Source organism: Podarcis pityusensis, assembly GCF_964106645.2.
Source record: "Podarcis pityusensis genome assembly, chromosome: 8".
Classification (NCBI taxonomy): domain Eukaryota; kingdom Metazoa; phylum Chordata; class Lepidosauria; order Squamata; family Lacertidae; genus Podarcis; species Podarcis pityusensis.
The window spans coordinates 3993241-4136002 of NC_138033.1; the positions used below are offsets into that span (position 1 = coordinate 3993241).

General features: G+C 48.9%; 2 protein-coding genes across 8 annotated transcripts in view; one reads left to right on the forward strand and one right to left on the reverse strand.

Annotated features, from left to right (window-relative positions):
* Window positions 1–214: 214 nt before the first annotated feature.
* On the reverse strand, window positions 215–79136 carry MARK4 (microtubule affinity regulating kinase 4). Of its 6 annotated transcripts, none has more exons than XM_081018727.1 (18): window positions 78608–79135; window positions 45814–46080; window positions 42445–42498; window positions 39314–39362; window positions 39071–39136; window positions 35085–35155; window positions 33171–33227; window positions 32481–32717; window positions 29944–30063; window positions 26934–27033; window positions 23654–23763; window positions 22631–22790; window positions 20931–21148; window positions 19754–19857; window positions 9924–10193; window positions 6219–6298; window positions 4969–5013; window positions 2455–2659 (listed from the first exon to the last, which is right to left on the reverse strand). In XM_081018727.1, the coding sequence occupies exons 1-18, from the start codon at window positions 78656–78658 to the stop codon at window positions 2595–2597; spliced, it is 2124 nt and encodes a 707-aa protein (XP_080874853.1). In that variant the 5' UTR covers window positions 78659–79135; the 3' UTR covers window positions 2455–2594. The 6 variants fall into 6 exon arrangements, with proteins under 6 accessions (XP_080874850.1, XP_080874851.1, XP_080874849.1 ...); XM_081018726.1 differs by having other exon boundaries at window positions 22631–22793; window positions 78608–79132; XM_081018728.1 differs by lacking the exon at window positions 2455–2659 and adding an exon at window positions 5810–5866 and having other exon boundaries at window positions 4974–5013; window positions 22631–22793; window positions 78608–79131.
* Window positions 79137–97578: 18442 nt separating this feature from the next.
* Window positions 97579–142762, forward strand: part of EXOC3L2 (exocyst complex component 3 like 2) — a 59836-nt gene continuing 14652 nt past the window's right edge. Inside the window, exons 1-10 of one of the 2 annotated variants that reach the window (XM_081018676.1) lie at window positions 97579–97816; window positions 110416–111113; window positions 121254–121896; window positions 125402–125516; window positions 126509–126619; window positions 129354–129454; window positions 131620–131730; window positions 133696–133831; window positions 135227–135349; window positions 136316–136471. In XM_081018676.1, the coding sequence (XP_080874802.1) occupies window positions 110438–111113; window positions 121254–121896; window positions 125402–125516; window positions 126509–126619; window positions 129354–129454; window positions 131620–131730; window positions 133696–133831; window positions 135227–135349; window positions 136316–136471 (2172 nt within the window). In that variant the 5' untranslated portion in view covers window positions 97579–97816; window positions 110416–110437. Of the gene's footprint in view, window positions 97817–106490; window positions 106629–110415; window positions 111114–121253; window positions 121897–125401; window positions 125517–126508; window positions 126620–129353; window positions 129455–131619; window positions 131731–133695; window positions 133832–135226; window positions 135350–136315; window positions 136472–142762 lie in introns of those variants that run through there. The other variant, XM_081018677.1, reaches the window with a different exon arrangement.

Consider the following 142762-nt stretch of genomic DNA (forward strand, 5'->3'; position numbering starts at 1 on the left):
CCAACACACAAACACACACAGAGAGACACACCTCCTCAGGCACACAAAGGGTACGAGTTCCACGGACTCTACCTCTCCGTTGAGAAGTGGGGTTGGGCTGGATGACCTTTGGGGTTCCCTTCAGTTTCCACGAAGGGCCGCTTCGAACCCCATTCCACCCCCACGGACGAGAGAAGCGGCTCAGGAGCGGACGAGGCAGAGAAGACGACGGGCGGAGGCTTTCTACGTTTATTAAGGGTTTGGTACAGAACTGTCGCTCTGGGTCCGGAATAACTTACAATCGTCCCAAGGCTAAAGGGTGGGCTCATTTAATAATATCGCTAACCCAATGATAACGGGGGCTAACCGGACAATTATTTACAGGGGAGTCTGTACAGATGGGGAGGGGTGTGCGCCCAAAGAGGCAGGGTCCGGGAGGAAGGGGGAGAGGTCACAGCAGGGGGACCCAGTGTAAAGAAGTGGGGTGAGGCGAAAGGAGCAAGGGGGGAAAGGGGGCAGGAGGAAGGAAACCCACTCAAAATTTCTCCCCGCCAGAGCTGCCGAATTTCGCGTCGCCACTGTCGCCCATGAGCTCCGCCGGGACCCCCCTCCTCCAAGCTGCCCCACCACCAGAGACCAGGCTGCCCCTCTCCTCCGCCCCGGGATGTGGGGGGTGCTGGCCGCAAGGCCCCCTCCACACCGCTGAGCCCATTTCCCAGGCGAGGAAGAGAAGGCAGGGAGCATGGCGGCCGTGCCCGAACCAGTGTGCAATGCCAGTTTGTCCGGTGTGCGAGAAACAGACTTTTCTTTTTGGGGAGGGGGGTGGACGCTGCCCCCTCCCCTCCTGAGGGGAGCCGCAACCCCCCCCCAACGTTGCACCGGCTCTGGCGGGGGCCCCAGCTGTCAGGACGATGGATCTGAGCCCTTGAAGCGACCGCCGGGAGGGCCAGCCTCCTCTCCAGAAGGCCGTCTCAGCACCGGGGTTCTGGTTTGCAAGTGTGTGTGTGTGTGGTTGTTGTTGTTTTTAGTCTAGCGATGTGGGGCTGGTGGGGAATGGCGGTGAGGGGGCCGGCCCGCCACTCAAGGCCTTGGTGCGCTGCGGGGGAAGTTCAACAGGAGAAGCCAAAACCCAAACCCCCAACCCACCCTCCCCGAGAGGAGAAGAAGCTCAGCGGCCTTCTACCACCATGGCTGCTGCACCGGTTGAATGGCTGCCGCCGTATCCTGCAGCCAGGGGGCTGAGCACCGACCGGGACCCAAAACTGCCCTCGTAGGCCAAGCCAGCCCCTCGGCAAGACGGGGTCACACCATCCCCAGGACCTCCCAACTCTCCCCCTGTTTCTCACCACCACTGCCTGGGCAAGAGGATATCCTCTTTTGGCAACATTGCCCCCCATGTTTGGCTAAAGGCCGGGGTCTCCCCTCCCTGCTCCAGAAAGACTTTGGCAGATTTTGCTTTGTGGCCACTGGCTTCTCTGGCAATCGAACAGCCGCCCCCCCCCCCCGCAAAGAACTGGGATTCGCATCAGCCAGAGACATAATTGTGTCCCAAATACTAAAATGGAGCTGGAATTCAGACACCCATCCAAAAAAGTGGTTTGCCAGAGGGAAAGTTTGCAACTTCTGGGTGTAGCATTTGCCAATGGATGGAAGCAGGGGGCCGGGGAGGGGGGGACCAAAATTATTATTATTATTTTATTGAATTTATATACTGCCCTATACCCGGGGGGGGGCGGGTCTCAAGGGTCTCTGACAGAGACCTGCTTTGCATGGATCCCAGTTCCTACACTCTCTCCTGCAATGGGCAAACTGGGTAGGAGAGGGGTCTGCAACACCACAATTTGCCAAAGACCCCCCCCCTTTTGCTTTCAAGGCTCCCCATGCCATGCGTCTGCTAGTTAACTGAGTAAAGCCTCCCCCAAAAAACTTAGGAAGGGAGGCAGGCCGAGAGAGAGAGAGAGAGCTCCCCCTTTAAGATTCCCGCAGCAGCTGAGGACCCCCCTGGGGCGATCCGGGGACCCCCCTAGAGGCGATCCTTGGGCCAGGTATGGTGGCAAGGGTGAGGCCGGCCCCGGTGGTGGTGGTAGCATGACCCCCTTTCCTCAACGCCCCCCCTCTTTTCCCTCCCCCAACCCCACAGCCCCTAGCGCAGCGGGCAGGCCGGTGGGAGACCCCCAAGAGCAGCTCCTCGTCCTATCAGGCAGCAGGATCAGGCCCCAGATGAAAGCCCCCGGGGTGATGCAACAGAGAGGGTCACGCCCCCTCTCTGGCCCCCCAACAGCCCATGGGGTTGGCGCGGAAGGAGGAAGCCCTACCAGCCAGCGCTGTGCCCCTGCCGCTGGCCTAGAGTTGCAGCTGGTCCGAGATTTTAGCCACCAGGGTGCGGAAGGCCAGGGAGGTGCCCGCCTGGCGCCGGAAGAGGACGCCGTGGAGGCCGCCCAGGCGTTGCAGGCGACACACCTCCACCTCGAAGGAGCAGAAGTGCTCGCTGGGGCTCTTCTCGTGGGTGCAGGACAGGACGAAGGGCTCCGTCTGGCGGCAGCAGCAGCTGGCAGAGTCCGTGGCCTGGCGGAGGGCAGCCAGAATGGCCTCAGCTGAGCGGGTGCTGGTCAGCTTCACATTCCAGGTAAATCGGAGCAGCCGGGGTTCTGCTTCCTTTTGATGCCAAGGTAGATTGCAACTGCGCAGGGGAAAGAATAATAATAAATAATAACAAAATTTTATTTACCGTATTTTTCGCTCTATAAGACGCACCAGAACACAAGACGCACCTAGTTTTTGGAGGAGGAAAACAAGGAAAAAAATATTCTGAATCTCAGAAGCCAGAACAGCAAGAGGGATCGCTGCGCAGTGAAAGCAGCAATCCCTCTTGCTGTTCTGGCTTCTGGGATAGGCGCGCAGCCTGCATTCGCTCCATAGGACGCACACACATTTCCCCTTACTTTTTAGGAGGGAAAAAGTGAGTCTTATAGAGCAAAAAATACGGTATATCCCACCCTCCCCAGCCGAAGCCGGGCTCAGAGCGGCTAACAACAATAAAAGTAACACAGGATTCTAAAGTCAATTCATTCTAAAAATCAATTCAAAATCAAATTAATGGCAACCATTGGGCCAGACTTCTGTGTGGGTGACCAAAGGAGGGGGTCAGACTGTGCCTTGGCCAAAGGCCTGGTGGAACAGCTCCGTCTTGCAGGCCCTGCGGAAAGATGTCAAATCCCACAGGGCCATAGTCTCTTGGGACAGAGCGTTCCACCAGATCGGGGCCACGGCCGAAAAATCCCTGGCTCTGGTCAAGGCCAGCCTAACCTCCCTGTGGCCCAGCATCTCCAAGATGTTTTTATTTGAAGACCGTAAGGTCCTCCATGGGACATATACCAGGAGAGGCGGTCCCGTAGGTACGAGGGTCCTAGGCCATATAGGGCTTTAAAGGTTAAAACCAGCACCTTAAACCTGATCCTGTACTCCACCGGGAGCCAGTGCAGCTGGTATGGTACCGGGTGAATGTGATCTCGCAGCGAGGATCCCGTAAGGAGTCTCGCTGCGGTATTCTGCACCCGCTGGAGTTTCTGGGTCAGTCTCAAGGGCAGCCCCACGTAGAGCGAGTTACAATAATCCAGTCTGGAGGTGACCGTCGCGTGGATCACAGTGGCTAGGTCAGGGCGAGAGAGGTAAGGAGCCAACTGCTTAGCTTGGCGGAGATGAAAAAATGCCGCCTTTGTTATAGCTGCAATCTGAGCCTCCATGGAAAGGGAGGTGTCGAAGATTACACCCAAACTCTTAACGGACGGTGCTGGCACTAATTGCACCCCCGCAAGAGATGGGAGTTGCCCCCCCAATCCCATATCGTCCCGACCCAGCCACAGGACCTCTGTCTTGGAAGGATTTAACTTCAACCGGCTCCCACGTAACCATCCAGTCACAGCTTCCAAACATCTGGTCAGTGTGTCTGGGGCCGAGTCAGGATGGCCATCTATCAACAGATAGAGTTGGGTGTCATCAGCACACTGATGACAGAGGGAGAGAAGTTTAGGGCACACACACCACATGTGCCCGCTTGGCCTCTGTGTTTGGCAGGTGCTGCCTAACACGTTCTGCACTTGTAGGAAATTGACTTTTTTTTTGAGTGGGCTGGCAGCTGCGCTTTGGAGCTGGCCCGGGTTCTGTGGAACTCTCTGCTACTTGAGATTCGGAAGGCGCCTTGCGGGCCAACTTTCTTTAAAAATCAATTCTATTGAGAGTCTTTAACATAAGATACAATGAAAACCAAACTAAAGGAGATAAACAGAAGAGAATCAAGCAGAAGGAAGAGAAGAAAATAAAGGAAGAGAAAAGGAAGAGAAGGAAAAGGAGAAGAAAATAAGAAAATAGTTTCTCTGTGCCAAATTTCTAATGCCTGCTGAAATTTTTCTCTATTCTGCCAGGCCTACGCAAGGCAATGAAGAATACCCTTTACTCTGGGTAACTGATTTCAGATTCTAGCTTTTTAAATTTGGTTTTCATTGCATGGTTTTATATTCTCATTGCTGTAAGCTGCGTTGATATATATATTTTCCCCTGACACAGAGGCCTTCAAATATTCCTGCGAAAAAATGAATGACCCTGACTTCCAGTCAGAATTTGCAACAAGTGTTTTCCATAGTGTTTTTCCCTATTTTCCCTAACATAATGTCACAATGTATAGTTGCATACGTTTTGCTTAAACTGAAGCAAAAGCTCTGGAGAACTGTGATTTAAACAACTTGATACATTCCTAGTTCATCTTGCTTTCTTCTTACTCTTTCAAAAAACCCCACAACCCTCCCCTGCAGTCTTTCTCTTTAACTGACTAAACTTTATGAGATTGTCTGTTGCTGTACACCTGTGTAGAAGCTACTGCATGGAACTGTACTAAAAGCTGGTAGTCTTTTTAAATTAATAAAAATTGTGCTCTAAAAAAATAATAATAAAAAAGAATGAATGGCCCTGACGGTGAGGGAGCTGGGTACCCACCTTGTGAGCGCAGGTCCCCTGATTCTCTCAGGTTCGTCTGCGACCCTGGAAAGAGGAAGAAGAGGAGAGTGATGAAGAAGGCACGGCCGAGGGTGGGGAGGTGGACCAAAGAGTGGGCAGGCTCTTTCCCCCTTCCCAGCTGCCGGAGGAGCCTTGAACCCCGGGCCGGGAGAGAGGTGGAGGGACCAAGAGCCCCGCCCTCAAACCTTCCCTGGCTGAGCCACAGAACTGTGGAGTTGGGACCCCCAAAGGTCATCCAGTCCAACCCCCTTGCAAGGCTGGGAATCGCAGCTGAGTGAGGCTGCATCAGAGACCTTCCCCGGGGAGGGGGGCTCTTCTTCCTGCGTGTGGGCTGTACCCCTTCCAACTGCATTTTTTTGGGGGGTGAGGCGAGGTGGGATCACATGGCTGATACCGGTTGGGGCTTGGGGAGGGGAACGCACCGCAAGGAGAAAGCCAGTGCATCAGGGAGAAGGGCCTTCTCCCCAGCCCAGAACTTGTGTTGACAATGTAAAGGGGCATTCGGTCAGTCTCACAAGCCCCTCTGCGCTGCTTAGATATGGTGTGGTGCAAACTATTATTCATTTATTGTTTTATTTCTTGCGTGGCTTTTTCTCAAGGCGGCAACCCCATTGTTTCCCGCCTCCTCATTTAACCCCCACCACAACAACCCTGGGAGGCAGGCTAGCAGCGACTGGGCCCCAGGGTCATGCCCTGAGCTTCATGGCCAAGCGGGGCCGGGCAGGGGAATCAAACCCTGCTCTCTCTCTCCCCGCCGCTCTAACCACTACGCCACGCTACCTCTCGGCTAGCCCAGCTATCCTCCTGGCCTGGCTCTTACCCAGCCTTGCTTAAGAGCTCCCGGGGAGGGGGTGGAGCCATAGAGCTTAGCTCAGACCTGGAATGTAAGGGAGAGAGTGCTTTTGAGAACGTGCAGAGCGCCTTTCCGCAGCCATCCGGGATCGAGGGGGCCGAGGGGCTTCCGGGATTGGAAGCGGGGGGTGGGGGGTGGAGTGGGGGAGCCCCTTCTACCCCGCCAAGCACTCGTGTTAGAAGCTAAGCCCCGAACAACACACTTTTTGGGGGGGAATCTCTAGATTTCTAGTCAAGCGAGAAGAAAGCAAAAGCTTTTATGGGATTTGGGGGGGGGGAGCAAGTGGGGAGGAGGCAGGAGGGGAAGGGGCTGGAGGCAGGCAGGCAAGGCTTCCCCCCGGCACCCCCAGGGAAGAAGAAAAGGCAGCCGGACTTACTGATTTTAGATCCTTGAGGCATTGGAGAACCTGAGACACACCTGTTAGAATTCTGGCGCTTAGAGGGGTCAAGAGTGACCCTGAAAACAGAGAAAAGCAAAGTGAAACCAGCACAGAGGGGAAAGCGATAGCAGCAGCAGGAGGAGGAGGAGAAGGGAGCAAGAGAGGTTAGTGTCAACTTTCCCCTTTTCTTGCGAGGAATCCTATTCGGAATAAGGGAATGTCCCTTAAAAAGGGAAACGTTGACAGCTGTGGTTAGTGGGGAGAGCAATCTCTTCCTTCCAGCAGAAACGCCACCAAATGGGGTGGGGGGAGTCAGAGGGGACAGGATCGTACAGCTGGGACCCCCCAAAGGTCATCCAGCCGAACCCCGATGCGGTGCAAGAATCGGAACCGGCGTCTCGTGGGCCGAGAGAGCCGAGTCCCGGAGTTTCAATTCCCAGGGTTCCTCGTCAGATCTGATTATCAAACCACGCTGGTAGCTCTGGGAAGGGGATTTGGACACCCCCCCTAATGAAATCTCGTCACCCTTAACAAACTACTGAAGGAATGGGTTTCTGTGCAGTCAGTCTGAAACGGGACCCAAAATCCTCATTTTTCCTCCTCCAAGGGAGCATTTCTAAAATGCATTAACTTGAGCTCTTGAGCCAATGTGTAAACAGAAAGCCAGCCGCATAAACAAGGGCTCAAAGCCCTCTCCTTTATCAGTCCGTGACGGCAATGGGTGGCCTTGCCAGTTCCAAGTGGAGCAGGGATGGCACGTCTGGGTCTTATCTTACATCCTGACCACATAGCCTTCTGCTATCCGGAGAGCAGAATAAACTCTTTCTCTGAACCAAACCTCGGTGTCATTTGACTTCCTTTCTCTCTCCCGGGAGCAACGCAGACCCCACCAGTCGGTAAAGTCTAAGAAGGCTACACTACATCTCCCAGAACTCTTTGGGGGAAGCGGCGGCGGTGTAACGAGGCTTTAAAATGCCCGCCATGAACGTGGCCGCAGGAACGGGGTGTTTGTGGCAGATTCTGCCCGTTTTGCTAGCCGTTCTGCGACTCGACCGACACGACGGCTGTATGGAGGGCTTGAGGCAGCAAAAAAGAGGAATCATAATATCAAAGGGTTGCAGAGTTGGAAGGGACCCCAAGAGTCATCTAGTCTAGCCCCCTGAAATGCAGGAATCTCAGCTAACGATAAATAAGTTGGAGTTCTCGTTATTAAATATACCAAGAAAAAAGCACACCAACTCTGGCCAATGTAAGTTTTAATAGTGGGAGTGGTCCCTCCTCGCAAATCAATAATCAATAGTAACGAAAACTAATCCATTCAAAAGTCTGTATTCTGACAAGGATTACAAACTCAAATAGAGAATCTATTAGATTAGGAACTTTTAAATTCTAAATGATCATAAATTATAAAACGGTAGAAAATAACAGGATATATTTATCCGAAAGTCTTCAAACTTACACGACCCTTTAAAAATTAGGTAAGGAACCAAATGTTATATAATACTGTTTTATAATTTATGACTGTTTTATAATTTATGATAATTTAGAACGTAAATGTATTTTCATGTAATATTTGATGCTTTCAGCTGATGTAGGTGAATACATCAAAACAAGGCCCTGTCCTGGTTTCTAATCTATAACTGACTTCTGACTTCGGCTCTATGAAGACCTCCACGTCAAATCTAACTATGGACTAACATAAACTTATCTCTACCCACAAACTCTTATTTCTAATTCTGTAATGAATTATTGTTGTATACATTTCTTTATGAGTTTGATCTTGTAATCTCTGTTAGATTTTGTAATCTCTATTTGAGTTTGTAATCCTTGTCAGAATACATACTTTTGAATGGATTAGTTTTTGTTACTATTGATTATTGATTTGCTAGGAAGGACCACTCCCACTACTGAAACTTGCATCGGCCTGAGTTCTTGGTGTGCTTTTTTCTTGGAATCTCAGCTAAAGCATCCCTGACAGATGGCCTTCCAACCTCTGCTCAAAAACCTTCAAGGAAGCAAACACACACACACACCAGAACATCTGTGCTAAGAGATGTTGCGGGATTTCAGGTTTTGCAGGGTCCGCACTGATTGGAAACGACCCCTTTCCCCAAAACCTTTGCAGGGCCTTCTCGGTGGTGGCTGCTTCCAGGCAACTTTGGAACTCCCTGCCGAGAGAAGCCAGGCTGGCCCCCTCCTTGCTGTCCTTCAGGTGAAGCCTTTCTTTTCCCAACTGGCTTTTGGGGAACTGACTGCTTTTAATGAAAGGGCTGACGCCGTGCCCTTTTTACTGCTTTGATACTTGTAATTATCTGTTTGCTTTTAGATATATGCATGTATGCCGTTTTAATTCTCTGAACGTTTAATTGTTTTAAATGATTCCTCCCTGATGTTTTTTTAGCTGTTCTTATTTGTACCTGGAAGCCGCCTTGTGTCCCCATCAGGGGAAAAGGCGGGTATATAATAAAAGCCACTGCCTGGTGCTTCCAAGTTCTCCTCTTCCTCTGTTGCAGAGCTGACTCAAGACATTTTGCTGCCTGAGGCAGCTGCCTCCCTATGCCCAATGCTCGTGCCGGCCCCACTAAGGGCACTATCTAAAGGCAGGGTGGAAAGAGCTTTTAAGCTCTCCACCTTGCTCACTGGACAAGGTCTGTGTGGTGTGTGGACTCTGGGGGCACGAGGGATTCTCTCTTTCTCCCCACTGCTAGCTATGGGGCAGCTCCAAGGGTCTGGGTGTGCACAGTTTCTGCCAGAAACCTTGGAGCTGGTCCCCCGCGGAAGAGGCAATTGCACTGTGCAATACAGAGAGCGGCAGCTGCAGGAGGATCGCCCCGTCTTACGAACTCTGAGTGCGGATTCTGCCGCGGAAGCCATCTTCTGCTTAGAAATCAGGGTGCATAAAAATCAGTGTTTTTTTAAAAAAAAATAATCGGATTTTTTAAAATTTAAATTGGATTTTTAAAATAAAATGCTTTTGGAGGAAACTATATTTCTAAAGATAGTTTTCTATTTAGGTTACGTTATAGTCCAAAGGCTGTTCATCAGGAAATAAGGATTTGTTTTTAAATTTTTCACATGTGCTAAAACTCACTCTAAGTTTATATACAAAAAAAGTTTAACCACATCAGTTAACAAACATGGATTTGTTATAACATTATAACATAGGCTATAATGTTATTGTTTCAGTTAAATAAGTTGTTTAAACTGTTATTAAGGAAATGATTATTTTTCTCCTTCCAATAAAATAGAGCAGAAAAGTTGTCCAAATACACACAGTTAACTTATTAAACCTCACAATAATTTCATAATTATCTGTCTATGTATTTTTAACAGTATAACCAAATCAGTAACTTTTTATATAACTGTAAAAACTACTCTGAAAATTTATTATTCCAAAAATGAAACCTTCACCTGGTTGTAAATATTAAGTTTATACCAGCAAGAATGAGTCTTTCTGTAAAAAAGATTTAAACCAAGTCTTACTGACTAGTGAATTAAACCAAGTCTTATTGACTAGTGATTTAAATCGTGATTTAAATCAATTTGATTTAAATCAAATCCAACCTGCATTGCTGTAAATCAAACTGGGGGCGGGGCAGGAGGAAGAGGAGTCGGGGAGCAGCAACCACCCAGCCAGCATTTTTTATTTCGTTACCCTCTTCGCCCGCCCGCCTGCCCCCTTTGTCGTAGCTGCCCGCTCACCTCCGCGTGAGTTTCGACGTGAGCTTGCTGAAGAGGTTGGAGGTGGCGCGGCTGCGGCTCTGAGGCAGAGGGGTGGCTTCGTGGGAGAGCGTGGGCGAGGTGGGGGGCCCGTTTTGAACGCCGGTCCCGCGCCGGTCCCGCACCTGGCCCCCGTGGAAGGTGCTGCGGATGTTGGTGCCGCGAGACAGCCGGGTGCGGTCTGAGGAGGTGGAGGAGGTGGCGATGCTGTGGCTGGAGGGGGAGGCGGGGGGCACACGACTGGTGGCAGAGCTGTATGGGGTGGGGGGGGGGGAGAGAGAGAGAGAGAGAGAGAGAGAGAGAGAGAGAGAGAGAGAGAGATGAGGCAGAAGTCAGCATCACCCATCATTTTGGGGGTTTCCTTTGGACAGAAATGATAGAATATTTCTAAATAAAATGATTGCCTGCTGTCCGTAATTTACGGCACCGAATATTACAAACCACCCCATCACGTTCCTTCAGTCCCATCCTAACTACAAACAAACAAATTACAGAGAATCACAAAAACCTAGACAGCATCTTAAAAAGTAGAGACATCACCCTGCCAACAAAGGTGCGTATAGTAAAAGCTATGGTTTTCCCAGTAGCGATGTATGGAAGTGAGAGCTGGACCATAAAGAAGGCTGATCGCCGAAGAATGGATGCTTTTGAATTCTGGTGCTGGAGGAGAGTCCCATGGACTGCAAGAAGATCAAACCTCTCCATTCTTAAGGAAATCAGCCCTGAGTGCTCACTGGAAGGACAGATCCTGAAGCTGAGGCTGCAAGACTTTGGCCACCTCATGAGAAAAGAAGACTCCCTGGAAAAGACCCTGATGTTGGGAAAGATGGAGGGCACAAGGAGAAGGGGACGATGGAGGACGAGACAGCTGGACAGTGTTCTCGAAGCTACCAGCATGAGTTTGACCAAACTGTGGGAGGCAGTGGAAGACAGGAGGGCCTGGCGTGCTCTGGTCCAGGGGGTCACAAAGAGTCGGACACGACTAAATGACTAAACAACAACAACACACAAAAACTCTACAAAACTACTTCAAGGAAAACGTGGTAGACAATATAACAACCCCCCTCCTATGGGATGCAATGAAAGCGGTCACCAGAGGAATCATAGAATCATAGAGTTGGAATAGACCACAAGGGCCATCGAGTCCAACCCCCTGCCAAGCAGGAAACACCATCAGAGCACTCCTGACATATGGTTGTCAAGCCTCTGCTTAAAGACCTCCAAAGAAGGAGACTCCACCACACTCCTTGGCAGCAAATTCCACTGTCGAACAGCTCTTACTGTCAGGAAGTTCTTCCTAATGTTTAGGTGGAATCTTCTTTCTTGTAGTTTGGATCCATTGCTCCGTGTCCGCTTCTCTGGAGCAGCAGAAAACAACCTTTCTCCCTCCTCTATGTGACATCCTTTTATATATTTGAACATGGCTATCATATCACCCCTTAACCTCCTCTTCTCCAGGCTAAACATGCCCAGCTCCCTTAGCCGTTCCTCATAAGGCATCGTTTCCAGGCCTTTGACCATTTTGGTTGCCCTCCTCTGGACACGTTCCAGTTTGTCAGTGTCCTTCTTGAACTGTGGTGCCCAGAACTGGACACAGGACTCCAGGTGAGGTCTGACCAGAGCAGAATACAGTGGCACTATTACTTCCCTTGATCTAGATGCTATACTCCTATTGATGCAGCCCAGAATTGCATTGGCTTTTTTAGCTGCCACGTCACACTGTTGGCTCCTGTCAAGTTTGTGGTCAACCAAGACTCCTAGATCCTTTTCACATGTACTGCTCTCAAGCCAGGTGTCACCCATCTTGTATTTGTGCCTCTCATTTTTTTTGCCTAAGTGCAATACTTTACATTTCTCCCTGTTAAAATTCATCTTGTTTGTTTTGGCCCAGTTCTCTAATCTGTCAAGGTTGTTTTGAAGTGTGATCCTGTCCTCTGGGGTGTTAGCCACCCCTCCCAGTTTGGTGTCATCTGCAAATTTGATCAGGATGCCCTTGAGTCCATCATCCAAGTCGTTGATAAAGATGTTGAATAAGACCGGGCCCAAGACAGAACCCTGTGGCACCCCACTAGTCACTCTTCTCCAGGATGAAGAGGAACCATTGATGAGCACCCTTTGGGTTCGGTCAGTCAGCCAGTTACAAATCCACTGAGTGGTAGCATAGTCAAGACCGCATTTTACCAGCTTCTTTACAAGAATATCATGGGGCACCTTGTCAAATGCCTTGCTGAAATCAAGGTAGGCTATATCCACTGCGTTCCCTTCATCTACCAGGCTTGTAATTCTGTCAAAAAACGAGATCAGGTTAGTCTGACATGACTTATTTTTCAGAAATCCATGCTGACTATTGGTGATCACAGCATTCCTTTCTAGGTGCTCACAGACTGTTTGCTTAATGATCTGCTCCAGAATCTTCCCTGGTATTGATGTCAGACTGACTGGGCGGTAATTATTTGGGTCCTCTCTTTTCCCCTTTTTGAAAATAGGGACAACATTTGCCCTCCTCCAGTCTGCCGGGACTTCGCCTGTTCTCCAGGAATTCTCAAAGATGACTGCCAGTGGTTCTGAGATCACATCTGCCAGTTCTTTTAATACTCTTGGATGCAGTTCATCTGGCCCTGGAGACTTGAATACATCTAAACTAGCCAAGTATTCTTGTACTATCTCCTTAGTTATTCTGGGCTGTGTTTCCTTTGCTGAATCACTTGCTCCAAGTTCTTCAGGTCGGGCATTGTTTTCTTTATTGGAGAAGACTGAGGCAAAGAAGGCATTGAGGAGTTCAGCCCTTTCTGTGTCCCCTGTTTGCATTTCACCATCTTCTCCTCTGAGTGACCCCACTGTTTCTTTGTTCTTCCTTTTGCTATGAACATACCCATAAAAGCCTTTTTTGTTGCTTTTAACCTCTCTAGCAAGCCTGAGTTCATTCTGTGCTTTAGCTTTTCTGACTTTGTGTCTACACGTGCTGGCTATTTGTTTGAATTCCTCTTTGGTGGTTTCCCCCCTTTTCCATTTTTTGTACACATCCTTTTTTAATCTTAACTCAGTTAAAAGTTCTTTAGATAGCCACCCTGGCTTCTTTAGGCACCTTCCATGCTTCCGTCACATTGGTATTGCCTGAAGTTGTGCTTTTACTATCTCCCTCTTAACAAACTCCCAGCCATCATGAACTCCCTTTCCTTTTAGTATTACTGTCCATGGGATCTCACCCAGCACTTCCCTAAGTTTTATGAAGTCGGCTTTCTTAAAGTCAAGAAATTGAGTCCTAGTATGCTTGGCTGCTTCTTTCCGCTGTATAGTAAACTTCAGAAGAGCATGATCACTCGCGCCTAATGATCCTTCCACTTCTACCCCACTAACCAGGTCATCAACATTGGTTAGGACCAGATCTAAAATGGCTGTTCCTCTTGTTGCTTCGCCCACTTTCTGGACAATGAAGTTGTCTGCAAGGCCAGTGAGGAATCTGTTTGACCTTACGCTCTTGGCTGAGTTTGACATCCAACAAATATCTGGGTAATTGAAGTCCCCCATTACTACTATCTCCCTTCCTTTTGCATGCTTGGCCATCTGTTCCAGGAAGGCATCATCTATGTCCTCCGTTTGGCTTGGGGATCTATAGTAAACTCCCACAATGATGTCACTGTTATTCTTCTCTCCCTTAATTTTGACCCAAATGCTCTCACTTTGGCTTTGAGGTTCTAAATCTTGGATCTCTTCACAGGTTTACACATCCCTGACATATAACGCCACTCCTCCTCCTTTCTTGTCTGGTCTGTTTCTCTGAAATAGATTGTATCCCCCCATTATTACATTCCAATCGTGGGACTTATCCCACCAGGTTTCAGTGATGCCTATTATGTCATATTTAGTTTGCTGTACCAAGAGCTTGCATAAAAGAGAAAGCATTCCTTAAAAACAAACCTCCTCAAAAATTAGCAAACTAGAACAAGACACCACGGCCCTCTCATCACGCTACAAACAAACAGGATCTAAAAAACTCCTCAAACATAGAACAAAAAAGGAGAGAACTAGATTCTCTAGAAATCAACAAAACAATGATCCGTATTCTATACTCTAAACAACGTTTCTATGAATATGGAGGAGATTACTAGCAAATAGATGTAGGGGAAAAGCACTCAAAACAAGAATACACTGCATCACTAAAAAAGATGGCGACATAACATTCTCCCCCAAAGAAATAACCTCAGAATTTGCAGAGTTCTACTCCAACCTATACACCTCCCATAACTCACCAGAGAAGGAAATCAGAAAATTCCTAGCAGAACTGACCACGCCTACCTTAACTAATGAGGAACAGGAATTCATGGACAGTCCTATCACTCCAGAGGAAATAGATGTGGTCCTCAAAAACCTGTAACCACACAAAGCCCCAGGCCCAGACGGCTTCACAGCAGAATACTATAGACAGTGCCAATGTAGGAATATTATCTTGTACAGTGCTTTTTTTCTGGGGGTACACATACCCCTAAACATTTTGTGAATCTAAGTTTGGCCTCACTGAAGGTCATTATTTTAATATGAGTGAGCGCTCACTTCAATATGGAAGTGAGAGCTGGACCATAAAGAAGGCTGATCGCCGAAGAATGGATGCTTTTGAATTCTGGTGCTGGAGGAGACTCTTGAGAGTCCCATGGACAGCAAGAAGATCAAACCCCTCCATTCTGAAGGAAATCAGCCCTGAGTGCTCACTGGAAGGACAGATCCTGAAGCTGAGGCTCCAAGACTTTGGCCACCTCAGGAGAAGAGAAGACTCCCTGGAAAAGACCCTGATGCTGGGAAAGATGGAGGGCACAAGGAGAAGGGGACGAAAATATATGATACTTACCGATGGGGAGGAAGGAAGTCCAAAGCTCAATAGAGCTAATGTTATGTATGAGACGTATTAATACAATGAATGTAATGGAATGTATGTTTGATGAAAACTAATAAAAATTTAAGTTGCAAAAAAAAAGGAGAAGGGGACGACAGAGGACGAGATGGTGGGACAGTGTTCTGTTTGTTTGTTTTTTAAATGATATTTATTGAAAATTTTTTTAAATTACAGAGAAAAAACAAAGCAGAAAAGGAAAAAAAAGGAACAAAGAAAAAACAAACCACATCAAACAATACAAATTCAAAAAACAAAAATACGCCGCAGACAGACGATAATAACTCCATCATTCTCAAATCCTCAACTTTCATTACCTTCTTTCTTTGACCTCCTCCTCCTCCCTTTTTTTGTATCCTAGTTAATAATTATCGCAGCAAATCCTTTCCGTATTTCATAATATTCTGTCATTACATTACCTTAATCTATTTTCATCTTATCTTATAAAAAACCTTAAAAACTTAAAACTTAAATCTTATTTTTACCGACTTCTCACAACCATAATATTCTTACCTAATTCTTTAAACATTTTTACTAGAGCCAAGTAATTTCATTCCAGCATTTTTCTAACATTCATCAATTTTATAAAACAATCCTGGTAATAAAAAAAAGAGATAAAAATAATCGAGTCTTCCTCCAGCGTCCCTTCCTCCTGGTCCCGGGTTTTGTCAGTCCTTTTTATCCCATCAATCTAGCGCATTAACCTGGTAACCTTATATCCGAGGCCCTTAAATTTCTTCCATGTCCCTTCCGCAGCTCTTCTTCATATTCTCCTTTCACTCGTGGGAACTCCAGCTTGGTGATGTTTTTGACCCTTTTCAGCAAATCAGCCCCTTTTCCATAGTCCAGACTCAACTCCATGTGGTATTTAAAAACATGTTTCAGAATCCCTCCAAAATTGAGAGCCCCCACAGCTCCAAACATCTCATGGCCCATTGCCAGACTCGGAAAGTCCAAACATCCCTGCGTAGGGGGGTCTATCCAACCCCCCATTTCCAAACCAATCCAAACTTTATCTTTCCAAATCTGGCTTTTTCCAAGTTCATTTGTCAAGTCCAAAAGCTCATGCTCCTGCAAGGCTGCAGCTCCCTCCATCTCTGGCGCCCAAGATTCAGCAACATCCTCTTCTCTCATCTGCTCTGTCAGGACGCACTCCTGTTCTAATTCCTGGGTGGGCTCCACATAGTTTCCCACTGCCTGTTCAAAAATTCTGGCCGCATTAGTCATCAAATCCATCTTCTCATTTAACTGTTCCAGTAGGGCACTTGTTTTCCAGAGAGCACACAACAGAGCCTCTGAATACATTGTCCTACAAGGTCACAAGTCCATTCCCACGATTGTAATCTGTGACAGCTGCAAGCTCCCTGGAATTAGTTACAGTTTCACAGTCTCCCTCTAGGGGGAGAACTTCTATTTGTTCTTGCAACAAAGTATCCTTTTTGAGATATTTTGTCAATATTTGCTCCTTAAAATGCGAAAGGAAATAGTGGAATCACTATGTTTCTCTTCCTTTAACTATCTGTCAAAAACGTTTGTCTCTGGTCAATGAGCTTCAAACGTCAGTCCTGACACCCTGCTCCAGGATCAGGACGGTGGAAAGTTACTTTACTTTAAACTCACTTCTGCAGGTTTAAACAGTCCAAAAAAGATCCTCCTTCTTCTCCTGCTGTCGAAGGGGGGTTCCACAATTTTAAATGATGAAATCCAATCCTTTAGAGGCGATTTTCTGAGCTCTAGTTTACGTTGTCTTTGCTTTATTCTGTCTACAAATAAACGGAAGGCTGACTTCCTGTTTAGACCTTCCCGTTTCAGTACCAAATTGAAGTAAATTTTTAAGTCCAATTCCTTTCTGCATGCAAGTCCTTATTTAAAGTCCGATTGTTCAAATTTTAAGTACTCACGGGTGCTTATTTTAGAAGCCAAATTGTCCCAGGAAAAAGGCAGCGCTCTCCGGCAACGGCTATGCGGCTTCGCTCCACAGAAATAGCAGTTGACTCACAGCACCGCGCCACTTCCCCCTCTTCACTTCGGAGCCCGTTAGTGGGTTCCTTTGCAGGTTGGGGGGGCGCTAAGGGTGCCCGCCGAGTCCCATGGTCACAGGCTTCATCCGCCTGTGATTTTTAGCAGGGTCCCCACTTCGCCGTAGCGGAAAAGACCAGTTTCACGCAGAGCTAGTCCCTCCAGTTCAGAGGGAGTCCGCCATTGCCGATGGCGCCACCCCGGAAGTCCCCGGTGGGACAGTGTTCTGGAAGCTACCAGCATGAGTTTGACCAAGACAGGAGAGCCTGGCGTGCTCTGGTCCAGGGGGTCACAAAGAGTCGGACACGACTAAACGACTAAACAACAACAATTTCAATATGAGTAGGAAAATGAGAGCACCCCTAAACTTTTCTTTTTTAGAAAAAAAGCACTGATCTTGTATATGATCTTGGCAGCTCAAATAGTAATTGCAACTCAATGGAAAACAGCCCCAAATCTTGACACTGGGCATTTGGTACCACTCACTCTGGAATATGGCCATAATGGGGGAAACTACACATAATTTGAGATTTGAAAAAAGACTCAAACCCCCAAATGCTTCTTCTGTGATTTGGCATCCTTTACAGCGGAACCATAATTTCCAAGACAACCTTCATCTTGAGCCTGGCAAATTGGGAAAGAAGTTTGATAATCCGATAACACCAGGATTCTTTACTTTGGCAACTGTACTCATTTCCTATTTATGCTTTTCGTATTTTAATAGTCATCTGTTGTTAAAACCGTTCTCTCCATTTTATAGAACGTTACGAAATTAAATATGAAACCCTCTCCCACACACAAGAAGCTGGGAGTCCCTGAAGGCAGACAAAGAGTATCCTGACCATGTACAGAGAGCACTTCTACAGCCACCTCAAAACCACAGCTAATAGTTATGTGCTGGCAATTAGGAGTGAGTATTTCTGGGGTGAAAAGGTTGCCTTTCCAGGCTGGCTCCAATCCTGGGTTTTTAGAAGCTAGGCAGAAGGTTTTTAGAAGCTAGGAAGAAAGTGAGGAGGAATTAAAGAACCTTTTAATGAGGGTGAAAGAGGAGAGCGCAAAATATGGTCTGAAGCTCAACATCAAAAAAACAAGGATCATAGCCATTGGGCCCATCACCTCTTTGCAAATAGAAGGGGAAGAAATGGAGGAAGTGAGAGATTTTACTTTCTTGGGCTCCATGATCACTGCAGAAGGTGACAGCAGTCACGAAATTAAAAGATGCCTGCTTCTTGGGAGAAAAGCAATGACAAACCTAGACAGCTTCTTAAAAAGCAGGGACATCACCTTGCCAACAAAGGTCCGTATAGTTAAAGCTATGGTTTTCCCAGTAGTGATGTATGGAAGCGAGAGCTGGACCATCAAGAAGGCTGATCGCCGAAGAATTGATGCTTTTGAATTATGGTGCTGGAGGAGACTCTTGAGAGGCCCATGGACTGCAAGAAGATCCAACCTCTCCATTCTTAAGGAAATCAGCCCTGAGTGCTCACTGGAAGGACAGATCCTGAAGCTGAGGCTCCAAGACTTTGGCCACCTCAGGAGAAGAGAAGACTCCCTGGAAAAGACCCTGATGTTGGGAAAGATGGAGGGCACAAGGAGAAGGGGACGGCAGAGGACGAGATGATGGGACAGTGTTCCCGAAGCTACCAGCATGAGTTTGACCAAACTGCGGGAGGCAGTGGAAGACAGGAGTGTCTGGCGTGCTCTGGTCCAGGGGGTCGCGAAGAGTCGGACACGACTAAACGACTAAACAACAACAACAGGAATGGAAAGCGATAAAATGACCCCCTCCAGCCTGCCCTCCCCAAAGAGACATAGAAATGTCTTTCTGTTCTTCCACAAGATCTGTTTTCAGAGTTTCTCTAGTCCATAATCTGGGCTGAGGAGGAGGCGGTCCAGATGGACCCTCCTAGAAGTTGTAAGAGACAGGCTTCTCTTCCACCATCACCCCCACCCTGGTCTCCAGAGACTGTTCTGGATTCTCCCACAGCCAGTCACACGGGTGACCGACCAGGGCCTGGCAACTCCCTGGGGCCAGGGCAGCATTGAGCCAGAACGAGACCAGTGGAAACTGGGCAGGCGTCCAGCGGCAAGCTGAAGTCTGTGGGAAGGGACAGGGATGGAGAGGTGAGAGGGGGGAGGCCGGAACTCAGCTCCCGGGCCAGAAGAAACCGGGAAGAGCAGGGAAACCAAGAGAGGCTAATCTTCCTAATAATAATAATAATAAATTTTATTTATACCCTGACCTCTCCAGCCAGAGCCGGGCTCAGGGCAGCTAACACCAATAAAATTTCAGTAAAAACATAATAAGAAACAAAGAAAAAGAAAAAAACAATTTAAAATACAGGTTGAAATGCAATTTAAAATGCAGCCTCATTTTAAAAGTCAAAGCCATAAGGGAAGGGAAGCATAAGAGTCAGACTGAGTCCAAACCAAATGCCAGGCGGAACAGCTCTGTCTTGCAGGCCCTGCGGAAAGATCTCAAGATGTTTGAAAGCAATGGAATTACAGAACGGACAGCATCTAGTCTAGGCCCCTGCAATGCAGAAATCACAGCTAAGCAGTGTTAGAAATTCAGATAAGGAAGCCAGATAGCTCCCGAAACCAGGGTTACAGCTGCCAAAATGGAATGCCTAGTTGCCATTTTTGAGCCAGTTGGCTCCCAGAATGCACCTCCAGATGGGGGAGATGTTAGCGGTCATCCTGGCACCGGGCATTTTCACCCGGTCGCAAACGGCCGACAGCCTGGTGCAAAATGCGCCTGGCAAATTTCGAACGCCATAGCTGAGGCGTACATTTGTAGGAGCCACCTTGCTTTGCCTTTGCAGGTTGTTTTGAAATTTCCCCCCAATATCGTGTTTTGATTGCTGCAGCCTGTCCTAGGACCTTAGAGGAATAACCGCAGCAATACCTGTTCTCCTTCCCATTCTGGAGCAGGGAGTGTCGTTCTCCGCCAGGCCGATCCGTGCAGACGTAGGTATTCCTCCGGGTCATCATACTCGAGGGAATGTTATTCTGCAACGAGAGAGGAAGAGTCCCGGCTGAAGAGGCGGAGGCGGGAGAGAAACAGCGGCAAAAAACCCCCCAAGACGGAACTTTTGAGAAGCCGGACTCGTTTCGGCAAAACGGCTTTTCGCCAGCTCAGCTCAGGGCTCTCCAAACCGGGAAGCAGGCAGCCGAACGCCCAGGCGTCTCAGAATGGGGATTTGGGGTGGAAGTCAAGGCTGTGTGTCCAAGAGGGATTTTGCTGTTGCTGAGACAGATTCCGGCTTCGGACACGTCTGAATGTGCATGTGCGGCTATGCACATGCGTGCTTGCTGCCCGTGTGGGGTTGCCACACATTACAAGACACAGATTTTTCTTCCCAGGGTAGATAACAAGACCTGCCGGACATGGCTACTGCAAGGTACTGTGAATCTGGTCCCAGGTTAAAGGTAAAGGTAAAGGGACCTCTGACCATTAGGTCCAGTCGTGGCCGACTCTGGGGTTGCGGCGCTCATCTCGCTTATTGGCCAAGGGAGCCAGCGTACAACTTCAGGTTCATGTGGCCAGCATGACTAAGCCGCTTCTGGTGAACCAGAGCAGCGCACAGAAATGCCGTTTACCTTCCTGCCGGAGTGGTACCTATTGATCTACTTGCACTGGTGTGCTTTCGAGCTGCTAGGTTGGCAGGAGCTGGGACTGAGCAATGGGAGCTCACCCCGTCGCGGGGATTCGAACCGCCAACCTTCCGTTCGGCAAGTCCTAGGCTCTGTGGTTTAACCCACAGCGCCACCCGCGTCCCAGGGTAGTTTGAGGCTTTTGCCTCTCGCCCGAACCCAGCCATGCCTCCCCCCACCTCGAGCCGCTGCCTGGGAATAACTCCCAGACCAGCCCCCAGAAGGACACACAGCTTCCGCAAGGGCTTCTGGGACACAAAAACAAATGTGCGTTTAGGGGAGGAAAGTTTCGTTTCCTCTGCCACGCAGCTCGGAAGCGGATGGGGTTCCAGTCACGCCAGAGCTGCAGGCCCCTACCCCTTCCTCCCCACAGGTGGGGGTCACTGGGATGGGGCGCCCGCAGGACCCCGGAGCCCGCTGCTGCTCACCGTGTTCACGGCACTGTCCTTGCGGCGGTCGGGGATCTCAGATTTGTTGGGGTTATTGGCACTGCTCACCATGGGGCTGGAGGGCGGGATGCCTCTGCCGCTACTGCTGACGACGCTGCAGCTGGCCTTGCGAGACGGCATGCGGTCCTCTTTCAGCTCCCCGTCCCCCGTGCTGGTGGGGCTGCGCTTGGGGTGCATGGGCACTGGGGATGGGCCGCCTGGAGAGGGCAGGAGAGAGAGGCCATCAGAGACAGAGAGGAGAGAATCCGCGGCTGGTCCAAAGGAGCGCTCCTTGGCCGAACAGGAATTCGAACGCAGGTCTCTGTGAAACTTCTAGTTCACGGAAAATGAAAGCAAGGTGAGAGCCACTGTGGTTGGACTAGGTCCACAGGGGTCAGCAAACTTTTTCAGCAGGGGGCCGGTCCACTGTCCCTCAGACCTCGTGGGGGGCCGGACTATATTTTGAAAAAAAATATGAATGAATAGGGGCAGTCTATCTAGAATTCTAGGTTCTCAGGGGTATTTGGCCACTGTGAGATGAGGACGCTGGACTAGGGGGGCCCTTGGCTTGATCCACCAGCCTGGCCTTTCTTAGGTTCCTTTTTCTCACTTGCCGGATCATTGCCTTGTCAGCATTTTCCAATGTCTCCGAAAAATTTTACACATCACTTGGGAAGACAGGCGAACTAAAACCAGTGTACTCAAAGAAGCAAAGATCACCAGTGTCAAAGCTATGATTCTTCAACATCAACTTTGTTGGACTGGTCATGTTGTGTGGATGCCTGATGTTCATCTTCCAAAGCAACTACTCTATTCCGGACTTAAAAATGGGAAGTGTAATGCTGGTGGTCAACAAAATAGGTTTAAAGACCGGCTCAAGGCAAATCTTTAAAAACGTAGTATAAGCACCAACAATTGGGAAACACTGGCCTGCGAGTGCTCCAGTTGGAGAACAGCCTTGACCAAAGGTGTCATGGACTTTGAAGACACTCGAACTCAGGACGCAAAGGAGAAACGTGCTATGAGGAAGGCACACTTGGCAAACCCTCACCAGGATCAACTCCCACCCAGAACCCAATGTCCACACTGTGGAAGGACGTGTGGATCCAAAATTGGCCTCCACAGTCACTTGCGGACTCATTGTTAAAACCGTGTTTATGGAAGACAATCTTACTCAGCTATGAAGGATCGCCAAAGAAGAAGAAGAAGAAGAAGAAGAAGAAGAAGAAGAGGAGGAGGAGGAGGAGGAGGAGGAGGAAGAAGAAGAAGAAGAAAAAGAGGAAGAAGAGGAGGAGGAGGAAGAAGAAGAAGAAGAAGAAGAAGAAGAAGAAGAAGAAGAGGAGGAGGAGGAGGAGGAAGAAGAAGAAGAAGAAGAGGAAGAAGAAAAAGTGGAGGAAGAAGAGGAGGAGGAGAAAGAAGAGGAAGAGGAAGAGGAAGAGGAAGAGGAAGAAGAAGAAGAAGAAGAAGAAGAAGAAGAAGAAGAAGAAAAGGAAGGAGAAGAAGAAGAAGGTTCCCTTTTCCTTTCAGGCAACCAAGGTGTCACGAAATGCCCATGGACTGGAACAATCTCCTATGGATTCACACGGGAAATGGAGCAAGGAGCCGTTTCAGCCCTGCACTGATCAGCTTGGGTGGTGGTACGAGACTGGGACGGAGCGGTTGGGGGGGCGCAGGGAGAGCAGGGAGACCACGCCACTCACAGAAATCGCTGTGCCGCCGCTGCCGGTGGTAAGTGGAGGAGCTCCGCTGGCTCTTGGAGTGAGACGAAGAGGACTTGCTGGTGCCATTGGAAACCTCGCTGGGCGCCCGCACCCGGGCCAGCGAGAGGCTGCTGCCGGTGCGAGACTCGACCCCTTCCACCTGCTGGGAGACAGGGAGGCGACACGGTAGACGCTTATAAGATTACGCACAGCACAACGAGACAACGACCTATCCCAAAAATGGAAAAGGGAAGAAGTCGCAGCAAAAACCATTAACGGAGAAATCTGAGGGCTCCCTTGGACAAAAAACAAGGACACCAGCCAGGAAAACCAGTAGGCTTGGTCTTTATTGAAGACTGTCGCGACAGGACTCCCACCTGCCACCAGGTGGAACAAGATGGAAGCTCCGAACAAAAGAGCCTCCAAACTTTTATTAGCTGCTAATCCCCATGTTACACCCCCCCAAACTACATCATGGTTACATCATGAAAGGAGAGGTCTGGTGGCCGTAATCTGAGCATCCTGGACCCTGCCCCATGGTTCTCCTTGCTCCCCACCTAACACCCATCAGGTGTAACAAAAGAGATATGTACATTTCCCTGTTTCCCAGCCAAGTTATCACACCCTTTTGCCTTCATCTGGGCTTGTTATTTCTAGTATGGCTACCTGTCTGGCACTCAGGTATCAGGATGCCAGGAATTATCACTCAGGCAGAGGGGCTGCTGAGTAGCTGAGCTCACATGTCTAGATGAATTTCTGAAGTTTCCCCAGTGAGCGAGTACATAGATGCATTTATCAGTGAATTCTTACATTTGGTATCGTGCAGCAAAGGCCCTTGGAATAGATAGGAAGAAACTGTGATGAAGTGTTTTGTGGGGACAAATCACAGAAGTCACAAAAGCGATTGTGCTGGTTTTGGTAGTGGGCTGCATGTGCATGATATCTGCTGAAGGGGCAACCCCCCCCAACCTAGACATAAATTCCTGCAACACTCCCCACCCCGCCCGTAATCCCAGGCCTCACCTCGTTCTTCCTGCCCAGCAGGAGGTACGTGGCCGTGACCTCGTTGTACTTCTGGCTGGTCAGGGCTTCCTTGATCTCTTCACGGGTGTAGCCCATGCCCACCATCACTTCTGGGCAGGGAGAGGAAAGAGACGGCGAAGAAGGTTAGGCTCTAAGTCACCAACTTATGTGACACAAGAGAAGGTGGCTCAGATGGAGGAAGTTAGAAGGTGTTTCTGCTGCTCCAGAGGGCAGGGTCCAAACCAACGGATTCAAATGGCAACGAAGGAGTGTCTGACTAAACATTAGGAAGGATTTTTCTTAGGGTTAAAGGTAAAAGGAACCCTGACCATTAGGTCCAGTCGTGGCCAACTCTGGGGTGGCGGCGCTCATCTCGCTTTATTGGCCGAGGGAGCCAGCGTACAGCTTCCGGGTCATGTGGCCAGCAGGACTAAGCCGCTTCTGGCGAACCAGAGCAGCGCACGGAAACGCCATTTACCTTCCTGCCGGAGTGGTACCTATTTATCTACTTGCACTTTGACGTGCTTTCAAACTGCTAGGTGGGCAGGAGCTGGGACCGAACAATTGGAGCTCACCCTGTTGTGGGGATTCGAACCGCCGACCTTCTGATCGGCAAGTCCTAGGCTCTGTGGTTTAACCCACAGCGCCACCCGCGTCCCGACTTTCTTAGGGTTAGTTAGAGCCATTTGGCTGTGGAATGGGCTCTTCTCAGAAGCTGGCACACCCTCCTTCCTTGGAGGCTTTTAGGCAGAGGTTGGATGGCCCTCTGTTATGCATGCTTTGGTTAAGATTTCTCCATCGCAGGGGGTTGGGCTGGATGACCTTTGGATACCCCCTTCCAACTCTACAATCCTATGTTTCGATGACTCTCTGAGTTCTGGGAGGAAGTGTTCGTTGAAATAAAAAGCTATTATTATTAAATTTATTTTAATAATAAAAAACTTTATTAATAATATATTATTATTTAATAATAATAAATTTATTTATACCCCGCCCTCCCCGGCCAGAGTTGGGCTCAAGGCAGCTAACACCAGTAAAATTACAATAATAATAATAATAATAATAAAAAAACACCAATTTAAAATACAAGTTAAAATATAATTTAAAATGCAGCCTCATTTTAATAGTAGCCCATAGATCAAAACCATAAGGGGAGGGAAACATAAGGGTCAGGTTGAGTCCAAACCAAAGGCCAGGCAGAACAGCTTTGTCTTGCAGGCCCTGCAGAAAGATGTCAAGTCCCGCAGGGCCGTAGTCTCTTGTGACGGAGCGTTCCACCAAGTCGGGGCCAGTGCTGAAAAGTCCCTGGCCCTAGTTGAGACCAATCTAACCACCTTGTGACTTGGGACCTCCAGGGTGTTGTCATTTGTGGACCTTAAGGTCCTCCGCGGGGCATACCAGGAGAGGCGGTCCTGTAGGTACATGGGTCCTAGGCTGCATAGGGCTTTAAAGGTCAAAACCAGCACCTTAAACCTGACCCTGTATTTCACTGGGAGCCAGTGCAGCTGGTAAAGCGCTGGATGAATGCGATCCCATGGCAAGGACCCCGTAAGGAGTCTCGCCACCGCATTCTGCACCCTCTGGAGTTTCTGAGTCAGCTTCAAGGGCAGCCCCGTGTAGAGTGAATTACAATAATCAAGCCTGGAGGTGACCGTCACATGGATCACTGTGGCCAGATCAGGGTGAGAAAGGTAAGGGACCAACTGCTTAATTACTGGACAAAATGTCTCCCAATGCCCGGAGCTAGCTCTCCTCAATCTTTTCGCGGGAGATAATATTAAATTTGCAGCTTTAAGTCCCTAGTAAGTTCTCTTCTCCCAGCGGCCAGGCTGAGGATAACCAGGCCTTTGAAGAACTTGAAGGGTAGTTGTCCGGCAAAATGGTAGGGCGAAGGGCACTTGTGTAATAAATAAACAAGGAAACAAAATCGGCACAAGGCTTGAAGCACAAGAACTCCTCAGGGACTGAAAGGCACAACTTTATTTTGTTTCTGGCTTTTAAAAAAAACCAAAGCAGAGGACACCCCTCACATTGCAAAACTCTTTGGTTACCTTGGACTGTTTATCACCTTCTATACAAAGAGTAGCCTGGGATAGGAACTGGTGTATAGAGCCCGTAACAATTTGGGACCAGTTTACTTGCAAAATCACCTCACCCAATATCATCATCATCATCAGTTACTTATACCCCGCCCACCTGGCTGGGTTTCCCCAGCCATGCCAGACGGCTCCCAACAGAACGTTAAAAACACGATAAAACATCAAACATTAAAAACTTCCCTGTACAGGGCTGCCTTCGGATGTCTTTTAAAAGTCAGATAGTTGTTTATTTCCTTGACATCTGAAAGGAGCACGTTCCACAGGGTGGGTGTCACCACCGAGATGGCCCTCTGCCTGGTTCCCTGTAACCTCACTTCTTGCAATGAGGGAACCGCCAGAAGGCCCTCAGAGCTGGACCTCAGTGTCCGGGCAGAACGATGGGTGTGGAGACGCTCCTTCAGGTATACTGGGCCTTTGAGGCTGTTTAGGGCTTTAAAGACCAGCATCAACACTTTGAATTGTGCTCGGAAACGTACTGGGAGCCAATGTAGGTGTTTCAGGACCAGTGTTATATGGTCTCGGCGGCCACTCACAGTCACCAATCTAGCTGCCGCATTCTGGAATAGTTGTAGTTTCCGAGTCACCTTCAAAGGGAGCCCCACGTAGAGCGCATTGCAGTAGTCCAAGCGGGAGATAACTAGAGCATGCACCACTCTGGAGAGACAGTCTGCGGGCAGGGAGGGTCTCATCCTGCATACCAGATGGAGCTGCCCTGGACCCAGAATGGACCTGCTCCTCCATGGACAGCTATGAGTCCAAAATTACTCCCAGGTTGCGCACCTGGTCCTTCAGGGGCACAGTTGCCCCATTCAGGACCAGGGAGTCCTCCATACACACCCACCCCCTGTCCCCCAACTGCTTCAAAGTGTGGAACCTGTTATGTGCTGAAGTTCTCACCCTGGGCCAGCAGGGGGATACTGTAGGTAGTTTTCACTCAGGTCCACATATGCAAATAAGGGATCGAAAGTGACGTTCAGTGATTGGATAGTTACAGAAAATGGTTACTGTTGTGTTCTAGTGGAGCTCTATATAAGCAGGCTGGCTGAACCCTTCAGTTCAGTTCTGTTCTGGGCTGTGAATAAACAAGAGCTGTTTGAAGAATCGCTGTGTCGTCTGATATGTTCACCCACAACTTAACAGAACTGTTTCATACCCAGCGAAAACACACCACACGCCCTTACCGATGCGCTTGGCGTCCGCAAAGTCCTCTTCCGGCTCTTTATAGGGCTTTAGTTCGTCCCCCTCGTAGCCAATATTGATCCACTTGTCCTTCATGATTTGCTGCGGAGAAGAAGGGCATTCGTGAAATGTAGGGGCGAGAAGAGGAGGCCTAGACACAGACACACTCTCTGTCCATGCCTGGAAACTCCTTCCTCTCTCACACCAGTGGCTCCCTAACTTTTTGGGGGTTTCCACAGACTCACTCCCAGTGGGCACTACCCTAACCTATATATAAAAAAGCATTTTTCAGAATAGCCGTTTGCATGGCACACCAAGGAAGGCAACAGCACCATAAAATCCAGACCAGCCACAATTAATTGCACACTTATTCAAAGCCCAATGAAAACTATTCAGTTGAAGTAATTCATTCAGTTGGACTTGATCCAGTGCTAGCAGGTTTACGAAATCGTTTGCACCTCAAAATTGTTTGCACCCAACATGCATCTTAGCATTCTGCTAGGTCACCCCATGTATCGCTTGTGCTTTGGGAACCACGGTTCAAATTCCTGCAAGCTCAGCCGTGAGGGAGAAGCACTCTGCGCCTGCTCAAGGGCACCCTTGGTCGTCACAAAATAGCTCCAGGCAAACTCCCTTTAAATAAAATAAAACGAACAACAACAGGGCCGCAGCTCAGAGCATCTGCTTTGCAAGCAGAAGGTCTTAGGTTCAAATCCAGGTAAGGCTGGGAGAGGCTCTCTGCTTAAAATCCTCGAGAGCAGCTGCCAGCCAGTGAAGACCGTATTGCACTAGATGGATCAACGCCTGACGCTGCGCAAGGCAGCTTCCTTTAAAAAACAACAACACCTGGATCCAGGAAAGCAGAGGCTCTGAGATCATCTTTGGCCAGAAGGGACCCCCTCGGCAAAGAAGACCCCCCCCCAACACACACTCAAAGCATCCTCACCCCACCCCATCTCCCCCCCAGAAGCCTGCAAACTACGCTGGGGGAAAAGGCAGGCAGGCAGGCAGGCAGGGAGCTGAGGTTGCTCTCTGCCTCCCTGACACACTGTATAATTATCCCTGAGTCGATTAGGCTAATTACAGCCATCCGTGGGGGGAGGGGGGAGGGAGAGGCGGTGGGCAGGGCCAGATCCCACGGAGACATTAGCTAATTAAAGGTCTCCTCTCACAGCAGCAGCAGCAACAGCTTCCTGTAAGGAGAAACGGGTTGGAGGGCAGAAGATGGAGCTGGAGAATGGGTCTGTGGGATTGTGGCTCGGAGGAGGCGGGGGCACCAGCTGCGATCCCTCGTTCTCCCCCAGGGAACGAGCAACGTCTCAAGCAATGGCTTAGAGAACAGGGAAGAAAAAGCAAGCAGCGGTTCCAGGGTCAATGCTTCCGAATGCCAGCTGCGGGAAAAATGGCAGGAGGCGAGAGTTGCTCTTGCACCCGGATCCTGACTGCGGGTTTCTCCTAATGGACATCCGGTTGGCCAATGTGGGAATAGGATGCTGGACTAAGAGGAGGCCCCCTTTGGCCTGGCTTTTCTTATGTTTTTATGGCCCAGAGGCCATCTATCTATTTTTTATTTCATATAATTTTTATCCAATTTTCTGTTTTACCATTTAAAACACTCATTTTTACCTCCTTAAAACATCAACAACTTCCTTTCTTCTCTTCCCATCGTTCATTTTACACATCCTGAATCCCTGCGTGTTTTGCAGAAACTATCCCATTCGGTATTCCATTATTACGTCCATCGCAACTGTTGAATCGATCTCAATGCTGCCAGAGTTTTCAGCTGTACACAGTTATTCCCCATATATTCAATAAATGTTTTCCAGTCTTCCCTAGATCCCTAGGTTCTTCGGGGGCACTTGACCACTGTGAGAACAGGATGCTGCTGGACTGGATGGGACCCATTGGGCCTGATCCAGCTGGGACTTATGGAATCAGAGAATCGTAGGATTGGAAGGGACCCCCCAGTGGCCATCTAGTCCAACCCCAATAATAATAATAATAATAATAATAATAATAATAATAATAATATATAATTTATTATTTATACCCCGCTCATCTGGCTGACTTTCCACAGCCACTCTGGGCGGCTCCCAATCAAATGTTAAAAACAGTACAGCATTAAATATTAAAAGCTTCCCTGAACAGGGCTGCCTTCAGATGTCTTTTGAAGATAGGATAGCTGCTTATTTCCTTCACATCTGAAGGGAGGGCGTTCCACAGGGTGGGCGCCACTACCGAGAAGGCCCTCTGCCTGGTTCCCTGTCACCTCACTTCTCGCAATGAGGGAACCGCCAGAAGACCCTCAGAGCTGGACCTCAGTGTCCGGGCAGAACGATAGGGGTGGAGACGCTCCTTCAGGTATACAGGACCGAGGCCGTTTAGGGCTTTCAAGGTCAGCACCAACATTTTGAATTGTGCTTGGAAATGTACTGGGAGCCAATGCAGATCTCTCAGGACCGGTGTTATGTGGTCCCGGTGGCCGCTCCCAGTCACCAGTCTAGCTGCCGCATTCTGGATTAATTGTAGTTTCCGGGTTACCTTCAAAGGTAGCCCCACATAGAGCGCGTTGCAGTAGTCCAAGCAGGAGATAACCAGAGCATGCACCACTCTGGCGAGACAGTCTGTGGGCAGGGAGGGTCTCATCCTGCGTACCAGGTGGAGCTGGCAGACAGCCGCCCTGGACACAGAATTGACCTGCGCCTCCCTGGACAGCTGTGAGTCCAGAATGACTCCCAGGCTGCGGACCTAGTCCTTCAGGGGCACAGTTACCCCATTCAGGACCAGGGAGTCCTCCACACCCTCCCGCCTCCTGTCCCCCAAAAACAGTACTTGTCAGGATTCAACCTCAATCTTCAGTGCAGGAATCCCTCTCTTTCTCTCTCTCCCACACACAGTAAAGCCTTGGTTCTTGGGACGCGGCTCAGTCGCCGCCCCCCGGCCATCTTCACCAGACCCACTCACCAAGCCCCTCTTCCCTCCCCCCCGCCCAGCCATCTTAGGTGCCCCTACCTCCAGGGTGCAGCGCTTAGAGGGGTTCAGGACCAAGAAGCGCCGCAGGATGTTCTCGCAGTCCGTGGACATGTAGAAGGGCACGCGGTATTTGCCACGAAGGACTCGTTCCCGCAGCTCCTGAATTGAGCAGGTGGAAGCGTCAGTCATAGCCAAACCGGGTTCCCCCAACCTGCCTCAAACTCACCCTCTTTCCCCCCAACTTTTGGGTCAGCCTGGCCCTATAAAGGTAAAGGTAAAGGGACCCCTGACCATTAGGTCCAGTCGTGGCCAACTCTGGGGTTGTGGCGCTCATCTCGCTTTACTGGCAGAGGGAGCCGGCGTACAGCTTCCGGGTCATGTGGCCAGCAGGACTAAACTGCTTCTGGCGAACCAAAGCAGCGCACAGAAACACCGTTTACCTTCCCGCCAGAGCGGTACCTATTGATCTACTTGCACTTTGATGTGCTTTCGAACTGCTAGGTTGGCAGGAGCAGGGACCGAGCAACGGGAGCTCACTCCGTCGTGGGGATTCGAACCGCCGACCTTCTGATTGGCAAGTCCTAGTCTCTGTGGTTTAACCCACAGCGCCACCTGCGTCCCCGCCTGGCCCTATGCCGGCAGACAAACGGGAGGTTTGGGGTGCGGAAGGGCACCCGCGAGTAGTTAATGGTGCTTCCAGTCTCTGTGGGCACCACCGCCACTGGTTTTCCCCCCATAAGCCACAATCTGGGGTCAGCGGCAGTCAAGGAATGCTAACACAAGCGAGGTCTTGCCAGCCTGTAACACCTCAGCGCTCAGGGATCTGCCCTGTGGAACTCCCTGCCTATTGACATCAGCCAAGTGCCTTCGCTATCCTTGATTCCTGGTCTGGGAAAAAGGTGGGATTTGAATATAGTAATGATGATATAATTTGGTGCCATTTTTGTTTAGACAGTTCTGCCCCGGATGTTTAGAACGCTGGTGTGAGTTTTCGAAAGTTTTAAATTACTGTTCATCTTCCTTGGTGATACCTTTATTTCCAAAATCTCTTTTGCAAGCTGCTCTGAGGGTTGTTGTAACCAAGTGGTGTGCAAATTTTACGAAACAAAAATAAAATAAAGAGCTGCTGGGCAGAGGAAGCGGCATTATCTGGGTGGGACGTGCGTAATATGCGGTTTTCACACTTTGTCACATAGAGTCATTCTTTTCTCTGGTTCCTCATCTTTTTGTTTCAGGTCTTTCTTTATCAGTTTATTTCATAAAAGTTACGTACTGCGTGATAGTTAAAAAAGAAATGAACTTCGAAGGGGTTCACACAACGGATAAAACAATGAAATGGCCAGTGACGATGTGATAATAAATGTATTCTTATTTATAATAATCTATTACATTAATATGTTGTTGTTGTTACTATTATTATTATGTCTGGGTAGACTTTGCCTAAATAAATATGCTTTTAGCAGGAAGGAGTACAGTGAAGGCGACCCGCCTGATGTCAACAGGCAAAGAGTTCTGAAGTCTGTCCCTGCGAAAGATTGATTTGGGAACCATTTCCATTACATAGAACACAAAAGACAGGACGTTGTACAATTCAGGGGAGAAGTGTGGTTTGGGGAGGCATCTTAAGCTTTTGGGGAGAGAAACCCCTTACGCTATTCCAACAAAGCTGTCTGAAAGTAGAGGCATGGAATAGTTATTTGTCTGAACTTATTCAGTCAGACATTGTCAAAATAACGTCACAGGAAACAATGCGGAAGGTCAAGTCCACCACGATAAGGAACAGATGGAACCCCTATCTTCACTGGATAAAAACTACTGGAACAAAAGACGTTCGGTGGAAACAAAAGACCCTATGCCCGTGGCTGAGGATAATTGTTTGAACCCTTCCAATGGATATGGATATGGGGGTGGGGGTGGGAAGGGAGGGAGGGAAAGGAAAAAATTGTACAGGAAATTTAAAAATTGGAAGGAGATAATATGCAGGTGAAACTCGGAAAATTAGAATATCGTGGAAAAGTTCATTTATTTCAGCAGTAATTGATGCAAAAGGGGCCCAAACCAAGTACTGAGTACATATGCATGCTTCTACGTCTCAGAGGTCCAATATTGCTCTATTTGCAATCCTTGTTTTGCTGATTTCATTTAATATTCTAATTTTCTGAGATTGTTAATTTGGGGTTTTCACCAGCTGTACACCATGATCATCACAATTGTAACAAATAAAGGCTTGACGTATCTCGCTTTGCATGTCATGAGTCTATCTCATATATTAGTTTCACCTTTTAAGTTGAATTACTGAAATAAATGAACTTTTCCACGATATTCTAATTTTCCGAGTTTCACCTGTAATGTATGTAAAAATCCCAAACTCGAATAAAACGGTTCTTAACCTGAAAAAAAAACCACCTGTCTGCAAAAAGAGAAAAGTTCAAGGGGCCCAAATGGACCCCCTCCTTGCCCCCACCCTATCTCTGCTTCTGGCTTGGGAGACCCCGCAGTCCCCTGGGCCTGGCTCCGGCCCCATAACCCCCCACTTCCCCCTTCAAGGCTTCCTGGCGACCCCCACTCTGCCCCACCTTGAGGTTCTGTCCGTCGAAAGGCAGGGAGCCGCTGACCAGCGTATAGAGGATGACCCCCAGGCTCCAGATGTCCACCTCGGGGCCGTCGTACTTCTTGCCCTGGAAGAGTTCCGGGGCGGCGTAGGGGGGGCTCCCGCAAAACGTGTCCAGTTTGGAGCCCAGCGTGAACTCGTTGCTGAAGCCAAAGTCGGCGATCTTTATGTTGGCGTCAGCGTCCAGCAAAAGGTTCTCGGCCTGTTTTTGGTGGCAGAGGGGAGAGTCACAGAACGGACGATGAAGTCACAGAACGACAGAGCTGGAAAGTTGGAAGGGACCCCCAAAGGTCAACTAGCCCAACCCCCGGCAAGGCGAGGGGCACAGAAAATTCTAGGAATCTGAATCAGCTTTGGGGTACCTGGATTTGGGTTCTTAAGAGCCGGCACGAAGCAGATAAACTGCTGAAGGCCCCTCTCTGTTTGCCCTGCCCATCCGACAGGGTAATAATTATGCCCATTTTACAGATGGAGGAATGGAGGCAGAGTGATTTGCTGCAGACCATGCTGTGAAGTCCAGGGCAGAGGCTTGCACCCCGAATTTCGCCAGCCCAGCTGTTCTACTGAGTGACGTGGTGCTCATGGCATCGTAGTTACTGGGACGGGGTGGAGGGGAGGGGGAGGAAATGGAGGGGAGCAGCCCAGAGCCCCTCACCTTCAGGTCCCTGTGGACAATGTTCTTCTGGTGACAGTAGTGCACGGCCGAGACAATCTAGGAGCGAGAAGAAGAAATATAATAATAATTTATTATTTGTACCCCGCCCATCTGGCTGGGTTTCCCCAGCCACTCTGGGCGGCTTCCAACAAAGATTAAAAATACATTAAAATGTCACACATTAAAAGCTTCCTTGAACAGGGCTGCCTTCAGATGTCTTCTGAATGTCAGGTAGTTGTTTATCTCTTTGACATCTGGTGGGAGGGCGTTCCACAGGGCGGGCGCCACCACCGAGAAGGTCCTCTGCCTGGTTCCCTGTAACTTGGCTTCTCGCAATGAGGGAACTGCCAGAAGGCCCTCAGCACTGGACCTCAGCGTCCAGGTAGAACGATAGGGGTGGAGACGCTCCTTCAGGTATACTGGGCCTTTGAGGCCGTTTAGGGCTTTAAAGGTCAGCCCCAACACTTTGAATTGTGCTTGGAAACGTACTGGGAGCCAATGTAGGTCTTTCAAGACTGGTGTTATGTGGTCTCGGCGGCCGCCCCCAGTCCCCAGTCTAGCTGCCGCATTCTGGATTAGTTGTAGTTTCCGAGTCACCTTCAAAGGTAGCCCCACGTAGAGCGCATTGCAGTAGTCCAAGCGGGAGATAATGTGGTGGGTGAAAATGTCTGGGGGTGTGGGAAAGATCCCTGCAAGGCTCTCCCACTTCCTGCAGAGATGAGACTCCCTCTGTCTCCCCCCCATCCAGAGTCGTGAGTGCCCCTCTTTTAAAGCCAAACAGGCCAGGCTGCCAGGATCAATCCTTACCCCGCCCCCTCGGCTGGAAAGAGAAAGGAAATCAATCCTTGGCCACGTGTGAAAGCCATAGGGGATGGATCTGGACCAGGGAGTGTCTGATATCCTCTCTGCCCCAGAACATCAGCCAAAAAGAAATTGTTATTTAGGGGAATTGAATTTAATTCTAAATTATATTCCGGAATACATGGGAGATTGCAAGGGGTCAAAAAAAAAATGGATGTACCGTGCTATATTAGAAGCAAAAAAACTTGTTTTGGTGAATTGGAAGAGCCGCAATTATCCATTGATAAGCTGCATACGAATGAATTAACACAAATTAAGAACAGATAAATATGAAGAAATCTGGAAGGAATATTTAAGCGATAAGGTGGATAGTGGTGGGAGGAGAGAGTGGTGGGAAAATATTGTTAAAAAGGTGTAGTCACAAATACCCTGAGAGGCAATTCAAAACAAAAATTTATGGAAAAGTGGGATAGATATAAAACATATGTTCAAAAATACAGTAAAGGTTCGCTATCTATGCTAGCGTTTCATTGATGTTGGAGCCAGACTGAGTTGAGAAATAAGACTAAGAGCACATATTGATATAGGAAGGTATTAGATAATATGTAAAGAAATATACAATAATAAGAGAACATTCATTTGTAAAAAAGGGAATATACAATGGGAAAGAGAGGAAGTCTAGTGTGTTGGTATGTATATGATTTTTTGGGGGAAATTGTTGTTTCTTTGTTCTTTCCTTCTTTTTTTGTTGTTTCATTTTCTTTTCAGGGATATAAAATTTGTATATAATTTTTGTATACATGTTGGAAATTATATTACAGTAAGTCCTGTAATGTAATATGACAATGTTTACCGATGTAATATAAGAATGTTAATAAATAAATAAAATGCAAAGAAAAAATGGTGTAGTCATAGGTAAAATCTGAATTGTCAAGTTATTGGTGTTATTATGGTTTCTGTTGTTTGTGGTTGTTGTTTGTATTGAAAAAATGATTAAATAATTTTTTTTAAAAAAAAAACATCAGCCAAGCCACATTCCCGCCAATCACCCCTCGCCCCTTTCCTGGCACTCAAAGAGCAACCGGGCCCCTGGCTGGGGTCTCCTCTCCTCACCTGTCTGAACTTGGCCCGAGCCTCCTTCTCCTTCATTCGCCCGTGGGAAACCAGGTAGTCAAAGACTTCTCCTACAGGCGGAGAGAAAAGGACGTTAGGCTAACACCAGAAGAGCCTGAAGGATCAGGCCAGTGGCATCCTGGCTAGTCGCCATGAGAAGCCCTCTCCTCCTCCATGAATTTGTCTATTCCTCTTTTAAAGCTTGTTTAGCCTGGAGAAGAGGAGGTTAAGGGGTGATATGACAGCCATGTTCAAATATATAAAAGGATGTCACATAGAGGAGGGAGAAAGGTTGTTTTCTGCTGCTCCAGAGAAGCGGACACGGAGCAATGGATCCAAACTACAAGAAAGAAGATTCCACCTAAACATTAGGAAGAACTTCCTGACAGTAAGAGCTGTTCGACAGTGGAATTTGCTGCCAAGGAGTGTGGTGGAGTCTCCTTCTTTGGAGGTCTTTAAGCAGAGGCTTGACAACCATATGTCAGGAGTGCTCTGATGGTGTTTCCTGCTTGGCAGGGGGTTGGACTCGATGGCCCTTGTGGTCTCTTCCAACTCTAGGATTCTATGATTCTATGATTCTAAAGCCACCCAAGTGGGTGTCCACCGCTGGCTCCTGTGGCAGGGAGTTCCAAAGGTTAGCTATGTGCTGCATGGGGGAAAAATCATTTTATTTGTCCCGCATCTTCCAACATTCAGCCTAATTAAATGTGGGTATTATGAGAAAAGAAGAAAAACTTCTCCTCTCCACTTTTCCCCTCCCCACTTTTCATAAACTTCCATCAGTGAATTGAATTTTATTATTACGGTCACAGACCAGTTCCAGCTCACTTACAATATCAGGAAAATCACAAAACACAACAGGGATACATTGAATTGCAATTTGGTATAACAGAGACAATACAGATATAGCGGCAGTTAAAAATATACCGTATTTTTTGCTCTATAAGACTCACTTTTTCCCTCCTAAAAAGTAAGGGGAAATGTGTGTGCGTCTTATGGAGCGAATGCAGGCTGCGCAGCTATCCCAGAAGCCAGAACAGCAGGAGGGATTGCTGCTTTCACTGCGCAGCCATCCCTCTTGCTGTTCTGGCTTCTGAGATTCGGAATATTTTTTTACTTGTTTTCCTCCTCCAAAAACTAGGTGCGTCTTGTGGTCTGGTGCGTCTTATAGAGCAAAAAATACGGTATATTAAATCTTGATCACTAAAATATAACCTAAAATTGTCATTTAAAACTTCCATCATTTCGCCTCTTACTCACTGCATCCCCTCCATCATTTGCGTGGCCTTTGCTGAACCTTTCCCAGTTCTACAGGGACCAGAACTGCACACCTTGCTCCATAGTTCTGCACAACAGCAATATGATATCGGCAGTCCTATTTTCCATTCCTCTCCTAATAATCCCTAGCTGCGCACAAGGCGTCTTGCAAGCCGTAGGAAAAATGAAATATAGAACAAAGACCCCCACGTCCTCCAACAATCCGATCCAATGCAAAACAATGTCTAAAAATATGACTTAAAGTAAACAACTTACACTGAGTAACGTGATATTCGATAATCCATTAGAATATTATGGCACGGAATGAAATTAATTCTCAAAATATCAGCAAATGCGGACTGGACAGAAGTTGACTCAACAGCTACTATAAATCATTGCCAAATAATCATAAATAAAAATAATCATTGGTCAGCGTAAATGGATTCTCCATGACCTCATTTCTGCAAAAAGATTGATATCGATACATTGGAAGGACAAAAATATGGTTTTTTAATGTATTCTCTTCCCTGCCCTCTTTTTCTGTTTTCTTATTTATTTTAATTTACTATAATAATCTCAGTAAAATTATAAATATATAAAAAAAATCAAAGTAACAGCAAAATATAAAATACCGCAGTGCATTAAAAAATAAATAAATGCAAAAATATCAAATTGAGCAACAAGGTCATAAAATGGATGCAACGCCTGCAGAGCTGTGGAAGTGGGCGGGCAGTGCACTGGGCAAGGGCTGGCATGGAGTTAAACTGTGCCTGATCATCATCTTCCAAAGCAACTTCTCTATTCCAAACTTAAAAATGGAAAGCGTAATGCTGGTGGTCAACAAAAGAGGTTTAAAGACTGTCTCAAGGCAAATCTAAAAAAAATGTAGTAAAAACACTGACAACTGGGGAACACTGGCCTGTGAGCGCTCCAGTTGGAGAACAGCCTTTCCCAAAGGTGTCCTGGGCTTTGAAGACACTCGAACGCAGGACGCAAGGGAGAAACGTGCTAAGAGGAAGGCACGCTTGGTAAATCCACATCGTGATCAACTCCCGCCCAGGAACCAATGCCCCCACTGTGGAAGGACATGAGGATCCAGAATTGGCCTCCACAGTCACTTAAAATCCATGTTTATGGAAGACAATCTTACTCGGCTACGAGGGATCGCCAAAGAAAGAAAGAAAGAAACTGTGCCCCTGTAGGGGAGCAAATATCGAGAGTGTGGGGGTCAGGTGGGATTGCTATGAGGAATTATGAAATATGGAGCAAGCCATTGTGTCTGCTATGAAAGCACTGCGTTGACTGGGTTTGATTCATTGACAATAGTTTCTGATCGAATCCCACAGGCCTCTCCACCTCTGACATTTGCTTTCTCTACATGACAGGCACGTATAAGCATTCTGATATACAGGACAGTTGCTTCATCAGGCATCCTCAGTACATAAAGATAGTAGGTTACTTTGATATAGTTTAATCTTTAGATAGATCTTTAATGGGACGCGGGTGGCGCTTTGGGTTAAACCACAGAGCCTAGGACTTGCTGATCAGAAGGTCGGCTGTTCGAATCCCTGTGACGGGGTGAGCTCCCGTTGCTCGGTCCCTGCTTCTGCCACCCTAGCAGTTCGAAAGCACGTCAAAGTGCAAGTAGATTAATAGGTACCGCTCCGGCGGGAAGCTAAACGGCTTTTCCGTGTGCTGCTGTGGTTCGCCAGAAGTGGCTTAGTCATGCTGGCCACATGACCCAGAAGCTGTACGCCGGCTCCCTCGGCCAATAAAGCGAGATGAGCGCCGCAACCCCAGAGTGGGTCACGACTGGACCTAATAATCAGGGGTCCCTTTACCTTTACCTTTAAGGGCCAGGAAGAGAGTTCACATAGAGATGGTAAATACTGCCATCCTGTCTCTCCTGTTTATTCCTGGGTTTTGCTGGATGCATTCCTCCTTTTATTCCTATTTTATTTACTCTGGACTACTATGCATGCTTCAGTAGGAAATAGTTTCTTTGTAGTTTTAACTTTAACTTTGTCCCACGTGGGGTTTTTGAAATGCTCAGAGGAAATCTGATTGGTTCTTACGAACACTGTGTAAAAAGTTTTTTTGTGAATAAAACGACCTGGGCCGAAGGGTGGACAGGAATTATTATTGGCACCTCCATCTTAAAAAGCAGAGACATCACCTTGCCAACAAAGGTCCATATAGTTAAAGCTCTGGTTTTCCCAGTAGTGATGTATGGAAGTGAGAGCTGGACCATAAAGAAGGCTGATCGCCAAAGAATGGATGCTTTTGAATTATGGTGCTGGAGGAGACTCTTGAGAGTCCCATGGACTGCAAGAAGATCAAACCTCTCCATTCTTAAGGAAATCAGCCCTGAGTGCTCACTGGAAGGACAGATCCTGAAGCTGAGGCTCCAATACTTTGGCCACCTCGTGAGAAGAGAAGACTCCCTGGAAAAGACCCTGATGTTGGGAAAGATGGAGGGCCCAAGGAGAAGGGGACGACAGAGGGCGAGGTGGTTGGACAGTGTTCTCGAAGCTACAAACATGAGTTTGACCAAACTGCGGGAGGCAGTGGAAGACAGGAGTGCCTGGCGTGCTCTGGTCCAGGGGGTCATGAAGAGTCGGACACGACTAAACGACTAAACAACAACAACTGGTAAAGCCTTGTGTGTATTCTATTAATCAGAGTCCAATCCTTCCTTGTTTTGGGAACGCTACATGCCCCAGACTCACCTGCGCTGGCATACTCCATCACTAGGTAGAGTGTCTTCTCCGTCTCTATCACCTCAAAGAGTTTCACTGCAACAGCGAGAGAGAGAGATTTCAGCCCCCGGATTCCACGGAGCAAGATCTGCCTGGATTTCTTGAACATGACCCTCTCCCTCCCTCCTGGTTCTGCCTTCAAGCTCCTTAAGAGAAAGGCAGCTGCCACTGTGAACGGAGGTGGACCTCTTTCCAGGCTCCTGCCTCTCTTACCGATGTTGGGGTGATTCAGACCCTTCATGATCCTCACTTCTCGGAAGAGCTGCAAAAAATGGGAGGAGGAAGGTGGGTTAAGCCAAGTCATTCTCCCCAAGGGCTGGTCACAGCATGTTTTCACACACAAACATACATTTTGGACGTGCTCCCATTGCAGGAACATATTTTGGAAAACGATTTTTTCATAACGGTAGTGGGGTTCCTCCCCGAGCAAACTCTGTTCCCAAAATTGCTTTGGAGGCAGTTATTTCCTCCCCACAGATACTTTGCTCTTAGGTATTCCAAAGGCGTGGATGCATAGCTGTCAACCTTCCTTTTTTTGCAGGAAATCCCCTTATTCCAACACCGTTTCCCGCTGCTATCCCGGATTGTTAGATATCCTGTAGACTGTCCCTGGGACAGGTGAGATTGCTGATCCCTTATTTTCAAGGCTGCTGATCTCTTATTTTCAAATCTGAAAGTTGACAGTTATGCGCAGGTGGCGCTGTGGGTTAAACCACAGAGCCTAGGACTTGCTGATCAGAAGGTTGGCGGTTCGAATCCCCACGATGGGGTGAGCTCCCGTTGCTTGGTCCCTGCTCCTGCCAACCTAGCAGTTCGAAAGCAAGTCAAGTGCAAGTAGATAAATAGGTACCATTCTGGTGGGAAGGTAAACGGCCTTTCTGTGCGCTGCTCTGGTTCACCAGAATCGGCTTAGTCATGCTGGCCACATGACCCGGAAGCTGTACACCGGCTCCCTCGGCCAGTAAAGCGAGATGAGCGCCGCAACCCCAGAGTCGGCCACGACTGGATTTTATGGTCAGGGGTCCCTTTACCTTTACCTTTATACCAAAGGCGGCTGGCAGGAGGGGTTAATTTCTAAAGAGGAGAGGTGCCAAGGCGAGAGACCTTTAACGTGGAAGCCTCTCCTCATAATCCTGGCAAACCCTGACAATTTGGCAGTGACAGCAGCGACAACAAACATTCTGCGCATGCTCAGAGGCCCTCTTGCCTTTAGTATCGTATTAAGTGTTTGAGCCACTCTAGAGCAGCAGAAAACAAGCTTTCTCTCAGTGAGCTTCAGGGTGGCCGTGTTGAGGGAATCCGAACCCTGATCTCTCCCAGGTTGTGTACCCTAATCAATGCCCCACACTGTCTCTTCAGCACAGCTCAGTCCTATGATTCTATTAATTAAATGTCAGGATTAGGAATGTGATCTGTTTATGAAACCCATCAATGGGGGCAGTCAGTGGGAGTTGGGGAGCGAGCACCCATTTCATGGGGGGTTTTCCCCTTAAAAGGAGCTGTGAGATGGATGGCAGACGAATTTCAGGGGGGGGGGAGGAATGGAAGAAAGAGGCTTTCAAGGAAGTACAGGGCCTCCCCCCCCCCCAGCCAAAAGGATGCTGAGAGTGTCAGTCTGGCTGCAACTGGGAAGACTGGATTGAACAGGGAGCTGCAACTGGGAGGACTCCCATTGAACAGGGAGCTTCCTCCAGCCCCTTGCCAGGGGAAATGACTAATTTGAAAGGGGGGGGGCGAGGAAAGGCCTTCAATATCCATCTCTCCCCCCCCCCCAATCTTCCCCAAGCTCATTTGGCCTGGAAAATCCAGCCGCTAATTAGCAGCTCCACCCCCCACAACCTCCCCCACAGCGAGATGCTGGCAGGAGGTGGCGTTACCACAGCGACCAACTTGGACTCCAGGCGCTAATTAGGGAAGGGGGGGCAGAAAGGGGGGGGAATGAAGAGCGATGGGTGTCTTTGGCAATGAGCACACCAGTGGAGGGAAAGGTGGGGTGGGGGTCAGTGGCGTGAGGGAGATAGAGATCCCAGAGAGAGAGAGGGAGAGAGAGAACGGGGTCCCCGTGAACCCAGTGCTTTTTTTCCTGGGGGGGGGGTACACAGGGGGACGCATACCCCTAAACATTTTGTGAATCTTCATACTTTTGTCCATTTACTGTATTTATTTTTCCCAATTTGATCTATAAAATGGTGATTGCCTTAAGTCAAAATGAGAGTACCCCAAAACATATTTATTTATTTGGGGGGGGAAGCACTTGTATGAACGAGATAATAATAATAATAATAATAATAATAATAATAATAATAATAAAATTATTTATACCCCATCCATCTGGCTGGGCTTCCCCAGCCACTCTGGGCGGCTTCCGAGAAAATATTAAAATACCGTAATACATCAAACATTAAAAGCTTCCCTGAACAGGGCTGCCTTCAGATGTCTTCTAAAAGTCTGGTAGTTGTTGTTCTCCTTGACATCTGGTGGGAGGGGGTTGGACTAGATGTCCCTTGGAGGTCCCTCTCAATTATGCAGTTCCGCGATTCTATGCCACCACGAGGTGGAAAGGAATGGATCTGGGCTCCTCTTCTGCCATGTGGCAGCTAGACTGGTGACTGGGAGCGGCCACCGAGACCACATAACACCAGTCTTGAAAGGACGTTTCCAAGCACAATTCAAAGTGTTGGTGTTGACCTTTAAAGCCCTAAACGGCCTCAGTCCAGTATACCTGAAGGAGCGTCTCCACCCCCATCACTCAGCCCGGACACTGAGGTTTAGCTCCAAGGGCCTTCTGGCGGTTCCCTCATTGCGAGAAGCAAAGCTCCAGGGAACCAGGCAGAGGGCCTTCTTGGTGGTGGCACCCACCCTGTGGAACGCCCTCCCACCAGATGTCAAAGAGATAAACAACTACCTGACGTTTAGAAGACATCTGAAGGCAGCCCTGTTTAGGGAAGTTTTTAATGTGTGACATTTTGATTCATTTTTAATCTTTGTTGGAAGCCGCCCAGAGTGGCTGGGGAAACCCAGCCAGATGGGCGGAGTACAAATAATAAATGATGATGATGATGATGATGATGATGATTATTATTTACACCTCCAGAGTCCGCCCCCCCCCCCAGCTGCCTTCTGCCTCTTAGCGCCCTCCTGGGGAATCCCCTCTGGGTAATGGTGTTCCCCACAGCCGACCCCTGCAGTCCCTGATACCCCCCCCGGGCCAAAACCCCCTTTGGGGCATTCGTGCACTGCAAAGGGGTTGGACTAGATGACTCTAGGGGTCCCTTCCAAATCTAGAGTTCTTACGATTCTGATCAAAGAGCTGGTGGGTTTGAAACAGCAACAAACATACACACCTTCTGGAGGCTCGTTGGATTCAGCTGCGTCTTGTCGATTATTTTTATAGCCACCTGGAAGAAATGAAATGCCAGAAAATCAGACTGGTGAAAAAGTGGGGGTGGCCGGGAGCGGGGGCGGGGAGAGAGAGAAAGGCCCTGCAATTTTGGGAATTATAGGGACAGAACAACCTGAATTGTATAGAAATTGACTTATGAATGCTACTTGCCCCAAAATGAAAAGAAGCAGAAGTCCCAGCAAAGGAAGAACGGATTAAAAAACAACATAGAATATGCAGAAATGGCAAAAGTTACTGGGAAGAATAAGAAATCAAGATAGCAAACTTTTTTATAAAATAATGGAAAGGGTTTTATTGGATATTTACAGATAAATTGCAAACAGATAAAAACACTGGCAGGATTATTGTAATAACCTGCAGTTTCATAAGCGTGTATATTTAAAGCAGATAATTAATTAATTAATTGAATTAATTAATTTTATAATGAATGATTTTAGAGTGTTGTTTATGCTGTACTTTTGTACTGTTTTATTGTTGTTAGCCGCCCTGAGCCCGGCTTCGGCTGGGGAGGGCGGGATATAAATAAAATTTATTATTATTATTATAATTAAATGAGCAAATCAAATCAATTTGGATACGCAGAAGGTATTAAAAAAATACATTTAACGAACCGCAGAAAGAGGGGGAAGGAAGTCAAATTCTGAAATGTTCAGTTGATTGTAAAACTAATGATATGTATAAACTTGAAACGTATAAATAAAAACTTTTTAAAAGGCCATGCAATAGCTGGTTCCTGCCAGCAATAATTCGCTAAACCCTCCTTCCCAAATCCAGCCCCACCCTGTGATTTCCACCTGCTCCTTCCTTTCTGCCTTTCCTCATTCTCCCTCCCCACCCCCATCTAGACTGTCCCCAGCACCAGAAGTAGCCAGTGGCTAAGGGTGGAGCCCTATACACCTGCCCCCTTGCCACCTATAAGTTGCACCTGCTCAGGACAGACGCACCTGAGGCTTGCTCCACCCCTTCCCCATGGCTGCAAAAACGTCGTCGAGGAGGGTGCCAGGACAGTGTCCGATTGGTCCTGGGGTACAACCCCTCAGATCACCTCTCCCCAAGTGGCTCTGGGGTGCCTTGATAGCAGAGGACACAGAACGCCATTCGCACATGCACTAAAAATGTTAACTGCTCTAACTCTCCCCGGCAGAAGGGTAAGCTGGGCAGGTGCTTGAATCTGTGCCTTGCAGACTTCGCATTCAGGCTGTGAGAACAGGACTGGCTCTTCGGATGCTGTTATGGAGCCTCCAGAATCAGGCGCAGTCTACCTAGATTCCCAGGTCCTTTGGGGCATTTGGCCACCGCGAGATGCTTTGGCCTGGTCTGCTAAGCTCTTCTTGTGCGGGACAATAAACTGAAGCCGATTTCTGGCCTTAAGTGAAATCTTGAGGCTCTCCTCAGGATTGGCACCCCAGTTGTGGAACACACACACACAGTTAGGCTGGCACCCACCCGGTGCAGCAGCAGGGAACAGGTGAAGACTGGCTTTCAGAAAGGCTGGGACAATATTGGTCTGTGTGAGAAATTGACAGACCCTGAAAGTACAGTCATACCTCATGTTACATCTGCTTCATGTTACGTGGTACTTCAGGTTACATACGCTTCAGGTTACATACGCTTCAGGTTACATACTCCGCTAACCCAGAAATAGTGCTTCAGGTTAAGAACTTTGCTTCAGGTTGAGAACAGAAATCGTGCTCCGGCGGCGCGGCGGCAGCAGGAAGCCCCATTAGCTAAAGTGGTGTTTCAGGTTAAGAACAGTTTCAGGTTAAGTACGGACCTCCGGAACGAATTAAGTACTTAACCCGAGGTACCACTGTACGTTTTTTCAAGTTACGTCCCGCAGCAACCCGGAAGTACCGGAAAGGGTTAATTCCAGGTTTCGCCGCTCGTGCAGGCATGTGCAGAAGCGCAAAATGACGTCACGTGCATGCGCTGAAGTGGCAAATCACAACCCGCACATGCACAGAGGCGCCGCTGCAGGTTGCGCTCTTTTCATGTTGCGAAAGGGCCTCCGGAACGGATCCTTTTCACAACCAGAGGTACCACTGCATTTGGTATTTCCGATAACTTGTTCTGTGCATTGATTTGTGGTAATCAGGGCCCTTGCGACGGAAGGCAGGGCGTGAGTTCTGGACAAACAAGGAAGCAACCCAGCTTCCCAGAGGCCTGGCATCCTGTTTGCGCAGATAGACTGCCCGTGAAGCTGGAGGTTCCATGAGAAGATACAAAGATCCTGCTGCTGGATCAGGCCAGATTCCTGTTCTCACAGTGGCCAACCAGGGAAGCTGCCGAGCAGGATCCGAGCACAAGAGCAACTCTCCCCTCCTGCGGTTTCCAGCAACTGGGATTCAGAAGCATCGCCACTGCCTCCTCCAAAATTTGGCGGCGCGAGAACTGCGGCAACGGGTGGACTTTCAGAATCAGTCCAGAAACCGAGATTCAACAAGCGCCTTGCTATCTTAGGTGTCTGCTCAAGACATTTTGTACAAGAAGGCTTCCTTTGGAGTGTGACCGGAGTCATTTTATGGAATATTAACTGCCACAATTGAAGAAAGGGTTTTATTGCTCTTAGTTCACCGAGTTAGTAACCTTCCGCAGTTTATCTTGGCTTGTTCTGCACTGCTTCAGTAGGCTATGAGCTGGTTTATAAATCGGCAACCGGAGTCCTGTGCTTTGGGGTCCCCTGAGGGGGGACACAATGACCCAGCCTTGCGGCAGCCCACCAGACAAGATTTCCTGCTGCAATGAGTGTTTTTAGGCTCCTGCCAAAGGCAACCTTCCCCCTCCTTTTTCCTCCAGAGACCCCTTCTGCCTCACCCACATAACAACAGCATATTACTGCTTGTGGTCACCTTTGGTTACGTATCCTTTGGAATACGTCCGCGGCAAACCAGGAAGTGTTTTTCCAGGTTTCACCGCATGCACAGAAGCGCTAAATTGCGCCGCGTGCATGCGCAGAGCAAGGGCCTCCAGTTGCAAATTCCTTAGGATCCGTCTGGAGCTCCGGAACGGATCCCGTCAGCAACCCGAGGTACCACTGTATGTTGTACTTAAACCCAGAAAATATGTTTATGTGTGTGTATATGTGCAATTCAATTTATTCTGTGCCGGTTAAGTAGCTGATTTTTGAATTTGCTGACGTGCTCTGTGTTCACCTGCTTGCATTTCGATGTTTCGAATGCTTGCTGTAAGCTGGTGGGAAGCGGCCTGCGAGTGAGCCTAACTCATCCATCCATCCATCCATCCATCAATCAATCAATCAATCAACCCTTCTCGCCCATCCTTGCACCCACCCCTTCCAGCCCCCGCTTACCTCCCTTCCTGTCAGGATGTGCCTGGCCAGCTTGACCTTGGCAAAGTTTCCCTTCCCGATGGTCTTGAGGAGCCGGTAGTTGCCAATGTGGGGCTGCTCGTCGGCGCAGGAGGCGATGGAGTTGCGGCAGCGGGCGCCCAGAGAGCGGCTGGACCATGACGAACCTTTTTCCGAGCGGCTGCTGGCCAGGGTGGAGGGCTGCGGGGACAGCGGAGGCGTCGCCGGGGCGGGGGGCGGGTCGAGGGTGACCACCGGGCAGCGCTGGTGCTGGGGAGAAATGGAAGACGGCGACGTTACATACGAAGGGGCAAAGGATATATCATTTCCCAGAATGCTTTTGTTATCTTGCACATCCATCACCACATGTGATACAATATATGGATGCTTGGGTCGCGAACGTGATCCCTACAGGATGCACATTCGCAACCCACAGCTGCGCACACGCGGATTGCGATTTGGTGCTTCTGCGCATGTGCAACCGCGAAACCCGGAAGTAACCTGTTCCGGTACTTCCGGGTTTCAGCAGTCCGTAACCTGAAAAAACGCAACCTGAAGTGTCTGTAACTCGAGATATGACTGTATAAGGTAAAGGTAAAGGACCCCTGACAGTTAAGTCCAGTCGCAGACGACTCGGGTTGCGCGCTCATCTCGCTTTACTGGCAGAGGGAGCTGACATTTGACTGCAGACAGCTTCCAGGTCGTGTGGCCAGCATGACTAAGCCGCTTCTGGCGAAACCAGAGCAGCGCAGGGAAACGCCGTTTACCTTCCCGCCGGAGTGGTACCTATTGATCTACTTGCACTTTGACGTGCTTTCGAACTGCTAGGTGGGCAGGAGCAGGGACCAAGCAATGGGAGCTCACCCCGTCGCGGGGATTCAAACCACCAACCTTCTGATCGGCAAGTCCTAGGCTCTATGGTTTAACCCACAGCACCACCCACGTCCCTATTGATACAATATATAATGAGTGATATATAATGAGTTGAAAAAAAATATTTAAAATAACATTTGTGGGGGGAAACCAGAAGCTTTTTTTACAAGGAATTCTAGATGCAGAGATACCAAAGGAGCAGAAATGATTATTCGTGTATGCGATGACAGCAGATACTGGCCCAGAGATGGAAAGAAGATAAAGTCCCGACCGGAGACGAATGGTTGATGAAGATGATGGACTATGCTGAAATGGCCTGGGAAAATCAGAAACCAGACAGAAACTTTAAGAAGGAATGGGGGGGAAATTACAATTTACTTAAGAGAACACTGTAAAACAACTAAAGACTTTGGCAGGATTAGAGTAATGCTTGTAATGTATTAAAAACTAAGGTAATAATGGGTTATTTTAAGAAAAATAGAGAAAATATATGATGCAGTAGAAAATGTTTGATAATGGAAACCATGGGGGGTGGAGTCTAAGGATTCAGGGAATGCTAAATGTTGATGATTATGATCAATGTTTGAATTTAAATGTATAATGTAATATTGAATAAAAGAGATTAAACCCCCCCCCCCCACAAATGGGCAAAGGATTCAGAGCAGGGCCAGTCTGGCAGTTGGCCCTCTTCACGCTTCTCGCTGTAAATTTATAGGTAGGGGGGTCATTCATTCTGCCCACGAGCTCCAACCCCCCATTTTTTGCCAAATCTTCCTCCCCTCTGCCAACCAGTGCCACTGTAGTTGTCCAGGAGTTGGTGGGGTATAGTGTTAGGGTCGTAGGAACATTCTGACAGCTGCTTTGTACTAACTCACCGAACTCAGTAATGTCTGCTCTGACTGACAGCTGCAGCTCTCTCCCCAAGCCCTGCCTGGAGATGTCATGGAGTTTTGAACTCAGGACCATCTGTATCATAGCAGCAGTGCAGCAGATGGTCTATTGACTGCAGCAGCAAGGAGGGGCACACAGACCCCGCCAGAAGATCAGAGAAAGAAACCAAGTCCTGTGCAACTCTCTGCCACTAGAGATTTGGCAGGCGGCTTCTGTGCCAACTTTTAGATTCCTACAGAGCCCATTTCCGTTCTGCCAGGCCTAGGCAGGCGATTAAGAATACATCTTCCCCACACCGGTTATTTGACACCTGTTTTAAACTCTTAACTTCTTTACAGATTTTATTAGATGGTTTTTGTGTTTGGCTGCTGCTAACTGCTTTGCTAACTTCCATACATCCCAGTAGTGATGTGTGGAAGTGAGAGCTGGACCACAAAGAAGGCTGATTGCCGAAGAATGGATGCTTTTGAATTCTGGTGCTGGAGGAGACTCTTGAGAGTCCCATGGACTGCAAGAAGATCAAACCTATCCATTCTGAAGGAAATCAGCCCTGAGTGCTCACTGGAGGGACAGATCCTGAAGCTGAGGCTCCAAGACTTTGGCCACCTCATGAGAAGAGAAGACTCCCTGGAAAAGACCCTGATGTTGGGAAAGATGGAGGGCACAAGGAGAAGGGGACGACAGAGGACGAGATGGTGGGACAGTGTTCTCGAAGCTACCAACATGAGTTTGACCAAACTGCGGGAGGCAGTGGAAGACAGGAGGGCCTGGCGTGCTCTGGTCCAGGGGGTCACGAAGAGGCAGACACGACTAAACGACTAAACAAAACAAACAACTGCTTTAATACTTTCATATTCTTTGGCACAGCGGTGCACCAATATCTTTTATAAATAAATATCACGTTGGTCCTTGCGTGTGACCGTAAAATTACCCAGGCCCAGAGATGTGTCCTGTCAATCTACTAGCAGGTGACGCCCTCAAAACTACCTGTCCAAGGCCTTGGGTCCCATGATGAGAGAAAGATAGATATCCATTGAAGCCCATAGCTGTCAACTTACAGATTTGAAAATAAGGGACCAGCAGCCTCGAAAATAAGGGATCAGCAGCCAAAATAAGGGATTTTAGTCAACCAGCAGCCAAAGGAAGCCTCAAGCGGTGGTTCCCACAGCGCAGCAACCCGGCAAAGGGGATGCAGCAAGGAAAACCACCGTCACCTCTCTGCTGGGAAGCGCTGAGCAAAGGCGAGTCCCCAGGCAACGCGGCCGATTTGATTGGCACAAGGCATGCAAGCTCCACCCCCCAGTCGTTCTTAGACTCCTTATTGGGTGAGCAACGCAGCCAAGCAACACAGTTGGAGCCTCCCTCCTCCCTGGCCGGCAGGGAGGGAGGGAGAGAGAGGAGCTGCTTCCTTGGAAACCCGGGAAATTTAAGGGACATCATCAATAAGGGACAGCAGCGGGACACGGTGCTGGGATAAGGGAGTTTCCCGCCAAATAAGGGATAGTTGACAGCTAAGTTGAAGCCCCCCCCCAACTCCAATTGATAATAAACTGCAAGGCAAGGTTAAAAGGTGTTGTTTGTGCCTGCTTGCGATCTCAGCACCGTTGGCGAGACTGCAATTGCACCCGGCCCGGGTTCACGGAGGCATCCCGGCCTGGCAAGCCCACGTCCCAGAAAACTCCCCTGGGAGGCCGTTCGCCTTAACAAGCTTAGACAGCAAAAGATCTTTAAGTCCGAGGAGATTACGGAGATCAAGAGGCAGCACGATGCTTCCGAGGCCCAACCTTAACCGCCTGGCACAGGCCGGGAGAGGAGGCTGCCGGGTGCCCCATCCCAGCTCCTGCCAAGGGGTGCCCCATCCCAGAGACCTTCCCCTTGGCAAGCCGGAGGAATCCCAGCACATAACATCATTTTAGGAATCAAGAAAACCTGGATTTGAATCTGCGAATCAGACACACACACTCTAAAAACGGGACCTCCGGTTCGAAACTAGCTTCAAACAGACAACGCATTTTCAAAAATCAAATTCCAATGGGCACCCACAACTAGGAGATCGTTTTAACTGTGGTTCTGAAATCCTACTCGAATTCAACAGAGCTTCTCCCATGGGTAAAGGTAAAGGTACCCCTGACCGTTAGGTCCAGTCGCGGACAACTCTGGGTTGCGATTCAGTGCTTCCACGCATGTGCAAAGCACAATTTAGCGCTTCTGCGCATGCGCGACCACCAAAACCCGGAAGTAACCCGTTCCGGGTACTTTTGGGTTTCAGCGGTCCGTAACCTGAAAAAATGCAACCTGAAGCATCTATTACTCGAGGTATGACTATATAAGGTAAAGGTAAAGGTACCCCTGACCGTTAGGTCCAGTCACAGACAACTCTAGGGTTGCGTGCTCATCTCGCTCTATAGGCCGAGAGAGCCGGCATTTGTCCGCAGACAGCTTCCGGGTCATGTGGCCAGCATGACTAAGCCGCTTCTGGCAAACCAGAGCAGCGCACGGAAATGCCGTTTACCTTCCCACCAGAGCAGTCCCTATTTATCTACATACACTTTGATGTGCTTTCAAACCGCTAGGTTGGCAGGAGAAGGGACCGAGCAACGGGAGCTCACCCCGTCATGGGGATTTGAACCGCCGACCTTCTGATCGGCAGGTCCTAGGCTCTGTGGTTTAACCCACAACGCCACCCACGTCCCCTTTCTCCCACGAGTAAAGGTAAAGGGACCCCTGACCTTTAGGTCCAGTTGCGACTGACTCTGGGGTTGCAGCGCTCATCTCGCTTTATTGGCTGAGGGAGCCGGCGTACAGCTTCCGGGTCATGTGGCCAGCATGACTAAGCCGCTTCTGGCGAACCAGAGGAGTGCACGGAAACGCCGTTTACCTTCCCGCCGGAGTGGTACCTATTTATCTACTTGCACTTTGACGTGCTTTCGAACTGCTAGGTTGGCAGGAGCAGGGATCGAGCAACGGGAGCTCACCCCGTCACGGGGATTCGAATCACCGACCTTCTGATCGGCAAGTCCTAGGCTCTGTGGTTTAACCCACAGCGCCACCCGCGTCCCCTTTTTCCCACGGGTACTTTGGGTTAAACCTCAGATGGGAAAAATAAGCTTAGGAGCATCAAAAGAGGCTGCTGGATCAGACCAATGGCCCATCTAGTCCAGCATCCTGTTCTCACAAGTGGCCGATCAGATGCCTCAAAGGGAACCCCGAAGGCAGGACCTGAACACAAGACCAACACTCCCCTCCTTCGGTTTCCAGCAACAGATATTAATATTAATAATAATAAATTTTATTTATACCCTGCCCTCCCCGGCCAGAGCCGGGCTCAGGGTGGCTAACACCAATAAAATCACAGTAAAAAACATAGTGTGTGGGGGGCCAATTTAAAATACAGGTTAAAATGCCATTTAAATGCAGCCTCATTTTAAAAGTAGCCCATAGATCAAGACCATAAGGGGAGGGAAACATAAGGGTCAGACTGAGTCCAAGCCAAAGGCCAGGCAGAACAGCTCTGTCTTGCAGGCCCTACGGAAAGATGTCAAGTCCCGCAGGGCCCTGGTCTCTTGTGACAGAGCGTTCCACCAAGTCGGGGCCAGTACTGAAAAGGCCCTGGCCCTAGCTGAGGCCAGCCTAACCACCTTGCGACTTGGGACCTCCAAAATGTTGTCATTTGTGGACCTTAAGGTCCTCCGCGGGGCATACCAGGAGAGGCGGTCCCGTAGGTATTAAGAAGCATTGCTGCCTCTGACCACAGCACAGCCATTGTGGCTAGTAGCCATTGACAGCTTTTTCCTCCATGAGTTTGTCTTGTCCTCTTTTAAAGCCATCCAGCTGGTGACCATCACTGCCTACAGTGGCAGGGAGTTCCGCAGTTTAACTACACATTGTGTGAAGAAGGGTTTTCTTTTATCTGTTCCGAATCTCCCGGCATGCAGCTCCATTCATTCATGGGCAGCTAGAATCATAGAGCCACAAAACTGTAGTTGGAAGGGACACCCAAAGGTCATCCAGTCCAACCCCCGGCAATGCAGGGATCTCAGCTAAAGCATCCATGACAGATGGCCACCCAACGATTGCTTAAAAACCTCCAGGGAAGGAGTGTCCACCACCTTCCACCGAACGGTCAAACAGCTCCTACTGTCAGAAAGCTCTTCCTGATGTTTCGTCAGAATCTCCCTTTTTGTTACTTGAAGCCACGGGTTCAAGTCTTACCCTCCAGAGCAGCAGAAAACAAGCTTGTTCCCTCTTCCATGTGACTCCAATTCCCATAAGCCCCAGGCAGCACATGCTCAATGGTCAGGGGTGAAGAGAGATGCAGTTCAGCAACAAGTGGAGCGCACTGCCTTGGCCACACTAGCCGCAGCACATGGCGACAGGGCTTGCTTTTTAAGCCACGGCAAAAGCCATCGATCATAGAGACCAGGGGTCAGCAAACTTTTTCAGCAGGGGGCCGGTCCACTGTCCCTCAGACCTTGTGGGGGGCCGGACTATATTTTGAAGGGGGAAAAAGAATGAATTCCTATGCCCCACAAATAACCCAGAGATTTTAAATAAAATCTCTAAATGCTTTAAAATGCTCTAAAATGAGCATTTTAAATAAAAGCACACATTCTCCTCATGTAAAAACACCAGGCAGGCCCCACAAATAACCCAGAAATGCATTTTAAATAAAATCACAGGTCCTACTCATGTAAAAACATGCTGATTCCCGGACCGTCCGCGGGCCGGATTGAGAAGGCGATTGGGCCGCATCCGGCCCCCGGACCTTAGTTTGCCTACCCATGATAGAGACCATGGCAACCTCGGAGTGCCAGACTGCTGAGTTGCTTGAATGAAGTTTTGCTCTTTCTGGAGTGGCAGCTGAGAAAGGCGCGCACACACACACCCATCATCATTTATTTATTTATTTATTTACGGCTATTAGCCCATAAAGTATGTACAAACATAAAAGCACAGAGGCATAAAGACCGATATATTCGGCACCAGAAGGTGAACACCATGATGCAGGGGTGGGTCATTGAGCAGAGCCAGATAACAGCTTGGGGCCCGGAGAGCTCCAAGGGACGGATCCCAGAAAAAGGAAAACTGAAGACGAGATCCAACATGCACTCTCTTCAAAACTGTCCGATTAGTTTTTGATGTTGTTGTTTTTGGTGGTTTTTGTGTGTGAGATAACCGCATTCAGGAATCTCGCCACCTGCAGAGTTACAGAAGGATCTGTATCCTGCAAAAGTAGTGCGGCATGTGACTCAGCAGGCCTGCCAACCAAGCGCAGTAAAGCAGGACCCAGGAATTTAGTCCTGGCTATGCTATGTAGGGGACAGTTGAACATTATATGTGGGAGAGAATCAACAGTTTTCCCGTCACACACGCATAGCGGAGACACCAAACCCTTGGAAAATCTGTGGCTCAGCAGGTTCGATGGAAGGACATTGAACCTTGCACGAATAAATGCAAGACGGTGTGGTACAGATGAAAGAGATGACATGTATGATGGAAGGCCAAGTGGTGGGGTTATTCCGTGATACCTGGGGGAGCAGACACCCCCACCCCCGGCGAGGTTGTGTTGATTTTCAATGTCTGCTAATCTTTGCTCAATAAGTCTTTTGGCTGAGCGTAAGTTCATCTTTAAGGAGTCCGCTGGGGAAATTCCGATGCTCAGAAGTTTGGCGTGGATTTTTCCTACCCACGGATTGACAAAGTCGTCCCGCCAGAGGCACACACCCTGATCCCCGGTGGGTTTGCCAACCGACCGCTTCGCTCCTTTTGACTCAGCCTTGTCTGCGGAAAGGGGGGGGGGGAATCTCCACCAACCAGTTATGAATCCAGGCCTGCGGAAGGGAAGCCTGGCTCTTCCAAAAATTGGCGAGCAAAGAGAGTGGGTTGGTATGAAAGCCAACCTGAAAGGCAGGGCGCAGCCACAAAGCTCACAGGAAAGAGAAAAGGCGGGTCTCCTTTTGTCCCATCCGAGGGAAGCTTGTCGAAAGGTTGAAAAGTGCTTATTAGGAGCTGGATCCTGGCCAGGTTCAGAGATGCACCACTTGCCACCCTGATGGAGCAGGGAGCAGGGACCCAGCACTCAGGTTTTCCCCAGGAGATGCAAGTGAAGAGCTTGCAGGATCAGGCCAATGGCCCAGCGACCAGCCAGGTGCCTGGGAGAAACCAGAAAGCAGGACTCAAACACAGGACCACTCTACTCTGCTCCCTCTTGTGGATTCGGAAACTGCGATTCGGAAGCACGGCTGCCTCCAACTGCAGATTGGCATCATGGCAGGTAGCCATCGGTAGCACTCCCCACTAATCCTCTTTTAAAGCTATCTGGGTTGGCGGCCTTCCCTGCCTCCTCCTGTGGCAGTGAGTTCCACAGTTCAAATCTGCACTGCTTTCTTTTTTTCCTGCCCAAGGAAGCTGCCATCGATCACGTCCCTCTGCTATTATTTGTTTATTAATTGTATTTATATCCCCGTTGTCTTTGCCCATGGAGTTTCCTTGGCAGGGATACTGGAGTGGCTTGCCGGTTCCTGCTCCAGGTGGATCACGTTGGGTCAAAACTCTCCACTGTGACCTGTCCATCTTGGGTGGCCCTGCACGGCATAGCTCATAGCTCCTCTGAGTTACGCAAGCCCCTTCGCCACGGCAAGGCAGGGATCCGTGAAGGATCGCCAGCTGATTGCCGAAGAATGGATGCTTTTGAATTCTGGTGCTGGAGGAGACTCTTGAGAGTCCCATGGACTGCAAGAAGATCAAACCTCTCCATTCTGAAGGAAATCAGCCCTGCGTGCTCACTGGAAGGACAGATCCTGAAGCTGAGGCTCCAAGACTTTGGCCACCTCATGAGAAGAGAAGACTCCCTGGAAAAGACCCTGATTTTGGGAAAGATGGAGGGCACAAGGAGAAGGGGACGACAGAGGACGAGATGGTGGGACAGTGTTCTCGAAGCTACCAGCATGAGTTTGACCAAACTGCGGGAGGCAGTGGAAGACAGGAGTGCCTGGCGTGCTCTGGTCCAGTGGGGCACGAAGAGGCGGACACGACTAAACAACAACAGTCTCCCAGGTCCTACTCCAACACTCTCACCACTGCACCACACTGCCTATCGAACCCAGTGATGCTTACCCAGACTGGCAGCTGCTCCCCAGGGTTTCAGGCAGAAGAGGACTTTTTTTTGAAGCCCCACCCAGAGGTTGAACCTGCAGCCTTCAGCATACAAAGCCACAAGTCACACGAACATCCCCAAAGGCCTTGAAGCCCCCACCTCACAGCTGCCTCTTGATTATAGCTTGGTCGGCAGAGCATGAAGTTCTTAATCTCTGGGTTGTGAGTTCGAGCCCCATGTTGGGCAAAAAAAAAAAAAATTCTGCCTTGTAGCGGGTTGGACTAGATGACCCTCCTGGTCCCCTCCAGCCCTGCAATTCTATGAGTCCATTATGCCCATTGGCAGCAGGGGAGTCTTTCCCATCCTGGTTCCATTCAGCTGTTGTTGGACTACAATTCCCATCATGCCTCTGGGCATGCCAATTAGGGCTGATGGGAGTTGTAGTTCCAAACATCTGGTGAGGGTGAGGGTTAGGCTAGAACATGGATAAGCAAACTAAGGCCCGGGGGCTGGATCCGACCCAATCGCCTTCTAAATCCGGCCCGCGGACGTTCTGGGAATCGGTGTGTTTTTACAGGAGTAGAATGTGTCCTTTTATTTAAAATGCATCTCTGGGTTATTTGTGGGGCATAGGCATTTGTTCATGTTTATTTTTTATTTTTTCAAAATATAGTCCGGCCCCCCATAAGGTCTGAGGGACAGTGGACCGGCCCCCTGCTGAAAAAGTTTGCTGACCCCTGGACTAGAACCAAGGCATAGATTCACATCTACGTTCCATCCCACTTTCGAACTTGTTTGAACAAGCAAAAGGAGGCTTCGGTAGTTGCCTGGCAGATAAACCGAGTGCTCGTCTTTGCCCCTATAATAACCCAGGACAGTCAGAGAATCACAGAGGCACCCCAAGAGTCATCTAAACCACCACCACCCCTGCAACGCAGTCCTCTCCTGCTTGGTTTGCCGCAAGACCACATAGTTGCGAAGTTGATTTTATTTTATTTTATTTAGTGGGTCCTGCTCAGCTGGCTTTAAAAGCAGCCTTAGATGTTGACAGTTCAGCAAGTGAAACTTTTCGAGGCACAGAGAAAAGCGGCCAGGAAAAGCTTTGCCTGCTAAGCTATCTGCATCTCAGGCAGCTGGCAACAGCACAGGAGCAAAGCGAGCAAAAATGTTGGCAACCCTACATGTATTTGGGGGGGGGGGCACAGGAAAGAGAAACCCTGGTAGAGCCTGTCTCCTCATTGTAGCTGCCTGTCAACACTTGTGAGAAGGAGGGAGACCAGAATAGACGAGGCCTGAAGTCCTCGGAGGAATAGTTGAAAAGGTTGGGCTAAGTTTGGGCTAGGAAACAGATGATTAAGATTGGGGGGGGGGGATATTTAACACATTTATCCCCTGCCTCTCCTCCAAGAGCTCAAAGGGGCTGACGAAGACGAAACCATCAATTAACAGTTAAAAACATCCCTTGAAACAACAGCAGGAAGTAAAAGCAGCCAAACGCAAGCCCACTTGATGTGGGAGGTATACTGGTTCTGGATACAGAGGTTCTATTCTTAGCCATCATGACTAATAGGCATCGACAGACATTGTCCTTTATGACTTTGTCTACATTTTTTCAAGAGAGAGAGCCACCAAAGGAAGCAGCCGCCATGACGTCCTGTAGGAGATGACTTGGTTTCGCGGCACCCGAATTTCCTTTCCTCGGTCTCGAATCTGCTGCCACGACAAAAGGAGACCCTCCCCGTTCGCCCCAGCACAGGGCAAGAGCAGGCTTGCCCCTCTGGGTTGCCCTCCGGGGGCAGAAGGAGAACCAAGAGAGGGTGAACGTGGCAGGGAACCCGATTTCAGCTCAACGTTAGTATTTTGGCTAAACGTTAAACAGTGGAACTCCCTGCCACAGGATTCAGTGATGGCCATCAACCTAGACAGCTTTAAAAGAGGAAAGGGAAAATTCATGGAGAAGGAGGGAGCAGAAATGCTTCTGAATCCCAGTTGCTGGAAATCACAGGAAAGGAGGGAGCTCTTGGGGGACAGGAGGCGGGCTGGTGTGGAGGACTCCCTGGTCCTGAATGGGGTAACTGTGCCCCTGATGGACCAGGTGCACAGCCTGGGAGTCATTTTGGACTCACAGCTGTCCATGGAGGCGCAGGTCCATTCTGTGTCCAGGGCAGCTGTCTGCCAGCTCCATCTGGTACGCAGGATGAGACCCTCCCTGCCGGCGGACTGTCTGGCCAGAGTGGTGCATGCTCTGGTTATCTCCCGCTTGGACTACAGGAATGTGCTCTACGTGGCATTAATCTACCCTGAGATTAAGAGCCTGGCGCTCTATGGACTGAACTATGTGTCTACCATCCCAGGCCAGGTGGGGCCACCTGAAGAGGCTGCTGGATCAGGCCAGAGGACCATCTAGTCCAGCATCGTGTTCCCTCAGGGGCCAGCCAGATGCCCTAGTAGGAAACCTGCAAGCAGGATCCAATAATAATAATAATTTATTATTTGTACCCCGCCCATCTGGCTGGGCTTCCCCAGCCACTCTGGGCGGCTTCCAACAAAGATTAAAATGTTGCACATTAAAAACTTCCCTGAACAGGGCTGCCTTCAGATGTCTTCTAAACGTCAAGTAGTTATCTCTTTGACATCTGATGGGAGGGCATTCCACAGGGCGGGTGCCACTACCGAGAAGGCCCTCTGCCTGGTTCCCTGTAACTTGGCTTCTTGCAATGAGGGAACCGCCAGAAGGCCCTCAGAGCGGGACCTCAGTGTCCAGGCAGAACGATGGGGGTGGAGACCGTTCTTCAAATATACTGGGTCTTTGAGGCCATTTAGGGCTTTAAAGGTCAGCACCAACACTTTGAATTGTGCTCGGAAACATACTGGGAACCAATGTAAGTCTTTCAAGACCGGTGTTATGTGGTCTCGGCGGCCGCCCCCAGTCACCAGTTTAGCTGCCACATTCTGGATTAGTTGTAGTTTCCGGGTCACCTTCAAAGGTAGCCCCACGTAGAGCGCATTGCAGTAGTCCAAGCTGAACTATGGGAAATGTGGAGCAAGAAGTGTCAGCCCAGGGTGTTTTGCTCCCTGAGAAGGGCAAGATGGTGCCCACCCGTTCTCAATTCCACATGCGGAAGCCAACTGGACCAGCAGTTGCATCTTCTTTCAGCCCTGGTGGTGGGGTAGCCTTACTCTGACCCCTAACCATGCACAATTGACAGGGAAGTTTAGGAGGAACGGCTGGGAGGGGGGGTTGTCAACAGGTCCACCCCCCTCCAGCAGTTGCTGTCTGAGGGGGTCGGTCCTAGGAGTCTGACCAGTACTTGCCAGCAGTCGCTCTTCATTCTATGCCTCTGGGCAGATAAATGACCCCCCAAATGCCATTAACCCATAGCTGTCAAGTGTCGCTTATTTGAAGGGACAGTCCCTTATTCCAGCGCCATGTCCCACTGCTGTCCCTTATTGATGGATGTCCCTTAAATGTCCCTTAAATTTCAAAGGAAGCAGCTCCCTTCCTCCCTGCCAGCCAGGGAGGAGGGAGGCTCCAACTGTGTTGCTTGGCTGTGTTGCTCACCCAATAAGAAGTCTAAGAACGACTGGGGGGTGGAGCTTGCATGCCTTGTGTGTGGCTAGTTAATGCAAGCTGAGGGAGTTTTTGAATGCTGGACGCCATTTTGTTGCATGTGCTGCTGCAAACTTTGCAGTGCAAAGCCAGGCGGGGAGCCATCTTAAGTTGAGGCTTCATAGGCCTTGTGGTGCATGTGATTCAGATTCTATTCAGTTGAACCTCTGGTTACAAAGTTGGTTGGACAGTGTTCTTGAAGCTACCAGCATGAGTTTGACCAGACTGCAGGAGGACAGGAAGACTGGAGTGCCTGGAACAGGTGAGGCTGCAGGTCCCTTATTTTGGCTGCTGGTCCCTTATTTTCAAGGCTGCTGGTCCCTTATTTTCAAATCTGTAAGTTGACAGCTATGCATTAACCCCACTGCTGAATCACTGCGGAGTATTCTCACCCAAAACTGCATTATGGCCGCTAGATATCTTCAAATGCGCTCTCTGTCCCTGCCACCTAATCAAATTAAACAACAGCCATCCCCTTCACCCTTCGCTGAGCCCAGAACCTGCTCATGTTGATGCTTCCAAAGGCCTAGACCAGGCATCCCCAAACTCAGCCCTCCAGCTGTTTTGGGACTACAACTCCCATCATCCCTAGCTAACAGGACCAGTGGTCAGGGATGATGGGAACTGTAGTCCCAAATCAACTGGAGGGCTGTGTTTGGGGGTGCCTGGCCTAGACAAACCCCCAAACCCCCCATGGCACTAAGAGGGCAAAGTACCGGGTTGGGGGGGGAGCTGGATCTCAGAAATCCAACTTGGGGATGTAAGAATTTGTTAGCAGGTGTGTGACCGTATAATAAAATGATTGATTGATTGATTGGCATGAGAAGCTGAGAGGAGCCTGTTGGATGGATCAAGCCAATGGCTCAACCATCTAATCCAGCATTCTGTTCTCACCTGTGACTCCTCCCCTCCTCTGACGGGCCAGGTAGGCAGAACACAGCCATTGTGGTGAGCAGCCATCGATAGCCTTATCCCGAATTAATCAGCCTAATCCTATTTTAAAACCACTTACGTATTTATACCTGGTTTTCTAAAACAGGGTTTCAAAGCGGCTAACAAGGCCCTTGTACCACAATTGGAAAGCAAAAGGAATGTCAGCAGTCGACGCAGCATTAAAAATCATATTCACAGGATCGTGGAAGGGAACCCAAGGGCCATCTAGTCCAACCCGTGCAATGCAAGAATCACAAATAAACCCTGACAGGTGGCCGTCCAACCTCTGCTTGCAAATCTCCAGTGATGGAGAGCCCTCTATTAAAAGCTGTAAACACAGGAGGCAGATAAAGCCACATCACTGTTGGCCAAATTGGCTGGGGAAATGAATTTTTTTTTCTTCAGGTTGGCCCCAAAATCTCACAAAATCTCGCTGGAATCCCTCAGCGGGTGGGGAGCCACTCCCCCCCGAAGGAACGACCTCAAAGGCTGAGTGGGAGCAGGCGCCCTTTCGATACTCCTTAGGGAATGAGAGGATGGCAACATTTCCTACATTGCAAAGGGGTTGGACTAGATGTCCTTTGGGTGGCTTGCAAAGCTACAACTCTATGAAACCTGCTGCCTAGTTTCAAAACAGGCAAACGTGAATCAGACAAGATTCGCCCCTTCCAAAACTGCTATTATTCCAGCAGGAACCGTAAATGGAAATGTTGTCAGCGTCCCCGGTAAGACCACAGGAATCTGTGCAAGCAAATTTTGTCTCAAAAGGACACATTGCATCACACACACACACACACACACACACGCACACACACACACACACACACACACACACACTGGCCTTCCCTTCTCCGCACACACAAAGGAAGCCTTTTCTGCCCCATTTCTTCCTTGAGTGGACCGAACGAGAGAGCCGGGAGGCGCATTTTTCTGCCTCAGAAGGCGCTTTCTCTGAGCGTGGCGGAGAAGGCAGACCCGGCGCAGGGAGGCAAGCTTTGCTGCAGCCACCAGTCGCTCTGCTCGCCACACAGCGGAGGACGGCAAATGCCACAAGAGCGTTTGTGTGAAGGATCAGGCCTGGGCTTGGAGCCCCGGGCCCGTTGCTGCTCTCCACAAGGCCAGCCTGCAAGACGTCAGTAGCAGCAAGAAGTTACGGGCTGGGCAGACAAAGGGAGGGTTAGCCATCCTTGCAATGGTTATTTTCAAAGCAAGCCGTCTCAGTGGCGGCTCTGCTCAGAGGCTCGTGGTCTGTGGCTGACAATCCCAGTCCCAAGGCTACTCACTCCCATTCGATACGTTTCCGAGCACAATTCAAAGTGTTGGTGCTGACCTTTAAAGCCCTAAACGGCCTCGGTCCAGTATACCTGAAGGAGCGTCTCCACCCCCATCGTTCTGCCCGGACACTGAGGTCCAGCTCCAAGGGCCTTCTGGCGATTCCCTCATTGCAAGAAGCCAAGTTACAGGGAACCAGGCAGTGGGCCTTTTTGGTAGTGGCACCCACCCTGTGGAACGCCCTCCCACCAGATGTCAAAGAGAAAAACAACTACCTGACATTCAGAAGACATCTGAAGGGAAGTTTTTAATGTGTGACATCTTAGTGTATTTTTGGTCTTTGTGGAAGCCGCCCAGAGTGGTTGGGGAAGCCCACCCAGATGGGTGGGGTATAAAGAATAACAAATTATTAATTATTATTATTATTATTACTATTATCATCATCATCCTGTTCCTAAATGTGTTTGGAAAAGGAGGGAAAGGAGAACATAAAAACAGGCCACAGGCCAATCGAATCCAGGATCCTGGTCTCACAGTGGCCAACCAGATGCCCTGATGGGAACCTGGCCATCAGGATTTGAGCACTGGGCTTTCTAGCCACTGGTATTCAGATGCGCTGCTGCCTCCAACTGTGGAGGCCAGAGGATATCCATCCTGGCTGGTAGCCTTCGATAGCCCTCTCTTCCTCCATGAATTTGTCTCATCCTCTTTTTAAAGCCATCTAGGCTTGTGGCAGGGAGTTCCGCAGTTTAACTACATGCTCTATTTTATCTGTGTGGAATCTTCCACATGCAGCTTCTGTTAAAGGTAAAGGTAAAGGGACCCCTGATCATTAGAGGTCCAGTCGTGGCCGACTCTGGGGTTGCGGCGCTCATCTCACTTTACTGGCCGAGGGAGCCGGCGTACAGCTTTCGGGTCATGTGGCCAGCATGACTAAGCCACTTCTGGCAAACCAGAGCAGCGCAGGGAAACGCCATTTACCTTCCTGCCAGAGCGGTACCTATTTATCTACTTGCACTGGTGTGCTTTTGAACTGCTAGGTTGGCAGGAGCAGGGACCGAGCAATGGGAGCTCACCCTGTCACGGGGATTTGAACCGCCGACCTTCTGATTGGCAAGTCCTAGGCTCTGTGGTTTAACCCACAGTGCCACCCGCGTCCCGCGGCTTCTGTTACATCATCATTAAAAATGCTAGGGGGGAAAATACACATAATCATGTAAAGCAACACTTAAAGCCAGAGATTTTGAAATCTCACTTTCTTAAAAAGGCAATTGTTGTGTATTAAGTCACAGTGACATATTTGTGTATCGACCACGAAGTAAATTGAGCTGGATAAATCGGTGACTGGCAGATGCACTGGAGAGTGACTTTTTATTTCCTTGTGTTTTAAGTCCACCTCTCTCTCTCTGCATATACCTAACAGCCAGCACAAGGCTCACTTGCGAAGCAACTTTGCTAATCCTGAGCAGCCACGCACCTCAGCTCTTGCAAGGGCAGCTTAAGGCAGGGCTTGGCAGAATCAAGCCATCGTGACAGCTGCAACTGGCTGGTGTTGCCGCTTTTGCAGGTGGCAGAGAAACAGGGTGGGGACTGGGGAGCATTCAGAGGTCAGTAATGTCACACAAAGGAACAAGGAAGGAAGCCTCTGCATCACACAGGTCACCTAGCCATGCACCCAGCCGGCAGCCTCTTAACTGCACAAGGGTGGTTCTTAAGACCACTGCCAGGACGGCTCCACTGGTTGTGGCAGCTGCGGCCACGACCTCTCTGAGCTCCCCGAAAACTCGCTACAGTCTCCTGGGGAACCCCCCCACCGTAAAACTCTGCAGCTAGCAGCTCCTTCCTGGGGAAAGAACGGCAGCATCTTCTTCCGCTGATGGTTCATAGAGCCAATCCTGAGCTCAGGGCGTGCGCCCCTCTTGCCATGGGCCTATCGGGAGGGCAGGTGCTGATGAACCCGAGAGAGAACAGCCGTTCTCCTTGGCCTAAGAACCCACAAAGAGCCTGACTGCTACTCCAGCATCCCTTTCTGACAGTGGCCAAATACCCCTAAGAGCCTAGAACTATATTATGATGGAACCTCCAGGTCCAGAATAAGTCTATCTAGACTTCCTCTGGACCTGGAGGTTCCATTATAATAAAAATAATAATTTATTATTTATACCCCGCCCATCCAGCTGGGTTTCCCCAGCCACTCTGGGCAGCTTCCAACAGAACACTAAAATACAATAACCTATTAGACTGAGGGCACAAGGAGAAGGGGATGGCAGAGGACAAGATGGTTGGACAGTGTTCTCGAAGGTACCAGCATGAGTTTGACCAAACTGCGGGAGGCAGTGGAAGACAGGAGTGCCTGGCGTGCTCTGGTCCAGGGGGTCACGAAGAGGCGGACACGACTAAACAACAACAACAACAATTAACCATTAAAGTTTCCCTAAACAGGGCTGCTTTCAGATGTCTTCTAAAAGTCAAATAGTTGTTTATTTCCTTGACATCTGATGGAAGGGCATTCCACAGGGTGGGTGCCACTACCGAGAAGGCCCTCTGCCTGGTTCCCTGTAACTTGGCTTCTCGTAGCGAGGGAACCGCCAGAAGGCCCTCGGTGCTGGACCTCAGTGTCCAGGCAGAACGATGGAGGTGGATACGCTCCTTCAGGTATACTGGACCGAGGCCGTTTAGGGCTTTAAAGGTCAGCACCAACACTTTGAATTGTACTCGGAAACGTACTGGGAGCCAATATAGGTGGTCTCAGGACCGGTGTTATGTGGTCTCGGTGGCCTCTCCCAGTCACCAGTCTCGCTGCCGCATTCTGGATTAGTTGTAGTTTCCGAGTCACCTTCAAAGGTAGCCCCACATAGAGCGAATTGCAGTAGTCCAAGCGAGAGATAACTAATGAGATAACTCGCGTTAGAGTGTCCTGTTCTAATAATAATAATAATAGACTATGACCCTACCGGCTAAACAGAGCAGGGATAGCTGTGTTGCTGTTGTCATACTGACTCGTACCACTGGTCCATCAAGTCCAGAACTGCTTGCTCCCACAGGCTCCATGGGGTCTCTTGCAGATGGAGGGTCTTTGCCAGACTTGCAAAGTGAGATTGCATCACTACAAATGCCAGAGTTCGAGTTTATGGCTTTCTACATGCCAAGCAGCTGTTCAGCCACTGAGTCCCCAGAGGGAGGTACCGGGGCCTACACCTGTTCCGAAATCTCAGCTACATCTAATTTGTCTGGTGGTGCGGAGTCTGTCCTTGGTGGCTGTCTTGGGAGGGAGATGACCACCTTCCGAGGGAGTCTGTTGGACAGGGAAATGGACTTCGTGGGAAAGTTTTTAAGCAGAGGGAGGATGGCCATCTGTCTGAGATTCCTGCGGGCTGGACTAGATGTCCCTTGGGGACCCTTCCAAACGTACAATTCGATGATTCTATTACCTCTGTGCATGGCCTGAGACACCTGCCCCTTTACCAATACATTGGACAACCTGAGTCTGCACATGCGTGGGTTGCGATTCGGCACCTCTGCGCATGTGCAAAGTGTGATTTAGCGCTTCTGCACATGCGCAACCGCCGAAACCCAGAAGTACAGTGGTGCCTCGCAAGACGAAATTAATCCGTTCCGCGAGTCTCTTTGTCTTGCGGTTTTTTCGTCTTGCGAAGCACGGCTATTAGCGGCTTAGCGGCTATTAACGGCTTAGCAGCTTTAAGAAAAAGGAAACAAACTCGCAAGAACTCGCAAGACGTTTCGTCTTGCGAAGCAAGCCCATAGGGAAATTGGTCTTGCGGAACGACTCAAAAAACGCAAAACCCTTTTGTCTAGTGAGTTTTTCGTCTTGCGAGGCATTCGTCTTTCAGGGCACCACTGTAACCCATTCTGGTACTTCCAGGTTTCGGCAGTCCGCAACCCGAAAAAACGCAACCTGAAGCAGCTGTAACCTGAGGTATGACTGTACCCAGGCCTGCCCAAGGTGGTGCCCACCAAGCCGGGCACAGCCTACCAGCCACTGAGAGCCAGTGTGGGGCAGTGGTTAGAGTCGGACTAGGACTTGGGAGAGAGCAGAGTTCAAATCCTGCCCCATGCACAATTTAGGCCATGAAACTGACTGGGTGGCCTAGGTGATGCCCGTCACTGCATCTCTCAGCCTAACCTACCTCACAAGGTTATTGTGAGAATGTCATGGGGAGGAGGGGAGCGATGTGCGCTCACCTTGAGCTCCTTGGAGGGGGGGAAGTGGGCTATAAATGCAATACAGAAATAAATAAATAACCTCGCCTTTTTTTCTGCTTGCCTGGGATTTTTTTGGGGTGGGGGGAGCATAAGAGATTCTCTGTGTGATGCAGAAGGCCACACTACGCTTTGCATCTTGCTCAGCCGACGGGCCCTGGGGGGTTTCAAGAGACCATTTTCCCACCAGCAGTGAAGGTTTTCTGGGAAGAAGCAGTCCCAACGATGCGCAACTCTTCGGTTTACTTGTTTCCAATGAGAACAAAGCGCCTTTCTGTGACCCATTACGCACCGTGCTCTGGGGCAACGGAGATTGCTTTGGGAGGAAGCGGCTGATAAGATGGCAACTTGTCTGGGGGCCAGGAGGTGCCGCCTTTGGTGCCCACGGCAGTACTCCCCAAAGCCATAAATTAAGTGGGGTAACTTGCAACCACCAAGGAGAGACAGGACTGAGATGTGGAGATATGCTTCAGAGGTCCAGACTATGGGGAGCTCCGAAAAATCAATAATTATAATTTGGTCTTTTTTATTTTAGTTTTTTATTTTAATTGGATTATGAGTGGATATATTAATTGGATGTTTTTAATTGGAATATTAATAAAAATGATTTTAAAAAATTGGAACCACCAAAAGCCTGCTCCATTCTGCACAGTGAACTTCATAATCATCATCATCATCATCATAATTTATTATTTGTACCCCGCCCATCTAGCTGGGTTTCCCCAGCCACTCTGGGCGGCTTCCACAGAGACCAAAAATACACTAAAATGTCAGACATTAAAAACTTCCCTGTACAGGGCTGCCTTCAGATGTCTTCTAAAAGTCAGACAGTTGTTTATTTTCTTGACATCTGAAGGGAGGGCATTCCACAGGGTGGGTGTCACCACCGAGAAGGCCCTCTGCCTGGTTCCCTGTAGCTTTGCTTCTTGCAATGAGGGAACCGCCAGAAGGCCCTCAGCGCTGGACCTCAGCTTCCGGGCAGAATGTGCACCCCACGTTACTTTCTCATTGCAAGTGGCACCTGTCAATTACTTTTCAGTTCCTTCAAGTAAAAAAAACCCTAGATTGGGAGAAGGAAACCGAGGGCTGCAGGTGCCTATGATACTCTCCAAACCCTGACAGGACTTCAAGAAGAGTCCAGAAGATGGATCAGACCAAAGGCCTAGCTCAGGGGTCAGCAACCTTTTTCAGCCGTGGGCCGGTCCACCATCCCTCAGACCATTTGGTGGGCCAGACTATATTTTGGGGAGGAAATGAACGAATTCCTATGCCCCACAAATAACCCAGAGATGCATTTTAAATAAAAGGACACATTCTACTCAAGTAAAAAACACCAGGCAGGCCCCACAAATCACCCAGAGATGCATTTTAAATAAAAGCACACATTCTACTCATGTAAAAACATGCTGATTCCTGGACCGTCCGCAGGCCGGATTGAGGAGGCGATTGGGCCGCATCTAGCCCCCAGGTCTTAGGCTGCCAACCCCTGACCTAGCTAGTTGGTTGGTGCAGTGGTCAGCGTGTTGGAAGGGACCCAGCGAGTCATCTAGTCCAACCCCCTGGCGAACAGATATTCTGTTGCGTTGACCATAACCTAGCTTTAATATTGGGGTTCCTAGCACTGCTTTGATCCTGGTGGCCATCATGACCAGGAGCTATTGATAACCCTGCCTTCCGCGCCTCCATCTCCTCTCCCACTGGATCAGGCCAAAGGGGGACCATCTAGTTCTCACTGTGGCCAACCAGATGCCCATCATGGGGAACCCTCAAGCAGGATTCGAACACAAGTCTCCCCTCCTCCTGTGGTTTCCTGCAACTGCTGCCTCCGGCCGCAGAGTCAGAGCAGAGCCATCCTGGCAAGCCGACACTGGATTAGCTCTCTCCTCCTCTGTGAATTTGCCCGGTCCTCTTTTAAAGCCATCCAGGCGGGTAGCCATCGCTGCCTCCAGTGGGAGGGAGTTCCACGGGTTAACTACACACTGATCATTTCGGCACTGAAGTAGGCTGTGAACTAGAATTACAGAAGTTCAGGATGGTGGGAGGCAGACAGGAAATGTGGGGGGTGTGGCTAAAGAGAGTAGGAAGTGCATAAAAGTTTGTGGGGCATGTGTAAAAAAAACCCAGAGTTAGCAGTGCCTCCTCCTGCTGCTCTTTAATCTCTGCTCAGGCCCTGAAGTTTGCAAATGTTTTTGTACCCCTGCTGAAGCCCTTAAGAACTAAGCCCTTTGGTATCTCTGCATACTCCATTTGGCAACAAGGAGTTGTTCCCTGGATCACAGAGCTCTGGCTTCACAAGCTGATAGGAGGACTTAGCCAAGAAAGCCGTAGCAGTGGTTAGAGCGCTGGTCTAGGACTGGAGAGGCCTGAGTTCGAATCCCTGCTTCAGTCTCTCAACATAAACTTCCTCAAATTGTAACCTCGGGTTAAGTACTTAATTCGTTCTGGAGGTCCATTCTTAACCTGAAACTGTTCTTAACTTGAGGTACCACTTTAGCTAATGGGGCCTCCTGTTGCCGCCGCACCGCCGGAGCACAATTTCTGTTCTCATCCTGAAGCAAAGTTCTTAACCTGAGGTACTATTTCTGGGTTAGTGGAGTCTGTAACCTGAAGCGTCTGTAACCCAAGGTACCACTGTGAGAGTGTGTGTGTGTGTGTGTGTGTGTGTGTGTATATATATATATATATATATATATATATACACACAAACACTATATATACAAAAACTCTCTCAACATAAACTTCCTCAAATTGTTGCTGCGAGAATAAAACAGGGAATAAAACAGGAATATGCTTCATGTTGAGCGCGTTCGAGTTGCGCTCCGCCGCAACCCGGAAGTAACAGAGCGCATTACTTCCAGGTTTTGCCGCTTGCGCATGCGCAGACACTCAAAATGACGTTACGCACATGCATAGAAGCGGCGAAAAGTGACGCGCATGTGCGCAGACGTGCCATTGCTAGTTACGTTTGCTTCTGGGTGGTACTACTGTATATATATAGTATTTGGCCTATGCCAACATTTACAGGCTATCTGTCCAGCAACAACAAGCAGGACACATACCTAAATCTCAGCGGAAACACAGGCAGTGCAGATGGCATGGTGGATTTTAAGTCCACCTGGTATTCGAGGTGAAGGTACATGGCCGAGTGACACAGAATCTCCCTTGCAAGTAGAAGGTCCGGGTTCAAACCCCGTTGGCCTCTCCCGGCAGGGCTGGCAGAGCCTCCCTGCCTCAAATCCTGGAGCTCCTCTGCTGCCCGTCAGTGTACACATCAATGTGGACCAATGGTGTACTCGGTATAAGGCAAATTCCTACATTCCTAGTTTCATCTGTTTTCGACAGAGCTAGTTATGTGTTTTCCTGTACATCCTCTTCTTCCAAAGGGTGGTGCAGCGGTTAATAGTGCCAAACTCTTATATATCACCTTTCTTTTGCCCTTTTACTATTTTACTTAATCTCTTTAATTAATACTTTAATGGGACGCGGGGGGCGCTGTGGGTTAAACCACAGAGCCTAGGACTTGCCAATCAGAAGGTCGGCGGTTCGAATCCCTGCAACGGGGTGAGCTCCCGTTGCTCGGTCCCTGCTCCTGCCAACCTTGTAGTTTGAAAGCACGTCAAAGTGCAAGTAGATAAATAGGTACCGCTCCAGCGGGAAGGTAAACGTTTCCGTGCACTGCTCTGGTTCACCAGAAGCGGCTTAGTCCTGCTGGCCACATGACCCGGAAGTTGTACGCCGGCTCCCTCGGCCAGTAAAGCGAGATGAGCACCGCAACCCCAGCGTCGGTCACGACTGGACCTAATGGTCAGGGGTCCCTTTACCTTTACCTTTAAGAGGCTTCCAGTTACCTTCTGAGTTAAGGCTGTGGCAGATCCCGACCCACCTCTGTCCTTCCTTCTCTCACCTGCCTCTAGGGCACGGATGTCATTCCCTTGCTGACCTCTGTGCTGAAAGACCCCGAGTGCTTCAGTGACCCCGAGAACTTCAACCCATCCCACTTCTTGGACGAAGAGGGTCGCTTTAAGAAGAACGACGCCTTCATGCCCTTCTCCACAGGTACCAGGTTGAGGATGGCAGGAGGGAGGCATTCACAGGTTAATTGGTGGGGGTATTTGGCCTGACCGAAATGCTATTTCATCCCTCAAATCTCCCTCTCATAATCTACAGTGGTACCTCAGGTTACATACGCTTCAGGTTACATACGCTTCAGGTTACAGACTCTGCTAACCTAGAAATAGTGCTTCAGGTTAAGAACTTTGCTTCAGGATGAGAACAGAAATCGTGCTCCGGCGGTGCAGCGGCAGCAGGAGGCCCCATTAGCTAAAGTGGTGCTTCAGGTTAAGAACAGTTTCGGGTTAAGAACGGACCTCCGGAACGAATTAAGTACTTAACCCGAAGTACCACTGTATATGAGGAGGGGGGAGAAGAACCACATACGCCAATCTTGAGCTCTTTGGAGAAGAAAGTGGGAAACAAGAGCAAAAAAACAAACAAACCGACACCATCCATGTCTCTTGCCATCTCGAACCAGAATCGCTTCCCAGCAAAAACAGGTGCGATTCCCGAAAGGGGACTCTGCTAACATTCAGCCAAAAGCCCCCTTTCCCACTCAGGCAGGTGTTCTTTCTTTCTGGGAGTGCCCCATGCCTTGGCTTACTCAAAAGAGGCCAAACTCAGCCCAAATCAAAGCTCCAGACTCCCAATTACTTATTTTGGTGGTTTCGGGTTTTTTTTTTACTTTTTCAAAATAAAGGAGAGAGAGAGAGAGAGAGACTCACTGGGAAGAATTAGAGATCTCCCCAAATTAAGCGCCCTGGTCAACAGGTGCCAACGTGAACCAGAGGAGACGGCGCTGGCCGGCAGCAATGCATTCTGGGATGCAACTTGCTGGGTCTCCAGGGGGGTGCGCAGACCGGGAATCTGGCTCGCTCCCCAGCAAGGAAAGGGCAAATTTGGTTCCGGAGACGGAGGCAGGTGACAGGGAGGGGGTGAGAGAACCTGCTTCCAAATTTATCTGGCGCACAAGCCCTGGAAAAAAAACACATCTTGGCGTTTGTGGGTTTTTGTGCCGCCTGGAAAAGATTTTTTTTGGGGGGGGGGGAGAGTTGGTGTTATTAACATGCTCGCTGTCACAGCCTGGCCTTTCTGAAAAGCTTGCTCTGCATTCCCACGGGAGGCTATTCAGGAATGCCTCGCTGCATTGTGGGACGCCGAGGAAGGACGCCTGTCAGGCTAGCAAAGGGGGGGGGCCTAGCACCACACACAGCCCACCCCCCCACTCTCCTCTGCAACCTCCACCTCAAAGCCCATCAATAATGCACTGGAACACAACACGCCGTGCGCCACAAGGAACGGAGGGCAAGGCGAGGGGATGTGCTGGGTGCCAGCAGGGGACGGACGAAAACACACACACACACAGGTGTGCAAAGAGGAGGCTGCTTTTGTGTTGCATGCGAGAGAGAGGGGATTTATTCATTTAGAATCTGCTCAAGGCGAGGCAGAGAAGGATTGAAGGCGCTGCACTGTGTGAAATTCAAAAAACAACAACACAACCAAATGCACATTAGACGTGGCACAAAAAATTGGAAAAGGCCGCGGAAGCGACTCAAACAGCTTCCACTAACGTAGAATCATGGAGCAGCAGAATGGGGTTCCTGAGGCTCATCAAGTCCAAGCCAAATCACAGGTAACTTGACTGAAAGATATACAGGTTGGGCAATTCAGGCAGGGAGAAAGCAGGTGGGGATTGCAAGATTCAGGTGGATCTGATGGATGTTCCCCTGGCAGCCAAGGGGATGGGCAAGGACCCCAGAGAAGGAGACGGCTGGCTCAGGAAGCTTTTTGGTCCTCACACAACGCAGGAGGGGATCTCTCCTTCTCCACGGTCCTGGCATCTTCCAGGCAGGAGGAGGTGGAGCTGAACTTGAACTGAGCATTAAGAACGTAAGAAGATCCTGCACATGGCCCATGGAGCCTAGGATTCAGATGTGGGAAACCAGGAAGCAGCGTTCGTGCACAAGAGGAACGCTCCCCTTCTGTGCTTTCCAGCAACAGGGATTCAGAAACATCGCTGCCTCTGACAGAGCAGAGCCATTATGGCAGGTTACCACCAATTCCACTCTCCTCCCTGTCCTATCCTCTTTTAAAGCCATCCACATTAGGGGCCATCCCTGCCTCCAGTGGGAGGGAGTCCCACAGATTAACTATGTGTTGGCAACACACACAGTCTGCGCGACACCTACCCCTCTTCAGTTTCAGACTGGTGCTTTTTAGCCTAATCTCTGTGACACTTTGCCTAGAACACAGCTCTGGACAGTGCCAGACTTTGGGCTTTCAAATTTCAGCAGCGCCCTGTGAGACGCCAAAATTCGGCAGCCCCCTGCCTCTCGACTTCCATTCCACATCATTGTCGCAGCGCCCTTTCGGCTCAGCACCCGGTGTAGGCGAATAGGCCGAGCTCCACAAAAATCTGTCTCTGCTCTAGACACAAGCGGAGATGCTCAGAAACTGACAGGCCACACCTGCCCTTTGCCAAGCCAAGCCACCACAGTTTCCTGATTATTCCCTCGTAGTAAACTTTGCCCTCAAAGCCCCAGCCCCAAACAGCCATGCCCAGTGATGTACTGAGTCCTCCATTCTTACTTCACTGCAGTGTTCAAAATTAGCCAGGCACCAGACGCATTTTGCACCTGGCTTTTGGGTGGCGCTGTGGGTTAAACCACAGAGCCTAGGGCTTGCCAATCAGAAGGTCGGCGGTTCGAATCCCCACGATGGAGTGAGCTCCCATTGCTCGGTCCCTGCTTCTGCCACCCTAGCAGTTCGAAAGCACGTCAAAGTGCAAGTAGATAAATAGGTACAGCTCTGGCGGGAAGGTAAACGGCGTTTCCGTGCGCTGCTCTGGTTCGCCAGAAGCGGCTTAGTCATGCTGGCCACATGACCCGGAAGCTGTCTGTGGACAAACGCCGGCTCCCTCAGCCTATAGAGCGAGATGAGCACACAACCCCAGAGTCGGTCACGACTGGACCTAATGATTTACCTTTACCCTCGATCACTTGGGACCAAGTGAAGATGCCTGGGCGCCAGGATAGTGCCTAACATCTCCACCATCTGGGGACCATTGGATCTGGACTGTTTGCACACACTAATACCCTATCCTGTAGAATTGTATCAGTTACATATTATCTGCACAACTGGAATGAATTTCTGGAACCATATTGCTTTTTCTGTGCAGCCTGAGCAGGAGCAGTTGCCATCAAGAAAAAGAGGTTGGAATAGGCCAATATCTATGTGGGCTGTCCCTGGATGAAGTGATTTTCTTCTTTAAGTTCTCAAAGTTTGTGCCCTAGTTCAAGGTTGTCATCTGAACTAGCCAGATGTTTAACTGAGAATAAATCACAGTCAGTCCATCATTCAAAAAATAAGAATTGAGAGCCGTCTTGCCCTTAAATGGCAACTAGACATTCCATTTTTGGCAACTGCAACCTTGGTTTAAGGAGCCAGATGGCTCCTAGCTTATATATTTGAGTTTCTAACACCGCTCCGATCACTGCAGATGGTGACAGCAGCCACGAAATTAAAAGACGCCTGCTCCTTGGGAGAAAGGCGATGGCAAACCTAGACAGCATCTTAAAAAGCAGAGACATCACCTTGCCGACAAAGGTCCGTATAGTTAAAGCCATGGTTTTCCCAGTAGTGATGTATGGAAGTGAGAGCTGGACCATAAAGAAGGCTGATCACTGAAGAATTGACGCTTTTGAATTCTGGTGCTGGAGGAGACTCTTGAGAGTCCCATGGACTGCAAGAAGATCAAACCTCTCCATTCTGAAGGAAATCAGCCCTGAGTGCTCACTGGAAGGACAGATCCTGAAGCTGAGGCTCCAAGACTTTGGCCACCTCATGAGAAGAGAAGACTCCCTGGAAAAGACCCTGATGTAGGGAAAGATGGAGGGCACAAGGAGACAGAGGGCGAGATGGTGGGACAGTGTTCTCGAAGCTACCAGCATGAGTTTGGCCAAACTGCGGGAGGCAGTGGAGGACAGGAGTGCCTGGCGTGCTCTGGTCCAGGGGGTCACGAAGAGGCGGACATGACTAAACGACTAAACAACAACACCACCACCGCTCCACTGCCATGGTTGCTGCTGAGTTTTTAAACCCACCCCAAACTCAATAACCAGGTTGGGACTGGAGAACGAAGCACAGATTAGGCCAAGCACATTCAGCGTTCATCGAGCACTCCACAGCATTCAACATACTTCACAAACACCACCACGGCCTCCGTAGAGCCCTGGAGGGTAGTCCAGAAGCCTTGCCAACATTGCAGATCGAGGTTCAAGAGGCAGCGTGATACTCAAAGGTCACCTAGCAAATCCCAAGACTCGGATGAGACATTCCGGCCGACGCTCAAAGTTTGAAAAGCTCCTGGCTTTTTCGGAGACGCAAAGACAAGGCTGAAATTATATATATTTGTATAGCTTTGGAGATATAAACATTGGCATCCTTCCCAAGGAAAACACAACTCAAGGGCTGAGATGTTCTCACACCAATCTAAGCTGTCCCAGTAAAAAGGTACGCTTTTACCCTGGGCTTTCCTTGGGGATCAAAACGGCCCCCACTTTTGAGACACCTTTAAAAAAATAAATAAACTAAAAGTACAGGTTTGCTTTCCTTACGAAGCCGTCGCAGTTATTAAAAGGGGAAACCCTGGAGCAAACAAACAGGCCCCATTAAGTTCCCTTGACTCACGCGATTTCTGCTGAGCGCAGGATTCCAGTCTCCTTGGGGCAGGATCCGGCTTTCTCCTGCCCAGACAGCCGCGGATGTTTCCGTGCAGAGGGAGCCCTCAAGCCGCAACAGGAGCCCAGCGGATTTGGGGGGTAGTCGGCCAAAGCGTCTGGCCGAGGTTGTGGGAGGAGAGCTGTGCTTTCCGCCGAACTGACGAAATGCTATCGGCTTCTTCATTCAGGAAGATCAACAGAGCAGGGAGGCCAGCCAGGAAACAGGGCCCTGCCCTGACACCTCACCCCGAAAGACAACTGCACGCAGAGGCCGCAAAACCAGCTGCAATTTCAAGAGAAACCGGTATGGCACTCGGGTCACCTCTCGCTGCGGGGAGGTTGCCGACACTCAGCGCAACACAGCGACCGCCTCGTTGGAGAAGGGAGGCCCGGAGATTTCGGCACAAAGCGGCATATAAATGCACCACCAAGGGAACAAGGCTAAGGACCCAGCGCACAGGCAGGCAGCAGTTGTGGGTTTCCCTCAGTCTACGGCCACATTCACACCATGCATTTAAAGCACAACGACACCACTTCAAAACAGCCATGGCTCGCTTCCCCCCAAAGGATCGTGGGAAGTGCAGTTTTGTTGAGGGTGCTGAGAGACATTAAAGGTAAAGGACCCATGACAGTTAAGTCCAGTCGCGAACGACTCTGGGGTTGTGGTGCTCATCTAGTTTTACTGGCCGAGGGAGCCGGCGTTTGTCCACAGTTTTTCCGGGTCATGTGGCCAGCAGGACTAAGCCGTTTCTGGCGAAACCAGAACAGCACACAGAAACGCCGTTTACCTTCCCACCGGAGCGGTACCTATTTATCTACTTGCACTTTGACGTGCTTTCGAACTGCTAGGTTGGCAGGAGCAGGGACCGAGCAACGGGAGCTCACCCCGTTGCGGGGATTTGAACCGCCGACCTTCCGATCGGCAAGCCCTAGGCTCAGTGGTTGACATCAGAAATCTGACATCAGATTTCCCCAACCCTGCACCCTCTAGATGTGCTACAACTCCCTGTTGGCTGGGAGGTCAAAGAAATTCTGGGGAGGCCCTTGCACATGCCCCCTACGCTGATCCATCATCATAATCTTCTTCATGCTCAGTTTCTGCACGTGTAAAAGACTTCACGTAACCACCGCCGGAATGCTTACAACAACCGTGCGAAGTAGGCCAGGAGGATAAACCAAATATGTCAGGAGCAGGTCAGCGCTAGCAGTGGGCAGCCATGGGTCAGCGGGGAGAGAAATATTCTCCAGCTGAGGTTCCTTGAGGTCAATGGCTGCATCTCAAGGTTTGAGCCTCAGAGCTGTTGAAACAGAGGAGGAAGTTCCCACTCCCTTGATTCTGGCAGAAGAGAAGGCCTCATCCTGGCTTCGCAATGCCTGCCAACCGCAAGGACCAGGACTGCATCTTCTCTACAGCGCCACCCCAAAACCTGAGAAAACCATAGCCCTGTCCTCCATTAACTTGCCCAATCCGCATTCAAAGCCATCCGCATCGGTGGCCAGCGCTGTCCTTTGGGACCCGCAGGGATTGTTTCTGCAGAGCCCCCAAGCCCCCAACTCAGGCGGGCAGAGACGAGCTCGGCAGTGAGGGCTTGGCGCATGCTCAGAGGCACCCTTCTCCTCGCCACTGCCCTGCGAGTTTGAGCGTGGCTGCCACTGAGGACGGGCTGTGGGGCAAGGCCCACGTGGCTGCCGTGGCAAGGATTTCGCTTCCATGGAAACACAGCAGTGGTGGTGGTTGCAACAGAGAAGAGCTCTTGTTGTTGGCGAGAACGGCTAACAACAGCCGCCGCCGCAGCAGCAGCAGCAGCACAGGGTGGGGCCCGAGATCCTGAAATGCCTCCGATGACAACAGCAAAGGTGTGAACTAGCGTTGTTTGGGTTGGGAGCCGGTCTCACCTGTGTGTTCAAAGCCACGTGGGCCATGACGGCTGAAGAGCTGGATTTCACAATGAACCGTCTGGGGGAGAAGGAAGACAGGCCTTCCCCCCCCCCTCTCTCTCTCATGCATGCCAGATGCAACTGGAATCACACGCCTATCAGACTGGATAACAGATTTCTTCTATTACTGCTATCTTCATTATCATCACCATGTACATTTGCGGCTTGCCTGGCCAATGAGGCTTCCTTCTTGAGGAACGGAGGAAGCCGCCTCACACTGAATCGGACCACTGGCTCATCTCTGTCCCTCTTGATTGATTAGATGGGCTCTCCGGGGATTTCAGACAAGGGCTCTCTCTCCCAGCCCTACCCAGAGATGCTGCCAGGGACCCTTTGCACGCCAAGCGCTGAGCGACAGCCCTTCCAGTCCCTTCCTGCCACAAGCCTGCGAGGTAGGCCGCTCACGTTACGATTTTCCCACGCTGGGGAACTGAGGCTGAGAGAGACATGCCCAGGAAGCCCGTGGCTCACCTGAGATTTTTAAAGTCGAAAACCAGAACCTATTGTATACTTTTTTGGTCGTAAGACCCAGTGGACTTACTTCTGGGTAAGAACAAAAGCGTATGCTTTAAGACTGGGGTTGTTGTATTAAAAGAGCAGAAATTGTCGGGGGTTCCTTCTCTCACCCCTCTATTCATGAGAACTGTTGTTAGGTCTGTGCCCCCTTCCCAGCCCCTAACCCCAAAGCAATTTATTCCAAGATCAGTGAAAGTTATGCCATGGAATCACAGAACTGTGGCACTGGAAGGGACGCCAGGGGTCATCTAGTCCAACCCCCTGAAATGCAGGGATCTCAGCTAGATCATACACGACAGGCGGCCATCTAAAGGTAAAGGTAAAGGGACCTCTGACCATTAGGTCCAGTCATGGCCGACTCTGGGGCTGCGGCGCTCATCAAGCCGGCGTACAGCTTCCAGGTCATGTGGCCAGCAGGACTATGCTGCTTCTGGCGAACCAGAGCAGCGCACGGAAATGCCGTTTACCTTCCCGCTGGAGTGGTCCCTATTTATCTACTTGCACTTTGATGTGCTTTCGAACTGCTAGGTTGGCAGGAGCAGGGACCGAGCAACGGGAGCTCACCCCGTCCTGGGGATTCGAACCGCCGACCTTCTGATCGGGAAGTCCTAGGCTCTGTGGTTTAACCCACAGCACCACCTGCGGCCATCTAACCTCTGCTTAAAAACACCTTCAAAGTTGTAGTTGTGCTCGAGAGTTTTCCAGGAGAGACACCTGGCTGGCCACAGTCAGAAAATGAAGCTGGACGGGGGTGAGTCACTGGCCTAATCCAGCACCTGGCTCTTCTTATGTTCTTATAACCTGGGGCGGCCCTCTCTCACCCCCTGCGCTAAAGGAAGGTGCCTCTAGACCAGCAGTTCTCAACCTGTGGGTCCCCAGATGTTGGACTACAACTCCCATCATCCCTGAGCTCTGGCCTTGCAAGCTAGGGGTGATGGGAGTTGTAGTTCAACAACATCTGGGGACCCACAGGTTGAGAAAGGCCGCTCTGGACTCCTGTCCCAGGACCCTGTGCTCCACACGGGTGGAGGGGAAGGAGAAACTCACCCCCCCCGAACAGCCGCTGCCACCCTGAGCTTTCTCACCCAAACACACTGCAGCGCCCGAGATCTCAAGCTATGTATTCCGTTTCCTGGCTTATCTAAGCCATCATAAGGGCACGGTACTTGTGTGTGAATGTGTGTGTTAAATTTCCGGAAGGCCAAATGCCTAATATTCAGAGTAAGATGTAGAGCTGGCCATGAAGGATTCTGGTAGTGCCACTGGGCATATTTTGGCAGAGGGAGGGACTACTGCCAGCTGCGTGCAGGAGGCGTGAGCCTTGTGGGTCAGTATGTGGCCATTCAGAGCTCCACACATTATCCACCAAGTAGCCATCCATCTTGCAGCCTTGAAGAATAATATTTTGGAACAGAGCGTTTCCCCCAGAGCAGAAAGACCAAGCACTCTGAACAAATTGGCTTGGAAAACGTTCCTCTTGTCATCTCCGGGGTGCCTTTGGTGTGCTGTTTTTGGGGGTTCACAACAGGCAGATGAATGAAGGCTGAGAATCCCTCGACTTCACAGCTTGCTTCCTCTCTGTGTAGGCCTGCCACTGTGTAAGGGCCTTCTGGCATGGCGGGGGGGGGGGGCCTGGATCCTGAACACAGGCCCCAGCCTGAGTGTTTGCACGTTGCCTCCAAAGCACCCACTTAAACCCTCCACGGCTGACAAAGGATTGCCCTCCGGGGCCCCACGGACAGCAGCCAAAGGCCCTTTGAATCACATCAAAATGAGCAGCCGCGGCATGGAGCTCTGCAGAGATTAGCAGAACCCCCTTGCCTTCTCAGAGAGGACCCCCCTGCACACACAGGTGCATCTCTCTGGGGCTCTGCCAACCAGCCGCGCGAATATCCCCTACTGACTGCCCACCTGGGGGGTGTGCGCATGGGAGAAAGCCCACCCTGCCCGACTGACCGGCAGGCACCACCGCAACCCAGAGCCGCCAAACCTCCTGGCTGCCAGACCCAAATGTTACCTAACAACAGCAGGCCAGAGGAAGCAAAACGGGCATTCAGGGCTGGGCACGATGCCCATCCCAATGGCATCAGGCCTTCCTCGCGGGCGGATCCTTTGCCAAATCGAGGGAGAATGTTAGGAGGGTGAGGTATCCCCCCCTCCCTCCCCCTGCGGCTTATCCACCCGTGTTTTCAGGCCGCATCAGAAGAGGGTGAAGGAGGTCTGGGGTCGCGCGCTCCATCCCCCGGAGAGAGAGATCCAAGAAGCCGGGCCCGGTGGGTCACCTCGAGAGCCGCCTCCGGAAAACAACGCCGGGCTTGGCTCAGCCATCCCGGAACGGATCGATGGGAGAAAAAAGCCTGAGATGATTTTTGCTGCCCGCCCTAGTGATTGGGGGATGGGGCAGTGGGGGGTGGGGTGGAGAGAAGGTTCCTGCCTTTGCCAGTCATTCCGCAGTGCCCAGCTCCGTGGCTGGGGGCGCAAAAGCGAGCCCCCCATCTGGCTAGCCAGCGGGCGCGCGCGCGCAACCGGCCAAACGAGGGGCCACCGGCGCACCCCGACCCCACCCCGTCCACCCACCCATACACACACACCCCACCGGCTCTTGCACGCGCGCGCGCGCGCGCGCACACACACACACACACTCACAGCGCCCGGTAAACAAACGGGACTCACCGTCTCGGCATTGCGCTCATTGCCCGTCGCCAGCGCGGTGCGCAAAGACATCGTCCTCCTCCTCTTCCTCCTCCCGGTGCCGGGCCGCCGCGGGGGCGAGGGGGGCTACCTTCCTGCTGGCCTCCCCCCAAGCGGACACTCATAGAAGCCTCCAAGCACCGGGCCGGCGGAGGGAGGGAGGGACGGACGGAGGGCGCTGGAAAGGGAGATGCGATGGGTGGGGGAAGAGGGCGAAAGGCGCTCCGTGCGCCCCCGAGGAAAGGGAGCTTATTTCCCCAAGGGGGGGCTCATGTTTGGAGTGGGGTGGGGGGCAGGCTGCCGCCGCCGCCGCTGCTGGTGCCGCCGCTGCTGCAAAGGCCACTGGTCAGTTGCTGGTGCCGGGGCTGCCTCTCAGAGCCTGCGCGCCCAGCCCGGCCGCCGCGTTCTCCCCGCAGGCAGGAAAGGGCAGAGGCGCTTCCTGCCACCCCCCATAAGGCTCCCGAGCGGGGAGGAGGGCTGCGGAGGGAGAGAGGTCCGCCCGGGATGCGGGCGTCCAAGGCGGGCGGGCGCAATCCGAGCCACCGGCAGGCCCCCTCCCGTCCTTGCCGCCGCCGCCGCCAGCACAAAGCTCGGTGGCTCTGCTGCTGCTGCCGCCGTCACCGCTGCTCCTGCGCCGGCCGAGGCGGGGTTCACCTAAGGCTGCCGGGGCTCCGGGCGGGCGGATAGGGAGCCATCGGGGCTCCCCGCCATCGGCAGGCGGGCTGGAGGCGGTCGGGGCGGGGAGGGGGGGCTTGGGGAGGAAGCCGAAAGAGAGCGCCCCCCGCAGGAGCCTGCCAACGCCGACGGGAGACCGCGAGGAGGGAGGAAGAGGAGGAGGAGGAGCAGAGGGGGGAAAAGGGGAAGGAAAAAGGACGCCGAGGAGGAGGAGGAGGCTGGGCTGGGCCGGACGACTCACACACGCCAGGCGGAGGAAGCGGGCGCCGCTTAAAGGCGCCGTCGCCACCGCCGCCGCCTGCGTAAAAACGCGCAGCGGGGCGAGGGCGCACGGTAAATTATGGGGATTGTTGGAAAGGGACGCCGCCCTGGAGCGCCAGGAGAAGAAGGAGCTTTTTCTCCTCCCCACCACACAGGCTATGGGGAGGGCGCGTGTTGGTAAGGAAGGGTGCCTCTGAGCATGGGCAGAGCGCCCCGCTTCATCCAAGACCGGGGTAAGAGGAAAACGGGAAACAAACGCGCCAAGCAAAGGAGAGCGCAGGGAGATCGGGGCCAGTTCTCTTGGGGCCTGCCATTTTCAAAGCCAGGATGTCGACCCGCGGGAAAGCGCAGTGAAGAGCGTGCTCCTGAGCATGTGCAGAGTGCTTTTCTTTGAGGAACCGCACGTAGCTTACATTCAACTATACTGGAATGAGGAAGGGAAGGAAGCTTCCCCGGGCCTATTTTTTTTAAAACGTAATTAAAAGTGTGCGAGGTTCTGCCCGTCCCCTGAGCTACTCAGCGCCCGGTAACAATCAGTTTCTTTGGCCTGCTTTGTTCAGCCTCTCAAAGGCAAAAACGCTCATTTAGCATTTTCTTAAAGTGACGCGGCTGCAAACGGGACGCCTGTATTGGAACACACCGAAAAAGCAAAGCGGGTTGGGATTTTTTTAATTATTTTTTTCCTTGCCTTGGGAAAAACCTGCGGAACTCCCTGCTGGTGCGCCGCTGGGCTGCCAGAAAGGCATGACATCCGAGTCGCGGAAGAGCTCGCCAGCAGTTGGTCACTGGGATCCAGGCACCCGCTGATCATGTGGCCAGGGGGGGGGGGCTTTTTTTAAGCCTCCAACGGCTGGAGGAGCGGGTGCTAATTGATCGTTAAGACGTGGGATCTTTTAAACACGACAACAGTGGTTTTTAGGAGCGTTTCCTCTGGGTTATTTGGTGTCTGGTGGAGACGCGCTGCGGCGAGACTCCGTCCCAGAGCTTTGGCCACCCACCACTGGCTGCCTCTGACCATCTGCAGAGTGCCATGACTTTGCACACTTGAGCAAGAAGCCCACCTCCGCCACCAGATATCTGAAATCTATGGGGAAACACTCCAGGAACAGCTTAGGACAGCTTTGGCAAAAAAAGATGAAACACAAGTTTAATACCAACTGTACTAAGTCAGGGGAAGCGATATTATACTTATTAGATCATTACTTCTATTGTTATTTAGACTATTGCCCACCCTTCACCATGGGGTTGCAGGACAGAACACAACATTTTAAATGTACAGCAGGCATAGGCATCATCCCTGACCACTGGTCCTGGTATCTAGGGATGATGGGAATTGTAGTCCTAAACATCTGGAGGGCTGGAGTTTGCCTATGCCTGATATGCAGTACAGTAGGCATGTCCAACTGGTCCATTGTGATCTACCGGTCGATCGCGGGGCGTCCCTGTCAGATCACGTGATCACTGCTGGGTTTTTTTTTTTTTGTGGGAGTAGATCGCAGTCTATTGTGAGTTGGACATGCCTGAATATAGTATTAAAATCCATTAAAACAAATTACAGTCCAGAAAATAGGGTGTACTCTAATATATATAAAGGTAAAGGGACCCCTGACGATTAGGTCCAGTCGTGACCGACTCTGGGGTCGCGGCGTTCATCTCACTTTATTGGCCGAGGGAGCCGGCGTACAGCTTCCGGGTCATGTGGCCAGCATGACTAAGCCGCTTCTGGCGAACCAGAGCAGCGCACTGGAACGCTGTTTATCTTCCCGCCGGAGCGGTACCTATTTATCTACTTGTGCTTTGATGGGCTTTCGAACTGCTAGGTTGGCAGGAGCAGGGACTGAGCAACGGGAGCTCACCCCCGTCGCGGGGATTCAAACCGCCAACCTTCTGATCGGCAAGTCCTAGGCTCTGTGGTTTAACCCACAGCGCCACCTGCGTCCCTCTAATATATATATAGAGAGAGTTTAATTATTGAAAGCCACCCAGAGTGGATGGGGGGCATATAAATAAAAAAATATTATTATCATCTGTATTTTGGGGGGTCAAAGCTTTAGTCCTCCAGGGCAGACATTCCTGGCTAGGGTGACTCTTCTCACTGCCTCTGCAGCAGCAATGAACAGGAAGACACACATCTGGTTCCTGCGCAGGTTCCTGGCGGAACAGGCTGCTCAGTTCAGTGGGAAGCATGCAGAAATCTGCAGCCTAGCTGCCTGGTTTCAGAAAGGTGTGGCATAGCAGGCAAACCTCCCAGGAAGGAACTTGTTAGCGCAGGAATATTTGGTTCAGCACTTGAAGAAGTGTGTACAAAGGTGGTTCTCTGGAGTCGTGTGCCGGCTTGCTCGCATCAATTTCTGCAGAAGCCCCGCTGAAATTAAACCTGCCTTGCAACGCACGAGCTGAAAATCTCACCCCTTGAACCCGGATTCCTGAGGTAGTGGGCTGGGGTTGCTCAGTCAGTAGCGCTCTGCACGTGCTCAAGAGCCGTGCCTTTTGTTCTGCGACATGCCACGGCCGAATCCTAAAACCGAACAGGCCTCTGAAAGCTAGGAATCACAAGTGCTTAGTGTGCTGTTGTGCTCAAGTCTTTTTGCAGTCTTCCCAGAGACATCTGGTTGTTCCATTGAGAGAAGAGTATTATGGGCTAGATGAGCCTTTGGGCCTGATCCAGCCTCAGGCTATTCTTAACGCTCTTAAAATAGATTCCCATAATAAGATGGGCTTTCCCCCATTGTCCCTGCATGTGGGAAGCCGCCCAGAGACTGGTGGCCCTGAAATTCTGAGACCTAACTTGTTCTACTTTTTTATATTGTTGTAAACCGCTGTGATACGTTTCCATGACACAGCAGTATATAAATATTTTTACCCCCCCCCCAAAAAAAAGCAGCCTCGCCCAACTGCCCCAGAAGTGATCCTGCCAGCTGGCTTAGACCTCAGAAGATCAAGAGATCCTTTCTGCTTGCGGCAAAGCTTATGAAAAGCAGGTTGAACGATCAAACAGGACTGGACTGGCAAATAGAACTGCCGTGAAATCGCACCGACATTTAAATTTCATTGTATTTGAATCCAGAGTTTCCAGAATTTTAATTCTGAGAAAATCTTTGGGCACTGGGAGGCTGAATTTGCTGGTTAGCGTTCGGCTGGTAACAACTGAAACAAGTTAATTCTTGTTTCAAATTTTCACTTTGCCGTGTGAGAGGCAGTGTGGTGTAGTGGTTAGAGTGTCAGACTAGGACCCAGGAGACCAGGGTTCAAATCACCACTTGGCTGTGAAGCTCACTGGGTGGTGTGAACGTGGGGGCCAGTTGTTGCCTAACCTCCCTCACAGGGATGTTGTGAGGATAGGTAAAGGTAAAGGGACCCTTGACCATTAGGTCCAGTCGTGGCCGACTCTGGGGTTGTGGCGCTCATCTCGCTTTATTGGCCGAGGGAGCCGGCGTACAGCTTCCAGGTCGCGTGGCCAGCATGACTAAGCCGCTTCTGGCGAACCAGAGCAGCGCACGGCAACGCCGTTTACCTTCCTGCCGGAGCGGGACCTATTTATCTACTTGCACTTTGATGTGCTTTCGAACTGCTAGGTTGGCAGGAGCAGGGACTGAGCAACGGGAGCTCACCCCGTCGCGGGGATTCGAACCGCCGACCTTCTGATCGGCAAGCCCTAGGCTGTGTGGTTTAGCCCACAGCGCCACCCGTGTCCCTTAGTGGGAGTTGTAGTAAAATAATAAAACACCCATAGCTGGGAATGTTTACAAAGCCACCTTAGGGAAAGCAGAACTCTTTGCTGCAAAATCAGACCAGGAGAACTTGCACAAGAACTTCCCCTTAAATCTGGCTTTATCTCAGCCCTCGACCTGCTGCACTCCAGTTTGCGTCAATGCGCCGGCTTGGGGGAAGCGGGCCCTTATCGCTGAGCCTCTGCTGACATTTAGAGGACGCAGATGGGCAATCCATTTTCCTGGGCAGGCTCATTTCCCCCATTTCCCTAATAATTAGAGGCGTAAAGCTGTGCTGGCCTGGCAAAAGCCCTTGCCAGCTGGGCTCTCGTTCCTCTTTGAACATGGCAGAAATGGGCATTTCTGCTGAAACAGCGTCTGTCTGTGTGCAGTGGCAAACCCTGGATGGGTTTCAAAACAGAAAAATCCCAAAGGAGAGTTTGGGTGCCTGTTTTCTTTTTTTTTTAAACACTCTCCTAATTTAGGGGTTGGGACTTCCTTTGAAATCCAATGCTGCTGTCAGAGGGTCACAGGGAATGGAGTCTGAGGGCCTTGCTGATGTTAAGCAGGATGGGGGGCTAAAGGTAAAGGGACCCCTGCCCGTTAGGTCCAGTCGTGACCAACTCTGGGTTTGCGGCGCTCATCTCTCTTTATTGGCCGAGGGAGCCGGCGTACAGCTTCTGGGTCATGTGGCCAGCAGGACTAAGCCGCTTTTGGAGAACCAGAGCAGCACACGGAAACGCCGTTTACCTTCCTGCTGGAGCAGTACCTATTTATCTACTTGCACTTTGACGTGCTTTTGAACTGCTAGGTTGGCAGGAGCAGGGACCGAGCAACGGGAGCTCACCCTGTCACAGGGATTACCACCGACCTTCTGATTGGCAAGTCCTAGGCTCTGTGGTTTAACCCACAGCGCCACCCGCGTCCCTAAGTTTGGGAGGCTAGTTGGAGGGAAATTCTTGGGAACCCCCCCCCCCAGAGGCTACCTCTGGTTCCATGATGGCAAAGAAACAGGGTTTGAGCAAGGCCCCCCCAGAAGGAAGGCAACATCTGGGCTTTCTGCATTGCAGGGGGTTGGGCTGGATGACCTTTGGTGTTCCCTTCCAGCTCTGCAGTTCTAGGATTAGCTTAGAAAGAAAGGTAGTAAAGGGATAGGGGAGCATATACAGTTATGTACAGTGTGGAGAAATTGGATAGAAGTTCCCCTCCCTTTCTTCTCATAACCAGAAGCTGAGATTCTTCAGTGAAACTAACTGTTGGGAGATTCATAGTTTCACCTCGCGCTGCGTGAATTAAAACCTTCTGCCTGGGACCTTCCGACATTCTGCTTCATCATTGCATGCCCATGAGTTCTAGCCTAGTATTAACACATATTAATGCCATTAATAAGTTCTTGCTTTCTTCTGAAAGCATCCAGAACCGCTACAGCCAGGCATAATTTATCAGGTGCCTCGGGAAAGCATCAAAGGAAACTGTTCTGGTGAGTTTTCCCTCTCCTAGAAAACCTCAGCGAATCCTCGCTTCTGGTGATGCTAATATAAAGGTAAAGGGACCCCTGACCATTAGGTCCAGTCGCGAACGACTCTGGGGTTGCGGCGCTCATCTCGCTTTACTGGTCGAGGGAGCCAGTGTACAGCTTCTGGGTCATGTGGCCAGCAGGACTAAGCCACTTCTGGCGAACCAGAGCAGCGCACGGAAACGCCATTTACCTTCCCGCCGGAGTGGTACCTATTTATCTACTTGCACTTTGACGTGCTTTCAAACTGCTAGGTTGGCAGGAGCAGGGACCGAGCAATGGGAGCTCACCCCATCGTGGGGATTCGAACCACCGACCTTCTGATCGGCAAATCCTAGGCACTGTGGTTTAACCCACAGTGCCACCCACATACCTAATATAGCACATTTCAAATGCGCAGCATCTTGCTGCATCCTGAAGGAGCGTCTCCACCCCCATCATTCTGCCCGGACGCTGAGGTCCAGCGCTGAGGGCCTTCTGGTGGTTCCCTCATTGCGAGAAGGAAAGCTACAGGGAACCAGGCAGAGGGCCTTCTCAGTAGTAGCTCCCTCCCTGTGGAACGCCCTCCCACCAGATGTCAAAGAGATAAACAACTACCTGCCATTCAGAAGACATCTTAAGGCAGCCCTGTTTAGGGAAGTTTTTAATGTATGACATATTAGTGTATTTTTGGTCTTTGTGGAAGCCGCCCAGATTGCGGCTGTCCTATTGCACGCAGGGGCGAGTGTCCCGAGGCTGAGGTTCTTCTCTAAATTTGATCCCAAGGAGAGATCGGAGGTGGCATCTCTCAGCCCACAATGGCCCATGGCGGCGGTCTCAGCTGCTGCCTTGCCACTGCTTGGGCCCAGGAGGCCTGACATTTGCCAGGTGCCTGCCTGCTATGCATTCATCTTTGGAACAGTCCGCTCCCTGCTTGCCTTTCCCTCCCAGCCTGAAAGCTTTTTAATCTAAAGGAAAGGTGCCGTCTGAAGTTAAGCCTCTTGCACACGCATGAATTGTGCTCCATTGCAACAAAGGGTTTGACATTTTGGAGCAATGCAAGCAGGGGATCTGGCAAGGGGGTTATTTAAGCCGCCTCTCTGCAAGGATGCGCACACACACACCCGGCCGCCTCTTGCTGGCTAGGGTGCACCAAAGGGCCAGCATGACCCAGCCTGGCCCTCGGGGTGGTTGCACAGGGCTGCCGGTGCCCACCCTGCCAAGCACGGCAGCCAATGCCCAGCCGCCGCAGTGGTGGGGAGCCAGCCCCGCCGGGCTGCGATTGGCTGCGAGGTGGCATGGAGACAAGAGCGGCCTGCCTGTCACCCTCCCCTCTCCCTCCCCACCCAAATCCTTGCCGAGGGTGACTTTCAGCCTCCATGCTCACTCCCCATTGGCTTCCGGCCGCAGCCAATCCCCGTCCCCCAACCAGCTGGGCATTAACCCTTGCGCGCCAGCGCGGTGTTGCAGGCAGATGCGCCTTTGCGCATGGATAGACCACAGGTTGCCAAGCTCGGCGGGGAAGGAGGGCGGCGGGGGCGGCGGGGGGGGGAATAAAGCGGTTCTGGCAGACAAAGCAGCTTGCAATTGGTTCTCCTCTAATAGCACCACCTCATGTTGTTGTTGTTTAGTCGTGTCCGACTCTTCGTGGCCCCCTGGACCAGAGCACGCCAGGCACTCCTGTCTTCCACTGCCTCCCGCAGTTTGGTCAAACTCATGCTGGTAGCTTCGAGAACACTGTCCCACCATCTCGTCCTCTGTCGTCCCCTTCTCCTTGCGCCCTCCATCTTTCCCAGCATCAGGGTCTTTTCCGGGGAGCCCCATAGCACACGAATTCAAGTGCACCGTAACTCATCCCTGGGGTTTTCTCCTGCGCAAGCCCCCTTCGTCCCAGGCTGTCTGAAGCGCCGTATCCTGCGCCCCCCTCCAATATGAACCTGCCCAGGCCCTAGGTCTTCAGACGAGACCCTTCTCTCAGGCCCCCCACCCTCTCAGGACCCCATGGTGAGGATGCAGGAAAGGGCCTTCTCGGTGGTGGCTACTTCCAAGCAACTTTGGAACTCCCTGTCTAGGGACGCCAGGCTGGTTCTCTCCTTGCTGTCCTTCCACCAGCAAGTGAAAACCACCGAGGGGAGGGACACAACCCTTTCCAGTGAGTGAACCGCAAGGTGAAGTGAACAGCCCCATTGTGAACAGTGTGAACAGTGAGTGAACAGCCCCATTGTTGTTGTTTAGTCATTTAGTCGTGTCCGCCTCTTCGTGACCCCCTGGACGAGGGCACGCCAGGCACTCCTGTCTTCCACTGCCTCCCGCAGTTTGGCCAAACTCATGTCTGTAGCTTTGAGAACACTGTCCAACAATCTCACCCTCTGTCATCCCCTTCTCCTTGTGCCCTCCATCTTTCCCAACATCAGGGTCTTTTCCAGGGAGTCTTCTCTTCTCATGAGGTGGCCAAAGTCTTGGAGCCTCAGCTTCAGGATCTGTCCTTCCAGTGAGCACTCAGGGCTGATTTCCTTCAGAATGGGGAGGTTTGATCTTCTTGCAGTCCATGGGACACTCATGAGTCTCCTCCAGCACCAGAATTCAAAAGCATCCATTCTTCAGCGATCAGCCTTCTTTATGGTCCAGCTCTCACTGCCATACTACTGGGAAAACCACAGCTTTAACTATACGGACCTTTGTTGGCAAGGTGATGTCTCTGCTTTTTAAGATGCTGTCTAGGTTTGTCATCGCTTTTCTCCCAAGAAGCAGGTGTCTTTTAATTTCGTGACTGCTGTCACCATCTGCAGTGATCATGGAGCCCAAGAAGGTAAAATATCTCACTGCCTCCATTTCTTCCCCTTCTATTTGCCAGGAGGTGATGGGCCCAGTGGCCACGATCTTCGTTTTTTTGATGTTGAGCTTCAGACCATATTTTGCGCTCTCCTCCTCTAATAGCACCACCTGATAGGGTGAGGGTTTTCTCACTGGCCCTCCTGGCTGATTCCACTGGTAATATCAGGGGCACCAATATCATTATGGAGAGGAAGATGAGGAAGTGGACCGGGTGGGTGGTGAACTGTAGAAGTGCCACCAGCCCTTTTGCTCCACGGAGATGATCCTGAAGGAAAAAGTCTTCTTGGGAACCATGGGAAGGAGGGAACAAGCAGGATTCAGGTGCCATCTGGTGTTCAGCCAGAAAAATCAACAACATTAGGATTTAGCCTCTCCACTGAAGGAACTTCGTAAGAACATAACATCAGAATATTGGAGGAGCCTGCAGGATGAGGCCAAGCGCCCATCTGGTTCTTGCAGGAGCCAATCAGGTTGTTGTGTTATTTAGTCGTGTCCGCCTCTTCGTGACCCCCTGGACCAGAGCACGCCAGGCCCTCCTGTCTTCCACTGCCTCCCGCAGTTTGGTCAAAGTCATGCTGGTAGCTTCGAGAACACTGTCCCACCATCTCTTCCTCTGTCGTCCCCTTCTCCTTGGGCCCTCCATCTTTCCCAACATCAGGGTCTTTTCCAAGGCAGTCTTCTCTTCTCATGAGGTGGCCAAAGTCTTGGAGCCTCAGCTTCAGGATCTGTCCTTCCAGTGAGCACTCAGGGCTGATTTCCTTAAGAATGGAGAGGTCTGATCTTCTTGCAGTCCCCTAATTGGAAACCAGCAAGCAGTATCCGGGCACAAGAGCCATCTCGGCTCCTGTGGCTTCCAGCAACTGGTGTTCAGAGCAGAGGGCTAGGGGCCATTGGTAGTCTTCTCCTCCTCCATGAATCTGTTAAATCCTCTTTTAAAGCCATCCACGTTGGTGAGAGAGCGAGTTCAAGTGGGAAGATGGCACTTCTGGGCACCACAGTTTAAGTAAACATTAGGAATAACATTGTATTTTAATATTTTGTTGGAAGCCGCCCAGAGTGGCTGGGGAAACCCAGCCAGATGGGCAGGGTATAAATAATAAATTATTCTTATTCTTATTCTTATTACAGTCATGCCTCAGGTTACAAACACTTCAGATTGCATTTTTTCGGGTTACAGACCCGCCAAAACCTGGAAGTACTGGAATGGGTTACTTCCGGGTTTCGGCAGTCACGCATGCGCAGAAGCACTAAATTGTGCTTTGTGCATGCGCAGAAATGCCGAATCGCAACCCGTGCGTGCGCAGACGCGCCACTGCGTGTTGCAAACATGCATCCCACACGGATCACATTCGCAACCCGAGCGTCCACTGTATTGTAAAAGCTGTTTGACGGTGGAGGTGACTACCTCAAAGATGGTGGGCTCGCCCACATTGGAGGTTTTCAAGCAGAGATTGGATGGCCATCCCTCAAGGATTCCTTAGCTGGGATTCCTGCATTGCAGGGGGTTGGACTGGATGACCTTTGGGGGTCCCTCCAATTCCACAGTTCTGTGACTCTGTGACTGTATGTGCAGGCAGAACATCAAAAGTTGCCATTATGCCAGCTCAGACTAGCTAAGAGCTGTTCATATGCCTAATGTTTTGGACTACAATTCCCATCAGCCCCGGCGAGAACAGCTGCATGGTGCTGGGGCTGATGGGGATTGTAGTCTGAAACATCTGGAGGACATCCAGTTTGGGGAAAGGCAGGCCTGCAGGGACCTCCAGCAGTTCTGCGGGTTCTTAGAGCACGGTGTTTCTCAGCCTGGAGGGATTTAAGATGAAATCTTCTGTGCTTCACCACTAAACATGACACACACACACACAAACAAACACACGAACCAGAACTGAAGCTCGCAGGAAGAACATTAAAGAGGGATTTTTTTGAATATGACTTTGGACTGGAGGCAGTGTGGCACAATGGTTAGAGTGTGGGACTAGGAACTGGGAGACCAGCGTTCGAATCCCCACCCACAGGCCTTGAAGCTGACCTTGGGCCAGTCCCTGCCTCTCAGCCCAACCTACCTCACAGGGTTGTCGTGGCGAGACCTTGTACGCCCCATTGAGCTCTTTAGAGGAAAAGGCCACAAATGCAACGAATAACAATAAAACGTCTGGAGGGCACCCAGTTGTGGAAGGCTGCTGAGCGGCAAGGCGTCCCTCAGGACCGACCACGTGTGCCTCTCTCACTGGGCCTTTGTCTGGGCTTGGCCAGCGGCCAGCCAGACTCCTCTCTCCGCACGTGGCCAGCGACATATGAAGTCCCCACGGATGGTTCCCGTCTTGAAATTGGACTCCTGGAGACAATAATGGAGCTGGGGAAGGAGTGAGGGTTCCTCGGATGGGAGCTTGGGGAGGCAACACAGTCCAATTGTCTCTTTCTGGCTGCTTTTCATCAGCAGCAAAACAAAGGCCGCTGGAGAAGACTTTCTGAGTTGCAGCAACAGCCTGCGCAGCTGAATCTCTCTATCTCTCTTTTAAAATAATTTTTATTGATATAACATATAAATTGGGACGCGGGTGGCGCTGTGGGTTAAACCACTGAGCCTAGGGCTTGCCGATCAGAATGTCGGTGGTTCGAATCCCCGCAACGGGGTGAGCTCCTGTTGTTCGGTCCCCGCTCCTGCCAACCTAGCAGTTTAAAAGCACGAAGTGCAAGTAGATAAATAGGTACCGCTCCGGCGGGAAGGTAAACGGCATTTCCGTGCGCTGCCCTGGTTCGCCAGAAGCGGCTTAGTCCTGCTGGCCACATGACCCAGAAGCTGTACACCGGCTCCCTTGGCCAATAAAGCGAGATGAGCGCTGCAACCCCAGAGTCGGCCACGACTGGACTTAATGGTCAGGGGTCCCTTTACCTTTACCTTAACATATAAATTATAAAATGTACCACAAAACTTATCACTTATACAATCTTTTTAGACTTCCATCAGCACCTCTGATGATCCACCGTTTTAACCTCTTCTTATGCATTTCTTAACTTTATATTGCCTTTAAGTCTCTTAACAAATCATCCTTCCCCTTCTCCATTTTTGCAATACTTCCAATCATACTCCCCACAAAATTTCTTGCAAGCCTACAAACGTCGTCTGAGCTTCAGAAATACTTTTCAAATAGTCCGTAAATTTACTCCAGTCTTCCGTGAATTTCTGGTCCTGCCAGTTTCGAATCCTTCCTGTTAGTTTATCAAGTTCTGCATAGTCCATTAACTTCATCCTCCATTCTTCAATCATTGGTAATTCTTCTTGCTTCCATTTTTGGGCCAGTAATATTCTTGCTGCTGTTATTGCATATAAAAAGAGCTTATATTCCTTTCTATTTATATCACTCCCAACAATGCCCAGTAAAAATGCTTCTGGTTTCTTTATAAATGTATGTTTCAACATTTTTTTCATCTCATTATATATCATCTCGCAGAATCATTTCACCTTTTTACATTCCCACCACATGTGATAAAATGTTCCCTCTTTTTCTTTACATTTCCAACATTTATTACTGACTTTATACATTTTCGCTAACTTGACAGGTGTAATATACCATCTATACATCATTTTCATCACATTTTCTTTTATGCATGCAGTAAATTTTAAACCTTCTTTCCATAATTTTACCCAGTCACTCAGCTGTATATTATACCCAAAATCTTTGGCCCAGTGAATCATAACCAACTTAACCTCCTCGTCCTTCAAATGCCGTTCAAGCAGCAATTTATACATTTTAGACAAAATTTTAGAATCATGCGCAGCTGAATCTCAGGGCTCTTACAGTGGTATAAGAAGAGCCAGAGGAGACCCATCTCCTGTTCTCACCATGGACCAAATGCCCCATAGAACCCAGGAATCCATGAAGATGATGGACATTTCGGAGGTAGCCGACCTGACTGGAAGAGTCCACGACCCGAAGGAGGAGTACCAGAAGGAATGGGTGAAATTTAAAGACTATTAAGTTAAATATGCTTTGTTGTTGTTTAGTCGTTTAGTCGTGTCCGACTCTTCGTGACCCCATGGACCAGAGCACGCCAGGCCCTCCTGTCTTCCACTGCCTCCCGCAGTTTGGTCAGACTCATGTTTGTAGCTTCGAGAACACTGTCCCACCATCTCATCCTCTGCCGTCCCCTTCTCCTTGTGCCCTCCATCTTTCCCAACATCAGGGTCTTTTCCAGGGAGTCTTCTCTTCTCATGAGGTGGCCAAAGTCTTGGAGCCTCAGCTTCACGATCTGTCCTTCCAGTGAGCACTCAGGGCTGATTTCCTTCAGAATGGAGAGGTTTGATCTTCTTGCAGTCCATGGGACTCTCAAGAGTCTCCTCCAGCACCATAATTCAAAAGCATCAATTCTTTGGCAATTAGCCTTCTTTATGGTCCAGCTCTCACTTCCATACATCACTACTGGGAAAACCATAGCTTTAACTATACAGACCTTTGTTGGCAAGGTGATGTCTCTGCTTTTTAAGATGCTGTCTAGGTTTGCCTTTGCTTTTCTCCCAAGAAGCAGGCGTCTTTTAATTTCGTGGCTGCTGTCACCATCTGCAGTGATCATGGAGTTAAATATGCTAAGATAACTTAATTGGAAAAACCTGCAAATACCAGATAGGCTTAGGATTTAAATATGTGATGTTAGAGAACAATATGTTTAAGGTTAAAATGAAAAGAAAGAAAGATGTTAAGTGATTAAGTTAACTTTTATGAGAAATTTGGTTTTGGAAAACTGTTACAATGATATACACCGAAACTCAGCCAGGGGGATGCGAGGAAGTCACTTAACAATGTTACTAAGATTGGAGTAAGTACAGCTAAGATTTATGTTTGTTTGTTTAAAATTCTGGAAAATTAACAAAAAAAATTTGAAGGAAATAAAAAGAACACAGGAATCCAGATAGACTGCTCCTGGGCCTGGAGGTTCCATGAGAACAAAAGAATAAGCCTGGCTGCCGGATCAGACCAGCGGCCCATTGAGTCCAGCCTCCTGCTCTCGCCATGGCCAACCAGATGCCCCAGTGGAAAACCAGAATCAGGATTCGAACACAAGACCAACACTCTCCCCTCCTGTGGTTTCCAGAATCTTTGATTCAGAAGCATGGCTGACCGTGGAGGCAGAGCAAAGCCATCCTGGCTAGGGGCCAACGGTCCAGGGATGCATTATTTGTTTATTTTATTTGCATCCTATTTTTTTCTCCAAGGAGCTCACAGTGGCCTACACGGTCCTCCTCTTACTCATCTAATCCCCACAATGATCGTGCAAGGTAGGTCACTCTGAGAGGGGCAGTGACTGGCCCCCCAGGTCGCCCAGGGACCTTCATGGCCAATGAGTGGGAGAAATAATAATAATAATAATAATAATAATAATAATACAGTGGTACCTCGGGTTACATACGCTTCCGGTTACAGATGCTTCAGGTTACAGACTCCACTAACCCAGAAATATTACCTCGGGTTAAGAACTTTGCTTCAGGATGAGAACAGAAATCGTGCTCCGGCAGCGCGACAGCAGCAGGAGGCCCCATTAGCTAAAGTGGTGCTTCAGGTTAAGAACAGTTTCAGGTTAAGAACGGACCTCCGGAACGGATTAAGTACTTAACCCGAGGTACCACTGTAATAATAATAATTTATCATTTATACCCCGCCCACCTGGCTGGGCTTCTCCAGCCACTGTGGGCGGCTTCCAACAAAATATTAAAACACAATAACCTATTAAACATTAAAAGGTTGCCTGAACAGGGCTGCCTTCAGATGTCTTCTAAAAGTTTGGTAGTTGCTTTTCTCTTTGACATCTGGTGGGAGGGCGTTCCACAGGGCGGGTGCCACCACCAAGAAGGCCCTCTGCCTGGATCCCTGTAACCTCACTTCTCGAAGGGAGGGAACCGCCAGAAGGCCCTCAGCACTGGACCTCAGTGTCCGGGTAGAACGAGAATCCGAACCCTGCTCCTTCCCAGGTCCGAATCCCATCACTCTAACCCAGAGCTTTCCAAACTTTCCCTGTTGGTGACGCCCCTTTTAGACATGCCTCATTTCACGACACAGTAATTCAGTTTTACTAGCAAACTGGATCTTAAACTAACCCCTTCCCAGCCCTGCGGGAGCGTTTACACGATGCACCTGCACACTGCAAGCCGGCACACCAACGTGTGGCGACGCACGGTTTGGAAAGCTCTGCTCTAACCACTGCATCACACTGTCTCTCTTCAAATGTATGAGCCGGCTGTGACTTTACTGGTTAGACTCGTTTTAACTGAATGTTAAAAAGCAAAGACATCACCTTGCCAACAAAGGTCTGTATAGTTAAAGCTATGGTTTTCCCAGTAGTGATGTATGGAAGTGAGAGCTGGACCATAAAGAAGGCTAATCGCCGAAGAATTGATGCTTTTGAATTCTGGTGCTGGAGGAGACTCTGGAGAGTCCCATGGACTGCAAGAAGATCAAACCTCTCCATTCTGAAGGAAATCAGCCCTGAGTGCTCACTGGAAGGACAGATCCTGAAGCTGAGGCTCCAAGACTTTGGCCAGCTCATGAGAAGAGAAGACTCCCTGGAAAAGACCCTGACGTTGGGAAAGATGGAGGACATAAGGAGAAGGGGACAACAGAGGACGAGATGGTAGGATGGTGTTCTCGAAGGTACCAGCATGAGTTTGACCAAACTGCGGGAGGCAGTGGAAGACAGGAGTGCCTGGCGTGCTCTGGTCCAGGGGGTCACCAAGAGGCGGACATGACTAAACGACTAAACGACGACAACAACAAATATCTAAGCACTCGAGAGATGGACAGCGTCCTATCCTCTGGGCAGACCATAGTATTGTATCTCCTGGCTTTCCCTTCTTGCGACCAATGACAAACTGATCCATGCTGTTCCGCCCTGCCCCACTCCATACAGCCCCCACCCCATGCCCAGACATGGCCACACTCAGTTTGCATTGCTTCCACACCAACTTGTGCTCTTGCGCAACATTATAGTTTGGTTTTGTTTTCAGGTGAAACTTGCTGCCTTTCTTGACTCGCGGAGAGTGCTCATGCAAGACGATCAGAATATGTCGTATTTGCCAAACTGTTAGAGTATATTGAACTGGCTAGATTAACGGAGGCAATTAGAGGTCACACTAAACAAGAGTTTCAAAAAGCATGGGGGAAATGCAGAGAATACTTCACAAAACAGTGCCCTAAAATACATACCTGGACTTGTTTGGATTAATATCTGCAGGAGACTTTGTGGATATTTAAGTTATAATTAGAAAAATCTTAATAATTAGTCATAAAGGAAACAGCTTATAAGAAGTAAATAAGGAGGCCAGATACAGAATAAAGGAAGTCTTTTATTTGGTTATTTGTATTGTTTTATGTTATGTTTATTGTATTCTGTACTGGGTGGGGTGGGGGGTTTATGTTGTAAATAAAATTTCCAATAAAAATAATAGAATATGTTGTGTTTTCTTTTCTCTTCTCTCTCTTTCACTTTCTCTCTCCTTTTCTTTCTTTTTAGTGTTGATATTGACATTGACCTTACTGGTTCATTTGTTCTGCTGCTGCTGCTGCTGCTGCTATTATGTTATTTAAACGGCACCCACTTTCTGCATAAAAATATTCGTTTCCTTTTGTTCTTTTTTTTTCAAAAGGAGTGTCCACAGGGTGGCAGGAGAGGGCTAGACTTAGCTTAGATGAGCTTGCGTGTCCAGGGCAGGGAGTCTGCCCAGATGCACTCAAGTAGCAACTGAAGGACAAGATTCCAAGGGCAGGATTGCCTGCCCACAAACAAGGCTGGGATGGAAAATTCCAAAGGGTAAACCAATTCTAGCCCGCTGGTTCCCGTGAGCTGGGCAGTTATCCCGCTTGCCTGAGCCTCATTGGCATGAACAAGAGGTGCAAAAGAGCCTTAGGTTTCCGAGCACAATTCAAAGTGTTGGCGCTGACCTTTAAAGCCCTAAATGGCCTCAGTCCAGTATACCTGAAGGAGCGTCTCCACCCCCATTGTTCAGCCCGGACTCCGAGGTCCAGCTCTGAGGGCCTTCGGGCGGTTCCCTCATTGCGAGAAGTGAGGTTACAAGGAACCAGACAGAGGGCCTTCTCGGTGGTGGCACCCGCCCTGTGGAACGCCCTCCCATCAGATGTCAAAGAGATAAACAACTACATTGGTACCTCGAGTTAAGTACTTAATTCGTTCCGGAGGTCCGTTCTTAACCTGAAACTGTTCTTAACCTGAAGCACCACTTTAGCTAATGGGGCCTCCTGCTGCTGCTGCGCCGCCAGAGCACGATTTCTGTTCTCATCCTGAAGCAAAGTTCTTAACTCGAGGTACTATTTCTGGGTTAGTGGAGTCTGTAACCTGAAGCGTATGTAACCTGAGGTACCACTGTACCTGACATTTAGAAGACATCTGAAGGCAGCCCTGTTCAAGGAAGCTTTTAATGTGTGACATTTTAATGTATTTTTAATCTTTGTTGGAAGCTGCCCAGAGTGGCTGGGTAAACCCAGCCAGATGGGCGGGGTATAAATCATAAATTATTATTATTATTATTATTATTATTATTATTATTATTATTAATGGAGGGCTCAGTGGATGCCTCGCACTCAGGACCTCGCACGCAGGATCCAAGCACGAGAACGTTCTCCCCTCCTGTGGCCTCCAGCTACTGGGATTCAGAAGCATCGCTGCCTCACAGCCATCCTGGCTAGCACCCATCAAGAGCCCTCTCCTCCTCCGTAAATTTGCCTAATCCTCTTCTAAAGTCATCCAAGCTGGTGGCCATCGCTGCTTCCTGTGGCAGGGAGTTCCACAGTTTAACTGCATAAAGAATTACTTCCGTTTACGTGTCCCAAATCTTCCAGGGTTCAGCTTCACTGGATGTCCAGTTTTGGGGACGGACGGACATTCCTCTCTCCACTTTCTCCATGCCAGACATCATTTTATGAACTTCTCTAATATCTCCACTTGACTGCCTTTTCTCTAAAAATTACAGGCCCGTGGCCGCTTGCTACCTTCAGCTACCTGTCCTGGCCTCATGGTAGGCAAAGGCACTGCTAGGCACTTCAAATACTCAGGCAGAAAGGGGGCAGCCGGTGCACAAGGTCCAGGGGGCAGATTTGCACCCCCAAAATATGCTAGATTATACATACAGATCAACTGTTGGTTGTTCACATCCTGCAGGAAATTGACTGTGTAGGCCCTACCTTTAGTTTCGTGACTGTAAGTTGTTTTTAGCTGTTTTTAGCATTGTGTCTTAATGCTGTAAGTCGCCCGAGGGTGAAAGGCAGTTAAATAATAAAAAAAGAATCATAATATATGTGCAAATGCTGGCAGTGCTCTCAAAACAAAACAAAACAAAAACCAGGGTTCTGAAAGACTTGAGCCCCACTGGGACATCTCAGCGCTTGTTTTAGATTCTGGCTGCTGTTTCGTTAACGTTGTTAAAACTGATTTATAGATCATAAATGCTGTATGGATTTGTTAATCATATAATAGGACTTTTGCTTTAATTGTGACGCTTAGCTTAATTTTTTTTAGCTGTTGCTTTAACAGTGTTTTATAGATTGCAGTTCTTTCCCCGACGATTTGTCGATTATTCTATATGACTTGTGCTGTGTTTGTGGTATTCTGTCGTGTTCTTATTATTTATCGTTTGCAAGCTGCTTTGGGAATCCTTTGAATGAAAAGCAACATTAATAACCACCCCCCAAAAAACTGTAAGTGTGGTGGGGAGCTGGCGTGCTGTGTCCACTGGTTTGCAAGGCGGAGGGAAAGGGCACTTTGCCCATGGTCAGGAGACCCTTTATTGTGACTTTGCACGCATCAGTTATTAGCCTTGTTGCTGGGGGGAAACACATCACGGACATTCTCCCTCGCCCTGATCCAAAAATTTTCCTGCCCCTCTCAAAAAAGGAAAGGAAAAGGAAAATACGTCCCGCGCTGTGGTCGCAGCTCCTTGACCCAAGCAGCGCTAAGTGCGCCAGAAGGGTCGATTTCCCTGATTATATAAAGCAGCAGTTTTAACTACCAAGGCTACTGGGAGGGACATCCTCTCCAAAAAACAACAACGACAAAGAATCGAGCCCCAAGCTTCCTCCGCCTCAGAGGTCCCCACCTCCACTTTCCTCCTTCAGAGCAGCCGAGGAATTGTACAGAGCTGGAAGACGAGGAGTCGAGCGCGCAGAGAATGGACTGAGCACCAGGGATTGATCCAAAGGACGCACGAATCAGGTAGGGTCCTCCTCGTGCGCCCCCGTCCCCTGCCCCCTGCAGTTTCCTGGAGGTGCAGGTTTCACTGCTGCTAAATGTTATTCTTTGCTCTTTTGATCTCCAGCTATTCCCACCATCCAGGGCGCAGCAGCCCCCTGTTCCCCCCACATTTTCCCACGGTCCTTATTCCACGTCTGCTTTTGCCGGCTGGGGATGCTTCGTGGAAAACGCTGTTCGCATCAGTTGTTAGAGTCGCCGTTCTTCAGGATCGGGTCCCTCCCCAGGATACTGTCTGGGTGGGTAAGGGGGGGGGTGTATCAAATCTCCCCCGAGCGCATGTGGATAAATGCACACGCGCATGAACGCTAAGGCGCCGTGCAAAGTCTTAGTTTTACGCGCGAGCACTGCAAAATGCCAAGGTATATTTTGCGAAGTTTTGTGATGAATTATGTTTCGGGGGAGGCAGTAGCACAGAGTCTCCCGGTGTTAATGACCGATTGCATTTATATCCTGCATTTTTCTCCCGGCGACTCAAGGTGCCTCGCGTAATTCTTCCCCCTCATTTAATCCACGCAACAACCCTGTGAGGTTGTTGTTTAGTCGTTTAGTCGTGTCCGACTCTTCGTGACCCCCTGGACCAGAGCACGCCAGGCACTCCTGTCTTCCACTGCCTCCCGCAGTTTGGTCAATCTCATGCTGGTAGCTTCGAGAACACTGTCCAACCATCTCGTCCTCTGTCGTCCCCTTCTCCTTGTGCCCTCCATCTTTCCCAACATCAGGGTCTCTTCCAGGGAGTCTTCTCTTCTCATGAGGTGGCCAAAGTCTTGGAGCCTCAGCTTCAGGATCTGTCCTTCCAGTGAGCACTCAGGGCTGATTTCCTTCAGAATGGAGAGGTTTGATTTTCTTGCAGTCCATGGGACTCTCAAGAGTCTCCCCCAGCACCATAATTCAATACATCAATTGTTCAGCGATCAGCCTTCTTTATGTTCCAGCTCTCACTATTGGGAAAACCATAGCTTTAACTATACGGACCTTTGTTGGCAAGGTAGGTTAGGCTGAAAGAGGCCGAGTGCGGGGATTTGAACTCCAGTCTCCCAGTTCCTAGCCTGACACTCCAACCACTGCACCACACTGCCTCCAATGTGGGGACCCCTCAGGCGGTAACCCCTCATATGAAAATTATTCTGGAATGACAGGCATGGCCCTATTTCCATTTGCTCAGAGTTGCAAGTTATGCTTTCTTTTCCTTGAAAGTATCCCTTCTTTCTACACCTGGCAAAATCTGATTCTATCAAGGGCTGTCTTCTCTCTCTCTCTCTTTTTAAATAAATTTTTATTAGTTTTTTTAACATATCATTTTCAACAGTAATTAAACATACTTTTACATCTTATTCAAATTTTTGACTTCCATCAATCCTGTCTGAAAATTTTCCAATCTAATCTCTCAGTATGCATTTCTTATTTTCCCTATTACATTTCAAACTCATAACCAATATCTCTATCTTTTTCTACTTTGTAACACTTCGTATATCTCTCCTTACAAAACTTCTTTTTTTTTTTAATAATATTTATTAAAGTTTCAAAGGAAAAAAAATCACATTAATAAAAAAAATTAACAATAAAAAGGAAAAATACAAAGTAAAAAAAAAAGAAAAAACAGTTAAAAACAATTCCAACTTTTCCTCACTTCTTTTACGTTTACTTGTTTCCCGGACCTCCTCATACCTCCCTCTTTTGTATTCCAATTCAATTTGTTAATACAACAATTCCTTTCCCTCCTTTTTAATCCTAATCCTTAGTCTTGATCTATTGTAACGTTAGATTTTTACATATTAAAAACCAATTTTTCCATATTCTTTTGTACCTATACAGCTAGAAACCACTTAACTTCAATCCAACATCATTCTAACATTCATTAATTTTACAATATTTCTGTAAATAGTCTTTAAATTTCTTCCAATCTTCTTCCACCGACTCTTCTCCCTGGTCACGGATTCTGCCAGTCATTTCTGCCAATTCCATATAGTCCATTAATTTCATCTGCCATTCCTCCAGTGTGGGTAAATCTTGTGCCTTCCAATGCTTTGCAATGAGTATTCTTGCTGCTGTTGTAGCATACATAAAAAAAGTTCTGTCCTTTTTTAACACCGATTGGCCGACTATGCCCAGGAGAAAGGCCTCTGGTTTCTTCAAGAAGGTATATTTAAATACCTTTTTTAGTTCATTATATATCATCTCCCAGAAAGCCTTAATCTTTGGGCATGTCCACCAAAGGTGAAAAAATGTACCTTCAGTTTCTTTACATTTCCAACATTTATTATCAGGCACATGATAGATTTTTGCAAACTTGACTGGGGTTATGTACTACCTGTATATCATTTTCATAATATTTTCTCTTAAGGCATTACATGCCGTAAATTTCATACCTGTGGTCCACAACTGTTCCCAGTCAGCAAACATAATATTATGTCCAACATCTTGTGCCCATTTAATCATAGCAGATTTCACCGTTTCATCCTGAGTATTCCATTTCAACAGCAAGTTATACATCTTTGACAAAATTTTAGTTTTGGGTTCTAACAATTCTGTTTCTAATTTTGATTTTTCCACCTGGAAGCCGATTTTCTTGTCCAAATTGTATGCCTCCATTATCTGATAATAATGAAGCCAGTCTCGCACTTTGTTTTTTAGTTTTTCAAAACTCTGCAGTTTCAATCTATCTCCATCTTGTTCCAAAATTTCCCAATATTTCGGCCATTTGACCTCCATATTGAGCTTTTTCAAGGCTTTCGCTTCCATCGGTGACAGCCACCTTGGGGTTTTATTTTCCAATAAATCCTTATATCTTATCCAAACATTAAACAATGCTTTCCTGACAATATGGTTTTTAAATGCTTTATGTGCTTTGACCTTATCGTACCACAGATATGCATGCCATCCAAATACATTGTTAAAACCTTCCAAATCAAGAAGCAGCCATTCTTTCAACCAGCAAAAAGCTGCTGATTCATAATAAAGTTTGAGGTCTGGCAGGGCAAATCCACCTCTTTCCTTTGCATCTGTTAGTATTTTAAATTTTATTCTGGGCTTCTTGCCCTGCCAGACAAATCTAGAAATATCTCTCTGCCACCTCTTGAAACAGTCCATTTTGTCCGCAATTTGCAATGTTTGAAACAAAAACAACATTCTAGGCAATACATTCATTTTAACCGCAGCAATACGGCCCAGCAGTGAAAGCTTCAAATTTGACCAAATTTCTAAATCTTTTTTCACTTCAGCCCAACATTTTTCATAATTATCTTTAAATAAGTTCCCATTTTTTGCTGTCAAATTGATCCCCACGTATTTAACTTTCTTAACCACTGTTAAACCTGACTCATTCTGAAACCTCTCTCTCTCTATTGGTGTTAAATTTTTCTCTAAAACCTTAGTTTTTACCTTATTCAATTTAAATCCTGCGACTTGACCAAATTCTTGAATCAATTCTAAAACCCTTTTGGTACTAGATTCTGGCTCCTGTAACGTCAGTACTAAGTCATCTGCAAATGCTCTCAATTTGTACTGTTTAGCTCCGACCTGTATACCTTTAACCAACTGGTCCCTTCTAATCATGTTCAGCAAAACCTCCAGGACCGAAATAAAAAGCAGTGGGGAAATTGGGCAACCTTGTTGTGTCCCTTTTTCTATCTTAAATTCTTCCATCACCACATTATTTACAATTAATTTAGCCTTTTGTTCTGAATAAATTGCACCTATACCGTTTTCAAAGCCTTGGCCTACCCCCATACCCTGTAGGTTCTTCTTCATAAAACTCCAAGAAATATTGTCAAAAGCTTTCTCCGTGTCCACAAATATCAAAACTGCTTTAGTGTTTATATTCACTTCTAGTTTCTCCAAAATATCAATTATGTTCCTCATATTGTCAGACAAGTGTCTACCCGGCAGAAAGCCCGCTTGATCTTTATGAATCTCTTCCATCAACACTTTTTTCAGTCTCTTAGCCAAAATGTCTCTCCTTACAAAACTTCTTGTAGTACCGTAATTTGTTGATTACAGTTGCTTTTCAAATAGTTCATATACTTCTTCCAATCTTCTGTAAATCTCTGGTCCCGCAGGTTTCGAATCCTTCCTGCCATTTTGTCCAATTCTGCATAGTCCATTAATTTCGTCTGCCATTCTTCTTTCGTCGGAATTTCTTCTTGTTTCCATTTCTGGGCTAACAATACTCTTGCCGCAGCTGTTGCATATAAAAACAATTTAACATCTTGCCTATTAATGTCCTGACCTATAATACCAAGTAAGAATGCTTCTGGTTTTTTAAAAAATGTATATTTCAACATCTTTTTCATCTCATTATATATCATTTCCCAGAAGTTCTTTACTTTTTTACATTCCTACCACATATGATAAAATGTTCCTTCTTTTTCTTTACATTTCCAACATTTATTATTTATCTTATACAGTTTAGCTGATTTCACTGGTGTAATATACCATCTATATATCGGAGGGCTGTCTTCTTCTCAGTCTAGCCTACCTCACAGGGTTGCTGTGGGTATTAAATGAGGAAGGGGCAGACGTTCATGCCTCCTTCAGCTCCTTGGATAACAAAAGGGTGGGATATAACTGCAATAAAATGGGGGGGGGGGAAATATCCTGCAAATTGCTGCTTGCCTCCATGCAGCCAGGCAACAAAACACCACAAACTCTGGGTGTGATTTTCTTTCTTTCAGGCCCCAGGCAGGTGAGAGGCCCAGGTGTGTGCAGGCACCTCTTCCCCCATCCCTCCATCTATTGCAGATTGCAAGTGGGGGGGGTTGGGGGTATATTCACCTTAAAGTGGGGAGAAGGGCTGCAGCCTATTGGCAGAACGTTACATCTGTTTGCCAGGCCTAATGTCCCAGGTAAACTTCCCACCATATAAGGTACATTGCCCATTCAGAAATTCTGCACCGATGGCAGGTGTGCAGAGTGATTTGCGCTGAATGGTTTGCTGTAGGTTGAGAAGGATTTCTGACTCTCGACTGTCTCGTAACATCAGCAACAAAACTGCTATGCTCACCTGAGCTGGAGCCAGGAGTTGTGTGGAATATCTGGTTCTGGAATAGAAACAGGCTCAGAGCATGCTCAGAGGCACCCTGCCCTTAAAATCTAATTGTTATGTCTTGTATGGCTACTGGGCTCTTGGGGGGGGGGTTCCTAGTAAAATTCAGCAAGCCTGCAGTCTACCTGCCTCTTAGGTACAGCTCCTGGCAATTAATGTGCCTCCTCTTGAGGAGGAGGAGGAGGAAGAGGACGGTTGATGCCCACATATACCGTATTTTTCGCTCCATAAGAAGCACCTGACCATAAGACGCACCTAGTTTTTAGAGGAGGAGAACAAGGAAAAAAAATATTCTGAATGAAACAGTGGATGTATGATTTTTTTGGTGCAGACTGTAGCCATGGACATGCTGTGTGATCTGATGGTGAATTTGGGGTGACCCAATGCAAAAATACTGAGGATCCATGTGCTTTTACCTCCCCCCTCCCAGGCAGCCTCCTTTATCTCTAGAGTCCCTTATCTCCCTCCCAATCGCTTGCAGATCAGCTGATCAGCGGCTTTATTTCAACACCCCCTTCCCTCTTGTTTGCCTTAGTGTCTTTTCCTTAGCTGGAACAGTTTTTTGCTCTTCCTTTTCTTCTAATTTCTCTCCTCATTGCTTTCTGGTGTCTCCTCTCCTTGCAAGTTCGCTGCCTTTACCTCCCCACTCCTTTATCTCAAGCGTCCCTTATCTCCCTCCCCCGGCAAATGATCAGCGGCTTTGTTTCAACACCCCCTTCCCTCTTTCTAAAAAAAAAAAAAAAAAAGCACAATCTGCTTTTCGCCCCTGGGCAATTCGGTTCCAGGGACCTCACATTCGCTTCATAAGACGCAAAGACATTTCCCCTTACTTTTTAGGAGGAAAAACGTGCGTCTTATGGAGCGAAAAATACGGTAGGTTGCCAGTGGGGCTGAATTTATGCTGGGGCTCCCCAGAGCTCAGCCTTGAGAGAAAAAACAAGAGAGGCTTTGGGCATTTTAGGGACCAACAATTTTGCTGTGGCAGATTTAAAGCAGCTTTCCATTAAGGTGAACCCAGTGTTATTTGGGGTTATTTATTTTGCTGCAGTGCAAAAAGAAAAAAAGGAAGCCACACCACGGCTCCTACCAGCCCAAGTCGCATGACGCTGGTCATGTGGCTTTGCTGGCTGGCGCTGATAGTGAAGACTGCAACTCAGCACCTGTGAAACCAGTCATATGATTCTGGGCAAGTGGCAGTGTGGCAGGGCTGCTTGGGGCTGATAGGAAATGTAATCCATGATGCCTGGAGGGCACTGGGTCGGGGAACTCCGGCTTCTAAGAATGCAACAAGGCCTCCTGTGTAGCTCTTTAGAAGCTACAGCTGCTCCCCTACGAAGAAAGCTTGCAGAGTTTGGGACTTTTTAGTTTGGAGAAAAGTAAAGAGGCGACATGCTAGAAGTTTACAAAATTAGGCCTGTCACGGAGAAAGTGCATGGGGAAAAGGTGCTCTCCCTCTCTCTTAACACCAGAAATTGTGGGTATGCAGTGACGCATGATGTTGGAAGATTCAGGATACATAAAAGGAAGCACTTCTTTATGCAGTGCATGTTAAACTGTGGAACTCCCTGCCACAGGAGGCCAACTTGGGTGGTCTTCTTCTTCTTCTTCTTCTTCTTCTTCTTCTTCTTCTTCTTCTTCTTCTGTTTGTTTATTTATTTATTGGTTTTCACATATTACATTACAATACAAATGTACCAAAGCCAATACCATTTCCTCCCCATCTCCCCATACATTTACATTTATATTTCCTCAATCCACCATATTATTCTTTTCTCCCTCCTCCCACTTCCCTCTGCCCCCACTCAATTTCCTCCACATTACACAATTTACAATAATCTTTGCATTCCACAGTCTTCTCAAATCATCTATCTATTCTCATCTTTCCTTACTAATTTTTCTTCCATCCATTACTTCAAGTTTTAATCTAGGCATGTTAGCATATCTTTTTCTGAGCAATATTCATCAAAACATTTCCACTCCTTTTTTCATTTTTGATTTGACTGATTTCTTATTATAGCAGTTAATTTTGCCAAAATTAAATATTCATTTAGTTTACAAATCCATTCCTCCTTTGTGGGTATAGTTTGTGACTTCCACCTAGCAGCAATCACTATTCTAGCAGCTGTACTTGCACATAGGAAAATTCTTTTCTTTCCCTGTGGTATCTCTTCATCTATCAGTCCGAGGAGATGTGTCTCTGGTTTCTTTGTTATTGATATTTTCAACATCTTCTTTCATTCTTCATGTACTACTATCCAAAATTTCTTAATTTACTAACACCTCCACCACATATGTATTATTGTTCCTATTTCTTGGGTGGCTTTCAAAGAGGATTGGACCAATTCATGGAGGAGAAGAGGGCTCTCAATGGCTACTAGCCATAATTATTATTATTATTATTATTATTATTATTTATACCCCACCCATCTGGCTGAGTTTCCCCAGCCACTCTGGGCGGCTTCCAATCACGTGTTAAAAACAATACAGCATTAAATATTAAAAGCTTCCCTAAACAGGCTGCCTTCAGATGCCTTTTAAAGATAGGATAGCTGCTTATTTCCTTCACATCTGAACGGAGGGCGTTCCACAGGGCGGGCGCCACCACCAAGAAGGCCCTGTGCCTGGTTCCCTGTAGCTTTGCTTCTCGCAATGAGGGAACCACCAGAAGGCCCTCGGCGCTGGATCTCAGTGTCTGGGCTGAATGATGGGGGTGGAGATGCTCCTTCAGGTATACAGGACTGAAGCCGTTTAGGGCTTTCAAGGTCAGCACCAACACTTTGAATTATGCTCGGAAACGTACTTTGCTCTTTGGTCAGAGGCAATAAATGCTTCTGGATCCCAGTTGCTGGAACCCATTAGGAGATAGTGTTTCTCTTGTGCCCGGATCCTGATTTCTGGTTTCCCACAAGAGGCAGCTGATCAGCCACTGTGAGAACTTGAGCCACTTATACATTATAAGGAGCGCAACTCTCTGCTGTGTGTATATATATACACGCAGGCTCTCCTCCTTGAGAAAAAAACGGTTTCCTGCCTCTCCATCCTGCTGTGTAATTTCCTCGTCTCCCAGAACTTCTGCGAAATTATGACTCAGGGTCTCCCAAATGGCCGGCCGCTCTGGAAGAACAGCCCGACTTCCAGCCCCCCCACCTCCACCCCAAGGTCAGATCCATACCACCCATCAGAGCACACCCTGAGTGGGAAGAAACAGCAGGGATTCTCATTAAGACCCCTGGCATTTAAGCGGGCGCAATGCCATAAACACGTACAGTACTGACTGCACAGGAACTCAAGAAACTGCCTTTGTTGTTGTTGTTTAGTCGTTTAGGAGTGCCTGGCGTGCTCTGGTCCAGGGGGTCACGAAGAAGCGGACACGACTAAACAACAACAAAAGGGAGGAGAGAGATTCCTGAAACTGGATTGTAACCTCTGTATGTGTTGCAGCTGCAATGTGGGCAAAGCAGAGTCAGAAAGAGGATTTTAAAAAGAAAGAAAGAAAAAGGTCTCATGGATCTCTCTTGCAGAGTCCCCTCCCCTCTGCCTTCCCGGAATGAGGGCAGTTTTAAGAGAAGGCAGGTCACATGGCAGCAAGGGGAGGGTCCATAGACCAGGCAGGTAAATCTGCTGTCAGCTGGTCATTTGAGACACTTCCACACAGAGAGAGGTTCAGCTGTCATCTGGCTGGCGTGAAAAAGCAGGAGCGAAAAAGCCCCTTCTGCAAACATGGAAACTCAGGTAGGGCTTCCTGTACGCTGACTTTGGGTCAACCCAGCTCTGGGGATTCCCAGTGTGGAAGATCCCTTCTTCATAAACCTCCTGCTCCCACACTGTGGGTCCCTGGTCCCGGTCAAGTCTTTGCAGAGGGGTGCAAGGGTCAAGCAGGGCTTGGACCCTCTGGGGGGCTGCCTTTCCTGGTGCCCCATGTGGCCCAGATGTGTTTCTATTTATTTTTTTAAAAACTTTTAAAATTGAGTTTTCAGGTTTTTTTTCATTTCAAAATAAACATTTTGCAAACTTTAACATACCCAATGACTTCCCTTCTTCTCCTTCCACGGTTCATATCACATATCAAAGATTCCTGCACATTTTGCTGTAACCCTTCAAATCAATTTCCCCCTTTTACATCCAATATTGTTTACTCTGTTTAATTTATCTTCATGCTGCCAGCGTTTTGAGCTGTGTACAATTATTTTCTGCGTATTCAATAATTATTCTCCACTCTTCTTTAAATATGCGTTACAGTATTCTTGCTCTCTTATTCTGTGTGTTAAGCTTGCAAGTTCTGCATATTCTAACGTCTTAAAGTTGCCAATCCTCTCTATGTGGGACCTGGCTCACTTTCCATTTGGGGGCTAACAGAACCATGCAGACCATCTTGTGCTCCTTGGAGAAAAATGGCGGGATGTAAGTGGTTTAATTCGGTTGTCTATTTTCTGACGTGGTTTATGACGACTTCTTGTTGGGTTATGAGTGGCCGCTCGCTAACACTTCTGTTGTAGTTAGGTGCTTTTTTCATGTCGTAAGCCGCCCAGAGCATGGTTTGAACAGTGGAAAGGTGGCATACAAGTAAGATTATGTATGTATAAATGCGATAAAGGTAAAGGTAAAGGTACCCCTGACCGTTAGGTCCAGTCGTGGATGACTCTGGGGTTGCGGCGCTCATCTCGCTTTATTGGCCGAGGGAGCCGGCGTACAGCTTCCGGGTCATGTGGCCAGCAGGACTAAGCTGCTTCTGGCAAACCAGAACAGTGCACGGAAACACCGTTTACCTTCCCGCCGGAGCGGTACCTATTTATCTACTTGCACTTTGACGTGCTTTCGAACTGCTAGGTTGGCAGGAGCAGGGACCGAGCAACGGGAGCTCACCCCGTTGCAGGGATTCGAACTGCCGACCTTCCGATTGGCAAACCCAAGGCTCTGTGGTTTAGACCACTGCGCCATGTTTTATTTACCCATATATGAACCTGCGTTTTGATGGAGGGAGTGCAGAACGTTACACCTCAAAGAGTGCCTCTGGTTGCGTCTCCTAGAGCTTCATGAAACCTGGGGTCCAGAGCAGAAGGCAGCCGCGCTCCCCAATCTCTCCCTAATAATAATAATAATAATAATTTATTATTTATATCCCGCCCATCTGGCTGGGTTTCCCCAGCCACTCTGGGCGGCTTCCAACAAAACACTAAAATGCAATAACCTATTAAACATTAAAAGCTTCCCTAAACAGGGCTGCCTTCAGATGTCTTCTAAAAGTTTGGTAGTTGCTTTTCTCTTTGACATCTGGTGGGAGGGCGTTCCACAGGGTGGGTGCCACCACCAAGAAGGCCCTCTGCCTGGTTCCCTGTAAGTTGGCTTCTCGCAGTGAGGGAACCGCCAGAAGGTCCTCGGAGCTGGACCTCAGTGTCCGGGCAGAACGATGGGGGGTGGAGACGCTCCTTCAGACGCTCCCAGCCAGCCTCCATGGAGTTCTGCTGCCCCACATCCTTTTAGCTGTTTCCAAAACCCTCTGGCAAAAGGACACTTTTTTCCTTTGCTGACATCAGGCTCCTCATAACCCTGGTGCCCTCTCCCTCCCAACTTTTTTTTTTTTTATCTCCCCCCATTACTCAGGGCAGATGAAGGACAGTAATTGCCTTGTTAATCACTCTTAATGGTCCTGTCCTCTGGTCTCTTTGTTTCTTAATGGCACCTCTATCAACTGATCTCCTGAACAGGAAAACCAGTGTAGTCTGTACTTTTACAACCCCTGTCAGCGCACCTTAATTCTCTAAACACTGATTAAACCCCAACAGCCAGGAATCTAGGGGGAGTCAGGGCACCCCCAAATCCATAACAGTACAATAAGTCAGACCTAGGTTAGATCTGCAAGCCATTTGTTGCTATGAGCTGACAGTCGGCTTAACGGCAAAGGCAGACCTGGGCTGAAGACATGTTTCTGTTTCCACCTTTTCTTAAATATCATGGCCTAGCGAGCTTCTAAAACTTTCATGTACACCTCCCTCTGTGCTCCCCCCCCCCCATTCCTCTGTTAATCTTGCATTTCAGCACGATGGCAATAAACACACATGGTGTGGTGTAGTGGTTAAGAGAGGTAGTCTCGTAATCTGGGGAACCGGGTTCGATTCTTCGCTCCTCCACTTGCAGCTGCTGGGTGACCTTGGGCCAGTCACACTTCTCTGAAGTCTCTCAGCCCCACTCACCTCACAGAGTGTTTGTTGTAGGGGAGGAAGGGAAAGGAGAATGTTAGCCGCTTTGAGACTCCTTCGGGTAGTGATAAATCCGGATATCAAATCCAAACTCTTCTTCTTCCTCTATATTAAGAACAAGTCCCATGTTAATATCCAACCTTATGCTGATTTCATAATAATAATAATAATAATAATAATAATAATAATAATAATTTATTATTTATACCCCGCCCATCTGGCTGGGCCTCCCCAGCCACTCTGGGCGGCTTCCATAGAAACCAAAAATTCAGTAAAATATCACGCGTTAAAAACTTCCCTGAACAGGGCTGCCTTAAGATGTCTTCTGAATGTCAGGTAGTTGTTTATCGCTTTGACATCTGCTGGAAGGGCGTTCCACATACTGCTGCGACAGTATTCATTTATGCTCCTTATCCATCGCTTATCCATAAATGAAGAATAAGAATAAGATTTGGGGAACGGGGGTTGGAATTTGATTTTGGTTAGGATTTCAGGGGCATATGCTGAGGCCGGGCACCTGTGAAAAACAAGCAAAGCTCCCCAAACCATTATTATTATTATTGTTATTGTTGTTGGTTTTATTATATCCCACCCATTTGAATGGGTTGCCCCAGCTTCCAACAGATATAAAAACAGAAGGAAACATTACACATTAAAATATTAGCCTTGGTGAAGACTTGACGCTTCCATCCCCCAAAAAGTTTTTGATTCGAGTTTCCACTGAAATGAGGCTGCATTTTAATGTTTTAATGTTGTATTTTAATCTTGTTTTTTAAGTTGTACAGTGGTACCTCAGGTTAAGTACTTAATTCGTTCTGGAGGTCCGTTCTTAACCTGAAACTGTTCTTAACCTGAAGCACCACTTTAGCTAATGGGGCCTCCTGCTGCCGCCGCGCCGCCGGAGCACGATTTCTGTTCTCATCCTGAAGCAAAGTTCTTAACCTGAAGCACTATTTCTGGGTTAGCGGAGTCTGTAACCTGAAGCGTATGTAACCTGAGGTACCACTATATTTCAATCAGTTTGTTTTTATATCTGCTGTTAGCCACCCTGAGCCTGGTCTTAGCTGGGGAGGGCGGGGTATAAATAAAATTTATACCCGTGGAAAACAAGCAAAGCTCCCAAAGCATTCTTATTTTTGTTATTGTTGTTGTTGTTATACCCCACCGATCTGAATGGGTTGCCCCATCTCCCCTGGGCGACTTCCAACATATATAAAAACAGAAGGAAACATTACACATTAAAATGTTCAGAATGTCTCCCCAAAACCACCTCAGGCTCTCCCATTGCAACCACTTGACCATTCTTCCACCTTCCCTTCCAGGTCCAGCAGTGCCTTGGCTGCCATGCCGGTCCTTAAGAACCCCTGCAAGCTCAAGATGGCCAACGGCGACACCAGCGGCGGCTCGCTGATCCTTGAGAAGGAAAGCCACCGGGGAACCAACCCTTTTGAGGAAGACCTTGAGGAGAACGAGAGAGACTCTTTCCTGGGCAGCGACTCCCCCGAGAGCAGGAACCCTTCCCCGGACGGCCGCAGCGGCACCTTCGAGCGGGGCCTTTTCAACGGCAGCCCCGAGGGGCGCTACAGGCGGCGGGCGACGCTGGAGAAGCTGGTGGGGCTGTCCCCCTTCCGCATGGGCAAAGGGAAGAAGAGCGGCGAGAAGAAGTCCCCCGGGGAGAAGGGCTCGGACAGGAGGTCCTTTTTGGGGCGCATGATGATCCCCTTGACGGAGGGCAACCAGGGGACGCCGGAGAAGAGGAAGACCCGGCGCAGCTCCGAAGACTTCAGCCTGCTCCAGCTCCTCAACGGCCGCCGCAAGGAGAGCCTCTACGGTCTCGACTGCGGCCTGTCGGAGAAGGAGAACGGCGGTGGGGGAGACAAGCGCATGTCTTTCCTCAAGATCGGGCTGGGAGGGAAGGTGCGCAGGGCTTCGCTGGTGGAGAAGCTCAACCAGACCGAGGCGCCGGATGCGGCCCCCGTCACAGAGGAGGCTGAGGTTAAGGTCAAGGAACCGCTCTCTGGTGAGTCTGTCATTTTTGCCTTCTTCAGCAGGAGAGTTCCCCAGCCTTCATGTTGGTGCGGTTGCGAATAATAATAATAATAATAATAATAATAATAATAATAATAATTTATTTGTACCCTGCCCATCTGGCTGGGTCTCCCCAGCCACTCCGGGCGGCTTCTAACAAAAATTAAAAATACATTAAAATGTCACGCATTAAAAACTTCCCTGAACAGGGCTGCCTTCAGATGTCTTCTAAATGTCAGGTACAGTGGTACATCTGGTTACATACTTGCGATAATTCATTTCGGAGGTCCGTTCTTAACCTGAAACTGTTCCTAACCTCAAGCACCACTTTAGCTAATGGGGCCTCCCGCTGCCGCCACCGCACGATTTCTGTTCTCATCCTGAAGCAAAGTTCTTAACCCGAGGTAATATTTCTGGGTTAGCGGAGTCTGTAACCTGAAGCGCATGTAACCTGAAGCGTATGTAACCTGAGGTACCACTCTAGTTGTTTATCTCTTTAACATCTGATGGGAGGGCGTTCCACAGGGCGGGCGCCACCACCAAGAAGGCCCTCTGCCTGGTTCCCTGTAGCTTTGCTTCTCGCACTGAGGGAACCGCCAGAAGGCCCTCGGCGCTAGACCTCAGTGTCCGGGCAGAACGATGGGGGTGGAGACGCTCCTTCAGGTATACTGGACCGAGGCCGTTTAGGGCTTTAAACAACACTTTGAATTGTGTCTGGAAACGTCCTGGGAGCCAATGTAGGTCTTTCAGGACCGGTGTTATGTGGTCTCGGCGGCCGCTCCCAGTCACCAGTCTAGCTGCCGCATTCTGGATTAGTTGTGTTGTTCTTGCTTCTATACACAGTGGAACTTTGGTTGCTGAACGTTTCGGCTTTCGAACGTCGACAACCCAGAATGCTTCTGTTTTCGAACGTGTCTTGGCTTATTCAGTTTTTTCCTCCATTGGTTCACCCCCTAGCTCTTCTGCATTTTTCGAAGCCTTCTAATGTTTAGTCGGAATCTCCTTTCTCGTTGGGTCATCCCCTCTGGAACAGCGGAAAAGGAGCTTTCTCCTTCTTCTATGTGACAGCCTTTCACCTATTTGAAAACGGCTGGCGTATCCCCTTCACAACGTACACTGTTCTGGAGAGAGCTGGTGTGTGCAGTGCTGTGCTGGACACTGTGCAAAGACAGGACACTGTGTAAGCCAGCTTCCTATCTTCTGACGGGATCAGCCTTGGCCCAGAACCTCACAGAATCGACCCGGCCGTTTCTCATCGAAAAGACTTTAATGTTGAGCTGTTGAAAGTTGTGCCTTGGCAGCTGATCTTTGGCTGTCTGCAAAGTCCTTCCCAAGGGGACTGGAAACAAGACCTGATGGTTTTATTTTCCCCCCCTCTTCACTCCAGGGCCAGCCTGTTTACTCAGGTTATGGCTGGGGAGAAGCTAATGAAGGGGTCTTTCTTTTTTTGCTTATTTTTTGCTTTTTGTTCTCCCCGGCTCATTGTTCCAGCCTGATTGACCCTCCTGATTGCAGGGGTAGAAATGCAGCCCATTGACCTTGCTGGAGAATGTGCCCAGAGGGAAGGAAAAAGACTCCAAGAGCGCTTGGGAGAGAGCAGGGCAAAGGGGGGAAATGAATATGCAGAACCAATTCAACTTTGCTCCACAAGCCTGGAGAGAGCCTTCCTTCCTCTTCCAAAATTTCAGCCGCCTGCCAAAGATAGCCTCCATCACCCTAGATTGCAAGACTGAAAACAAACCCCCCTCTCCTTATAAAACTGTGTCTCACGCCTCTGCTTGCTCGCTTGTCTGCCTGTCTGCCTTCTGCTGCTCCAACACAGAATCATAGCATTGTTGAGTTGGAAGGCACCACGAGGGTCATCTAGTCCAACCCCCCGCAACGCAGAAATCTTTTGCCCAACGTGACCCGCAAAACACCCATTTCAAAGAACTGCGGTGCTCAGAAACCCCCCTCCAAAGCATTCTTCTTAATTAAAAAAACAACACCTATAAAATCAGTCATTAATTTGCCTTTATATCCCAACTTTTCCTCCAATCAGCTGAAGGTGACACGCATGGTTCTCTCCTTATTCATCCCATCCCCACAACAACCTTGTGAGGGAGGCTAGGCTGAGAGGTAGGCTAGACTGCCTGCCCCACAAGCCTCATGGTGAAGTGGGGAATTCGAACCCAGGTCTTCCGGGTCCCAGCCTGACACTATAAGGAACCGCTGCACCACACTGACTCTTGAATGGAACCAGACGTGGCAATTCGTATTATTTATTTCTTAGTTCTTCAACTAAGGTCCCAGGATGGGCTACAGCAATTTAACCCAGTGGCGTAGCGTGGGTTGTCAGCACCCGGGGCAAGGCAAGTAATTTGCGCCCCCTAACCCGTGGATTTTAGCACTGCGAGTGCAAGCGTGCCCCCCCCAGATGTTGCGCCCGGTGCGGCCGGCCCCCCCTGCACCCCCCACGCTATGCCACTGATTTAACCACAGTACTGAAAACGTTTTAAAACAAGTTACAGTCACAAAAGGCTCCTAAAAACATACACCTTGGGCAGGGGTCAGCAAATTTTTTCAGCAGGTGGCCGGTCCACTGCCCCTCAGACCTTGTGGGGGGGCGGACTATATTTTTTTGGGGGGGGGGGGAATGAAGAAATCCCTATGCTCCACGAATAACCCAGAGATGCATTTTAAATAAAAGCACACATTCTACTCATGTAAAAACACCAGGCAGGCCCCACAAATAACCCAGAGATGCATTTTAAAATAAAAGGACACATTCTACTCATGTAAAAACACGCTGATTCCCGGACCGTCCGTGGGCCGGATTTAGAAAGCGATTGGGCCGCATCCGCCCCCCGGGCCTTAGGTTGCCTACCCATGACTTGGGTATCAAACTCGAGGGTGAGCAGGTGTGCAACGTCAGGTGTGCAATGAAGGTTCCAGGGATGTCTCTGTGTGGGGAAGGAGTTCCACAGCTTAGGGGCTACCCTAGAGAAAACTGTCTCCCGCTGGGCCACCCCACAAGCCTCTGAGGGTAGAGGAACTGCCAACTCTGGCCAGTTCAGCACCCAAGAGCAGGGCTGGCCCAAGAGGGGCAAACCACAAAATGTTGTGCGCCCCCACAATGGTGTGAGTGAAGATCTACATTGGGGACAAGGGCAGGAGGAATCGTAGAACTGTAGAATTGGAAGGGACGCCAAGAGTCCAACCCGTGGCAAGGCAGGAATCTTTTGCCCAATGTGGGGTTTGAACCCATGGCCGCGAGATTAAGAGTCTCATGTCTACTGACTGAGCTGGGGGCGGTAGCCATGGGCATACGCGGGATTTATTTTTTGGGGTGGCAGGCTTTAAGTTTGGGCTGCAGAACCGACTTACCTGAGATGCAATTGGTCATTTAGTTAAGGATTTTTGTTTATTTACTTGATTGGGGGGGGGCAGCTGCCCCTCTGCCAACCCCCAGCTATGCCCATGGCTGCAGCCCCTCTTTTCCGCCAAGGGGCTGCTGTAGAGGTGACATGGGGGGCTGCCAAAGAGGCAACAAAACTGGCCTCCTAGGGGCAGACTGCACCGGGCAATGAATTCCTGGCCGTCCCTCTACATCCTGCCGCCTGAGGCCATCGCCTCGCCTTGCCTCTTGGGTGGGTCGGCCCTGCCTGAGAGGGTCTGCAGGGAAGGAGGCGGGTTTTCAGGTCCTCAGAGCCTGGGTCCCCAACGTGAGCACCTCAAATTGGGCCCTGGAACGACCTGGGAACCCTCTCCGCTGTTTCAAAACGGGGGTTTCTATGGCTGAATGGAAGCGGCCCAATTTTGCCCAGGTTGCCCAGCACCAGGGGGCTTCCATTCCACCCCGACCGGCAGGGGTCAAGCTTGTGTGTCTGTATCCGTGCGTCTGCTATCCCATGCGGGGAAGATCTTGAGTCCTGGCAGCCGTTCTGCCCAGGGCGGTGGGAGGCTGCTATATAAATACACAGCGGAGGCAGCTAACGGAACCAATAAGTTAAACAACATGTTTCTGGGGCTGGGAGAGGTGAGGACTGCGGCCGGGAGCCAGTTCTCTCACCCTCTGTCCCCGCCATGGGGCTGCACGCGCCGCTGCAACAAGAAGAGGCAGCACCCAGAGCCGAGGCTGATGGGGTGCCCCCCATCCTCAGACACTCCCCGCCCCTCAGCCTGTGGAGCTGTGAGCTTAAGGGTGGGGAGCAAACTGTGACCCATAAGATGTCTTTCAGTCAAGCAGGCCCAGGTCATTTAGGACGATGGAGGTTGTGGTCCAGTGGCTCCCAAATGTGTTTTTTTTTGGGGCCCCCCACCCGCTTGGTTCCATGAACTTGTCCCCCCATTGCCCGCTATCCTACCCAATAAAAAAGCATTATTCGGAAGAGCAGTTTGCATGGCCTGCTAAGGAATACTGTAGCACACTCAGATTCAAAACAAGTGGCAACTGCCGTATTTTTCGCTCCATAAAATGCACCTGACTATAAGACGCACCTGGTTTTTAGAGGAGGAAAACAAGAAAAAAAATATTCTGAACGAAACAGTGGATGTATGATTTTTGTGGTTCATGCTGTGGCCACAAACATGTGATTTGATGGTGAGTTTGGGGTAGCTCAATGCAAAAATCCACGTGGATCCGTGCTTTGTAACCACGTTTTTGCGCCATTGCGGCTCCAGGCAACAGTGGGTGCGTGATTTTTTTGGTGCAGGCTGTAGCCATGGACATGCTATGTGATCCGATGGTGAATTTGGGGTGACCCAATGTAAAAATCCTGAGGATCCATGGGCTTTTACCTCTCCCCTCCCAGGCAGCCTCCGCTAGCCTCCCTTATCTCTCTTCAGATCCCACCGATCAGCTGTTTCCTTTCTACACTCCCTTCCCTCTTGTTTGCCTTAGTGTCTTTTCCTTAGCTGGAGCAGTTTTTTGCTCCTCCTTTTCTTCTAATTTCTCTGCTCTTTGCTTTAGTCTTCCTGTCTCCTCTCCTTGCAAGTTCGCTGTCTTTACCTCCCCACTCCCAGGCAGCCTCCTTTATTGCTAGAGTCCCTTATCTCCTTCCCCGATCGCTTGCCGATTAGCGGCTTTGTTTCAACACCCACTTCCCTCTTTCCAAAAAAAAGAGCATGATCTGTTTTTTGCCCCTGGGCAATTGGGCTCCAGGGACCATGCATTTGCTCCACAAGATGCACAGACATTTCCCCTTACTTTTTAGGAAGAAAAAAGTATGTCTTGTAGAGTGAAAAAGACGGTAATTGCACATTTATTCAGAGCCCCGTTAAAACTCTTCAGTTGAATTAATTTCTGCAAAACAGATGAACTTGATCCAGAGCTTTTCAAAGCCTGGCCATCCTTTGCACCTCCAGTGCCCATCCTGTCACCGCTTTCCCTCTTGATATCCCACCTTTGCCTCCCAAAGGATGGTTCCTGCCCCCTTTCAACCCCCACTACGACCCTGTGAGGTAGGTTAGGCTGAGAGGGCGACTGGCCACTGGAGCTTCATGGTTGAGTGGTGATTCGAACCCTAGTCTGACACTCTAATCCAGGGGTCAGCAAGGTTTACCGGCCATGGGCCGGATCACTCCCACGGAGATCGTCCGTGGGCCGGACTGGCACAGCGCAATGCCAGAAATCGCGTCTGCGCATGTCCGCGGTGCCGGAAATCGCTTCTGCGCATGCCCAGACGCCGAAAATCATGCCTGCGCAGAAGCGATTTTCGGCATCTGGACATGCGCAGACGTGATTTCCGGTATCTGCTCATGCGCAGATGCGATTTCAGGCGCCGCTCAGAGTGTCGCTGCACCGCGCCATGCTGGTTTAGCGCAGCATGCGGGGGACTTGACGAATGGGCGACTTGGTTTGGGGGTGGGTCATGGGCCGGTAAAACGGTTTTCGTGGGCTGCATCCGGCCCATAGGCCGAACGTTGCCAACCCCTGCTCTAACCCATGGGTAGGCAAACTAAGGCATGGGGGCCGGATGCGGCCCAATCATCTTCTAAATCCAGCCTACGAACGGTCCGGGAATCAGCGTGTTTTTACATGAGTAGAATGTATCCTTTTATCCTTCTGGCGGTTCCCTCATTGTGAGAAGTGAGGTTACAGGGAACCAGGCAGAGGGCCTTCTCGGTGGTGGCGCCCCGTGGAATGCCCTCCCTTTAGATGTGAAGGAAATAAGCAGCTATCCTATCTTTAAAAGACATCTGAAGGCAGCCCTGTTCAGGGAAGTTTTTAATATTTAACACTGTACTGTTTTTAACACTTGTTTGGGAGCCGCCCAGAGTGGCTGGGGAAACTCAGCCAGATGGGCGGGGTATAAATAAATTATTATTATTATTATTATTATTATTATTATTATTATATTTAAAATGCATCTCTGGGTTATTTGTGCGGCATAGGAATTGATTCACTTTTCCCCCTTCAAAATATAGTCCGGCCCACCACATGGTCTGAGGAACGCTGGACCGGACCCCTGCTGGAAAAGTTTGCTGACCCCTGCTCTAACCACTCAACTGTGCTGGCTCTCCATCCATCTAGTCAAGTTCCCTACAGGGTCTCATGCTATGTGAGATTCTTTGAAGTGGAGTTGAGAGGGGTTGACTCTACACGCAAAGCACCTACTCTGTCACTGTGCTGTGGTGTCTCCCATCATCCACCAAGGATGGGTTGCTGGTGGGGTGTACAGGGTCTTATTTATTTATCTGTTTATTTGTTTGTTTGTTTATTACACCACCCTTCATTAGACCACCGTTCAATCTCAGGGTGGTTCACAACATTAAAATAAAAGATTAAGAAAACCACACAAAATGCATAAAAAAGAACAAAAATGTAACTCTCCCACAACACATTTAAAAGGGTATCACATGCCAATCAGTCAAAGGCCTGGTTGAAGAGGAATGTTTTTGCCTGGCACCTAAAGGTGTATAATGAAGGCACCAGGCAAACTTCCCTGGGGAGAGCATTCCACAGATGGGGAGCCACCGCAGAAAAGGCCCCGTTCTTGTGTTGCCACCCTCTGGACCCCACGTGGAGAAGACACACAAAGAAGGGATTTCAGGGTCCGGGTAGATTTATATGGAAAGAGGCGGTCCTTGAGGTATTGCGGTCCTGAGCCGTTTAAGGCTTTATAGATCAAAACCAGCACTTTGAATTGGGCCCGGAAACTAATTGGTAGCCCGTGCAACACCGTCTTGCCCCGGTGAGCAACCTAGCTGCCAAATTCTGCCCCAGCTGGAGTTTCCAAACTGCCTTAAGAGGCGGCCCCACGTATAACATGATGCAGGATGTCTCAGGTCGCGCCCCATGCGTCTTGTGACATTGTTTCTCGCACCAGAGATTAAACACAAGACATAAGGCATCGGGGTTTACAAGCCAGGAAGCGCAGATTCCAAGCAAGCCTGGTCACCTTTTAAATATTAGCCCCTGGCTAATGCAGGAATGTGGGTTAGGAAGGGGACAGGAGCTGGGAAATGATGGAAAACCTTGTGACTTGGAACATGGAACAAGGGTGCATTGTCCGTGTGCAGAGTCAACATGGGATCGCCAGAGATAATAGCATTAGTGACGGCAACCCCAAAATCCAGCCGTCGTTTCAGTCTGTGTGTGGGCAGACATTATCTCCTTGCAAGGTCACACCCAGAGTTTTTGTGAAGTGCCGTCAGACTCATAGCCAGACCAGATCACTTCCCAGGTAGCTCCAAGACCCTTTCTGGTCTGAGGTTGGGGGCATCGTGCAGGGAGGAGCTGTCGGAAACCAAAACCCTTCACCTATTGCGCTGGTCCCCAAAGGTTTTCATTAGACCACCGTTCCACTGGTTCCATGAAGTCGTTCCCAGTGCCCCTGACTCGGCCCTATAAAAAGCATCCTAGCACTTTGCACGGTCCGCTAAGGAAGATAATAACATAATAAAATGCAAAACAGCCAACAATGAATTGCACGTCTATTCAAAATAAAAGGAAAACTTGTTGTTTAGTTGTTTAGTCGTGTCCGCTTCTTTGTGACCCCCTGGACCAGAGCACGCCAGGCACTCCTGTCTTCCACTGCCTCCCGCAGTTTGGTCAAACTCATGCTGGTAGCTTTGAGAACACTGTCCCACCATCTCGTCCTCTGTCGTCCCCTTCTCCTTGTGCCCTCCATCTTTCCCAATATCAGGGTCTTTTCCAGGGAGTCTTCTCTTCTCCTGAGGTGGCCAAAGTATTGGAGCCTCAGCTTCAGGATCTGTCCTTCCAGTGAGCACTCAGGGCTGATTTCCTCCAGAATAGAGAGGTTTGATCTTCTTGCAGTCCATGGGACTCTCAAGAGTCTCCTCCAGCACCAGAATTCAAAAGCATCCATTCTTCGGCGATCAGCCTTCTTTATGGTCCAGCTCTCACTTCCATACATCACTACTGGGAAAACCAGAGCTTTAACTTGTTGGCAAGGTGATGTCTCTGCTTTTTAAGATGCTGTCTAGGTTTGTCATTGCTTTTCTCCCAAGAAGCAGGCGTCTTTTAATTTCGTGACTGCTGTCACCATCTGCAGTGCCAAAGGAAAACTAGTTAAATTAATTTGCCCAAATTGATGAACTTGATCCAGAGATACCAGCTTTTCAAAGTCTGATAGTCATTACCCCTGTCAGTGCCCCCCTGATGTCCACTTGACCCTTATCACGCCGCCTAGTTAATCCTGCTGCCCCCCAAGAGGGAAATACCACCTGCTTTGAGAACCACTGACCTATTCAAACCATAGCTTGGGCAGGACACAGAGCACCAGTGGGCTGGCAGAGGGTGAAGGTTAATGCCACCTTTCTTGCCCTCTTCCTTGCATCCCAGAGGGGCACCCCTTGAGCATGCCAACTACGAGGCTCCAGGCTCATCACCCTGGTGATCTTTGGCAGGCAGAGAGGTGAGAGCCAGTGCGGTACAATGGTTAGTGTCAGACCACGACCTGGGAGACCAGGGTTCAAATCTCCACGCAGCCATGGGACCTTGGGAGCCAGCCACTGCCTCTCATCCTACCCTACCTTGCAAGGTTGTTGTGGCAGCTAAATGAGCAAGGGGAGAACCATGTGCAGGCCACCTTGAAGGAAAAGGTGGGATATAAATGCAATATACAACAAACAAACAAACCTCCAGTCTGTTACATACACCCCTAGACACACTTTGTTTTGGGTTTTTTGGAATCGTTTTTATTTGATTTTACAAATATAAATTTGTAATGCATATCCATATACAGTGGAACCTCGGTTTTCGAGTGTCTCAGAAGCCGAACATTTCGGAACCTGAACGCCGAAAACCCAGAAGTAATTGCTTCCGTTTTCGAACGCGCCTTGGAAGTTGAACAGCTTCCGCGGCGTGTTTTTCCATTTTCACCTTTGAAATTGCTGGCAGCCCTTTGTGCCGAGGTATAGAGATACTCTGAATCTTGAGACTTCCATGGGTCCTCATGTCAACATTTACAACCGCATAATATTCCATATTCTATGTTTTAAATCAATCCGTATTATCCATAGTATTTGTTACATTAGAAGTGGGTTTCAAATCCTGCTAATATTTCCAAAGGACGTTCGCAAACCGGAATACTCACTTCCGGGTTTGTGGCGTCCGGGAGCCAAAACGTTTGACTCGCAAGGCGTTTGGCTTTCAAGGAACGACTGTACGCCATAGCTGTCAACTTTCCCCTTTTCTTGTGAGGAATCCTATTCGGAATAAGGGAGTTTCCCTTTAAAAAAGGGAAAGGTTGACAGCTATGCTGTACACAGGTGGCGCTGTGGGTTAAACCACAGAGCCTAGGGCTTGCCGATCAGAAGGTCGGCGGTTTGAATCCCCGCGACGGGGTGAGCTCCCGTTGCTCAGTCTCTGCTCCTGCCAACCTAGCAGTTTGAAAGCACGTCGAAAGTGCAAGTAGATAAATAGGTACCACTCCAGCAGGAAGGTAAACAGCGTTTCTGTGCGCTGCTCTGGTTCGCCAGAAGCAGCTTAGTTATGCTGGCCACACAACCCGGAAGTTGTATGCCAGCTCCCTCGGCCAGTAAAGTGAGATGAGCGCCGCAACCCCAGAGTCGGTCACGACTGGACCTAATGGTCAGGGGTCCCTTTACCTTTACCTTTTTATGCTGTACGTTGAAATGGCTCCTAGACACAATTTTGGATCTCTTTTTCCTCCTTGTGCTCCAGTTCTGGAAATCCTGAACCTGATCCACAAAAGGGATCTCCTGGCGGCCGATGAGCACATCATCGAACTGGAGGCTGAGTGTGAGCAGGATGGGCAGCAGAGCACGGAGGGCAGCGAGGTCCGGAAATCTGGGAGCCGGAAAGCCAAGGATGTGGCGCTGCTGTATGAGGCCTTGCAGAAGGAGCTCTGGGCCGTCCTGGCTGAGTCTCTGGCCGCCAAGAGCTCCTGCCCGGCCCTGGAGCTCGTGGTGCGAGTGATCGAGCAGGAGGAGGACACCGACCGCAAGTGGCTGGCGGCTCAAGGGGACCGGGCAGGCGGTTGCGGACCCCGGCCACGGGCCATGAAGGAGCAGTGGGCCGAGGCAGTGCGCCAGCTGGTCGGAGAGCGGCTGCGCCAGTGCACCGAGGGCAGGGTCCTCCCCGTGGCCACCCAGATGGACCGCCTGGCCAAGTGCGCCCTGGAGGACCTGTGCACCGTCAAGTTCCATCTCTTGCACGCCTACCCCAAGGAATACGAGGCCTTCGGGGTCTACCTGTGCAGCTTCCACCAGGGACTCGCCAGGTGCCTTGCCGAGGCAGTCCAGAAGAAGCTGAGCATCTCAGACCTCTACTTCGTCCTGGATTGGAGCAGCAACATCTACCAGAGGTAAAAAGGCAGGGACGGATCCGGAGCGGTCTGCATGCCCTCCAACATTTTTCTATAATATTATTATTATATATATATAATAGAATATATAATATTCTACAATATTATTATTCTATTATTCTATAATAATATTAATAATAATGTTATTATGTATACCCCGCCCATCTGACTGGGTTGCCCCAGTGTCTGGGTGGCTTCCAACATACAGTGGTACCTCAGGTTACATACGCTTCAGGTTACAGACTCCGCTAACCCAGAAACAGTACCTCAGGTTAAGAATTTTGCTTCAGGATGAGAACAGAAATCGTGCTCTGGCGGCGCGGCGGCAGCAGGAGGCCCCATTAGCTAAAGTGGTACCTCAGGTTAAGAACAGTTTCAGGTTAAGGACGGACCTCTGGAACAAATTAAGCACCTAACCCGAGGTACCACTGTATATAAAAATATAATTAAGCACTGAACTTTTTAATAAAAAAAAAATCATCCCTATACAGTGGTACCTCAGGTTAAGAACTTAATTCGTTCTGGAGGTCCGTTCTTAACCTGAAACTGTTCTTAACTTGAGGTACCACTTTAGCTAATGGGGCCTCCTGCTGTCGCTGCACGATTTCTGTTCTCATCCTGAAACAAAGTTCTTAACCTGAGGTACTATTTCTGGGTTAGCGGAGTCTGTAACCTGAAGCATCTGTAACCCGAGGTACCGCTGTACAGGGCTGCCTTCAAATGTCTTCTAAAGGTTGTATAGTTACTTATCTCCGTGACTCGGGGATCACATAACTCCAGACCCTCCAACGTTTCTCCGATGAAAATAGGGACGTCCTAGGGAAAAGAGGGGACGCAGGTGGTGCTGTGGGTTAAACCACAGAGATTAGGACTTGCCAATCAGAAGGTCGGTGGTTCGAATCCCCGCGACGGGGTGAGCTCTCGTTGCTCGGTCCCTACTCCTGCCAACCTAGCAGTTCGAAAGCACGTCAAAGTGCAAGTAGATAAATAGGTACCACTTCGGTGGGAAGGTAAACGGCGTTTCCGTGCACTGCTCTTGTTCGCCAGAAGCGGATTAATAATAAATTATTATTATTATTATTATTATTATTATTATTATTATTATTTGTACCCCGCCCATCTGGCTGGGTTTCCCCAGCCACTCTGGGCGGCTTCCACAAAGACCAAAAATACACTAATATGTCATACATTAAAATCTTCCCTGAACAGGGCTGCCTTAAGATGTCTTCTGAATGTCAGGTAGTTGTTTATCTCTTTGACATCTGAAGTTCCCCAGGGTGGGCACCACTACCAAGAAGGCCCTCTGCCTGGTTCTCTGTAACCTCACTTCTCGCAGTGAGGGAACTGCCAGAAGGCCCTCGGAGCTGGACCTCAGTGTCCGGGCAGAACGATGGGGTGGAGATGCTCCTTCAGGGATACTGGGCCTTTGAGGCCATTTAGGGCTTTAAAGGTCAGCGCCAACACTTTGAATTGTGCTTGGAAATGTACATTTTCCTGCACTGGAGGGGGCTGGACTAGATGATCCTTAGGGTCCCCTCCACCTCTAGGATTCTATTATTCCCTTGCCCTTTTCCATTTATAGGCATGTTTTACCAAGCACTGATCCTCACAGAGCCAAAATGACCCCATCCACCCAGGCTTGAGGAAGTCAGACGTTTGTTCTGACCGGGTTTTGTTCTTATTTTTGTTCGTAATAAACAAGGTAGTTCAGATATGTGACTAATACTTAACACACAGCCTGTCCCTTTGATGAAACACCCTTGATTAAGGGCTTTGAACACCAAAGTCAAAGTTAATCCTGCAGCTGATTTTGGAGGTTAGAGGTCAGCTCAGGGATGTATGAAGTCATAACAGAGCAACCCCTGAGCATGTCCAGAGTGACTCCTGCTCACTACAAGCTTTGCTCCAGACGCGTCTGACTCCAGCCAGCCCTGGCTGCGAGGCTGTCACAGTCTTGCCTTTGTGCACGGACAGTAGGGAGGTTGTGAGCGAAAATTATTAATTATTATTAATATCCCAGCTTCCCTCCAGATCGGGGATCAAGGCAGCTTACACAAATTAAAACAGCTGAGATAAAATATAAGAAGCTAATATTGTATAAAAGACCATCATTAAAGAGCCATTAAACTCTAATAGAATTGAAACAATATTTGAAAATAGATGTATTTGAATACAGATAGTAAAAGCAGCAGAACGCTATGTAAACGTCCTTTTCTTTAAAAGCAATCAGATCCCTAAGGCCTATCAGAACAAAGTCGTCTTTAGTAGGGCTGGGCGATATCTGGTTTTCATCATCATAATATATCACCAGCTAAACATTGTGATATACCGATATGTTGTGAAGTCTGAAATGAGGATGGAGCTATGTAGAGGCATTGGCTGGCTTCATGGTTTTCCCCACATTGCAATTGTTGCACACACACACACACACACACCATGATTTTCAATATATCGCCAGAACAAAAATTATGAAACCGTTATCAGAATGCGCCAGCTAGACTGGTGACTGGGAGCAGCTGCCGAGACCACATAACACCGGTCCTGAAAGACCTACATTGGCTCCCAGTACGTTTCCGAGCACAATTCAAAGTGTTGGTGCTGACCTTTAAAGCCCTAAACGGCCTCAGCCCAGTATACCTGAAGGAGCGTCTCCACCCCCATCGTTCTGCCTGGACACTGAGGTCCAGCTCCGAGGGCCTTCTGCCGGTTCCCTCATTGCGAGAAGCAAAGCTACAGGGAACCAGGCAGAGGGCCTTCTCGGTGGTGGCTCCCGCCCTGTGGAACGCTCTCCCATCAAATGTCAAAGAGAAGAACAACTACCAGACTTTTAGAAGACATCTGAAGGCAGCCCTGTTTACGGAAGCTTTTAATGTTTGATGCATTACTGTACAGTGATACCTCAGGTTACATACACTTTAGGTTACAGACTTCGCTAACCCAGAAACAGTACCTCGGGTTAAGAACTTTGCTTCAGGATGAGAACAGAAATCGTGCTCCAGCGGTGCAGCAGCAGCGGGAGGCCCCATTAGCTAAAGTGGTGTTTCAGGTTAAGAACAGTTTCAGGTTAAGAACGGACCTCCAGAATGAATTAAGTTCTTAACCAGAGGTACCACTGTATTTTAATATTTTGTTGGAAGCCGCCCAGAGTGGCTGGGAAAGCCCAGCCAGATGGGCGGGGTATAAATAATAAAGTATTATTATTATTATTATTATTATTATTATTATTATTATTATTATCACCACAATATTGACTTCAAACTGGATGATATATCGATATATCTTCACCTGCCAGTGGAAGCACAACAAGGAGGGGTGCAGTCTGGCTTCACTAATAAGGGAGTTCCAAAATTGTCTGGCAGGAGCCACCACCGACAAAGCCCTCTCCTGCTGCCCCATAAAGCGTCCATGTGAGGGCATTTTTTTGGTCGGTGTGTGCGATGTACTTTGCATCCCTCTGGAAGACATCCTGCTTCTCACTCCCGCTCTCTTTCTCTCCGCCGCACAGAGAAGTTCTTGGCCGAGCAGAAATCTCCTCCCTGGTCAAGAGCCAGGAGCTGGGCCCGCTGCTGTCCTCCGAGACCCAACTGAGCCTGGAAGAGGACCTCATCGCTGCTGTGAAGGTAAACGGTGAATCGCAAAAGGGTGATGGGGAAGCAGCTTTCTGTTGCGGCTGCGCTGGGCCCGGGGGTAACCCGTGAAACGTGGTCCAGGTGCGGTCCAGAATCCGAAGGTTCTGCTGGGAGTCAGTCCCACAGGGCCAAGGCAGGAAACCAGGCAAGGACAGGTGCAGGATCTAGTATACAACAATGTTGCTCCCGCAACCCGGGGTGGGGTCCGACAGCCTTTTATCTTTGTCGGTCCTGATCCCCCGGTGACTCACCTCCCTGTCTCGCCCAAAGGCAAGCACTCCTCCTGCGAGTACTCAGGTCTCTCCTCCTCTCAGACCTCAGTCTCTGCAGCTCGGGAGATGTCGGTGGGTTACTAGACACAGAGGCTGCCTCAGCCTCCCCTGACCCAACCGGTAGTGGAGCAGCTGTAAGTGATGGCCCAGCTGGAGGCAACGAGGTCATCCACACATCTGGAGCCAGGGTGGACTCAGGCTCCTGACTCGGCCCAGCTGGTGTTTGTTGCAGGGGAACCTGTGCCGACTGGGACTCTTCAGGATCAGGCCCCAGACTTGGTTCAGATGATGCCTGAGGCAAAGGATCCGGTGCAGACTGGGACTCCTCTGGTTCTGAGTCCGAGTCCCAGGCCATCACGGCGGCTAATGAGGACGTAAGAAGTCCTTTCCGCAGGAGGCGAGGGCGGCCACCAAGCTAAATGGGTTTAAAAGAGGGATTGGGCAAATTCATGGCAGAGAGGGCCAGTTGGAGACATCAGTGCTTTTGAATGTCAGGGTCTGGGAGCCAGAGGAGGGGAGACGGGCCTTGCTTGCAGATTTCCCATAATGGGCATCTTGTTGGCCACTGTGAGAACAGGATGCTGGACCAGAAGGACCACAGGCCTCATCCTGCAGGGCTCTTTTTAGGTTCTTAGGGTGGCAGGCATGTAGACAAGCCGCTGATTTTGCCCGTTCTCTCCCTGGTGTGCACCTTTCCTTGCTTGTTCGTAGGCGAAGATCACCGAGGACATGAGCCAAGAGCTTCAGAAGGAGGAAGAGAGGTGGGCGCAAGACGACGCAGGCGACGGCTTCCAGTTCGGCCTGTCTGGCAAAGTCATACTGGTAGGTGGGACGCTTGGCCACCCAAAGGAGCCAGCGGCTTCGCCTGTTGGACTTCTGCCTGCATGCTTCGCTCTCCCTCTCGCTCTTCCTTCACGTCTGCATGGAGCTTCAGCCATTTACACTTACTGGCCACAGTTTGGCAAGGCGGCAATTTGTTTATTACGGTCCATAGGCAGGATTCTGGATCTATCCCAGCCCTGCCTGGAAATCCCAGGGGTTGACCAGGTGTTCTGCCCCTGAGCCATGTCTCTTCCCATGGAATTTCCCTTAAAAACCCAGACTGGATTCTCACTCATTCCTGTGACTTCTGACTTGGGAGAATCAGAGGCAAACAAACCCGTCTCAGAGATTCGCTGGTGTTGCCGAGTGTGGTGCCAGCTAGCCAATTCCTCACCCTTCCAGTCTCACCCCCTGGAACAATGAACCGTCCAGTGCTTGGAGCTAGCCGCCCCGTTCCCTTGTGATACTGAGTTCCTGGGTTTGCGTACATGCAGGTGTTTTTGCCAGTGTGCATTCTCAATGTCACCAGGAGAGAAGGGCTGGACCACCTAGAATCATAGGATCAAAGAGTTGTAAGGGACCTCAAGGATCACTTAGTGCAGCTCACTGTGGGATGTGAAACACAAGAGCAGTCAAGTACAACATCCCTAGAGTGGACGTAAAAGGGGATGTCTGGACCAGCCAGTCGGAACTTCCTGTTTCTCCTGTCTGGGACAGACTTCCTCTGCATGTGACTAGAGGTGGCCATGACCTCACCTGTGCAGGTAACAAAAGCATAGGACTGGTCAGCCATCTCTCTCTCTCTGACTACTTTTGTTGAAGAAGCAACATCTGCTTAGCCAAAGATGCTTCCAGCCAAGAAAGGACAAAGGGACTGTCTCCTTATGAGATAGTTTCCAGGTGTACATTACTCTTCTAAGCTAAGTCTGCCTTCTGGGATCCAACTGTGAACAGAATGTGAGTGAGTAAACCCTTTTAATACATTTATAGAAGACTGTATTGTGTCTTATCTTTTTATGAGGGACTAGGGAGCCAGCGTGGTATAGTGGTTAAGAGCAGTGGACTCGTAATCTGGTGAACCGGGTTTGTGTCCCCGCTCCTCCACATGAAGCTGCTGGGTGACCTTGGGCCAGTCACACTTCTTTGAATTCTCTCAGCCCCGCTCACCTCACAGAGTGTTTGTTGTGGGGGAGGAAGGGAAAGGAGAATGTTAGCTGCTTTGAGACTCCTTAAAGGTAAAGGTAAAGGTACCCCTGCCCGTACAGGCCAGTCTTGACAGACTCTAGGGTTGTGCGCTCATCTCACTCTATAGGCCGGGAGCCAGCGCTGTCCGCAGACACTTCCGGGTCACGTGGCCAGTGTGACAAAGCTGCTCTGGTGAGCCAGAGCCGCACACGGAAACGCCGTTTACCTTCCCGCTAGTAAGCGGTCCCTATTTATCTACTTGCACCCGGGGGTGCTTTCGAACTGCTAGGTTGGCAGGCGCTGGGACCGAGCAACGGGAGCGCACCCCGCCGCAGGGATTCGAACCGCCGACCATGCGATCGGCAAGTCCTAGGCGCTGAGGTTTTACCCACAGCGCCACCTGCGTCCCAAACTCCTTAGGGTAGTGATAAAGCGGGATATCAAATTCAAACTCTTCTAAATGGGGAATTACCTTTAAAATTTATTTAGAGGCTTTAGCGAGCCTGAGCAAACACATCCGCTGTGCAAACTTTAAAAGGGGGAATGTTACTCTGCTAAATTGTATAATAAAACAATATAGCCTCTCCTGCATCCCTGAACGTTCCCACACCCACTGCAATGCAGGAATCACAGCTGAAGAGTCCCTGGCGGGTGACCACCCAACCTCTGCTTACAAACCTCCAAACCTTCTGAAGTGATCCGTTCCACTGTCAAATGGCTTTTACCACCAGAAAGTTCTTCATGACATTTAGTTGGCACCTCCATTTGAATCCACTGGTTCAGGTCCTGCCCACTGGATTAGCAGAATCCGACCTTGCACAGCCCTTCAGATGTTTGAAGACAGCTGTCCATCTACTCTTCTCCATGCTGAACATACCCAGCTCCCAAGGCTTGGCTTCCAGACCATTGATCATGTTGCTTGCCCTCTTCTGCACATCTTTCAGCTTGTTCGTACCCTTCTTAAACCGGGAACTGGGCACGGGACTCCAGTACTTCCTCTTAAGAAAGACTTCATCCCTGCCTACTCTTGCCTGTTCCTTCCCTGCTTCATCTTTGCTGAGATGTTCCCTCTCCTGGGACTGAAGAGTGGCTGGCTGGGAGTCCTTTGGGACTGGGCAGGGTGCATAGCTGTCAACTTTCAGATCTGAAAATAAGGGATCAGCAGCCTCACCTGCCCCGGGGACAGTCTACGGGATATTTTAACAATCCGGGATAGACTTCCGGTTGGCCGCACAATTAATGGCGGACGGGAGCTCTTTCGGATGAAAGAGCCCCAGTGGTTTGAAGTTTGGGGTGACGGCGAGAGTGTTGCAGAACCCAAAAAAAACCCCTCAGATCAAGTGTTCTGAGGACCTGGTGTTCCAGCAGGTACCCTTTGCGATATATACGATATATACGGGATATCTAACAATCCGGGATAGCAGCGGGAAACAGCGCTGGAGTAAGGGAATTTCCCGCAAAAAAGGGAAGGTTGACAGCTATGGCAGGGTGGCTATCCAAAGGCACCCATCTCTTGATTTTATCACAGGCCTTTTCTCCCTCTCTACAGGTGCTGAAGGCTCACGTAGACAAAGCGCCCCAGATCACAGAAGATTTTGGAAGGAGGATGGCACACTGCTGCCTGTGCTGCTTGGCGGACTTCCTGCAGAGGTAGTTCCCTTCTGAAGGACGGGCGAGGGCGACACCGGGAAAAGAAAACCAAGCTCTTCTTTTCACTGCGGGTTCGGTGGGGAAGCAGCGCGTGGTCTAGAACATTGATAGAAGCCTTGCTTTTAATAATAATAATAATAATAATAATAATAATAATAATAATAATTTATTTATATCCTGCCCTCCCCAGCCGAAACCAGGCTCAGAGCAGCTAACAACAATAAAAGTAACACAGCATTCTAAAATCAATTCATTTTAAAATCAATTCAAAATCAAACTAAATTAATGGCAACCATTGGGCTAGAGTTCTGTGAGGATTACCAAAGGAGGGGGTCAGACTGTGCCTTGGCCAAAGGCCTGGTGGAATTTTAAATTATATATATATTATAACATAATATATATATTTTAATTCGAACTGCCGACCTTCTGATCGGCAAGCCCTAGGCTCTTTGAAATGAATGAACCTGACTCAGGTCCCTTCATTCCAATGGGTCTTAGTTGTTGTTGTTGTTATTAATAATTCCCTGCCCCTCACCCTAAGGTTCCAGAGCAGGCTGCAACGTTAAAACACAATATGGGGCTTCGCTGCAGCTGACGACAGAGCAGAGGCTTAGCATGCAGGATCCAGCCCTCCCGTCTCAGTCAAAAGGGTCTCAGGTCACATGGGGCCCTGGAGAGGACAAGACGGACAGAGAAACAATGTGGGGTAACAGTTAAAAGTGTTGGACTGGGACCTGTGAGACCCGGGTTCGAATCACCACTCAGCCATGAAGCTCAGGGGGTGATAGTCACTGCCTCTTAGCCAAACCTACCTCCCAGGGCTGATGTGGGAATAAATGGGGAGCAGGGAGAACCATGCATGGAGCTCCTTGGATAGGAAATAAATACAGTGGTACCTCGGGTTACAGATGCTTCAGGTTACAGGTGCTTCAGGTTACAGACTCCGCTAACCCAGAAATGGTACCTCAGGTTAAGAACTTTGCTTCAGGGTGAGAACAGAAATCGTGCTCCAGCGGCGCAGTGGCAGCAGGAGGCCCCATTAGCTAAAGTGGTACTTCAGGTTAAGAACAGTTTCAGGTTAAGAACGGACCTCCGGAACGAATTAAGTTCTTGACCCGAGGTACCACTGTAAACAACATTACAGTACTGCAATGCAGTATTAAACACAATATTCAGATGCAATTCGGTATATCGTCAAATATACTGCATGCTTCTAGAGATCCAGGGGGAGGGAGCTGAACCCCAAATAATAGCCCTTCTATCCTGCCCTCCCTCTGAGGGAACATAACCCGGTCCTTCCCTCTCTCTTTTTTCATTGCAACAATCCTGCGAGGTAGGCCAGCCTGAGACTTGCAGTCTGCGCCACTTGCAAGGCAGCGGGTGTCCTGCAGGAGGCAGCAGTGGCGGCGGCAAAGCATGTTGTGCCACAGGACCGAGGAATAAGCTGCGCAGGCGAGGGTTGCAAAAAAACCCCCTTGTTTTCCCGCCGGCCTGGGGAAGAGGGAATCGTCCCAAGGAAACCAAAGCCTGCCCCGAACTGCTCTCGCCGCAACCGCTTTCTGTGTGGGTGGCACGCAGGAGGCAGCTGGGGTGGAGTAGCGGGTTTAGGAACACCCACCGGACGGTGGCAGCCGAATGGCATGCCGTTTCCATTTCAAACTGGCCGCCGAGGACCAGGGTCATCCCGGGGTATAAATAGCCGCTCCGTAAGGAAATGCCAGCAAGATGGAGCCAGAGGACAAAGGCCCCCCCCTGCCCCCGGTGGAGTCAGCCAGGGATGGAAATCCAAAGCTATTCTTAGCAGGTCTGCTTCCTGGTGCGCCTGTTTCAGAAAGCTGGGTGTGTGTCGTTGTTTGTCTGAATGGGATGTTCGTGTCCTCTGGGGACGCGAAAACCCAAGGAAGACCAGAGGTTCACCGTGGGGCTGCTACCCCGGTTAACAGTGGGATGATGGGGGTTGGAAGAGCCACCTACTGGTTTTAGTAGCGCCCAGTGGGCTTCCTGGCCGTGGCGGGATTTGAACCCCGATCTCCCAGGTCCAACCATGACAGATGGTTGTGGGAAGATGCCGTGAGGCACGGCGGGTGCCTTTGAGCAGGACTTCTTTGCACCACCTGAATTTCACTCTGCCTTTTCTCTCCCTCTTTGCGTCCCCCCCCCCCCAGTTTTCAGAGGAAGGTCGAAAGGTTCCACGAGGGACAGATTGAGACCTCCCTCACTGCCGACGCCTTAATGGACCGGACCATCATGCTCATAAACCACTGCCCACCTTTTAGGTAAGAGACGGACTCTCATTCTTTTTCCTTTCTCCTCCTGTGATGAGGCTGCATTTTAATATTTTAATATTTCAATATTTTAATGTTGTATTTTAATCTTGTTTTTAAGTTGTATTCATTCAACTTGTTTTTATTATTGCTTGTTAGCCGCCCTGAGCCCGGCCTTGGCTGGGGAGGGCGGGGTATAAATAAAAATTATTATTATTATTATTATTATTATTATTATTATTCCCCCTTTAAGCCTCGAGTGCCAGGGGAAAACCAGAGCAGCTGAAAGTTCAACCCCTTCTCCTCTGGCCCCCACAATCGTTGCAAATTCTCCTGTCCCCCCACAACCATGTCCTAACCTGTTGTGTATCGGCCTGAACTTGGACCCTCTCCACTTGCACAACGATATTGAAAAGCTCACCCCCACTTTCACTTCACCCCTATTTGGGTTGTATTGGGTACTCATTTGTTTTTACGGGACCGCCTCTCCTGGTCTGCCCCGCAGAGGACCTTAAGGTCCATGAATAATCATAGTTTAGAGGTCCCGGGCCCTAAGAAAGACAGACTATCCTCCACCAGGGCCAGGGCCTTCTCAGTGACGGCTCCGACCTGGTGGAATGCTCTGTCCCAGGAGACCAGGGCCCTGCAGGATTTAACTTCCTTCCGCCGGGCCTGTAAGACAGAGCTATTCCACCTGGCTTTCAACTTGAACTTAGCCTGATCTTTTATTCCTTCCCTCCCCCTCCTCTTTTTATGAAAATTACCTGCTCTGGGATCCCACAGCTAATTCTCCCCTGGTCTCCTCGCTGGCACAAATAGGACTAATTTAGCCAGCTAGCCCTGGTGATCATCTAATGTTTACTGGATGGATTTCCCCCCTAAATTGATTTTTGAATTCTGAATTTATTGTTATTCAAGTTTTATACGGTATTTTATGCTGTTTTTGTTGCATCAATTAAGTGTTTTAAATTTGTTGTTAGCCGCCCTGAGCCCGGTTTTTGAACGGGGAAGGGCAGGGTATAAATAAAAAATTATTATTATTATTATTATTATTTTCTCGGATCGGAGAGCTTTGCTCTTTTTGCGGCAATCCAACCCTACCCGCTGAACTGAAGCTCGGTCAAGCAAAATCTCTCTCTAGATTTTCCACACGCTTCTCCGCCTGTACCTCCTCCCCATGGCGAGAATGTACCATATTTTTCGCTTCATAAGACACAATTTTTTCCTCCAAAAAAGTAAGGGGAAATGTCTGTGCGTCTTATGGAGCGAATGTGTGGTCCCTGGAGCTGAATTGTCCAGGGGCAAAAAGCAGATCATTGCTTTTTCTTTTTTCTTTTTTTTTTGAAAGAGGGAAGTGAGTGTTGAAATAAAGCCGCTAATCGTTTGCCAATCAGGGAGAGAGATAAGGGACTCTAGAGATAAAGGAGGCTGCCTGGGAGGGGGGGCGATAAAGACAGCAAACTTGCAAGGAGAGGAGACAGGAAGACTAAAGCAAGGAGGAGAGAAATTAGAAGAAAAGGAGGAGCAAAAAACTGCCCCAGCTAAGGAAAAGACACTAAGAGGGAAGGGAGTGTTGAAAGGAACCAGCTGATCGGTGGGATCGGAAGAGAGATAAGGGTCACCCCAAATTCACCATCAGATCACATAGCATGTCCATGGCTATAGCCTGCACCAAAAAAATAACGCACCCACTGTTTCGTGGGGCCGCAATGGTGCAAAAACACGGTTACAAAGCACGAATCCACATGGATTCTCAGGATTTTTGCATTGGGCTACCCCAAACTCACCGTCAAATCACATGTCTGTGGCCACAGCATGAACCACAAAAATCACACATCCACTGTTTCGTTCAGAATATTTTTTTTCTTGTTTTCCTCCTCTAAAAACTAGGTGCGTCTTATGGTCAGGTGCGTCTTATGGAGCGAAAAATACGGTAGGCCCTGTGTTCTGCCCCGCTGACCAGAATCTCTCCCGCAGGGATTACGTGGAGCGATTGGCGAGGTTCGGCCACCCTGAGAGCGAGGCAGTGAGGTGCCAGGCCAACGCCTCCCTTGACAGAGTGACTCGACTGTGCAACAGGGTCTTGGCTGACCACCTCTTTCAAAACCTCAAGGTATTGATTTTGGAGAAGACCTCCCCAGAGGGATGTTAGTGGGAGCAGACTGAGGGAGGGAGAAATCGATCTAACATGATCTCATCCAACATGATCTCGGAGTGGGTGAGGAATACCGGGGAGAAACTAACACATGGTTAATCTGTGGAACTCACTGCTGCAGGAAGCTGTGATTTGCCCCACTGAAGACGGCTTTATTTATTTATTTTTAATTTTTTATTAGTTTTTTAACATATCATTTTCAACAATAATTCAACATACTTTTATATCTTATACAGTTTTTTTTTACTTCCATCAATCACGTCTGAAAATTTTTCCAATCTATTCACTTAATTTATATTTCTTGCTTTCACTATTGCATTTAAACTCATAACTAATATCTCTAGTCTTTCTCTACTTTGTAACACTTCATATATTTCTCCTTACAAAACTTCTTGTAGTCCCGCTAGCGTAATTTGTTGATTACAGCTGCTCTTCAAATAGTTCGTATATTTCTTCCAATCTTCTGTAAATCTCTGGTCTCACAGGTTTCAAATCCTTCCTGGCATTTTATCCAATTCTGCGTAGCCCATTAATTTTATCTGCCATTCTTCTTTCGTCAGAATCTCTTCTTGCTTCCATTTCTGGGCTAACAATACTCTTGCCGCTATTGTTGCATATAAAAACAATTTAACATCTTGCCTGTTAATATCCTCACCTATAATACCAAGTAAAAATGCTTCTGGTTTTTTTGAAAAATGTATATTTCAACATCTTTTTCACCTCATTATATATCATTTCCCATGAGTTTTTGACTTTCTTACATTCCCACCACATATGGTAAAACGTTCCTTCTTTTTCTTTACATTTCCAACATTTGTTATTTGTCTTATGCATTCTAGCTAATTTTACGGGTGTAATATACCATCTATACATCATTTTCATAATGTTCTCTTTCAAGGCATTAAAAGGTAAAGGGTAAAGGGACCTCTGACTGTTAGGTCCAGTCGTGGCCGACTCTGGGGTTGCAGCGCTCATCTCGCTTTATTGGCCGAGGGAGCCGGCGTACAGCTTCCGGGTCATGTGGCCAGCATGACTAAGCTGCTTCTGGCGAACCAGAGCAACGCACGGAAACGCTGTTTACCTTCCCGCCGGAGCGGTACCTATTTATCTACTTGTACTGGTGTGCTTTCGAACTGCTAGGTTGGCAGGAGCAGGGACTGAGCAACGGGAGCTCACCCCGGCATGGGAATTCGAACCGCCGACCTTCTGATCGGCAAATCCTAGTCTCTGTGGTTTAACCCACAGCACCACCCACGTTCAAGGCATTACAAGCTGTTAATTTTATTCTTTCTTTCCACAATCTTTCCCAATTATTTCTCATTCCTCCTTTTTTCCCTCCTCTGCCCCATGCAGCCCCACTTCCAAAAGCTGATGAAAAGGAAGTGGCTCAGCAACTCGGAGGCCTTCTCCACCATCATGGACACCCTGGAAGAACACGCCCGGAAGCTGAGGAAGATGAAGATGGAGCCATACCAGGTGAGCGGCCTCCCAGGAAGGCAAATGACCCGGCCTCCAAGCCATTGCTGCTGTGATAAGAATTTTAAGGTCTTAGATATATAATAAATGTTCATAAGTGTACCAACCAAGCATGTTGGTACATTTACCGGCACAGAAAGACCAACCTGAAACCATTTTGATTCCCAAACTGACCAAATGTTTGGATATTGCTGCATATTCCATTACCTTCTGTCGCCATTCTTCTACTGTTTGTATTTGCTGTTGTTTTCAGAGCAGTATTATCATTTATACTTTTCAGATATACACATTTCACTGGTTTCGCAATCATTATGACATTTCAAAACTGGACTTCCTTCCCCCTCTTTCTGCGGTTCCTTAAATTTATTTTTAATACCTCCTGCATGTCCAAATTCACTTAACTTACTGATGTATTTATCTTCTTTAAATAGATACTCTTATGCAGGTTATTGCAATTATCCTCCCAGTGCGTTTATCTGTTTACAGTTTATCTGTAAATGTTCCATAAACCATTTCCACTCTTTTATAAAAAGTTTGTTATCTTGATTTCTTATCCTTCCGGTAAGTTTCGCCATTTCTGCATACAGTGGTACCTCTGGTTACATACATAATTCGTTCCGGAGGTCCGTTCTTAACCTGAAACTGTTCTTAACCTGAAGCACCACTTTAGCTAATGGGGCCTCCCACTGCAGCCGCACAATTTCTGTTCTCATCCTGAAGCAAAGTTCTTAACCCGAGGTATTATTTCTGGGTTAGCGGAGTCTGTAACCTGAAGCGTATGTAACCTGAAGCGTATGTAACCTGAGGCACCACTGTATTCCATAGGTTTTTGTATCCATTCTTCCTCCTTTGCTGGGGCTTCCTTTTCTTTCCAATTTTTGGGCAAATACCGTTCTTGCCCCTGTAGCTGCATACGTGAATAAGTTTCTGTGCAATTTAGGCAGCTGCTTCCTTGTCTCTCGCCAGATGTTCCTGAAAGATGTGCACCGCCGGGTGCTCATCGAGTACGTCCGGCCCCTGATGCGAGTGCGGTTCGTCTGCACAACCTCCAAGATGAGGACCAAGATGGCAAACAAGCTGCGGCATGAAGCCAAGCAGCTGGAGGAGTTCTTCAGCCAGCTGGTGAGGACCGGGGGTGTGGGGTGAGGTGTGGGCCCCCCTGCCACCAAAGCGGGGCTGGCGGTGGGAGAGGGCAGGTGAAGAGGAGGAAAGTAGCGCCCCTGGACCTGCCTCTAGCCCAGGCGTAAAAACCAATAGAAAAAAGACAGTCATGGAATTACGAAATTGCACGAAACAAATGAAATACAGTGGTACCTCGGGTTAAGTACTTAATTCGTTCCGGAGGTCCGTTCTTAACCTGAAACTGTTCTTTTTTTTTTTTAATGATATTTATTAAAATTTCAGAAAAAAAAGAATTACACAAAAAGAAGAAGTAAGAATACAAGAAAAATACAAAATACAAAGTACAGAATAAAAGAATAAAAAACACTTAAAGAAGAAAAAAAGAAAAATAGATCAATTTTTCCATACCTTACATTCATATCTTTGTTTCCCTGACCTCCTCATACCTCCCTTTTTTGTATTCCAGTTCAATTAGTTAATTCAGCAATTTCTTTCCCTCTTTATTTTCTCATGATCCTTTAACTTAATATACTATGACTTTAAATTTTCACCTGTTATCAATCCTTTTTTACATACACCTTTATAGCATTACTGCTTAAACCACCTAACTTCATTCCAACATCATTCTAACATTCATTAATTTTGCAATATTTCGGTAAATAGTCTTTAAATTTCTTCCAATCTTCTTCCACCGACTCTTCTCCCTGGTCTCGGATTCTGCCAGTCATTTCCGCCAATTCCATGTAGTCCATCACCTTCATCTGCCATTCTTCCAGAGTGGGTAGGTCTTGTGTCTTCCAATACTTTGCAATAAGTATTCTTGCTGCTGTTGTGGCATACATAAAGAAAGTTCTATCCTTCTTTAACACCAGTTGGCCGACTATGCCCAGGAGAAAGGCCTCTGGTTTCTTCAAGAAGGTATATTTAAATACCTTTTTCAATTCATTATAAATCATCTCCCAGAAAGCCTTAATCCTTGGGCACGTCCACCAAAGGTGAAAGAATGTACCTTCAGTTTCCTTACATTTCCAACATTTATTATCGGGCAAATGATAAATTTTTGCAAGCTTGACTGCGGTCATGTACCACCTGTATATCATTTTCATAATATTCTCTCTTAAGGCATTGCATGGTGTAAACTTCATACCTGTGGTCCATAACTGTTCCCTAGCAGCCATCATTATGTTATGTCCAACATCTTGTGCCCATTTAATCATAGCTGATTTCACCGTTTCATCCTGAGTATTCCATTTCAACAGCAAGTTATACATCTTTGACAAATTCTTAGTTTTGGGTTCTAACAGTTCTGTTTCTAATTTTGATTTCTCCACCTGGAAGCCAATTTTCTTGTCCAAATTATATGCCTCCATTATCTGATAATAATGAAGCCAGTCTCGCACTTTGTTTTTTAATTTCTCAAAACTCTGCAATTTGAGTCTATCTCCATCTTGTTCCAAAATTTCCCAATATTTCGGCCATTTGACCTCCATATTGAACTTTTTCTGAGCTTTCGCTTCCATCGGTGACAGCCACCTTGGGGTTTTGTTTTCCAATAAGTCCTTATATCTTATCCAAACATTAAACAATGCTTTCCTGACAATATGGTTTTTGAATGCTCTATGTGCTTTGACCTTATCATACCACAGATATGCATGCCATCCAAATACATTGTTAAAACCTTCTAAATCCAAAATGTCTGTGTTTTCAAGAAGCAGCCATTCTTTCAACCAGCAAAAAGCTGCTGATTCATAGTAAAGTTTAAAGTCTGGCAGGGCAAATCCACCTCTTTCCTTTGCATCTGTTAGTATTTTAAATTTTATTCTAGGTTTCTTGCCCTGCCAGACAAATCTAGAAATATCTCTCTGCCACTTCTTGAAACAGTCCATTTTGTCCACAATTTGCAATGTTTGAAACAAAAACAACATTCTAGGCAATACATTCATTTTTATCGCAGCAATACGGCCCAGCAGTGAAAGCTTCAAATTTGACCAAATTTCTAAATCTTTTTTCACTTCAGCCCAGCATTTTTCATAGTTGTCTTTAAATAAATTCCCATTTTTTGCTGTCATGTTAATCCCCAGGTATTTCACTTTCTTAACCACTGTTAAGCCTGTCTCATTCTGAAACCTCTCTCTCTCAATCGGTGTTAAGTTTTTCTCTAAAACCTTGGTTTTTAACTTATTCAGTTTGAATCCTGCAACCTGACCAAATTCTTGAATCAGTTCTAAAACCCTTTTGGTACTAGATTCTGGCTCCTGTAACGTCAATACTAAGTCATCTGCAAATGCTCTCAATTTGTACTGTCTGGCTCCGACTTGTATACCTTTAACCAACTGGTCCCTTCTAATCATATTCAGCAAAACCTCCAGGACCGATATAAAAAGCAATGGGGAGATTGGGCAACCTTGTCGTGTCCCTTTTTCTATCTTAAATTCTTCAGTCACCACATTATTTACAATTAATTTAGCCTTTTGTTCTGAATATATTGCACTTATACCGTTTTCAAAGCCTTGGCCTACCCCCATACCCTGTACGTTCTTCTTCATAAAACTCCAAGAAATGTTGTCAAAAGCTTTCTCCGCGTCCACAAATATTAAAACTGTCTTAGTATTTATATTCACTTGTAATTTTTCTAAAATATTGATTATGTTTCTCACATTGTCAGATAGATGTCTACCCGGGAGAAAGCCTACTTGGTCTTTATGTATCTCTTCCACTAACACTCTTTTTAGTCTTTTAGCCAAGATGTCTGCAAAAATTTTGTAATCCACATTGAGCAGTGATATGGGGCGGTAGTTCTTAAGCTGCGTCTTTTCAGTCTCTGTTTTCGGTACAAGTGTAATATACGCTTCTTTCCACGACTCTGGTGCCCTTTTCCCATCCATTATTTCATTACAGACTTCTTTTAAAGGTTGTACTAACCATTCTTTTAAAGATCTGTAGTATCTAGAAGTCAGTCCATCCGGTCCTGGAGATTTACCTAACTGCATATTCTGAATGGCACCTTCTATCTCCTGTTCAGTTATTTTATAGTTCAACATTAATTTATTTTCTTGAGAGATTTTTTGTAATCCATTTGTTTTCAAAAATCGGTCTACGTCAATTTCTTTCTGTGGCCCTTGTGTATATAGTTGTTTAAAGTACCGTATTTTTCGCCCTATAGGACGCACCGTCCTATAAGGCGCACCTAGTTTTTTGGGGGGGAAATAAAGGGAAAAAAATTATTTTCCCCCCAGGCGCAGGGCTGGGGCGGGGGAAGCCCGAGCTTCCCCCTACCCCAGCCCCCAAACAGGCAGCTCTCTGCAAGCCGTGGGAGCCCAGCGCTGGCTCCCGCTGCTTGCGGAGAGGTCCGCGAAGCCTGGACGCGCTGAGCTCAGCGCGCGCAGGCTTCAGCGTGCAGGCAACTCTCCGCAAGCAGTGGGAGCGCTCTCGCTGCTTGCGGAGAGGTCCGCGAAGCCTGGACGCGCTGAGCTCAGGGCGCGCAGGCTTCAGCGTGCAGGCAACTCTCCGCAAGCAGCGGGAGCGCTCCCGCTGCTTGCGAAGAGGTCCGCGAAGCCTGGACGCGCTGAGCTCAGCGCGGGCAGGCTTCAGCGTGCAGGCAACTCTCCGCAAGCAGCGGGAGCGCTCCCGCTGCTTGGGGAGAGGTCCGCGAAGCCTGGACGCGCTGAGCTCAGCGCGCGCAGGCTTCAGCGTGCAGGCAACTCTCCGCAAGCAGCGGGAGCGCTCTCGCTGCTTGTGGAGAGGTCCGCGAAGCCTGGACACGCTGAGCTCAGCGCGGGCAGGCTTCAGCCTGCAGGCAACTCTCCGCAAGCAGTGGGAGCGCTCCCGCTGCTTGGGGAGAGGTCCGCGAAGCCTGGACGCGCTGAGCTCAGCGCGGGCAGGCTTCAGCCTGCAGGCAACTCTCCGCAAGCAGCGGGAGCTCTCCCGCTGCTTGCGGAGACGTCCGCGAAGCCTGGAGAGCGAGAGGGGTTGGTGCGCACCGACCCCTCTCGCTCTCCAGGCTTCAGCGAAAGCCTGCATTCGCCCCATAGGACGCACACACATTTCCCCTTCATTTTTGGAGGGGAAAAAGTGCGTCCTATAGGGCGAAAAATACGGTACCTCTGGAAACAATTTCTAATCTCAGCTGGGTTCTGTATATTCCTTCCTTCCACTTCTAGATTTGTAACTGTATTTAATTTTTGTCTTTTTTTCATTTGCCAAGCCAACAATTTCCCACATTTATTAGCCGACTCGAATGTCTTTTGTCTCATTTGTTTAATTTTCCATTCTATCTCCTGATTCATCATTTTCATGTATTGTACTTGATGTAACTTTATTTCTCTCAAAATCTCTTGCGACTTTGGTTTTGCTCTCAATTTCTTTTCACTTTCCTTTATTTTCTCCAAAATTTTATCCTTCTTCTCATTTTGGATTCTCTTCTTTAATGCGTTCTGTTGTATCAAGAACCCTCTCATAACAGCTTTGCTTGCGTCCCAGATTACTCTTTTTTCCACATTGGTGTTCATATTTATCTCAAAATAATCTCTCAAGGTTTTTTGGGCCTTCTTAAACACTTCTTCATCTCTGAATAAGGTGTCATTCATCCTCCATCTGAAGGAACCAGTTGGTATTAGTTTCATCTCCATCTTCACAGCATTATGGTCGGAGCAGGTTTTTGGGCAAATTTCCACTTTTCTTGTCTTTGGTGCCATTCCTCTAGTTACCCATATTTGGTCAATTCTTGTCCATGTCAGTTTGGCTTCAGAGAAGAAGGTTCCCTCTCTAGCCAAGGGATTCTTTGTTCTTCAGATATCAACTAAGTCCAAGTTGTCTGTCATCTCAAAAAAAGTTTTCGGTAGTCTGCCGTCCTTAGTGACTACCTGTCTTTGTGCCTTGTCCATATGTGTAGATACCACTCCATTCATGTCTCCCATCAAAATCACATTATAATCCAAATAGTCCATCAAGGTCTCATGCAACTTTTTAAAAAATTCGGATTTCCCCTCATTTGGTGCATAAACTCCTACTATCAAAAATTTCTCTCCTTGTGTTTGAATTTCAATTGCCACAAATCTTCCTTGGTCATCTTTGAAGATAAATTTCGGTAATAGTCTCTCCTTTGCATAAATCACTACCCCTCTTTTTTTAACCTTGTCTGATGAAATAAACTCCTGACCCAGTCTTTTATTAATCAGTAGTTTCCTGTGTAGCCTTGTTACATGTGTTTCTTGTAGACAAATCAAGTCCAATTGTTCCTTTTTTAATAAATGAAACACAGATTTCCTTTTCTGAGGGGAGTTCAAACCATTACAATTCCAGCTTAATAGTTGCAGAGCCATGATGTAGTTACTTTGCTTCTCCTCCAACTGCACCCAGTGCCTGTTCCTGATCTGTCGGTGGTATCACCTTCTCCAGGCGGTCTTTTAGTTCAGGAGGTAAACTTGGTATGTCTAAAGTTTCACTTACTAGTGCTCTTAACTCTTCTGCAGCTTCCTTCTGCACGTCTTCTCCGTGGTCTCTCCAAAATCTATCTTTGTCGTCCTGTGATCTTATTTTTATCTTCTTCCCTTTGTAACTAAAGGATAGGCCTTGGGGGAATTCCCACCTAAAGATGATTCCGTTGCTTCTCAACAGGGCAACCAGATCTTTATAATTGGATCTTTATGGGGTCCAAAAGATGTTTCGGAATGTCCTTAAATATCTCCACTTTTGACTGATGTATTTCCAAAGTCTTCTGGAAGTGCAGACTCAAGATTTTGTCTCTCTCCTCTTTTGTTCGGAGGGTGATCAGACAGTCTCTCACCCTGTTCTTCTTCCCTCCTCTTCCAAGCCTGAAGGCACTCACTATCTTGAAGTTGTCCTTCTCCAAATCTGGGTTCCAAAAGTCTGCAAATTCCTGCGTAAGAAAATCAGTCAAGTTGTCTTTCTCAAGTTCGGGTACGGCCCTGATCCTTAAATTCGTTTGCTTCTCCTTCAACTCAATCATAGACAATATTGACCTGTGGTCTTCAAGTTGTTTGTGTATCGGTGGTATCTTCTCTTCTACAACAGTTGCTGTAGCAGTTGCTATTTCCTTTGCCTCTTCAGCTGTCTTTCGTGTCGAGGTAGATTCCTGTAGTAATTTCTGAATAGTTTCTGTGTTGGTATTTACCTTCTGTCCCAAATTATTAATACTTATAGTGTTTTGGTCAATTTTGCCCGATGCTTCAGCTACTTGTTTACTTATTCTTTCCAAAGATTCATTGATTTTACCTAGTGCCTGAGCCAAAGCATCTTCAGCTGCCATTCCTTTGGGTTTAGGTTGTGCCG

Excerpts from the sequence above, each read along its gene's own strand:
- MARK4 (XM_081018723.1), bottom strand. The coding sequence starts at position 78,658 with ATGTCTTTGCGCACCGCGCTGGCGACGGGCAATGAGCGCAATGCCGAG. Across the intron at positions 39,137-39,313 it reads TCTGAATCACCCCAACATCG|TGAAACTCTTTGAGGTGATA; the intron begins GTAAGAGAGGCA and ends TCGCTGTTGCAG. Across the intron at positions 30,064-32,480 it reads TCGACGGACAGAACCTCAAG|GAGCTGCGGGAACGAGTCCT; the intron begins GTGGGGCAGAGT and ends TGCTCAATTCAG.